General features: G+C 43.8%; 2 protein-coding genes across 4 annotated transcripts; one reads left to right on the forward strand and one right to left on the reverse strand.

The window, feature by feature from the left end:
* The first annotated feature begins 22,836 nt into the window (after window positions 1–22,836).
* Window positions 22,837–84,595, forward strand: LOC126320466 (glutathione S-transferase 1). Of its 2 annotated transcripts, none has more exons than XM_049993967.1 (6): window positions 22,837–22,915; window positions 42,481–42,652; window positions 57,124–57,182; window positions 57,392–57,533; window positions 69,912–70,029; window positions 82,579–84,595. In XM_049993967.1, exons 2-6 carry the CDS (start codon window positions 42,509–42,511, stop codon window positions 82,815–82,817), a joined length of 702 nt encoding a protein of 233 aa, XP_049849924.1. In that variant the 5' UTR covers window positions 22,837–22,915; window positions 42,481–42,508; the 3' UTR covers window positions 82,818–84,595. The 2 variants fall into 2 exon arrangements, with proteins under 2 accessions (XP_049849924.1, XP_049849932.1); XM_049993975.1 differs by lacking the exon at window positions 22,837–22,915 and adding an exon at window positions 33,852–33,937.
* A 460-nt stretch (window positions 84,596–85,055) lies between these two features.
* LOC126320451 (uncharacterized) lies at window positions 85,056–115,463 on the reverse strand. 2 transcript variants are annotated; one of them, XM_049993948.1, is made up of 6 exons: window positions 115,265–115,457; window positions 105,473–105,740; window positions 99,287–99,504; window positions 96,834–97,151; window positions 93,289–93,369; window positions 85,056–87,552 (listed from the first exon to the last, which is right to left on the reverse strand). In XM_049993948.1, exons 1-6 carry the CDS (start codon window positions 115,307–115,309, stop codon window positions 86,836–86,838), a joined length of 1,647 nt encoding a protein of 548 aa, XP_049849905.1. In that variant the 5' UTR covers window positions 115,310–115,457; the 3' UTR covers window positions 85,056–86,835. The 2 variants fall into 2 exon arrangements, with proteins under 2 accessions (XP_049849905.1, XP_049849913.1); XM_049993956.1 differs by lacking the exon at window positions 105,473–105,740 and having other exon boundaries at window positions 115,265–115,463.
* Between the last annotated feature and the right edge of the window lie 28,716 nt (window positions 115,464–144,179).

Below are 144,179 nucleotides of genomic sequence, written 5' to 3' on the forward strand. Positions count from 1 at the left end.
ATATCTTTAACGTTATCTTCACGGTCCTTGCTTGAAATGCACATTGGCAGCTGTAGTATCGCTCTGCAGTTAGCCTTAAAAGCTGGTTCTCTAAGTTTTCTCAATAGTGCTCATCGAAAAGAAAGTCGCTTCCCTCCAATGATTCCCATTTGAGTTCCCGAAGCACCTCCGAAAGACTTGTTTATTGTTGGAATCTACCGGCAACAACTCTAGCGGCCAGCATCTAAAATGGTTCGATCTTTTCCTTTAATCCGCCCCGGTGCAGACCCCAAGCATTAGAACGGTACTCAAAAATCGCTTCCTCTAGTGTCCTACATGCGGTCTCCTTTACAGATGAACCTCACTTTCCTAAATTTCTCTCGATAAACTGAAGTCGACCATTCGCCTTCCTAATACAATTCTTTCATGCTCATTCTATTCCGTATTGTTTTGCAACATTACGCTTAGATGTATGATCGACGTGTTTTTGTCAAGCAGGACAATACTACTATTTTTAGAACACAATGGATTTGTTTTCCTACTGATCTACATTAACTTACATTTTTCTACATTTGAAGCTAGCTGCCATTCATCTCATGAACTAAAATTTTTGTCTATGTCACCTTTCATCGTCCTACGGGCTTCATATACCCCACGGCATCGTCAGTAAACAGCGATATACTTGTGCTAACCCTGTCAGCCCGATCATTTCTGTATACAGAAAATAAAAGCGGTTCTGTCACACTTCCCTGAGGCGCCTGACGGTAACCTTATCTCTGATGGACACTCGCCGTCGAGGATAAATATTGGGTTCTGCTACTCAATAAATCTTCGACCCACTCGCACACCTGGGAAGCTATTCAATATGTTTGTTCCTTCGTTAACCGTCGGCAGTGTGGCTCCATGGGAAACGGTTTATGGAAATCTAGGAATATGGAATCCGCTTGTTGCCCTTCATCCACGTTTCGTAAGGTATCATTAGACAAAAGGGTAACCTGAGATTTGCACGAGCGGTACTTTGTAAAACCATGCTGATCTGTAGACAGAATTTTTTTCTCTCTTAAGGAAACTTATTCTTTCGAACTGAATGTTCAAAGATTGTACAGAAAACGGATATTAAAGATGTTGGTCTGTAATTTTGCTGGTCCGTTATTTTACCCTTCTTATGTACAGGAGTCACATGCGCTTTTTTCCAGTCGCTTGGGACTTTGCGCTTGGTGAGAGATTCGGGATAAATACACTCCTGGAAATTGAAATAAGAACACCGTGAATTCATTGTCCCAGGAAGGGGAAACTTTATTGACACATTCCTGGGGTCAGAGACATCACATGATCACACTGACAGAACCACAGGCACATAGACACCGGCAACAGAGCATGCACAATGTCGGCACTAGTACAGTGTATATCCACCTTTCGCAGCAATGCAGGCTGCTATTCTCCCATGGAGACGATCGTAGAGATGCTGGATGTAGTCCTGTGGAACGGCTTGCCATGCCATTTCCACCTGGCGCCTCAGTTGGACCACCGTTCGTGCTGGACGTGCAGACCGCGTGAGACGACGCTTCATCCAGTCCCAAACATGCTCAATGGGGGACAGATTCGGAGATCTTGCTGGCCAGGGTATTTGACTTACACCTTCTAGAGCACGTTGGGTGGCACGGGACACATGCGGATGTGCATTGTCCTGTTGGAAAAGCAAGTTCCCTTGCCGGTCTAGGAATGGTAGAACGATGGGTTCGATGACGGTTTGGATGTACCGTGCACTATTCAGTGTCCCCTCGACGATCACCAGAGGTGTACGGCCAGTGTAGGAGATCGCTCCCCACACCATGATGCCGGGTGTTCGCCCCGTGTGTCTCGGTCGTATGCAGTCCTGATTGTGGCGCTCACCTGCACGGCGCCAAACACGCATACGACCATCATTGGCACCAAGGCAGAAGCGACTCTCATCGCTGAAGACGACACGTCTCCATTCGTCCCTCCATTCACGCCTGTTGCGGCACCACTGGAGGCGGGCTGCACGATGTTGGGGCGTGAGCGGAAGACGGCCTAACGGTGTGCGGGACCGTAGCCCAGTTTCATGGAGACGGTTGCGAATGATCCTCGCTGATACCCCAGGAGCAACAGTGTCCCTAATTTGCTGGGAATTGGCGGTGCGGTCCCCTACGGCACTGCGTAGTATCCTACGGTCTTGGCGTGCATCCGTGCGTCGCTGCGATCCGGTCCCAGGTCGACGGGCACGTGCACCTTCCGCCGACCACTGGCGACAACATCGATGTACTGTGGAGACCTCACGCCCCACGTGTTGAGCAATTCGGCGGTACGTCCACCCGGCCTCCCGCATGCCCACTATACGCCCTCGCTCAAAGTCCGTCAACTGCACATACGGTTCACGTCCACGCTGTCGCGGCATGCTACCAGTGTTAAAGACTGCGATGGAGCTCCGTATGCCACGGCAAACTGGCTGACACTGACGGCGGCGGTGCACAAATGCTGCGCAGCTAGCGCCATTCGACGGCCAACAACGCGGTTCCTGGTGTGTCCGCTGTGCCGTGCGTGTGATCATTGCTTGTACAGCCCTCTCGCAGTGTCCGGAGCAAGTATGGTGGGTCTGACACACCAGTGTCAATGTGTTCTTTTTTCTATTTCCAGGAGTGTACAATCTAAATGAGGGGCCAATGCTGTAGAGCACTCTTTGCAAAACCGAATTGGGATTCCTTCAGAAGCTGGTGACTTATTTGCTTTCGGCTCTTTGATTTGTTTCTCACTAGTGATACTTGGTATGTCCTCCACACACGAGGCTGTGCGTGGTCTAATGATAGCATGTTTATACGATTCTCTTGCGTGAACAATTTTTTAAGCGCGAAGCTATCTCCTGCAGAAAATGGCTGCTAAGAAACTTGGTAAGCTGCAGAGACTGGCCTGCTCATCCGTAACGGGTGTATTCACAGCACGTCCTACTGCTGGGATGGCAACCATGCTGGGCATGCCGCTGTTACACCTGTGGCATAAAACGGAGGCAGCGGCAGGGGGACATAAAAATTCAAGTAACTGGGTACCCTTAATCCGTCACTGACCAAAGGTATGTGATAAATATACGAATGGTCTGGCAAATGCCGGTTGGCTACACAATAGCTTCTAGGTGCTTCAATAAATTTTGCATGAAACAATTGGAATTAGGGAGCAGTGGAAGAACGAACAACGACACCGAGCGGGAGACAAAGTCTGGTTTGCTGGCGGTCGGAAACCGACGAAGGCACTGGGGTCGATTTATACGTGGTACAGCCTAGACAGTCTCTCTAGTGAAGCTGGCGGCGCTACTCCTGGCCGAAACATCAGCTATCAGGTGTGGGCGGAGGAGAATTTGGGTATGCGCTACAAAATCATATCATCTGCATTTATTCAGACGGCCAAATGACGCTCAAATCTCCATCATCCCTTGAAAGATCGTTATACATCTTTGCAGACTGGCAAAAAGCCCTTGTGAGACTATGGGAAAGCAACGGAGTAAACCTGCTATCGTTCTCTGATCACTCAGAAATCAGTGACAATATACACGCTGACAGGCTGGCCAGGTCATTTGTGACAACTCCATTTGTTGGACCCGAACCTATTCTCACCATCACTAAGGTTAATCTGAAACTGTATCAGGAGGCACCATGTAGAATGTAGGACCATGATCGAAAAACAAAAACATGGCAAGCTGATGGTGCCAAAGCCATGTTACAAGAGAAGTTCTGTAATCCTGGGCACGGACAGGAAACAGACTAAACCCATTGGAGGACTAATAACAGATGATGATGTTGAGATGTGTGTGAAATCTTATGGGACTTAACTGCTAAGGTCATCAGTCCCTAAGCTTACACACTACTTAACCCAAATTATCCTAAGGACAAACACACACACACACACCCATGCCCGAGGGAGGACTCGAACCTCCGCCGGGACCAGCCGCACAGTCCATGACTGCAGCGCCTCAGACCGCTCGGCTAATCCCTCGCACCGACTAATAACAGAACATGGGAACTTCAAGAAAGACCAACACATGATGTATATAGAGAAAGAAGCCCCTATGTGTAGCCTGTATGGTAAAGGTGATGAAGCTACACCACAACTAATACCCAGTGCAAAGCGGTGGAGACCAAAAGACCCATAATATTCTCGTAATCAAGTCCTGAAGGAAATATCTCTAATGAAGAACTAGTAAAGCGTCTCTTTCTACTCTTTAAGGGTACTGGTTGGCTTTACTAGAACAGATTGTGAAACCGCATAATAAGCCCTGTTTCGCTGCCTGCAATAGTGGGTTAGGACCGCTTTTGGTTTTACCTGTGCAAATAAAATAAAATGAAATAAAATAGTCAACTGAGCACCAAACCAACAGCCAATACTAGACGTCCTGATGCCGGGCAGCAGTGCCGTGTTCAACCCCCAGGAGCATACCAGTACTGTGGTTGATAATGTGTAAGTAGCCAGGAGGCTACGATGGCGGACATCTCGCAGATGGACCACAGACAGCTTGGTATACGTCAGCCCTCAGGGGCGGTGGCTGACCTTTCACGAGACTCGCATCGGTGAAGTTGGAAGAGCAAATCTTAAATAAAGTAAGCATTACGTTCGTTTAGTATTTTTCTATCCACAGCAACTGTGGTCATATACATGGTGGTCCATTGACAGTGACCTGGCCAAATATCTCACGAAATAAGCATCAAACGAAAAAACTACAAAGATCGAAACTCATCTAGATTGAAGGGGGAAACCAGAAGGTGCTATGGTTGGCCCGCTAGATGGCGCTGCCATAGGTCAAACGGATATCAACTGCGTTTTTTTTTTAATATGGACCCCATTTTTATTACATATTCGTGTAGCACGTAAAGAATTATGAATGCTTTACTTGGACCACTTTTTTCGCTTTGTAATAGATGGTGCTGTAACAGTAACAAACGTATAAGTACGTTGTATCACGTAGCATTCCGCCAGTGCGGACGGTATTTGCTTCGTGATACATTACCCGTGTTAAAATGGACCGTTTGCCAATTGCGGAAAAGGTCGATAACGTGTTGATGTATGGCTATTGTGGTCAAAATGCCCAACGGGCGTGTGCTATGTATTCTGATCGGTATCCTGGACGCCATCTTCCAAGTGTCCGGACTGTTCGCCAGATAATTACGTTAATAATTAAATAAACAGGAAGAGTTCAGCCACATGTGAAACGTCAACCACGACCTGCAACAAATGATGATGCCCAAGTAGGTGTTTTAGCTGCTGTCGCGGCTAATCGGCAAGCCAGTAGCAGACAAATTGCGCGAGAATCGGGAATCTCAAAAATTTCGGTGTTGAGAATGCTACATCAACATCGATTGCACCCGTACCATATTTCTATGCACCAGGAATTGCATGGCGACGACTTTGAACGTCGTGTACAGTTCTGCCACTGGGCACAAGAGAAATTACGGGATGATGACAGATTTTTTGCACGCGTTCTATTTAGCGACGAAGCGTCATTCACCAGCTTCAGTAACGTAAACCGGCGTAATATGCACTATTGGGCAACGGAAAATCCACGATGGCTGCGACAAGTGGAACATCAGCGACCTTGGCGGGTTAATGTATGGTGCGGCATTATGGGAGGAAGGATAATTGGCTCCCATTTTATCGATGGCAATCTAAATTGTGCGATGTATGCTGATTTCCTACGTAATGTTCTACCGATGTTACTACAAGATGTTTCACTGCATGACTGAATGGCGGTGTACTTCCAACATGATGGATGTCCGGCACATAGCTCGCGTGCGGTTGAAGCGGTATTGAATGGCATATTTCATGTCAGGTGGATTGGTCGTCGAAGCATCATTTTGAGCATTTATTGCATTAATGTGGCATTTACAGGTAATCTCGCTATAACAGCATGCGTTCTCAAAAATGATAAGTTCACAAAGGTTCATGCATCACATTGGAACAACCGAAATAAAATGTTCAAACGTACCTACGTTTTGTATTTTAATTTAAAAAACCAACCTGTTACCAACTGTTCGTCTAAAATTGTGAGCCATATATTTGTGACTATTACAGCGCAATCTACCACAAAGCTAAAAAAGTGGTCCAACTAAAACATTCATATTTCTCTACGTACTACACGAATATACAATATTTAAAAAAACGAAGTCGATATCCCTTTGACCTATGGCATAGCCATCTACCCGGTCAACCATAGTGCCATCTGTTTTCCCCCTTCAAGCTAGACAAGTTTCGTTCGTTGTAGGTTTATCGTTTGACGCTTATTTCGTGAGACATTCGGCCCAGTCACGATCAATGGACCACGCTGTATAAGGCTGTACCTGTCAATAAGTATAAACTTCTGAAGAGGGGCTCTAAGTACCCGAAACCGGTAAATAAATTAAATTTCCTTTATACAAGTGGTTGCTTATTATTTCATTATAAATTCGTTAATGGAGTGATGACGCGGGAACACATGAACTGATCAAACGAGTCTTCGGCCTGAAGAGAGAACCAACAACAACGGCAGCAGCAACAACAACAACAACAGCTGTACGTTAACCATCTCGGCGTAATGCGTATTTCTTCGTATAGGATGTAAATTTTTGAACTGTGGAGGTTACGCCTATCGCCGTTTACAATGTAGTTCATTTACACGTTCAGTGAAGTTATTTCGTAGGGAAGTGTCTGTTGTGACACCGTGTACAGAGCTTCATGTACAGCTACCTACATGTAAGACTTTTTTTAATAATGAGGCAAAAATAATAAAGACATCGATTGTAGTAACCAGAGGCTATGCATTATATCTACTCATTACTCAGTGGCATAGGTCTATAGTTTATTATTAATGAAATTCATAGGCGACCCCACTAGTAACATACACTGATGAGCCAAAACATTATGACCTCGGCCGTCCGCGATGTTGGATGCCACCTTGTGGCGCTGCGGGCACGTGCCGCGGTAACAAAAGCGAAGATATGGGCCGTAAATGCGGAAATCCATTGAGATAAGAGACTTTGACAAAGGGCAAATTATTATTACGCTGAGTGTATGAGCGAGTATCTCGTAAACGGTGAAGCTGGTCGAATGCTCGCGTGCTGCTGTCATGAGTATCTACGGAAAGAGGTAGGACAGTGAAACTACCATTACGTGTTAAGTGGTTGGATGTCCACGACTCTTCACTGAACGTGGGGTTCGGAGGCTTGTCTGCTCTATAAAATATGATAGATGGTGACCTGTGGCATCTCTGCTGGAAGAGCACAATGTTTCGGGGAACACCGTTCATAGTACTTCGATGGATATGGAGCTGCGCAGCAGACCACCCATACGTGTTCACATGTTGACCCAACGACATCACCAGTTATGTTTGCAGTTGGTATGGGACCATCGGGATGCAACCGTCGATCAATGGAAACGTATCGGTTCTTCGGGCGTCACATTTTCGCTTCACTAGGTCGTTGGTAGTCTCCACAAACGCGGTCATTGAACGGCTGCTGGAAACGTGCAGGGACTACGGACGCAGGCTTGTGGGAGCAGTAGTATGCTATGTAAGACAACCTCCAGTTCTTGCGGGGGACCCCTGGTAATAATCGAAGACACGCTGACAGCTGCGAACCACCTGCATCCCATCATGCTTGATGTCTTCCCCGACACCGTTTCGTATTTCAACAGTACAATGGTCCGTGTTTCGGAGCAACAAGAGTGCTACATGGTTTAGGAGCATTACAGTGAACTCACTTTGATGTCCTGGTGATCAAATTCGCCTGATGCAAATCGTGTGGAACGCATATGGGGCGCTATCGGCCGCCATTATCGCATACGAAAATCTGCAGCTCATTATTTACGTGATCTGTGCCTAGACATGTTATGCCACCTACCTCCATACACCTACCAACAAACTGTCGGATTCCTAATACGCAATGTCAGTGATGTATTTGGTTCAAAAAGGGACAGACAAGCTATTAAGCAGCTGGCCATAATGTTTTGGCTCTTCAGTGCAGATCACCAAATCCACATCTCCCGCGAATATACCCTTACGTACCTTGTAGTCGTTTCTTGCCCTGTGGTGTAAGTCCATGCCATGCCATGTTGAATGAGTGGTTTTTTAACATTATAAGTTATGAATAAAAACTGAGTGTTTATTATTGTCTCGACAAAAACAACAACGTGAGCTCGATGCCCTGAAATGTCTCGCAGCCTCAGTGGGTCAGTGATGCCACCTTCGCTACAATGAAAGAAAAGAGCGTCCGTTTGGAAGCATACGCACGTCGGCTATCTATACATGTCGATAGCCTGCAAGAGAATTTCTTTAAGACCTATTTAGAAAAGAATCTGTATTTATATGGTCTGCTTAAGGAGTCTGGTCTAATTTTAATTATAATGATTAAGATACCTGTAGCAGTGTAGGAAAATAAATAGGAATGGCAAAAAACAGACGCCAGTGCCATTGTGGGGGCGCTGGACTAGTTACATTTTTTGGCAGGTAATGGTGAATCTGGAAGGTTGGCTTACGAATAGATGGAAAGGTAACAGACATGACGATGTACTACGAAGAGGAGACTGCCCGCCGTCTATTTTTAATATGTGACCAGTTCATACAGACGAGCAACTTCACTGGAAAGCGAAGTCTCTGAAGTGATTTCCACGGCATCAACCAAGCCTTACGACAGAAATACGACGTAGCTCATTACACAAATTAAACTTCACGTAATTTTCAGCTATACTAATAGCCAGTTATGCAGATAGTTCATTGCACTGAAATGATTTTGGGAGTTCCTCACAAATTGACAGTTATGACTGCTTGCAAGCCGATGTATAATATACTGATTGAACCGCGATAAAAGAGGGTGGAAAGATAAAATGTCTAAAAACATTCAAAAACCAAAATCCCTAGAGAAATCCATACATATTATTATAGAAAGAAATGTATGTCTGTTCCACACATCCTAAACCACTGGGCAGGTTTCAAAGTAACTTCATACATATATCACACACCGTCTGGATGCGGTTAAAACCACCTACTTGTCAAAAGGATAGCTGCGCGAATACCAAGGCTTTATTAAACCAGTTAAGAGAATGAGAGCACATAATGACTTGCAACAAAGTTTACACATAATTTCAAAGATTTAGGAAACCTTTATTTCTTGATAATCCCCACAAAATAATTATAGGAAAAAGTTTATCACTTACTACATTTTCGATGATCGTGCAGTAAAGCTGCATCAGGTATGACGTTTTAATTTATTACATATTCACTATTACCTGTAAAAAATCGTTTGATGTGTGTCACGATAACATTTCGATAATTCTGTCATTTTCACACTAGCTTAGTACCCTGCGTTGCCGCTGTATATATTTATTCTAGTCTTATATTAGTACATCTCCTCCTTTCCCCTCTCTCTGTCCATTTCCTCCTTTCTCTTTCTATCCACCTTCTCTCGATCGATCTCCTCCTCTTCCCTTTCTGTGCATTTCCCCCTTTCTCTGTCTATTTCCATCTCCCCCAACTTGTATCCATGCCCCTCTTCCCAATGTGTCTATCCATGTCCTTCTATCCCTCCTTTCTCTACACGTTATTACCTCTGTCCCAATAAAAGGATGTTAGGTCTTAATTCCTCAGTATTCCTTTCCAGATGGTACGTAGTATATGAACCAGGTTTTCTTGACGTCGATCGAGGGGTTTAGAAGCTTTTTACCCGTGGCTTTTCCTGCGTACGAACATTTCACAGAACTTTCACATATTTTTACGTTTTTACCTCGTACTTGCACAGATAGTTCACATATATCTGTAGTGAATTTCACCCTGCAGTTTCGTTTACAAGCAGGCCACTACTTATGACGTCATATCTCTTGAACTATTTGTCATACACTGATATAATTTTGTGTGGACACCGCATGCGAAATGTGTTGCGAATGGAGTTGGTTACAAAGAAGTAATACATCTAAACGTCATGTGTGATGCTGCAGTTTTCACGCATTCAGCGTTCATTGCGCCTTATACCCTGAACTATGTGGCGTACGATGATACAATGTTACAGGTACATTCAGTGTATATGAGAATACTGTCCGCAAAAAATTATGCAAATACAGTTAAAATGGTTCAAATGGCTCTGAGCACTATGGGACTTAACATCTGAGGTCATCAGACCCGTAGACTTACAACTACTTAAACCTAACCAAGTTAAGCCGGCCTGTGTAGCCGAGCGGTTCTAGGCGCTTCAGTCTGGAATCGCGCCACCGCTACGGTCGCAGGTTCGAATCCCGCCTCGGGCATGGATGTGTGTGCTGTCCTTAGGTTAGTTAGTTTTAAGTAGTTCTAGTAAAGATGAGGATAATTTCTAAAAGAAAAACCAAATACGGAAACTTGAACCATACGAAGGAAACTGAGCCAGTTGATACAAACAAAAAGATCGATGTGGAAAGAGACGGATAATTTTAAGAAAATTTGTGTAGTGACACAAAGTGCCTTATGTTACATCAGAATCAGATTTAATTACGAGAGTTTAGGATACGATGAACGAAGCATAAATTGATTTGGAACAGGTAGATTGGTGGCAGTCGAGCTCGGATTTATGAAAAGGGTGGCAATCTGCATAGATTTATACCAGTGAACCTCCACCAACGAGTCTTTAAGGATAGAACTTCCGTGTGCAAATAGTCATATCTCCCGAACTATGTTTCGTGCAATGATCTAATTTTGCAAGTACTTTCAGTGGTATATGTTGACACTGCCTGCAAAATGTGTTCCAGATAGAGTTAGCAGTGAACAAGTACTTATTTTTACTTTTAGGGGATTCTCCACTCTTCTGTAGTTTCTCTCTATTACCGTTCGTCAGGTTTCACTATTATGGCAGTCTTCCCATTTCAGATTCCTCTTTCTTATCGTTGTAGTTACCCCCACTCTTCATGTTAATCTCGGCCGTCCACGCTTCCTCCTTCCTGGCGGCGACCATTCCATGTTTGCTTCTGGCCATTGTCCTTTGCTCTGTTCGTCGTACATTGCCATACCATTAACGAGCTCTACTCTCACTTCTTTGCATTACTGGTTGTTTCATACCCACTATTTCCCTGATTTCCTCATTTCTTCTGTGCTCTGTTCTGGATGTCCTGGGTGCCCTCCTAATTCCATTCATCTCTACTGACTGCATTCTGATTCTCTGCCGCTTCCCCAGGGTGCTTGCTTCTGCACCATGTGTTAGTATGTTTGCACAATCCTCATCTTTGTCTCTTTCGATATTGCCCGCTCCACAGAACTCGGTTCAGCATTGTAATGACTCCTCTTGCCAGCTGGATCCTGCGTTCCAAATCTGCTACTCACTTCCCGAGAAATCGATCCTAAGCATGGTTGGCCGAGGGGCATGATAAGAATTAGTATGCGCTGTATGGTTTGGTTTAGCGACAAATCTCACTTTCATTTGGATCAGTTAGTCAATAAGCTAAATCAATAAGCAAAATTGGTACATTTTGAGGACTGAAAACCAGTTTTTGCGATAGAAAAATCTCTTCACTCTCAACAGGTGACTGTGTGGTGATCATAGTCCAGTTACGGAATAATCGGTGCGATATTCCATGATGGCACGGTGACTACCGAACGGTACGTGAAGGTTTTGGTGGATGATTTCACTCTCATTATCCAAAGTGGCCCTGATTTCGACAAGATGTGGTTCATGCGAGACGGAGCTCGACCCCATCGAAGAAGGAGGGTGCTCGACGGGCACTTCGGAGACCGCATTCTGGTTCTCGGGTCACCCAGAGGCCACTGGCACGGGCCTCGTTTGGCCGCCATATTCTCCGTATCTGAACACATACGACTTCTTTTTGTGGGGCTTTATTAAAGGCAAGGTGTACAGCAGTAATTCGCTATTCCTCTGCGCCACATCATTTCCAATGATGGCAGGCATATCGAACATGTCATGACCCAAATCCGAATACTGTAGTGATGCTTACTTGTTGAATAAAGCGTATGCACGCTGTAGTTCGTAATTAATTTACGTTTCTTTCCCATATAGTTCCATAACTGTCACCTTGTAGATAACAGATATGTATGATACAAACCACTCGCTCGGTATTTAGTCTTCCTCCACAATCCGACTGAACAATTTACATGTCAGTCTCATCATCTGAGGGAGTCCATATTGCCACAATTCCATCACAACTCATTTTGGTTTCCTTGCCTTTCCATTTCTGGCCTTTCTCAGTACCTCTCTCACTTCTCCTCTAGTATATGTTCTGTATTAATTAATGCACTGTTTTTTTTTTGTAGAAGAAGTATGAAATTAAAATGTATGACAATTAATTGAAACCCTCAGCTGCCGACAGCTGTTGTTGATATACCTCTATACCTCGTTGTGGACAGCTGAAAATGTGTGCCCCGACCGGGACTCTAGCCCGGGCTCGGGATCTCGTGCTCACATGGCAGACGCTCTATCCAGCTTTTTTTTATTTTTTTTTATTTTTTTAAGGAGGGCGAGGAGGGACAGAGTGATCAGGGGTCGTAACCCAAGGCCTGGTCACAGTGTCCCCCTCGCCCGTCAAAGAATCAAGGAATCTGGGAGGGTAAGAGGAAATCTTTTGTGGGAATTTTTTTTTATTTATTTATTTCTATTTACTATTTTTAATACATTCTTAATTTGGTTTCACTTTATACCACAACAAAAATAAATGTACCTAGCACCGCATCGTGCTCTGAGCAAAGAAAACAATATCTCGCCACGTTCCTACACCGAGGTAATGTATATGGGGAAAACGAAAAAAAAGTGCTGCGTACATGATGCAGAAGGGTGTGTCGCTACTCTCCTTACGCTTCATCATCCAGGTACGTCTTCACGTATGTCGTATGTTATTCCTCCGAGAATCGAACTTAGTCTTGTCAGCTCACTCAGTGGGTGTCTTCTCCTATCTGTCGATGATCCAGCTGCGTGGACGGTCGCGTAGGGCACTGCCTAAGTAATTAGGAAAATACTGTCTGTATTTTGGGTTCAGTACGATCTTGCAATGACGTTCTTGTAGGTAGTTTCAAAAGTCGAATACATCTTTAGGTCCAGTGTGTACCGCATGCGCACGGATCCACGTTGATCCGGAAATAGTAGAAACCGAGGTGTAATGTGTTCCGGAGTCACTCGTAGAACATACGACAAAATTTGTCGCACCAAGCGTCAAACGTCCTCTGCCGCGCCACATGTGAGACGGTGTTCGTCCGTGTCTGGCATCCCGCAGTCTACACATAGAGACGATTCCGCCATGTTTATCTTGTGGAGGCGTGTTCAGGTGATCTGTTTACGATTGACTGTGATGCACCATGTGGATCGGACGTCTGTGTCCCGTGTGACCACGTGAATCGTGTTCCACACCACCTTCCAATTAACCTGAGGGCTTTTGGTCTCCACGATGTTTGGTGGGCGCCTCTGCTGTAGAACATTATATATATATATATATATTCCGCGCCGACGACTGTTTTGTCCGTGGTACTGCGGTACGCGCATAGCTATGTTCAGTGTAAAAGTTCCCGAAGTAGTAGAAGGGTGGTGGTATGTTTTGCGTCGTCAGTGGGGGCATAAGGGAGGGCGAAGCTAAGGACTCCAACAGTAAACCTCTCAAACCTGTCAAACTTACCGGGTGGTGGCGCCACAACTTGATGTGTGAGCTGAAATACAGGGCCACAGCTCTATCGTGGACATGGACTAGACCAAGACCTCTCCTTTCTGGGGGAAGGGTCAGCGATTCATAACTGACTTTGAAGAGCATGCCTATACTGACGTAGGCTCCGAATGCCGCTAATAGACGTCGAACCATCTGTAATGGTATTGGAAGAACACGCGCTATGTGTGGAAGGCGCGATGCGAGGTAAACATTGACAAAGTATGTCCTTTGTAGAATGTCGAGGGTCCGCAGACGAAGGTTGAAGATCTGGACCCGAATTTGTTGTAATAAGCGGCGCTAGTTAAGAGCCGCAGTGCGCCGTATGTCGACGTGAACCTCTATTCCGAGACATTTGATAGTGCCACGAAGCTGCATGGGTTCGACACACGCTGGGGTCAACACGTCTCTTATGGCCATGGTGACCGATTTGACGACGTTGAGACAGCTGCCGGAAGCCACACCGTACGTGGTAATCGATTCTAGTGCTCTGATGACATCGTCGCGATTGCGGAACACGAGAACAAGGTCGTCTGCATATGCTGTAAAGCGAAATGTGACGTCACGTAAGGTAAGACCGGTGAGGCGTTGGCGGAGGCAACAGAGGAGCGGTTCCAGTAACGTCGGCAAGGGCCAGCCTTGACACACGGAGCGAAAAATCGGAAGGGACTGCGAGAGACACCCGTTAACGAGCACTTTGGAAGTCGCACCTCGGAGGAGGCGCATCACGACGTCTGTGGATTGCTCTGGGTGCTGCGTCTGCTGGAGAACGGACGTTAGGTATGCGTGATCCACTCGATCAAAAGCATGCCTAAAATCTAGTGATACCAGCGCACCCGGGATGCGGGGTGCCCCGGCTAGGGCTATTAAGTAACGGTATCGACACAATGCTGTGTGTATATTGTTGATACCCGCTAGGGAAGTCTGATCTGGTGAGATGACGTAAGGTAGGGTAGGTCGTAGACGGTTTGCTAACAGTCTGGTGAATATCTTCATGTCGCAGTTGACGAGTGTTAGCGGGCGATAATCTTGTTTTCGAGCCCCATCTTTAGGTCTGTGAACCGGTATAATTATTCCTTCTACGAAGGTCGCAGGGAGCGGCACCACGGGGGACATAAGCTCCCAACAGATGTTTGTCAACTTGGGAGCCAGTAAATAATGGAAAGTTCTATAAAACTGCACAGGGAGCCCGTCGGGGCCAGGAGACTTATTCGCCGCTCCTTTACCTATGGCGTCGATAACTTCGTCTTCCGTAATGTTGTTCAATAATTCAGTTTGTAAATCCTGTGGTACAAAGCCGTAAACCAGTTGTGAGACCGCTGTGACCGTCGTCGGATCGGAACATTGAGCAGAATAAAGTCGTGCGTAATGGTCGAAGAAGGCTGCAGCAATATCGCGTTGTGTGGTGTGATGACGGCTGTCCTCAGTGGTGATGGCATGTATCAGCGCCCGTCTTCGCAGTGTACGTTCTCGGATGACGTGGTACTTGGTGGGTCGTTCCATTGCGACTCTGTCTTGTGTTCGCGCTCGGACGATCGTCCCTTCCAGGTGTCGGTGCACATGGGGCTACGATCTGTGCCTACGCACGCTGGACTGTCAACTGTCATTCCGGTATGGGTGGCAAGGAGGCGCATTCACGAAGGTCGGTGAAATAAAAATCGAGGGTCTGCCGCCTCCAAGCAGCAGTCTCACGACCATACGTAATAAAGGTTCTCCGCAGGGCAGGCTTGGCGACGTTTATCCACCAACTAATCGACATAGGATACATCGCGGCCGGCCAGAGTGGCCGAGCGGTTCTAGGCGCTACAGTCTGGAATCGCGCGACCGCTTCGGTCACAGGTTCGAATCCTGCCTCGGGCATGGGTGTATGTAATGTCCTTAGGTTAGTTAGGTTTAAGTAGTTCTAAGTTCTAGGGGACTTAATAAGAGGTGGAGCCCCTCCACGCCCACGCCGGCATGATAGCCAACACAAAATGTCTACTGCCATATCTGCATAAGGGTTAGTATTCATTAAAGTGAGGTGTCGCAGAATGTGGGTACTGCGATGTTTGCGTACGTCTGGTTAGGATTAACCACTAATACGCGCTCATCTGGAGATAGATTGGTCGAAATCTGACGAAGGGTAGAGGTTTTAAGGGCAGAGGAAAAAAAGTGCCAGGGCAAGAGCCAAGGGAAAAAAACCTCTGCGATAGTTAGGTCGGGTGGTAAGAGCAGTAGCGGTTTTCTTGCTGCCTGCGATAGGTTGTGCAAGGATAGGCTTTGTTAGTAGTGGGTATCATGCTTGTCGATACCTTGGCGTTGTGCGTTGTGCTGCTCGGCGGCTGGCGCTGGGTGCTGGTACAGAGTCCTCGTTCAGCATCAGCAACCTGTAACAGTTAGGTTTGTTACCGATCTTGTGTCCGGTAGGTCATATACCGGAAGCACAGTGTGAGGGAATGTTGGCAGTTTGTTTGTGCGCCTGTGGGCGAGCTCGTCGGTGTCCCTGCTGTGGCCTGTTGATCGGCTCTAGTAGCAGCTGGTAGTTGCCAGTCAGTGTTGCTGATGTGCAGGGGCTTACCGACGTTTGTCGCTGTTTGCGTATGTTAGTTTACCACAGGTGGCTATGCCCTAGCTAGCAGTGTCTTTGGCCGCTTGTGTTTCCACCTGTGGTTGTGGCTGTTCTAGGAGACTTACGACCTTATACGTGAAGTCCCATAGTGCTCAGAGCCATTTGAACCATTTGATACGTCGGGAGGGGGCGGACGCAGGAACTCCACGTGTCTTTGATGGCGCGTCGACAATCCGGAGAAGCGAGATGAGCAAGGTTTAATTTCCAGGGATGTTGGCTGCGCCACACCCGTTGGCGACGAAGTGTGACGACACATATATTGGCCTAGTGATCAGAAAAGGCTACTGGCCACACCTCCGCGTCACTCACCGTTGCCGCGAGAGAACGGGAGACGTAAATCCTATCGATGCGACTAGACGAGTGACTCGTGAAATGGGTGTATCCCGGTCTATTTCCTCGGACATGTTCCCATGTACCCACCAGCTGGAGATCGTCGATGAGGGTCCCAAGTTTGGGGCACGGTGAATGGCGTGGCAGTTGATCTTTAGGCGCTTCGGTGCAATTGAAATCGCCCCCTAATATCAAGTCATCGTGCCTGCCCTGAAAAAGCGTTGCTATTCCTTCTGCGAAGAAGAGCGATCGGTCACGTCGGCGATTCGTACCGGAAGGGGCGTACACATTGATAAAGCGGACGCCTTGCACCGTTACGGCCATTCCTCTAGCGTCGGGGAGATATCGGACTTCGTCCGCCTCGGGGACCTCTCTGAGGAGAACTGCGGCTCCACTGTCAGTTGGCGTGTAGTGGGACACATGAGCCGTATAACCATCCATACTCGGGAAATCGGCGATGAAGACTTCTTGTAGAAAGACAATGTCAACGTCTGAGCATGTCTTGGAGCAGCGAAAACTTCGTACGTGTCCGAATGGTGTTAATGTTGATGGTCGTTAAGCGAGAGGTCTGTAGATCGTCTCCTGCGGTGGGGGCCGCCGTCAGTGTCGCCGTAAAAGGTGGGGCCTGTGATCTGCAGGCTGCGTCCGCGCCGTCCGTCATCTGTTGCTACTCGGGGGGGGGGGGGGGGGGGGGGGCGAGGTGATGGAGGAGAGATCCCTCTCCTCATCCACCACAGCGGGCGTAGAATCGTCTTCAGTGTCATCCACCCAAGTTTCATAAGTTAACGGTGTCTGAGATAGAACACTTGTGGGCTGAGTGACTAAGGGTGAATCCGCAGTTGTTTCTGGTTGTGTACCAACGGCGGGCGCTGTGCTTGCCATCTGTTTGCCCGAGAGAGCGGAATCGGGTTTGTCAAAATCAGAGAAAGTGAAAGGTGAGGGTGATCCTGTGTCATCCATTTTCCTTGTCGTTTCGCCGGCCGTCCGGTCGTCATCTGGAGAAGACGTCCGCTGGAGGCAATCGTCTGAGGGTGTGCGACGTCGCTTTTTATCTTTTCTCGGTGACCTTTGTTTGTGGATGTGGGTTTCTGTGTTCGAAAGAGTTTGTGGTTCCCGTATTGCATCCCCCTCAGGGAGAAAGACAGAGGTCGGTACAACCCTAGCGTCGAGTTCCATTCTCTCGTCCGAATCTTCATGTCGAGGCGATGGGTGGCGTTCTTCAATTGATTGAAGGTCACCGAGAAAAGATAAAAAGCCATCTGTTTGCCCGAGAGAGCGGAATCGGGTTTGTCAAAATCAGAGAAAGTGAAAGGTGAGGGTGATCCTGTGTCATCCATTTTCCTTGTCGTTTCGGCGGCCGTCCGGTCGTCAGCTGGAGAAGACAAGTGTGAATTAAAGAAACATGTGCCATCCTACTTAGTCATACGTGACTGTCGAGCAATAGTAATGTACGACGGGCAACCTCGTACTTGTTCTGGTTGCGGCCAGGAGGGTCATATGCGCTCAGCGTGTATTCAACGTCAGGTTACACAAATTCCATTACATGACACAGCACCACCCCCTACGCTCACGGCTCTCCCCCTCAATTACGCAGGAGTGACATGAATGACCGTCATGACAGACGACAAACCACTTTGAAGACAGGATGCGTTAGAATGCACACCTGTCGCCAGGCATCCATCCATTACTCGCGCACACTAAGGTGACGATTCGCGTAAGAGTTCGGGCAACCTGTGCGCATTCGCATAGACGAATGTCAATGGCTGGGTAGCCTTTAACTATATATGAAGATAGTAACTGTTCTCGAAAGAACAGGTATCACTGATGACCGTGCAGCTTCTCTAGAAATTAAAATGTTATAGCTGATGCCGCAGTTTCGCTGCACGAACAGTGAAAAAGTAGTAAACAATAAACTTCCTTCCTCTCATCATTCTGTGGGTGGTGTCGGCGACAAGTATCTTTAAATTATGTGAAACGTTTGTCAGAAGTCACCAAGTGCTCTCATTCTCAAGTACAGGATGAATACTGAGTAATTTGATCGCCGTAAGTTACGCTGCGTGAAGACATACACACAATTTGTCACTGTAATACTGTGTTAAATCTTTGACATAATATTATAACTCTTAATGAGTATAATATAGCAGCTTTTAAAATTTTTGAATTTGGTCAACAACTGTTTAAAACACTGTAAAATAACATTATTGTTACCCTTGGAAGCCGTTATATAGGCAACCTGCAACTATGAGGTTCCCACAGGTTAGCCACTTAATAATATACAGGGTTTACGTAAAATCCTATTACAGACCTTGAAGACAGGTTCCTTACAGCAAAAAGAGAAAAAAAAAGTGTCCTGTAAACTTTTGTTCTAAAGTGCCTATCTTAGGAGGTTCGAGCACTTCTTGATCTTCTATACTCTGAAACACACATCTTCTACTGCAATCTCTTTGCTTTCCATGTTTTGGGAGGATGTAGTGTGGAACAGAATAACAAATAGATGTCCAGTAAACAAGAGCTTTAAAATGTGTACTTCAAGAGCTATGAGCGCCTGACAGTCTTAGCTATTATGAGAAACTGCTCGTCGATTGAACAAGCGCTCTTAATCATTACGGTATACTTATTACAGCTCATGTTTTTCTTGTTTCGGTCCGTACTACCTCCTCTCAAAATATGGAAAGCAGAGAACTTGCAATAGAAGAGATGAGTTTCACAGTATCGAGTATGAAGTGCTCATAGCTCTTAAGCCGTGCACTTTAGGGCCCAAGTCTTTAGACCCTTTGTTTACTAGACTTCTTTTCTTGTTTTGGTTCAGGAACCTGCCCTCAAAGTCTGTACAGGAAATTTCGTTACACACTGTATAAGGGGCCGTCAAATCGAAACGATGCTTATGGAATAAAGTGAACTGTTCATTATCTCATGAGTAATCACCATAACTTTTAATACATTTTTGCCACTATAAGACAAGACGATCAATGCCTTCGTGGAAACAATGTTCGCGGTTCCTTACGGAAGCATGATTGTACTCAGGCGTGCACCTCTTCGTCAGAAGCAAATCGATAGCCACGAATTTCTTTGTTGAAAAAAAAAATATGAAAATCGTATGGCGAGAGATCGGGACTCTATGGAAAATGTTTAAGGGCTTCCCAGCGAATCTTCGCGTACAAGAGTTGTACGCCTGGTACAATCGTGGTTCCGTAGACAACCGCAAACGTTTTTCCATGAAGGCATTGACCGTCTTGCCTCACAGCGGCGTAAATGTATTAAGAGTTATGTCGATCCCGTTTGAAATAATAAACAGATTACTTACTTTTTTCCATCTGTCCCGTTTTGATTTGACACGGTCCAGTCAGATTAATGTGATCGCCATCTACGTCAGTGTACAACAGCCACTGAAAGACGGCAGGTGGCAGCAGCAGCAGTGGAGGGTATATGAAGGGCTTATTTTAATAGTGGTACAAGACCATTTTGGTTCATTCTGAGATACCGAGTCCTAAAGTTAAATCAGTTCATTTTTGTTCATTCTGAGATACAGCGTCCTAAAGTTAAATGAGCGCTGAAAAGGTATCTCAACTGCAGATTTAACTTTAGGACTCTGCATCTCAGAATGAACAAAAATGGTCTTGTACCAAATGGTTCAAATGGCTCTGAGCAGTATGGGACTCAACTGCTTAGGTCATGAGTCCCCTAGAACTTAGAACTACTTAACCCTAACTAACCTAAAGACATCACACTCATCCATGCCCGAGGCAGGATTCGAACCTGCGACAGTAGCAGTCGCACGGTTCCAGACTGCGCGCCTAGAACCGCTAGACCACCGCGGCCGGCGATCTTGTACCACTACTGAAATAAGCCCTTCATATAAAACGTGTCGGAATGCGGCAGCAGAACGATTTGTGTACGCCCAATAGGGCGTTGTAATTGGCTTTCGGGCCAAGGGTGTAAGTATTTCCGAAACAGCTAAGTTTTTAAACTGTTCTCATGCCGCCATGGTTAAATTACACCGTGCTCGCCAAAATGGCACCATCCAAACCGGCGCTGTGGAAATTATGGTGCACCACAAGCCATAGACATCAGGAGTGAACTACTGCTGCGGAGATGTGTACAGACGAATAGGCCGTGCGACTACTGAGCAACCTATGGACCTGACGAGCAAGCGGCTACCAACAATCTCTCCTCAACGGCCATTCAGCGAACGTTTCTGCTATGGGCTTCCGCAGAAGGCGCTTGGTTCATGAACGTCTGCTGGCTGGTGTTCATCGACAACGGAGGCTGATTTTTGCACCCCAGTACCACAACTGGAGGTCCACCGAATGACGACAGATGTCCTTTTCAGGTGAATCACGTATTTTGCTCCACTGGACAGATGGACACTGGCGTGTACGGCGTAAAATGTCGGAAACAAACATCCTGCAGGAATCGTCGGAAAGGTCCAGGCCGGAGCGCATTCCCTGGATGGTCTCATCATTCTGGCAGGCACAAATGGGTCACTGCAAGTAAGCTTCTGTTCTTGGGGCTCATGTCCACCTGTGCATGGAGTTTGTTTCTTCTCGGCACGATGGTATCTAATAGCAGAACAATGCAACGTGCCACACAGTTTGTAGCGTACGCACGTGATTCGATGACCACCAGGATGACTTTCCCATAATCAACTGGCCACCAAACTCCTCCGATTTAAATTCAGTCGAAAGTTGTGGGACTACCTCGGTTCGGCTGTTCGCGTCACTGATTCCCAGTCGAGAACCGTAGCGTCGGCACGGCTCCACGTACCTGTCGGTACCTCGCAGGAACCTCCCTGACTCTCTTCGTGTACGTCTTGCAGCGGTCCGCGCTGCAAATGGTGGTTATTCAGGCTTTTCAAAGGTTGTCACATTAACGTGACTGGATGCCGTTTTTGGAAAATGAACATTTCCTCTATAAAAGCCGATTTCGCACACAGAGATCCTGCAAAACTCAGTTCGCTCCATTCCTCCATGAGATCCACAGCGCAGTGGACAACGGCGCTGAGGTTGATGCCGTGTTCTTTGATTTCGGTAACGCATTTAACACCGTCCCGTACTACTGTTAAATGAAAAAATACAAGCTTACGGAGTATCGGAGCAGCATTGCGACTGGATTCAAGACTTTCTTGCAGATAGAACTCAACACGTCACTCTTAACGGAACTAAAGCGACAGATGTAAAGATAATACTCGGAGTACTACAGAGAAATGTGATAGGACCGTTGCTGATTACAATGTATATAAATTATCTAGTGGTAAGCGCCAGATGCTCTTTAAGGCTATTCGCAGACCATGCATTTGTCTCTAACAAAGTAGCAACGCCAGAAAGAAGATAGCAAGAATTTGCAGATCGTCCTTTAGAGAACTGATGAATGTCGCAGGCTCTGGCACTTGACCCTGAACTTAAGTAAATGTAACACATTGCTCATTCATAGGAAAATAAATCCACAACTGTACAGCTACACTATTGATGGCAAACAGCTGGAGACATCGTCTGCCGTAATATATCTGGGCGTAACTATCCAGAACTATCTTAAGTGGGATGACTACATAAACAGATGGTGGGAAAAGGAGACACCAGACTCAGATTCATCGGAAGAATCTTAAGGAAATGTAACTGATCCACGAAAGAAGTGGCTTGTTAGGTGCTTGTTGGCTTGATTCTTAAGTATTGTTCATCTATATGGGATCCCTATCAGGTAGGATAGATAGAGGAGATACAGAAGATCCAACGAAGAGTGCCGAGTTTCGTCACGGGATCGTTTAGCTGGTGAGAGAGCGTTACGGAAATGCTAAACAAACTCCAGTGGCACACGTTACAAGAGAAGCATTGTGCATCACGGAGAGATTTACTATTAAAATTTCGGGACAGTACTTTTCAGAAGGATCCGGACAACATTTTACTTCCCTCACATACATCTGGCGTACTGACCACGAGGAGAAAATTCGAGAAATTAGAGACAATACAGAGACTTACCGACAATCATTCTTCCCATGCACTATTCGCAAGAGAAACAGGATTAGAAGGGATCGGATAGTGGTACAGAAAGTACCCTACGCCACACACCGTGAAGTATGATGTAGACGTAAATAAGTTGTGCGAAACTGACATTCGTATTTAATTTATGCTGGTGTGATGGATCAGGATACGCTTGTGAGGCTGTGACGACGTGTGGAAGCACGAGCAGGCAGCAGACCGGCAGTGTACGGCAGCTGTGAGGTGGTCTGTGAGGCACGCCCTCCCACCCGCCGCAGCGCAGCGGAGAAAGCGCGACCCACATTCCTGGGCTGCGCGGCCGCCGCTCGCCGGATCAGAGCAGGCAGTCAGTTACCTCTGTGCAGTTCGCGCCGCCACGGCTGCCGATCCTCAGGTGAGTGAGAGCACCTGCCAAGTACGTTAACGCTCACGCGCATTTCAACAGCCCACACGAGCACACCGACGTGTAACCATATGTCGGTGGTTTACCTGCTCTGCTGGCAATTTCTCATTGTATCTACGAGGGCTATTCAGAAAGTAAGATGCGATCGGCCGCGAAATGAAAACCACAGTGAAAATAAAAGCTGTCTTCTATCCATCAGTTTGCTACAATTTCGAGCTACTTCACTACATAGTCGCCGCTCCGAATTAGACGCTTGACGTAGTGTTGTGCCGACTTTCCAATATTCTCGTCGTAGAAGGCATCCTCCTGTGCTTTCGGTGAGCGGTAGCCGTGCGGTCTAGGGCACCTTGCCACAGTTCGTGTGGCTCCTACCGTCGGATGTTCGAGTCCTCCCTTGGGCGTGTGTTTGTTGTCCTTAGCGTAAGTTACTTTACGTGTGATTAAGAAGTTTGTAAGCCTAGGGACCGTTGACCTCTGCAGTTTGGTCCTATGGAACTTAGCACAAATATCCTAATATATATATAAATTGTGCTTTCCACCGCTTCTCTATTCTGGTCTACTATTGTCTATGCCCAAATGTTGTCTACATAACCAGCGGCTCATGTGAGCAGAAATGAATATCAGAGGGAGCTAAGTTCGGGGTGTATGGTGAATGATCAAACACTTCCCATCGAGCAGTCGGCAGTGGCGTCATCCATTGCACCTGCAGTGTGCCTCTGATAATTATCATGAAGAAGGAAATGTATGGCAGGTACGTTATGTGGGGTTGCTCGAAATCAGGCGAAACTGCGCAGCGGAAGACACTGATCTTCTAGGCGTTTTTATATGCTCACTTCGTTCTCAGAACTGAAAAGAGCGACATGATGTGTTCGACAGGCACACTAGAGACACTGCCCAAAACATCTGTGTAAAGCTTCATCAGATTTACACTGTAGTTTCTATTTCGCGACTTACTGGAAATTGTATTGTATCTTAACCGGGGACCTAGAAACGACGCATAGGCTCCGTTCCCGCCGCAGCCGCAGTGGTCCACAATCCAACGACGACTACCGCAGTCAACTTCATCCCCCCCCCCCCCCCGCCGCCCCACACCCAACCCATGGTTATTGTGCGGTTCGGCCCCCGGTGTACCCCGAAAGGAACGTCTCACACCAGACGAGTGTAACCCCTATGTTTACGTGGTAATGGTGGGGTACGCGTACGTGGAGAACTTGTTCGCGCAGCACACGCCGACATAGTGTAACTGAGGCGGTATAAGGGGAACCAGCCAGCATTCGCCGAAGCACATGGAAAACTGCCTAAAAACCATCCACAGACTGGACGGTTCACCGGACCTCGACACAAATCCGCCTTGCGGATTCGTGCCCGGGACCAGGCGCTCCTTCCCGCCCGGAAAGTCGTGCGTTACACCGCATAGCCAACCGGGTGGGCTTTACTGGGACTTACTTTCCGAACAGCCCTGTTACATCCATACACACAGTGCACAAGCCACTGTACGGTGCGTGGCGGATGTTATCGCCTCCGTACGAGCCCAGATTTCTCTTATCTTGTATCCACGATAGTTACGCGAGATTCACGTTTTCCTCAGTACAATCGCTTTTCAGTCAACCGCAAATACTGGTACTCTAAACTTTTACAGTATTGTTTCGCGACAAGAACGTAATCTTCCATCGCGTCACTCCTCTTTGAGTTCACGGAGCATTTCCACAACACTCGTGCGTTGATTTAGCCTACCGGTAACAAACTTAACAGCACGCCTCTCAAGTACTTTCCGATTTAATGAGGAACCCAAACACTCGGGCAGTACTTTGCACTGGGTGGCAATAGTGTTCTACACGTGGTTTTCTTCATAGATGAGCCAGCATTTCCTAGAGCCGAACTCAATTATTCGTCTTCCCTACTACCAACATAAGTGCTCGTTCCGTTTCACATCGCTTTGCAGCTATACGCCTAGACTAGGTATTTAATCGACGTTGCTTCTCCAAGCAGCGCAGTGCTTATTTCCATCTGCATTAACTTAAATCCGAAGCAAGCTGCCATTCATCACACCAAACATAAATTCTCTCTAAGTAAAGCTGTATCCTGTACAGTTACTCACACACGACAATTTCCTGTTCACTGCAACATCATCGGCAAATAGTCTCAGATTGCTGAAAACCCTACGCCTCAGATCGTTTATGTACTCAGGGTGTTCCACGAGCAATGATCAGTATCCAGAGATATGACAGAAACGACCATTATGAGCAAGAAAGGCTATTAAACATGGGTTCTCAAAGACATACCTTAACATCTGTTAGCGCTTGTTCATCTTCCCTATTGACATTTACGTCTCTTCTACTAAACAAGTGGTACTAGTTTTTAAGGAGTGCATTTTAGGCCCGATGTTTGCCAGACATTTTTTCTAATTTTGGTCCTTACTACCTCCTCATAAAATATGGAAAGGAAATGGCTCGCAGTAGAAAATATGTGTTTCACAGTTTCGAAGATGAAGTACTCATAGCTCTTTAGGTCTGAATTTTAGAGCCCATATTTACTGGACTTTGTTTGCTTCGATTGATCATTCTTGTCATCGCCTTCAATATTAACCATTACTCCTGTGACAGCCTGTGAAGAGAACAACAGCGGTTCTGTCAACTTTCCTGAGGCATTTCTGATGATCACTCGTCGTTCAGGACAACGTATTGAGTTCTATTAATCAAGAAGTCTTCGAGCCACTCACATTTCTGGGCACCTATTTTGTGTACTCGGACCTTCAAGAGTCTGTAATGGGGCACCATCTCAAATGCTTATCCGAAATCTAGGAATATGTTATCTGCGTGTTCCCCTACTAAACAGGGGTGAAAGACTAGAGGATCTCCATCTGGAACATATAGTCATCTGGACTGAATAATTCGACGGCCCACCTGGCCGCTATCTTCAGGTGAGCAAGCCGTCGCACGAACTCACCGGAACTGAAATCAAACACGCCGCAGCGGCTCCTTTGTACAACTACCGTAGGTCCAGAGCGGATGCTCGAACATAACTGCCCTCTGGTGCAAGGCACAACAGCGCACCGGTGGTGAAAACTCGAGGAAACAATAAATCAGTATAAAACACTAGTGTCAGGTTTTGATGACCGAAACAGAGACCGGTCATCAAAACAAAACAAAACAAGTTTCCAACTCTTAGTTAAAGAATACCCCTTACCTCTGTTTATACTCTACTGGCCATTAAAATTGCTACACCACGAAGATGACATGCTACAGACGTGAAATTTAACCGACAGGACGAAGATGCTGTGATATGCAAATGATTAGCTTTTCAGGGCATTCTCAAGAGGCTGGCGCCGGGGGCGACACCTACAACGTGCTGACATGAGGGAAGTTTCCAACCGATTTCTCATCCACAAACAGCAGTTGACCGGCGTTGCCTGGTCAGACATCGTTTTGGTGCCTCGTGTAAGTAGGAGAAATGTGAACCATCACGTTTCCGACTTTGATAAAGGTCGGATTGTAGCCTATCGCGATTGCACTTTATCCTATCGCGACACTGCTGCTCGCGTTGGTCGAGATCGAATGACTGTTAGCAGAATATGGAATCGGTGGGTTCAGGAGGGTAATACGGAATGCCGTGCTGGATCCCAACGGCCTCGTATCACTAGCAGTCGAGATGACAGGCATCTTATCCGCATGGCTGTAACGGATCGTGCAGCCACGTCCCGATCCCTGAGTCAACACATGGGGACGTTTGCAAGACAACAACCAACTGCACGAACAGTTCGACGACGTTTGCAGCAAAATGGACTACCAGCTCGGAGACAATGGCTGCGGTTACCCTTGACGCTGCATCACAGACAGGAGCGCCTGCGATGGTGTATTCAACGATGAACCTGGAGGCACTAATGGCAAAACGTCATTTTTTCGGATTCATCCAGGTTCTGTTTACAGCATCATGATGTTCGCATCCGTGTTTGGCGACATCACGGTGAACGCACATTGGATGCGTGGATTCGTCATGGCCATACTGGCGTATCACCCGACGTGATGGTATGGGGTGCCATTGGTTACACGTCTCGGTCACCTCTTGTTCGCACTGACGGCACCTTGAACAGTGGACGTTAAAATTAGGATGTGTTACGACCCGTGGCTTAACCCTTCAATCGATCCCTGGGAAACTCTACATTTCAGCAGGATAAAGCATGACCGCATGTTGTAGGTCCTGTACGGGCCTTTCTGGATACAGAAAATGTTCGACTGCTGCCCTGGCAAGCACATCCTACAGATCTCTCTGCAACTGAAAACGTCTGGTCAGTGGTGGCCGAGCAACTGGCTTGTCACAATACGCCAGTCACTACTCTTGATGAACTGTGGTATCGTGTTGAAGCTGTATGGGCAGCTGTACCTGTACACGCTATCCAAGCTCTGTTTGACTCAATGCCCAGGCGTATCAAGGCCGTTATTACGGCCAGAGGTGGTTATTCTGGGTACTGATTTCTCAGGATCAATGCACCAAAATTGGGTGAAAATGTAATCACATGTCAGTTGCAGTATAATATATTTGTCCAATGAATACCCGTTTATCATCTGCATTTCTTCTTGGTGTAGCAATTTCAATGTCCAGATTTCGATGGCTTCTTTCACTACACAGTCTCAATACCGTGACGCAGGGGCAATCACTTATGTCTCATCGTACAACATTTTATGTCCTTCAGTAAGACAGTGCCCCGCCACTGCAGATTTTCTGGCTGAAATAAACGTGTGTGGTGATAATGCTCCTGGTATCGATCCTGGACCGCACAATCGTTTGTCCAGAATAGGTTTTCCCGCAATGGCAGGGAATCTTGTAGACCCTGGGGTTTCTCAAACCCTAATCATCCTTCACTTAGCCCAACAGAGTTCTTGTCTTAGCTGGCGGACGGAATAAACTTTTAGTATCATATTTCTTTAAAATTCTTCTTATTTTTGAAGATATTCTTTCATCAAAAGATAGGAATGCCACCGATTTGCTTATATCTTCTGTTGGTTCCCGCGAAGGTCGTGTAGAGCACGACGGATGTGATTGTCAGTATAACCATTCTGCTTGAACACTGCTTTTAGATAACCAATTTCTTGTGTCAAACTATCTGCATCTGAGGCGGCGAAATACCTTTTTGCGAATGTACGAGAACCCTATTGCATTGGTACGATGGATGAAAACTTGATGCATGAAGATATCGGTCCGTATGCGTGGGCTTACGATAAACACTATGTCCTAATGTTCCATCATCCCTCCAGTGGGCCAAGACATATAAAAACGGAAGTCTTCCACCCTTTTCAACTTCCATCTTGAACTTAATATTGAGAAGCAGACAGTTAAAATGATCTAGGAAACGATCCAGAGCATCCCTCTCATGTGGCCATACCAGAATGTATCGTCGATGTATCTCAAAAAACAAGTTAGTTTTAAGAATTCCGTCTTCAGTACCATGTCCTCAAAATATTTCATAAAGAAACTGGTGACTATGTACTCCCCATAGCCACTCCGTCCGTTTGTTCAAAGTATTTGTCATTAAGTAAAAAATACGTCGACGTCAACACATGGCGACAAAGCTTAGTTGTTTATTTGTCCAATTTTTCGCCAATTAACTGCAAAGAACCTGCAAGAGAAATTCTGGTAAAAGGAGCCGCTGCGGCATGTTTGATTTCAGTTCTCGCTATTTAGTGCGACGGCTTGCTCACCTGAAGATAGCGGGCAGGTGGACCGCCGAAATATTGCGTCCAGATGACGATATGTTCCGGCTGGAGACGCGACACGAATATCAAAAATTACTACGCCGGGAAAGTTTATCGAGCCACAACTACACTAAGATTGGTCGAAGGCGTTCTGAGAAAATACAGTGCATCTGCAAAAAAATCGGAAGTAAGACTGATTCTAGAGAATTGTTCCAGTGTCTGATGTCCTTATCAAGTAGGCAAGGCAACAGACATCTAGCGAATTCAGATACGTGCTAGTCGGATCGTCACAGGTCGGTGTGGTCCCATTCGAGAGTGTAATAGGAAAGCTTGAGAAACTTAAAGACGAAGCGTTGGAAGGGAGGTGACATAGTTAGCGCGAATCTCTGTTGGAGAAATGTAAAGGACCTGTACTCCAGGGACACTGTGCGGCTATTATGATGCCACCAACATTTAACTCGCGTAGGCTGACGTAAACGCTTAGCACGCGAATGGCGTAGGAAAGAAAATAGATAGTACCCTCTCGTGCACTATGCAATGGATTGCATGGACTGTTAAAAAATTCAGTGTCCAGACTGATAGATATTACGACGTAACAGACAACAAATATATTTCGCTTATCAACCAGGTGTCGGAAACAAATTATGATTGAGTACTAAGTATGTATCAGAACGCCGGCTGCGGGTAAGATAAACAGAAAGTATCCTTTTCACACACCATTACAACGGATTTCGTTTGAAGCACGTAGCGTTGTGACGTCCTAACTTTCGCAGTGAAGTAGTACGACGAGACGCTGATCAGTCCATAGTTTTATAAAGAAAAAATGATAGCATGGATTTGAAAAAGTTACTCAGACATATTTGCGGCATTCATCCGCGACCAGAAAGGCCTCCTTAGTGTTCAGAAAGCGTCTCCTTTTCAAATATTTGTTCAGATTTGGGAACAAATAATAGCCTGAGGGGACTAATTCAGGTGAAGTGGGTGGATGTTTGAGTATCTGAAATTGAAGAGTTCTAAATTTTCCTACGTGATGGTCGCCTTATGAAGAGGGTATTGTCGTCCATAATGAAGAACCATTTTATCAGCTTTTCCCGCCTTTTGGAGACCAGTTGTCGCTTCATTTTGTGGATAAGTTCAAAACAGTATTTTGCCATGATAGTTTTACCGTGTTATATGTCGTCAATGTTTAGGATTCTATCTTCCTCCCAAAAGACGAATGCGAGCAATTTTTCTGCTGATCTTTGTGCTTTGAACTTCTTTGGACGTGGACCGTTCTTGGTCTATGGATCATAATTCTACATCCATGTTTCATCCGCAGTGGCGAGACGGTCTAGAAACCGCCCAAGATCCCTGCGAAATTGGTTCGAAATGGACTGTGAAGCAGTCATACGTTCACGCTTGTGATCTGAATTGAGACATTTGGGTATCCATTTGGCTGAGGGGTTCTTCCCGTCCAAGAATCCATGCATAATACGACCCACACGTTCTGGGGATATGCCCAGGCTCTCTGCTGTATTTGTAGCAGTTGGCCTCCGATCATCCAGGATCACGAAAGGAGCAAGATCCGCGGCTTCCGGAACTGTGACTTGAGTTGGCCTTCCACAATGCTCTTCATCTTCAGTGCTGAAATTCACTGATTTAATTGTATCAAACCATTCTTGATAGTGGTGTAGGAAGGGTAGTTAGTATCAAACGTACCGTACGCAAAATGATAAATCTGTTTGGCAGTGTTCGCGTAATAAAAGAAAAACGTAATCACAGGACCACTCTCTTCCACCATGAGTTTTCTTTTCTTGCGCCACGTTCATAAAAACCAATGTTAATGGCATGCCGTTAATATTGCATATAATGTAAACAACAAGGTATAATTCCAAAACATCAGAGTTAATCTACATCAGTTTTAGCTAGGAGAAGCCAAGGACTGATAAGCACCTCCTGGTCAACAGCACGTATCACTGTAGTCGCCGTATGTTTAGCAGTCGATGCATAGGTCAGGGTTTTGCAATATCCCCCGACCTCAACGCATTAGAATTACTTTCTTGTAAGGAATAAGATTTAACAAGCATGACGGTGGAATAATGATACTAGAAAGTCCGTAACTCGTCGCAAAGTCGCAATCAGGAAGGCAAAAAACAATCCTTACAGCAATTGGAAATCCAAATCAGTAGCAGGCAGCCGGGATCCAATAGTGCGTGATGTGGATGATGTGCACAGTCTTCAGTCGGTGCTTAGTGAGACTGTGAGTCTTCCGGCCACTGGCTATATTCTAAGTCATTTGATCACCGGGTGCGCTGCCTATCGTATGCTGGTGTCTTCGCAACCTCTTTGCCTCGATAGCTTTGATATTTTCCTCGACGGAATAGAAACGTATCCATCCAGGTGAGACAAAAGTCTAAACAACAAAGTTATGGAATATTTTAAGTAGCTTTATTACTGTGAAGCGTAGATGCAAGTAAATTAATAATAAAATAATTTGAGCTTTCATTTTGAGGTTCATTTTTTTGGTAAGCATTTTATCTGAGCTAAATATATGATAAATTTGCCTGTTTGTTACATTCCTTTTCTAATCTTGTATTTACTTAAGATTATTATCGCTTATAATAACAAGATGTGAAACTTCTATATTTAATTCTGAAACTGCTGAGTAATACTGAACGCACTGTCACTTCGCTTGTCTTTATCGTTTGAACACTGACCTACATAATTTTCCCTGACAAATACAGCTCAAACTTATTCTATTCATTTATGACCCACAGTATACCACGATAGCGCAATCTGACTATTAATTAACACAAAAGAATGACCCTGAATTAGAAGAAATCCTAACAAAAATCCAAACATTTCATAAGTCACTTACCTCACAGAAAATCTTCATGACACGAACTAAAGCAAATACAGCAAGTATTCAGCCAGCCAAATAAACAGATTCTAACTACTATAGGCTCTAACTACTATAGGCTCTAACTACTAATAGGTATGTGGTTAGCAAAGGAAACATTTTGCTGTCGAGCAAACAATGAATTTAGCAGATTTTATCTTAATAATATGGCATCCAGTTCCAAAAAATATATAATCGTCCATGACATCCAGTTCCAAAAATTATATAATCTTCAGTAATTCCATTACCCACATTTCACAATCCATGCCAATCCAATATTAAATCTCCATGACGGACACACGTCCATGCGTCCGCTCGCGCCAATACTGCTTCTAACCTCCATCACTGCTAACTTCTCACTGCGAGTCCGACCAGCCACAGTGTCTCTTGCATAGGGCGCATAGCGCTGTCAGTGATATCAATGCAGTCTAAAGCGCTGCCAACATAGAAACATGTAAACAGGCTACTTACAGACGTTATTTTTAAAACTGAATACTAATTTGTGCATGGGCAGTTTTTTAACATAGTTATTCAGTGTTGCCAATATATTTTGTTGGATGGTTTTATTCTTTAAATTCATCAGTTAAGTCAGAAAATGCATAACAGAACATCATATAATTAAATTAAATGCTCTAAGGGAAATTTTTGCGGATTAGTTGTTACATCTCCTAGTGGGTCCCACACTGAAAAAAAAATAAATAAATAAAAAAGTAATAATTGCAAATGGCTCTGAGCACTATGGGACTTAACTACTGAGGTCATCAGTCCTCTAGAACTTAGAACTACTTAAACCTAACTAACCTAAGGACGTCACACACATCCATGCCCGTGGCAGGATTCGAACCTGCGACCGTAGCGGTCGCGTGGTTCCAGACTGTAGCGCCTGAACCACTCGCCCACTCCGGCCGGCCCCACACTCCACATTGAGCCTATGGGTCTATATATGCTAATTATGACGGTGGAGAAATCATTTTCCGCCAAAATACCGAATCAAAAGATGGCGCGCTGTGCTTGCATAAGTTTCTGAATGTTATGCGAGGACTCTAATCGCCCCAAACCCGACGGCTAACCTCGCTGAACTACCATCCACTTCTAAAGACGCCTCATGGGTAAAGATGACATTCCCCGCAAAATCGTCGTCAACATTTTGGATTACCAACACCCAAACGGCAAATTCATGCTGTTTCAAATCGTCGGTTGGTAGCAGTCGTTGCTTCTGTTAAGTCAGGTACGGGTGTGGGTGAAGATCCTGTGTCAGAATTCACTCACTGTATGTTGCTCGTTGAAATGTTCAGTTCTTGCGTCCGATGGCCGGTCGATGTTCTGAGGCTTTGATATGCACTTTTACTCAACCAATATTTGGATCAAACGACCGGTACGACTTCTCTTTGTCATCTAAACATCAGCAACAACTCACTTTCTCTATCTTTTAAATTACCCATCGAATTGTTGATGAATCTGGTACGTTTCGCTGATATTAAATTATGGACACTTTTCGTAATTTGTTTAAAGAGGGAAGAGGTCAACAACGAGGTCATTAGAGACGGAACACAATCTCGGTTTAGGTGACGTTGAGGAAGCCCTTTCAATCATCACCGCATTCTCTAGTATTCGTTGTCTACCGATCGGAAAGAATTTGGCACGCAATTTAAATTGCGTCTTCTAATAGGGCAACGCCTATATTTTTTGTTTCAGAGTTAAGTGAACAGACAAGTGAGTGCAATACAAAGGCAGACGGTAGTGGACGAAGTTATACTTTGTTGCGTCGTAGCAAACAGCCACTAAAGTTACAACTTTTCGTGGTCAGTCCCATAACGGAATTCCTCCGATCTTCTCTACCTCTCATTTTAATAATCCCTGTTGAGAGTCGCAGACCAACGGGCAGTACTCAAAAGTCGGTCGAACGAATGTCTTGTAAGCCACTTGTGAGTCTCATTATTCAGCAAATAACTTCAGATGTTACAATAAGAGCCAAGTCGAAATATAAACCACTCTGTAACAAGAATGGATATGCACACATTGACAGATATAACATACTCAATGTGATCAGTATAAGTGCAACATACTTGTAATTTTTTCTTATCTTCTATCAGTGTCTGAATATACAGCAAGTAACCACAACGATCTGTGCATCATAGTCAGTGTTCGTGTTCTGTACAATTTCTCACTACAGTGCTCCTAAACGAGACGTAGTGATATACGGTTGATAATCAGAGAACTACAGACCAATGCTCGAAATCCACGCTCTCTCCTATACGTCACGTGGCGAGGACGTTATTTTTCCTTCAGATGGGGGAAGATAGCCGCAGCGATGCCCTTGGCGTTGTTTGGGTCATACCGACACCAGATTTCACTCTACCTGTTCCCTCTCGCTCTCGTCACCACAATCGTACGAGCACTCATCGTAGTCGTCTACACGGCACTTGTCTCTGACATTACTTTGAGGTAAGAAGAGATCTCTGACATAGTATTTCAACATATGCCGCTAACAACGAAAATTTGTGTGTTCAGAATAGAAAAAAATGTCTGGGCACAGCATATACACTGCTCCTCAAAAGAGGTGTCACATTGACTTCCAGTCGTTCAGTTCTTCCGTAAAGCTTCCCCATACACTTTTTAGAAAACGTTATCCGTTTATTTTCTCAGTTCTTTCTTTTTCTGTTACTTCACATTTCTCCCATGCTGTATTTGCTTGTCTTTACGTCCTATTGATTTTATGTCTAAACTACTAAGGCTAATGGCTTCCTTTTTAAATTCTGCCAATCGTAGGGTTCCTTCATTGACCTATATTTTCAGTGTGTCTTAACTGACACAGTTTGTATTTTTTTCCCCTTCTTGTACGCATAGAAAGCTATTCGAGACAACTATTTTTTTTTCTTTGCGCTCCATTTCTTCCCAAGTAAATGCGTCTCAGTGTTATTCTTCATCCGAGCTATTGTGCAATATTCTGTAATAATAAAGGATTCATTAACCTACTGGTGGCAAGAGTACAGAAGGAAACAATCACGAACTCATCACCGAATAACACCTATTATATAACACGGACTATATATCTGAAAGGATAAAAACTTGCCATTGTACAGGTTTAATGTGAAAAGGTACGAAAAAGGAATATGTAATATTTGTCTACCTAAACTATTATACACGTCGTACAGTGACACTTTGAATAATTCTAAAATCTTTTGAATATAGATTACTGAGTTCAAGGACATGTTATGGCGAATAGATTACCTATGAAGAAAACGATTCTGTTACATTTGACCATAGAAGTCCCAGATTCCAATCAATTTCGCACATAGAATGCTTATCGACATCAAGTATGTTATGATGTTATTACTCGTTATTGAATATGCTTAATGTAACATTAATCATTAGAAAACAACTGTCATGTTAACGGCATGTAAGAAATTAACAGTGTGTCCAGGAGCTGGGTACCAAGGACTTTCGAAAGTTGTGAGCGCCCATTTGCTTAACAGCTCTTGGCTTTCTTGACAGAAGCTATTTTTAACATATAACTTTATTTGTGACTGTCATTATATGTAAGAGATTTCATCCTCTTTTGGTGATTTATAGCACAAATCATGATTGTATTCTATGATCGGTTTCCCTAACCTACGAAGGTGTGCTGAAAAGTAATACCTTAGTATTATTTATGTAAAAACTCTTAAGGTTTTTAAAATAAAACCAACGTTTTTAATATTCCACATCTTTATTCTTCATGTCTACTTATTCATAGCCCTCTGCCACAAGAGGGCTCCGAATTTTAGCGTGTAGGTTGGTGGTGTGTAACGTAATTATGTCTATGCGAGAGTAACAGCGTGCTGTAACCGAGTATCGACTTTGACGAGTTCATCTGCACACTGAGTACCCTCTCCTGCAGGATGGCAATGACAGACCGCTGGCGAGCGCTGCGATATTTGCAGAAAACTGACGCGTTTGATTCACATTCATCGGTCATTCTCCATACAGTCCCGACTTAGCTCCATCGGATTTTCGTCAGTTCCCAAAACCTAAAGAGCACCTTCGAGAAATTCATTTTGAAAGTGATGAAGCGGTACAGGGAGAGGTAATGTTCTGACTCCGTCAACGGACACAAACATTCTATAGTGACGGTTCCAACAAACTGATCTCTGGTTGGGAGAAGTGTGTTCGTTGCCAGGATGACTATGCTGAGCAACAAATATGTAGACATGCAGAAGAAAGATGTGGAATGTTAATACTTGTTGTTCCACTTAAAAACCTTTAAAGATTTAAGCATAAAAAATTCGGAGGCATTACTTTTCAATACGTTGTTGTAAAAAGATCACATCTTAGTACCTGCTAACTGGGTGTAATGTAGTCGTGGTATTTTCCGGGAAGTCTTGCAGTTCTCCACCCCTCAGCACAGGCTGATAATCCTGTACGTCACACCGCCCTGAAGCCGGTGGTGGACCTTCTTTAATTATTCCACTCAGCACCAATTCAACTCGTGAGCAGTGTCAGCAAGCTGTGCCGCTTCCACCGCTCGGACGGTCCTTTCCCCTCTCCCGACCCCTTCACCCACACTGACGACAAGACAAATTTCCCTTATGGCCACAGTATTATTTCACTGAGAGCCTTCGTTAACATTTAGACACCGGAACACCATAGTGAACAACAAAACACTATCTTTCATTACCTGATTCTTCCAGGCAATAGTCACACCTACAACTCCTTTGCTGTTACTGTAGCGAATACTTTGCGTATTGTAACTTCGAATATTGTCATCACTGTTGGTGTAAGAGGTCGTCTACGTATATGAACGGTTAGCGTCGCAGCTTAGGTGCAGGACGACTTGCATGCTATTCCCGGTACCTCCTCACATCTTTTTCTGAGGTAGAAATCTCTGGAACGGAGTCCACTCACCTTCGTGGGGCCTGCTTGAGTAACTCGAAAACTATGGCCTCCAGCGATAACACATCACAGTACAAAATGTAACTAAACAAACTTCCTACAAATAGGTCTCGTTCATTTTTTTATGTAGCACTAACAGTATGTGGGTAGCGAACATGAGAATGTAAGAATACAGTGTGCAGTTTTTGAAGGCGTTGCAGGTTGTGTAACATATATCGGTAGGGGAGCTAAATCATCCTGTGCACTGAAAATTCTCTTTTCCGACAGGAGGACGAATAGGTTACTCCTCTTAATCTTTATTTTTTTCTACGCTTATTGTCCATTCTGAAGGTGGCAGGGGTAAAATACAGGGAGCGAAAGGCTATTTACAATTTGTACAGAAACCAGATGGCAGTTGAGGGGCATGAAGGGGAAGCTGTGGTTGGGAAGGGAGTGAGACAGGGTTTGTAGCCTATCCCCGATGTTATTCAATCTGTATATTGAGCAGGCAGTAAAGGAAACAAAAGAAAAATTCGGGGTAGAAATTAAAATCCATGGAGAAGAATGAAAAACTTTGAGGTTCGCCGATGACATTGTAATTCTGTTAGAGACAGCAAAGGACCTAGAAGAGCTGCTGAATAGAATGGACAGTGTCTTGAAAGGAGGATATAAGTTGAACATCAACATAAGCAAAACGAGGATAATGGAATGTAGTCCAATTAAATCGGGTGATGCTGAGGGTATTAGGTTAGGAAATGAGACACTTAAAGTAGTAATGGAATTTTGCTGTTTGGGGAGCAAAATAACTGGTGATGGTCGAAGTAGAGACGATATAAAATGTAGTCTGGCAATGGCAAGGAAAGCGTTTCTGAAGAAGAGAAATTTGTTAACATCGAGTGTAGATTTAAGTGTGAGGAAGTCTTTACTGAAAGTACTTCTATGGTGTGTAGCCATGTATGGAAGTGAAACGTGGACGATAAATAGTTTAGACAAAAAGAGAATATAAGCTTTCGAAATGTGGTACTCCAGAAGAATGCTGAAGATTAGATGGGTAGATCACATAACTAATGAGGAGGTATTGAATAGAATTGGGGAGAAGAGGAGTTTGTGGCACAACTTGACTAGAAGAAGAGATCGGTTGGTAGGACGTATTCTGAACCATCAAGGGATTACCAATTTAGTGTTTGACGGCAGCGCGGAGGGTAAAAATCGTAGAGGGAGACCAATAGATGAATACACTAAACAGATCCAGAAGGATGTGGGTTGCAGTAGGTGCGGGAAGATGAAGAAAGTTGCACAGGGTAGAGTAGCATGGAGAGCTGCATCAAACCAGTCTCTGGACTGAAGACCACAAAAACAACATTGTCCACTTTGCTCTCATCTCTCCGTTGTTTATTTATTTATTTTTATGGTCCTTGACCTTTTTGTTGAGCTTTCTTAACTCTTTCTTAAACAAGTATGAAAGTTTTGTGTCGTGAATGAAGGTCAATACTATACTTCTTCCTAAAGAAACTGTATTAAATCTACATTTCAGGCACCCAAACAGGAGTCATGACGTTCAAGTACTAATTCCGATACCCTTGCCCACTGTTGAAATTTAAGTTGACCTTTTGCAGCTAAAGAACAGTTACCTTCAATTGAAATGCTTCCACTCAGTAAAATTTTCCTTTGTATTCAGGTTTTCGAGATTCATTCTGTCATTGACTTTGGTCTGCGACAGTAAACTGTTCAGTAGTTTAAGTGAACGATCCACTGTTATCTAGTTTGAGAGTGGAGTATAGCTCTAAGCAGAACAGCTTGTGCCCAAAATCGTGTCTACCACTCCCTAAGCATGAAGTCCCACCACTAACTCCAAAACAAGAGCGGTAGTTGGAAAGGAGGTGCGGCGTCTCTCCTCTTCTGTGGACTAGAACTTCGCTTAGGATATTCTCGGCCTATAACTTCTTCGTGCCTCGTTTGATATTGCTGTTTTCATTTTTGTTTTTATTGGCCTTTGAAAACATCTGACACACCCACCCACATGGATAAAACAGATGTACATACAAATGGTGCGCATAACGAATGAAATTGATATAACGATGCAAAATTATCTAGTTTTCTTTGGTTTAGATATATTAATTATGAACTACCAACAAACTGAGAAAAAGAACATGCTCCTGAGATAAAAAGAAAAAGAAAATAAATACAAACAACGTGCGTGAACAGCACCAGATTCTTTGATTTACATTTGTTAGGATATGCATTCCTTTTGCGATTCGATTAGGAAGGAATACACTTCTTTATGTTTTCTACAGTTGGTGAGTGATAAAATTGTAGGCAGTAATGTCGATAACTGATACTTACTCCTAGCATTCAATCATAACATTTTACATCAGGTCTCACTGGTTGGTGCATCCAAGAAATATATGATTCTTTCCCCCTGTGTCGCCACAGCCAAAAAATAGGTGTGGTACAACACTTGTGGATGTTAGGTGCTGTGGAAGGCTGTAATGAGTGAGCTACAACCGTCCCACGGCCTGGCTGGTATTGCCGGTTTTATTTGTTTGTAATGATTCACTCTAGTTATCTGAGAGGTCTGCCACTCTTTGTCCCATTCTTTACGAATATTCTTCTCGTATTTTCGTGATGTATACTATACTCATCAGGAACAAATATATAACTTTCTTTACGTGAGATCAGTGCTACATTACCAAAAAACTCGGCATTCTCATTCACGGTACAGTGATTTAATTAATTAATTACGTGGAGCCTCTGACGCCTTTCATTTCCAAATGGCTTCCACAAACTTATTATTCTCTTTTTTAATGAGAGATGTACTTGTATACATGTATTATCAAACAGATTACAGCTGTGAAGCGATTCGATTATCTCGAGGAGTATAGGTTGGTTTCTACGCCGTCGATTTAAGGAAAATCACCGCACAACCTACGACAAAAGGACTATGTTTTGCGCAGGTACCATATGACAATGCTTATGGACCTCCAATATCTCTGTATTCTCGTCATTATACTAATTACGTTTCCCAGCTTCTACATAAATTCTTCTATAGCATGCGAATAAAAGATTTAAAGCCCCTGTTCCTTCCTCGTTCTTTGAATCTTTTGGATAGAGTTTCCTCGCTTGTGGGTTACTGGATTTATGTTTGCTTAAGGGGAGTTGGAACGCCCTATTCCGACAACATTAAATTGAGTGGCTTGGCTTCCCTGTATTTCAGGAACCACTATAGTGACATGAAACATTTACAAGAATTTAAACTGTATGTTCTGAGTCTACTGAACAACAATAATTGCATTTCAGCCACTGGTTTCGGAAATACAATTTTTTAATTAAACGATAAATATTTTGTGCACTTTTTTGTACGTTATCCAAAATAATTTTAATTATACATAACATTATGTTCTTCTTTTAGTTCAGTAGACTCAGGATATGTATTTTATTACTTCCTGAAAATTTGAATGCTCTACTGGAAGTGGTTTCTGAGATTAAGGAAAATATGCAACAGAAAATTTAAATTTTCTGGAACGGCTTTTAAAGTTTCAGAAAACTGTAACTCACTTAATATATGCTTAATTTGTTGTTTTTAGTAACTCAGAAGCGCCCTGAACCATACTGTATATCAACATCTGGATCTTTCTCTAAGTTTTTTCTTCTTTTCTTCTTTCTGGACTCCTTAGTGGCGAACTGTGCTGCATACTCTGCTTTATCGATGCGAAACTTGTCCATCCGTTCGAGTTGTCTGATGCAGTTTGCTGCAGGATTAATTGCAACATGCTGTAGCACTTTCACCCTACGAATGTTGCCATCATTCAAAGCAATAACAGCATTATTGACCCCCCCCCCCCCCCCAACTTCAGTGTCTTCATTCCAACAAAAACATTTTTTGGTAAGTTAGTCCATATAAGATTATTGAACGATTCAATGGTATTTTGAGTCTGACGATGCAGACACTTCTTCAGTAATTCAGATGTTTCGGGCCTCTGTAAATAGGTTTTATGATAGCCATGACCGTTGCTGGGATGGACTGTTTATGGCTGTATGAACTTGTTGAGTATTGGGCATTAACGGTAATTGCACCATGAATCAGGTCGAGGAGGGCAAAAATGATGTACTGATTTTTCATCAGTTAACAGTCTGTGGAAGAAAGGGTAGCCTATTTCATTTTCAACAAATCCTCAGTCTTATACCTAATGGCCATCCCATAATAATGCTTTAGTTCATCAATCATTTTGTCTGTCAGCCTGCCTCGTATGGTTTTACCATCAGAAAGTTTCTTGTTTCTCAAACTTTGTTTCAACTTCCTCAACCTCGCACCCATCCTGTTCTGGACATGACCTTTATAGCACAGCAATCCGCAGCGCCATTAATGCTGCCACAAATGGTTCCAAGACTTTGGTGATAGAAAGCGCTGAAGTCAGCGTCTGATGAAGGAAGATGGGACCAATAATGCGGCGTGCAGACACTGCACACCAAACCCCAACCTTGTGATCATGCAATGGTGTTTCGTAGAGGTTATGAGGATTCCCCGCTATCCAGAACCTATGATTCCTTAAGTTGACATAAACACTCAGATGAAACCAGGCGTCATCAGACATGAGGAAAAGATTCATGTCCAAGCCATTCACTGTTACCTCAGTGAACAGCTACTCACAAAACTGGAGACACTGGGAAGCATCTGCTGATTATAATGCGTGAACAACTGACACTAGGTAGGTGGAAAATTCGTCCGCGTGATCGAGGTGATATGTCGGTCTCTTGCCACAGGTGTCGGAATGATTTGGTAAGACTGAAACATTTTCTGCTGAGCTGCAGCTACATTTTGATGTGTGTGGGCACGTCTCGGAATGTTTTTTGATTTGTTCAAACAGATCCTGTCTGGCGCCATTTTCGGACTAAGCGTTGCATGGTACTCTTTGCTGGCACTGTGACCCCATTAAACGTCTCAGCAAACAACTGGCCACACTGTATCCACAACGAACACTCACTACTCCACTGTGAGTACCACAGTCCTTTATGTACTGCTACACTCACAGTAACATACACTTGCGCTTATGACATCGTAGTTGAGCGCCCCACAAACTCAACTCACACTAACACAGCCCTCACATCGCTCTGAACCGGCGTCGATCACGTGGCTGGCGTACACGTGTGCGTCTTACGGAGTGTCGTTGTATGCATACATTCACGTCCAATCGTATCCACTCATAAGGACCCTTTTATTTGCCCCAAAGTGTATATGACTGCTGAGCGTGGAGCTGTCGTATCAGCATACTCTGAAAGGAACCTGACTGGTATACAATCTCGACTGGAGACCTTACCTTTATTAAGTGATTTAAGCTGATTCGCTACATCGGCGATATTTGCTTTTAAGTAACTCACGTTTGCTGTTGTTCTTGATGATAATTCTGGAATATTTACTTCTTTGGTGAAGGAATTTCAGAGAACTCTGCATTAATGCCACTGTCATCAGTAACACCATCACCGTTATCGCACAGTGAAGGTACTATCCCGTCTTGCCGCTGGTGTACTTTACATACGACCATAATCTCTTTGGATTTTCTGCAAGATTTCAAGACAGACTTTCATTATGGAAACTACTAAAAGCATTTCCTATTGAAGCTCGCACGAGGTTTCAAACTTCGAGTCTTGGGGCCTTGCATTCTTTTAAATTTTTTCGTTGTTTTCTGCATAAGCGTCCGACTATTTTTGCGTAAAACAGGTGATCAGGAGCATCTCTTATTAATTTGGTAAATATCTATCCGTTTTCTTCGATACTAATTCTTTGAATTTAAATCTCATGTGGTCTACTCTAACATAATCAGACTGGAAGGACTGGAGACTGTCTCTTAGGAGGGCGTCAAGAGAATTTTTATTTGTTTCTTTAAATAGATGTATTTTTGGTATGTTTTACTGGTTTTGCATGGTATGATATTAAGTCTTGCTATAACAACTCTGTGTCACTAATCCCTGCATTCATTTTGACGCTCCTTCAACACAAAATCCGTGGTCGGGTACATTCCACGTTCTAGCAAATGATTCTTTCCGTAACTTAGTAATTAATTAGAGCACAGAACATTCACTGTGCGCTTTGGACGTGCTGTAAATTTGTGACATTTTAGTGATGTCAGTCCTGTTTGTAGGTGACGTGTCGTCCGTACTGAGTCCGAGATGGCTGGTCTGAAGCTGTACTCGGTCAGTGACAGTCCCCCGTCGACGGCTGTCAAGATGGCGCTCGAGGCTCTAGCACTCGAGTACACCAACATAGAGGTGGACTTCGCAGCCGGAGAGCACCTCAGCGAAGAGTTTTCCAAGGTATGGCGCCACTACATCTTGCCGTCATTAGGACGGCAGAAACCGATCTATCTGTGTGAGGCGAGCCGATCACCACAGCAGTGCAGTGCGACATACGTTTCTGAACAGTGTTGAATTCCGTGGCTATCATTCTACTGAAGACTGTTGAGTCTGACCATAGATACCTAAAAACACTTTTAGCAATACTGGCAATAAAATAAAATTAGCTTTTGAAAATATATGCGGTTGGTTGCGGTAACCCTCAAAGATCTTGAACTGATAAAGGTGCTAATTACTAATAATTCTTGCCCATAGGACTAGAGGCATGACACAGTGTAGTCTGGTAAGTCGTAAAGCAACTAAAATCACGCAGGATGGGGTTATCTTTCACATGAACTTTGTGACAGAATTGATCCTTATTCTTGGTACAGTTTGTTGTAGACGTATAGGATAATCGAGTATTCTCTATCAGTGAAAATGCACAGTTCGTAGCAGTTTTTCAAAGCTGTGGCAGAACAGATACAGTTAAACATAACCATAGCATGTCAGTTTGTAGGAACGTGCTTTGTCCTCACGTATAATAACTTCTCTGAATGCTGAACTGCCCTTTCGCAAGAATCATGTCGCCTTCTTAACACAAAACTTGTAAGTAGTTCGTTTTCTTCCTTTAGAAATTCAAATGATTGCTGATAACTGGACCCAAGTTGAAACTGTGAACCTTGCCTTCCAGAAAGCCTTTAACACTATCCTGTACTACTGAGCACTGTTTCTTGTCGAAACACAACTCAGTAAGTCTTTCCTAAGTGGGAGACATGGGAAGGAGTAGGGTGTTCATCGTGGAAGCATAATATTGTTATTGTTCACAGGGTACTCGCATCATCAGAAAGTTGTTTAGAAATATAGGAAAAGCCGCAGGTAAATCCTTACAGTTAGATAGGACTGTCGTAGTTGATGCTCGTATGTTGAAATGGCCACAGGTATCCATTTAGAACTGTTTCATTTGGAACAACGACATAACTCTTACTAAGGACGTGAACAAGATGACAAACAGATACATACACTCCTGGAAATTGAAATAAGACCACCGTGAATTCATTGTCCCAGGAAGGGGAAACTTTATTGACACATTCCTGGGGTCAGATACATCACATGATCACACTGACAGAACCACAGGCACATAGACACAGGCAACAGAGCATGCACAATGTCGGCACTAGTACAGTGTATATCCACCTTTCGCAGCAATGCAGGCCGCTATTCTCCCATGGATACGATCGTAGAGATGCTGGATGTAGTCCTGTGGAACGGCTTGCCATGCCATTTCCACCTGGCGCCTCAGTTGGATCAGCGTTCGTGCTGGACGTGCAGACCACGTGAGACGACGCTTCATCCAGTCCCAAACATGCTCAATGGGGGACAGATCCGGAGATCTTGCTGGCCAGGGTAGTTGACTTACACCTTTTAGAGCACGTTGGGTGGCACGGGATACATGCGAGCGTGCATTGTCCGGTTGGAACAGCAAGTTCCCTTGCCGGTCTAGGAACGGTAGAACGATGGGTTCGATGACGGTTTGGATGTACCGTGCACTATTCAGTGTCACCTCGACGATCACCAGAGGTGTACGGCCAGTGTAGGAGATCGCACCCCACACCATGATGCCGGGTGTTGGCCCTGTGTGCCTCGGTCGTATGCAGTCCTGATTGTGGCGCTCACCAGCACGGCGCCAAACACGCATACGACCATCATTGTCACCAAGGCAGAAGCGACTCCATTCGTCCCTCCATTCACGCCTGTCTCGACACCACTGGAGGCGGGCTGCACGATGTTGGGGCGTGAGCGGAAGACGGCCTAACGGTGTGCGGGACCGTAGCCCAGCTTCATGGAGACGGTTGCGAATGGTCCTCGCCGATACCCCAGGAGCAACAGTGTCCCTAATTTGCTGGGAAGTGGCGGTGCGGTCCCCTACGGCACTGCGTAGGATCCTACGGTCTTGGCGTGCATCCGTGCGTCGCTGCGGTCCGGTCCCAGGTCGACGGACACGTGCACCTTCCGCCGACCACTGGCGACAACATCGATGTACTGTGGAGACCTCACGCCCCACGTGTTGAGCAATTCGGCGGTACGTCCACCCGGCCTCCCGCATGCCCACTATACGCCCTCGCTCAAAGTCCGTCACCTGCACATACGGTTCACGTCCACGCTGTCGCGGCATGCTACCAGTGTTAAAGACTGCGATGGAGCTCCGTATGCCACGGCAAACTGGCTGACACTGACGGCGGCGGAGCACAAATGCTGCGCAGCTTGCGCCATTCGACGGCCAACACCGCGGTTCCTGGTGTGTCCGCTGTGCCGTGCGTGTGATCATTGCTTGTACAGCCCTCTCGCAGTGTCCGGAGCAAGTATGGTGGGTCTGACACACCAGTGTCAATGTGTTCTTTTTTCCATTTCCAGGAGTGTATATGGAACTCATCCACCAATTCTTGATCGTATTGTCAGTTTAGAAACTCTATAAAGTTCTGTTAATGGAAGAAATAGGAAAACTTGCTAAACGAGCTTCTGGTTTGTCATGTGTTAGGTCAGAAACTGTGAAACAGTACGAAAAGAATGTAACTTATCGTCAAAAAGAATTAGTACTGAAATTCTAGAGAACGCTAATGCACTGGTATTTTATCCTGTTTCGAAATGTACTTGCTGAGAAATGTTCTATCCACTCATAAATTTCGATTGATAACCCATACTACTATATTTTACACAATAACGTATTTGGTACTGATTAAAACGCATTTCGGCAATTAAGTAAGATTAAATCTTCTTGGCTGCCTCGACAAATAGCCTCCAGGATGTCCTGTTAGAAAATTATGACTTTTGGTTTCAAGTGATCAACGCTTTCGAAATACATGGTAGACTGATGTGACCTGTGCTTCCTTCCAACCACTGACAATAGTTCTTTTTTTGGGTGGTGAGAAGCTATGGTCTATTTTAGTTAAATGAGGAGCTAAATCGTTCTCAAATTCCATATTTCTTGTTTCTCTACTCTCAATTTCAATTCTTGTCACGTCCATGAGTGACTGGGCACTAACTTTAATACCACTAAGAACCTTTAGGTGCGGTCAGAATTTCTTTGAGTATTGTGAAAGATATTTTGACAATATTTATCTATTTTTATTAGATAGCTTTAGATATTATTTAATCTTACTTTATTATTAGTGAAAAGAAAGATTAAATAAAAACAATCTAATATAATACATTTATTGGTATACAGGTTCCATATTTATCTTTATTTATATATAATAGAGAAATTGTCTTGGTGATGAAAGGGGAGTATGGTTCTTTTTTGTTATTATTTGTTCTTTTTTCTTTTATTTTCTTTAAGGCTTTAAGGCTTCTTGACAGCAAAATGTGCTTCATTCCGCACCTGTCTACCTATAGTCCTACGCTTTCTTTTACATCTGTTATGCAGTATTCTCCTTTTCCTTAGATGTTTCTTTACAGTGACTATATATCATAGAAGGTCCTTCCCACTATGAACTATTCTATTGGGTACATTTTTGTTTTTTTTTTAATTTCAGCCTCAGTTCCCCTGCATGCACCCTATTCTGAGGTACAAGTTTCGTGTTCGTCATATGATTCTACTGCTTCATTGTCTAGTTTGCTGAATGTCTTTCTACTTGTTGTTATTCATTGTCGCTAAAACTGCCTCAAGACAACTGATATCAGCTGTGAAGCGGACATCCTCAAGAGGTTAGGTCTTCCTGTCACCATTCGATCTAATACATTTCCGTCATGAGTGGGGTTTGGATCTACCTCCTCTAGGCAGTTTTCGGAGAAGGCACTTAGTAATACTTCACAGGCTGTCTTGTCACTCGCACCACTAAAAAACTGTAATTATCCAACTGGATTGTTGGATGTACCAGTCATACCGATACTTTATCTTTCCGAAATCAGGTATAACCTGGTATTGTTTCGTAAAGTTCTTTACATGAAATATTTGACAAGGTCTTGTCGCCTACATATGTACGTCTAGATGTCTAAGAAACAGACGAAGCATCCACAAATAGTCATCTCACACAGTTTGTAGTCACCGCGAACAATCAAACCCGCTTAGCCCCTATGTAGTATGGGTGTATTGATAACCTGAAGTGTGCCATAACGGAATAAGAAAAATATCTAGATAACACATGTGGGTGGTGTTGGCCAACCTGCATTACGACTTCCTAGGGTCTGCCGCTGTTATTCGCATACATCGTTCCAATGACAATGGTAAACGAGGCCGATACATCGCTCTTCAACACAACATTGCTGCATATGTCCGTATTCTTACTACTGTTATCATTCGATTAGGAAATGTTTCGAGGCTGGCATTCTACATTTAGAAGAAAGTTCGTATCATATGAGATAATGAATGAAGTTGCCAAACAGATGTAATATTCGAGAAGTTGATAGTTTTCCTTAATTTTCTGAACTTTCGCAGTTTGAAAGCCCACAGGCACCACTTATCCTTATACTACTGAACCCAGACTTCAATTTTCGTTCTCATTTTTACATGTAATGGAAATAGGCTAAGAGGAAAGATAAAAAAAATATATATAAAGAATTTAACAAAATCTACCGAACACATTTTTGCCGAGTTGCAAATTTGACCTATTCAGACCTGAATTTTTTCTGGAAGAAGGAAATTTTTTATTTGTCAGTGGTTCTAGTTGACTTTTTAATGATTTTAGGTGCAAGATTTATACAAAAATATGAACCCGTTTTCAAAACATACTTTGTAAACTTGGCTTCATTTCATGGACTAAAATAACTAGTTATGAAATATTCCCTCTTGTAATAAGAAGTAAAATGATCATTCAATAATTATCTTGCAAAATAACAATAACAATATTCAGTTATACAGTGGAATATAGCAAACCAACCACATCCGTGTAGTCTAGTAGTCACGAACTCTTGTGCACTGCTACGTTGACTTGCCAATATTTTCATAGTGATGCATAAAGTTGATACTAATAGCACACGATGAAAAGGTTGAACATTCACAAACGTGTACCTCAGCTTTCCATTGGGAAAAAATACGTCTGTTGCAGCTAAAATACAGTAAAAGTTAACGTACATGATTGTAGCTAGAGGGTCTGAAGGGGTTAATTGGTTGTTTCAAACGTCCATCAGAACAGCTTCCATTATTGTCTCACCTCTTCTAGTCCGCTAGATAATCCAAAGTGAATTTCCTTAGATATCCGTCATCCAGGTATCGCAAATGTAACTTCCTTGAAAGGAAAGCAACACTTCGCACTTATGATCGACATCCAGTTGGCGTTCAAGAAAAGGATGGCAATTAGCAGAGCCATTGTGGTTTCATAATTACTGCAGATATTTTGAATATTACTTCGTAGAAGACTTCACCGTGTACGGGATAACTTTGCCGTAGGCTCTTGAACCTGAGCGCATAGATAAACCCACATTCCGGCCTCACCGTGTCGCTGCACAATACCTGCACGTCTCTCTTTAGACTATTATCCAGAGAGATGTATCCTTTCTGTAGTGCCCGAATCTCGTGGTCGTGCGGTAGCGTTCTCGCTTCCCACACCTGGGTTCCCGGGTTCGATTCCCGGCGGGGTTCGGGATTTTCTCTGCCTCGTGATGGCTAGGTGTTGTGTGATGTCCTTAGGTTAGTTAGGTTTAAGTAGTTCTAAGTTCTAGGGGACTGATGACCATCGATGTTAAGTCCCATAGTGCTCAGAGCCATTTTGAACCTTTCTGCAGTCTACGAAGCAGCTCTTCCACATCTTCTTTAACTAAAGAATGCTGGGTACTGCAATGACTCACAACTTACGATTAAGGTCTTGTTGAAACAACCTTAACAAAATCATATGCCTGAACCATTGTAGGTAATGTATAAGGGGGCCTGCGCCCAGGTGTTGTCTTCGTATTCAGCTTTTCATGTGAACAGAGATGATACTCAGGACGACCCAATTAAGACTGAGTTGTGGCTGATCGAACACAGCTGCCACGCACTTCCTTCTTCATGGCAATTCTCAGGCGCACTCTGCATGGGCAGTGAAGACGCTCCTGCAGCCTTTTCGATGGGAAGTGCGTGGCAACTGTGTTAGGTGGGCTGCATCCATTAAGGCGAAGCCTCTCAGCGAGCCGTCCTACTTTGCGGGAGACATTGTTGTTCTAGGCACCCTTACTTGCTCACAGTGCCCTCACAAATGAAAAGAGCGTCTTGATGCTATCGATGGGTATACTGGAGGCACTGCCCAAAACGTCTGTGAAAATCCTCGTCCGATTTTCACAGTGGTTTCCATTTCGCGACCGATCGTTTCTCGCTTTTCTAATAGCCCTCGTCTCTTAAGGGCTGGTAAAGAATTTTGCGATTAATTCTCGATTCTATGGATGAAGAGTTTGAGCTGATGAGACAGATTCATTCATGACTCTTCTATTTCACGATTAATTTCGACCTAATGCTTCCACATTTGTCTTATGTGGTACATGGGAGTGCCTGAACTTAAGACTTTCGCATCCGAAACAGTAGCCCACAGTCTATGAAGACAACTCCCATCTAAACATGGCTGACTGTAGGAATGCGTTCCCCAGAGCACGATGTACTGCACTAACAACCGCACAACTATGACCAGATATGGTACAATAATATCCCTTATATCGAGTACAGACACAGATTTGAAAAATTTTAAAGAAGGTGGCAGATCCCTTTTCTCATCAGTTGTACATTGATTGTTGTTTTAGATATGGGGACGAAAACGTCACTCGCCCAGCTTAAATGGAAGCGAGTGTTTTGAGTTGTGCAGGTGATTATGTATTCCATACAGCTTGGAGCCAACACCGTACGACTGAACGCTTCGATTCGAATACTCATATCGGGCTGCTGCTAGGACTCCATTGGGCCATTCAGAGTTCGAAAGTGACAGGACATCGAAACGTTTACCTAAAAGCCTCGGCAGCGCTTTATAATGTACAATTTTGCTCATTAAAAATGTGGAATACTGTGGTTTTCTGTAGTTTTACCATCGTAGTGACTTATTCCATGCCACATATTTTGTTGCATTAGATCTAGACCCTACTAACAATAGATATAGCCACTACTGCTAACACTAAATAAAGGCTCCTATTCACGTGTGTGAGCGGAGTCGACCTCTTTCTAAGAACAGCTTCATAACTGAGGAGGTGAGTTGGTGAGAACTGTAGCTTAAGTGTTTTATCCATTTGTTACTTTCGATATATATATATATATATATATATATATATATATATATATATATATATATATATATATATGCTTACTGTGGGTAAGATGAAACTTTATAATTATCTATTTTTTGGCTGTTTGATTATCATTATCGATAAACTAAAGAATGTTCAGTTTTGACCGTAGATTGTCAAGGATAATAAAACAGTTTTCATAACGCAATGCCTGTAGCCAATTTTGTGTCATAGATACTATTTTGGAGTACGCTGAAACGGTCTAAAAGACGTGTATCAATGAAATAAGACTTGTTAAAAGTACTATAAATATTAAATAAAAGTGATCGGAGGGTAAACTTATAAATGTCCAAGGGGAATTAGCTTAGTTACATAGAGATTCAGTCATAATAAAATTCACTATTAGGTCATCACCTTTCTACACACGGAACAATGTGATCTTTGCTTCGTAAAAATATGATTACATCCTACGTAAGAAAGGTACATGTAAGATTCTGTGCTATGTTCTAAAGGAAACTCCAAAATGCAGCATCTCAATGGTATCTGTGACTGCTCTTATATATTGGTTTTCTGTTTTAGTTTTGAAGTTTCAGTCGCTTCGCTTCGCTTAAGAGAGAATATATCAGACCTGGTTGATGGACGTTTCAGCTCAGATCGGCCTAATACCTGGCTAACACACACATCACACGCTATTCAGCTTACTGGGCGACTTCGCCTACGATTACGGCGTTAGGCAACTGGGTGATCAGTGCTGCTAAGCAGTGCCATTTGCTTACAGGATGAAACGACGTCCGCTCCCGAGTTTCAGTTGTGAAAGGTGACTGAAGTAACACTACCGGGCAACTTGTCTTTTACACGTGGCAGCTGCCATACATAAACAGATGACTACTACGATTTTGAAGAAATTTTTCATTTCTACGGAGAGCGCATATATCCAAATGTGAAGTCAGCATTCTACAAAATATTTTAGTTTTTCATTCCGGGTCATATTATGTCCTACAGTGTTTCTCAGTAATTATAAGAAAACATTATTGCTAAAAGAGGTAAATGTTTCATATCTTACAGTCTCACGTCAATACCTTATGATTAAATGGTTATAATTCCGTTATTTGATTATTATAATTTTTCGAAATTAATCTGCCAATCACGCATGCGGTTTTGCATGGTAGAATGTGCTCCCTGGACATTTGGCGTTTGGTACACTTCGTCATACTTTTCTTGCATGTGAAATGTAAGTAAGACATGTGAAACTAGGATGGTAGGCCATTATCCCTCCTTTCTAGTGAATAAACTGTCGGAATCTGTCGGAATCATTGACGAAATCACTGTACTCCAAGAGTCTTCAATTCAAATTCAGTATAAACAAAATTTGCATGACATTTATAGTTACTTTCATTTCCAAAGAGCATTTTTGATTCAGATTCAGTGAGTTATTTACATATAGCAAAGATAGTCTGCAGTGCGAGATTTAGTCAACAGAAACAGTGTTAAATAACCAGAAATCTTCTGAAGATTTTTGTCTCTTCCCTTAGTTCAGTTGACACCTTATTGTAACAGGTAGCTTTTTTGTATACAATACAGTAACGTATAGGAAAATTGTCTGTTCAATTGGTTCAAATGGCTCTGAGCATTATGGGACGTAACTTCTGAGGTCATCAGTCCCCTAGAACTTAGAACTACTTAAACCTAACTAATCTAGGGACATCACACACATCCATGCCCGAGGCAGGATTCGAACCTGAGACCGTAGCGGTCGCGCGGTTCCAGACTGTAGCGCCTAGAACCGCTCGGCCACCCTGGCCGGCGAAAATTGTCTGTAAGGATCACTAGTAAGTTATAAGCAATTGCCAATACATAAGTGTTTTCTTGTATTTATATACACAAATCAACATAAGTTTTTCATCACCCAGTTATATCGTACATATGTGTCACTATTGTGGCTGTTCCTCTACACATCATAACGTCACCCCTGACGTGAACATACATACAGACACCGAGAGCGTTGTCTGTGGGAGAACGCTGCAGTGCAATGGTTTTTAGCATTTCAGTTTAAAGTAATGCTCTAGCAGGAATGCATTACAGACGTCTGTGAAACAGTAGAGTGAACATTCAGCATGCCGTGAAGGACAATCGCGACCAATGATCGGGTCCGCATCATCACGTTATGCACAGAGGGCTTGTCAACCAAGGAAACTACTCGACGTGTCCACTGGCGTTAAACTGATGTGGTGCGAACATAGAATCGGCTCCAACTGACAGGTAGTGTTGGTGACTCACATCGCACAGGCCGTTCATGTCCGACAGGTGCACAGGACGGTCGATATCTACTACTTTCGAGTCAAAGCAATCGTGGGCTGAGTACCTGGAAATGAATTTGGGATTCGAAGAAGCAAAATGACGGTATGTATCGCATCAGACTGTTAAATGACCATGGTTCGGGTGCAATGGGGAACAAATCATGCAGTATGGACGCCCCAGGATTGGCGTCAGGTGTTGGTTGCGGACGAATCTAGGACTTCTTTGCACCCTGATTATCGCGGACAACGAGTCTGGAGACAACCCGTTAATGTGGACTACGGATGCCAAAAAGACAAATAAAGAAACCAATAATATCGAACGCCCCCAACACTGTGTCGCATCTGTGCAACAAGATGGTGGCGGAGTGAAGTTCAGGGATGGTGTTGCATGGAACCACCGTACAATTCTCGTGGTTGTTGAGGGCAGTCTCACTGCTTTATGGTACACGGACGAGATTCTGCAACCAATAGTGGAACAGTATTGCCAACACATTGGTGACAAGTTCATCTTGTCGAATGATAACATGCGTGCTATCGTGCTGTTCTGGTGGCTACTTTCTTTTAGCATGCTAACTAGAATCACTAAAATGGATTAGCCTATCTGTGTGTGTGAATTTCGAAAGGACCAAACTGCAGAGGTCATCGGCCCCTAGACTTACACACTACTTAAACTAACTTATGCTTAGAACAAAACACACACCCATGCCCGTGGGGGGACTCAAACCTACGGCGGGAGGGGCCGCGCAATCCGTGACATGGCGAGTGTAACCACGCAGCCACTTCGAGCGGCTAACCTGCCTGAGTCTCGAACATGAACCCAATGGGAAATGTGTGGGGTAGATTGAGGCGAGTTGTTTTTGGAAGTTGATAACGAGCATGTACACTGCGCTGACTTACGCAAAATTGCCACTGAATGGTGGGACAGTTCGGAAAAGGGCTGATCTGATAATCTCATCGGTCGTACTCTTCGACAAATTGAAGCCTGTATCCGAGCAAGGAAACTGATGCTACTCAGAAGTGTTGTGAAAACTTCCCCACTGGAAACAGACGATTTTGTTGTTCCAGAATTTTTTGTCGTATTGATACATGCAGGCCTCACAGCCATTTTCTGTTTTTGTGCTACGAATTAAAAAAAAGGGGTGATGCAAGAGTTTTGTTTATAGGTGTATATTAATGAAAATTTCTCGTTTATTACCGTAGTAGTTGCGTCAAGTTGACGCAAGATTTCGACAAGTTTTCCACTCATCACCTTGAGCGTAAGTGTCGATTTCATCTGCAGACTCCTTTGCCGAGTATCCAACGGGTGGGCTAGTAGCTTGCCTCCGGGAAATACGTCACTGCCTGTGGTTATTGGCGACGGGGAGGGAGGGGAGGGGGGGGGGGAGCGTTCCAGGCATCAAGTCTCGGCACTGCCTACCTATTTCGCTCGCTGCCACCATCGCTGTCACATCGGAACTTTGCTAAGTGGAGACGAATTAGGAACTATTGTACAACATGAGCCGCATGTAAGTAAATTCACTGATAGCGACAACGACATAGAGCAGATTATTATGGCCTGGCGCTTAGGAAAGAGAGTCTTGGGAAAAGTGAAATTGATCGCCTGTAGCGAGCATCAATAAGAATTGAAAGACCTGGAAAAACGAGTAGTCGAAGAAATGTTGGACGTCCATGTATTATCACAAAAAGTGTAGGACGCCGACGTATAGTATCTGTAGAGCAGGATGGACAGATCTGACAATAGGGTACATTGTTGGTGTAGGAATAAGGGTTTTCGGAGCAGAACGCTGATGGCACATTTTTGAATATGCAGTCTGCAGCAGAGGATCCCTACGTGCCCCACGTTGACTCAACAACATCGACAATTACAATTTTAGTAGAAGCGGGTTCATCGAGATTGTACCGCTGATCAATGGAAGCGTGTCGCAGGTCGGATGAATCTCAACTCATGTTTCAGCAGGTCGATGGTCGTGTCTGGACACGTCATAATCTAGGAGATCAGCTGCTCGGAACATGCACAGCACTGCGGAAGCAGGGGGGACATTGACCTAGGCTTCCATGGAACATATAGCGGTGATCGGATCTACCTTGACAGCTGCGGCCTATCAGAACACTATTATGGACCACCTTAATCCCTTCATGATTGACAGCTATGGCCTCTTCCAGCTGGACAATAACTCGCGTTTCAAGGCCAGAACAGTGCTATATTAGTTTGAGAAGAAAGTTAGTGAACTGAAACTGAAGTTCTGTACGTCGACTTCGCCTCATCTGAGACAGCTGGAACACATCTATAACGCTCTCGGGCGCAAGTCCGTGCTCGCAATGCACTGGCCCCCGATTTGCGCGAATTGCGTGATCTATACTTTGACACCTGGTCTCACATATCTCCAGAAACATACGCGAGTCTCCATAACACGAAGATTACATGTCACTCAGCATCACTGTCGTTTTTCATTATAGGTGTGAACCGATAAGCTATTTAGCAGGTGGTCATAATGTTTGGTTTGTCAGTGTGTACTGAAATTTGCTGTGATCTGCGTGCTATGGCGTCCCTTAAGCACTAACCTTCTTCCGAGATGTGCCTACGAAATACAGTCCACTAGAATGCCCAGGTCATAAACAAGCAGCGGAATGTAACAGAACTCGACCCCTTCTCTGCTGCCTGGGAGTGAACAGGGGAGAGTGTTGTGCCTGGAGCACATGTCATTCTTTGGTCTGTACGTCAGTTTATTGACAGATTTTAGACCCACATAAAGGAATGTGCATCGGAGACCTCCGTAAGCAGTCTCCACCACTTTCTACAGTTTTTGTAGTTATTGGACATGAGGTCGTGTATTGTGCAATAATATGAGACAAACAAAACTACACGGCACGAAGGAATTATTCCAATAGGAGGGAAATCGGTAGATGTGAGGTATATGTACAGACAAATAACTGATTACAATTTCAGAAAACTTGGATGATTTATTCAAGAGAAAGAAATTGAGCAAGTGAATAACGTGTTGGTACACCCCTGATGCCTATGTATGCAGTTATTCTGATTGCTACTGGTTGACAGAGTTGTTAGTTGTCCTCTTGATGGATATGGTGACAAATTCTGTCCAACTGGTACTTTAAATCGGCAAAATCCCGAGCTGGTTGGACAGCTCTGTCCATGATGCTACAAATGTTGTCAACAGTGGAGAGACTCGGCGAGTTTTCTGGCCAAGGTAGGCTTTAGCAAGCACGAAGACAAGCAGTAGAAATACTTGTCGCATGCGGGCGGGCGTTATCTAGCTGAAGTATTAGCCGAAGATGGCTTGCCATAAAGGACAACAAAACGGGACGTAGAATAGCATGACGAGCAGCTGGGATGTAAGGGTGCTGTGGATGACAACCAGAGGTGTCCTGCTATGAAATTAAATGACACCCCAGACCCATCACTCCTACTCGTCGGGCGACAATCAGGTTCGGATCCCACCGCTGCCTGGGGCGTCTCTAAACACGTCTTCTGCCTGAAATCTGATTGACTGGAGTAGAACTGTCTTCAGTGATGACTCTCACTTCGGACCGAGCCCCGATGGCCACCGACGATGCGTCTGGAGACACCCCAAACGGTGGTGGGATACCGACCAGACTGCCGCTCGCTATATGGCCTGACAAACATGAGTAATGGGTCTGGAGAGCAATTTCCTTCGACAATGAAACCCCGTTGGTTGTTATCCATTGCACCTTTACAGTACAGCAGTACGTCGATGATACTCTACGCCCCTTTTTGTCTCCCTTCGTGGCAAGCCATCCTGGGCTAACATTACAACAACATAATTTCTATTACTTATCTTCATGCTTGCCAAACCCTACACTGGTGAGCAAGACCGCCGTATCTCTCCCAGATCAGAATTTTTGGAGTATTATGGATGGAACCTCCAACCATCTCGAGATTTTGACGATATAACGCGCCAGTTGGACAGAATTTGGCGTGATATCCCTCAGAAGGACATCCAAAAACTCTAATAATCAGTGGCAACATAAATAATTGTTTGCATAAGGACCAGAAGTGGACTACCGCGTTGTTGACTTGCTCCGTTTGTGAAGCTCTTTCTTTGAATAAATCATCCAATTTTTCTGCAGTTGTAATCATTTGTTTGTCTGTGCATGTACATCACATCTACCGATTTCCGTCTTCAGTATTTTTTTTCTTTGATTGTATTTCGAGTTAAACACATTTAAGTAATGCGTAAAATAGTAAACCCGCAATTGAAATTTATTTACAGTTAAAGCTATTTGTATAATGTGTGAACTGTTGAGCCATACTTCGTCAGTCGTGCACCATCTTGTATCTTGAATAGGAAGCGGGTCTTTTACCAACAAAAGTGTGATATTTCCAAATTAACTGAGTTTCGTTAATGTCTTAACAAATTTACTTATCTTGAAATGGAAACTTGTGTTAGTTTTCAATAAGTCCAGGCTTAAAATATATGTAACTGGTTTTTGATAACACTTGTGTTTCACACAATGACTACTAGTGTTTCGTAGAACAGTTAACAGACACACGAATAAATACATTATTTAACAGATTTCTTTGACGGTAAAGCTTTTAAATTTCAAAGGAATATTTGATCCTCGGCACATGGCTATATTCTACTTTGGAACATGTTTTCATATTTGGGAAAACCTTAATCTTGCAGAGTAATTTTTGTAATTTCATAAAAAAAGCTGCAGCCCTTAAAGACGAATAACAAGGAAGTGTATTAAACTTCTGTTGTAGAACTGTCTAAAGGAGACGTTCCAAAAAGCGCTCCAAGTTACAACACTGTCTCATACAGAAAGAGTTCGGCCTTTTGTGCTGATGATTAGTTATGAATAACCATTAACTATTGGCACTAGTCAAGCAGTAACACATTTCATAATTAGCATGGCGAACAAATAGTGTGTACTGTGAATACCATGCTGTCAAATCAAATAATGCTGAGAGAATAATTACTATCTCTTGTTTTATTGCAGAAAAATCCGCAACGCGAAATTCCTTGCCTGGACGATAACGGTTTTTTCCTAAGTGAAAGGTAAAAAGACATCTCCATTACATATGGTCTCTGTAATGGTTACGAGCGCTATACAGTAAATTTACACCTACTGAATTAAGAAACGTAAATTTATTTTTGTATGAGATACGTTTTTCTGCTGTATTTATTATTACGCTGGAGAAACTAAGTTTGTTGAGTAACATAAAGCTGTGAGGTTCTCTCAGGATATATTGCATTTGTTGTTTCAGCATCGCCATCCTGCAGTACCTGGCTGACAAGTACGGCCCCGGACACAGCATTTACCCGCGGGACCCGCAGCAGAGGGCCCTGGTCAATCACAGGCTCGCCTTCAACATTTCCACGTACTACGCTCGAATAGTGGAATATGCGGTTAGTATGAGACACCTTTTTAACACCAACATTATTAGTGCATGAAAAAAAGTCATCTCACACTCGTCCCTTTTCATCGAACGGAACACATGCAGTTATTATCCAATATAAGTTCTTGAACAAGAAAATATTAGACCTGTACTTCACTTTCGGCCTATTTCCATCTCCCAAGGTCTTGCCAAGTTCACCTCTGTTCTTTCGTGAGTGGAAAGTAACTGGCTCCAAACGTGCCACAAACATGATTTCAGCAACGCCATCATGTCATCCTGTATCTTCGTCAAGGTCACGTAAAGACGCGGTGTCATGGCAATGTTAGATGCTGAGGTAAATTACCTAACCCGTGTTAGTGGAAAAGAAGTAGTCTCCAAAATTATGTCGGCCCATTTATTTATTTATTTATTTTTAGCCAACACACTGTGACACAACACAAGCCTCAGGTTTATTTGAAATTATATCTTAAGGAGGTTGGACCTACTACTGAAAGACAAGGCTGTCTTTATCGACATTTCAGAAAGAATAAGACTTAATGATGACGTCATATTGCACCTTCCCTTTCCCGTCCACAGACCCCCCCCCCCCACCCCCACCAAGCGACTCCATCTCCGTCTCTAACAACACAATAAACAATATCAGGCAACTTTGCTTTTTCTGGTTGAGGTAACTTCGGATTGCACGTTTAGTAATTCTTTAATTCCACTTATTGAAAATTAAAAATATACTTTTACCGTCCCGAATAGTCAGCGAAATGTCAGTTGGTTCGACACCTCTAAAAAGACCATGTAATACATAGCTCAACCTGTGGTTATAGAAAAATTATTTCTTGTTGTATTATTAAATAAGCTAATTTTTTTTAAGTACGGTCTTTTGAAACAGCCAGAAAAATATCTTATTTAAAATACAGGGTGTGGTAGATAAGTAATGAGACTCAGTCTAGAAAAACAAATTTATTGATCCAATTTGTACAAAACGTTAATATTCTTCAAAGTACTCGCCTTGGGCGTCGACAGAACGTTGCCAGCGCGTTTTCCAAGCTTCATAGGCCCCACTGTAGTCCGTTTGAGTTATCCCAGTTAGTGCCTTCGTGACAGCACGTTGGATGTTCGGAATATCGTCGAAACGATGACCCTTCAGGCATCTTTTGACCTTCGGAAATAGGAAGAAATCAGGAGGACTCAAGTCAGGGCTGTATGGTGGTGGTGGCAGAACTTCAACTCCAATTCGGGTCGAGTAGGAGGTCTCGAGGAACGCTGTGTGCGCCAGAGCGTTGTCGTGGTGGAGACGCCAGCGTTGAGCAAGGTCCTGTCGCTTCCGTTTGACGGCTCTGTGCAATCGCTGAAGGACTTCTTTGTAGAATTCGGCGTTGACAGTCTTCCCCTGAGGGACAAACTCTTTGTGAATTAACGAAAAACACAATCAGCATTGTCTTGATGCGGGACTTTGATATTCTTGCGTTCTTCGGCCGCGGGGATGCCGGTGTGTGCCACTCCGAGCTCTGGGCTTTCGTCTCCGTGTCGTACTGGAATGTCCACAATTCGTCGCCTGTTACTACATTGTCTAAAAAGTCTGGATTATTTTCCAAATCATACAACATCTCACGGCAAATGTCCACTCGTTGTTGCTTTTGTTTGGCGCTGAGCACTCGGGGAACCAATTTTACGCAAACTTTCCTCATCATCAAATGTTTCGTAACAATTTGGTGAACCGTAAATTTATTTACGGAGACCTCATCGGCGATCATTTTGAGACTTAAACGACGGTCGGAGTCCAGGAGTTCTTTCACTTTGGCCACCGTTTCATCCACACGACTCGTTGAAGGGCGTCCAGATCGTTCCATGTCTTCAACGGATTCCCTCCCGTTTTTAAATTCATTAAACCACGGGAACACTTGAGCTCTTGATAGGGAGTCTTCTTTGTAGGCCTCTGTAATCATAGCAAAAGTTTCCGAAGCAGTTTTGCCTAAGCAAAAGCAAAATTTGATTGCATACCGCTGTTCTATCGAGCCATCCATCTTCAGCGTTTTCACAAGTGTCACGGGCACACAAACAAATTAATACGCGAAGCTCGACCCTCAGTGCACCAGAGTTCCGACGCAACTGCAAACCGGTTCTATTGTTAGCTTAGATCCCCCACCACGTGACGTACAGGTGGAGACCGCCCTGCGAGCGACTGGGGCGCCGCGCGGCGGCCAGTCTCATTACTTATCTACCACACCCTGTAGTGGAGAATTCTCACAATACAATGTTGTAGACGGCGTCGCGTGAAGCTCAAGATCGACGGGCTTAAGTTAATTTGTTTCAGAAAGACTCTTCCACACTATGAAATATTTTTAGCTAAGAAAGGTTCAGCTTTTGTCTTCACACGACAAGTAATGTGCAATAAATGTGCACCTTCTCGGTTACTAGACAGGACTATTTACGTGTCGGTGTACTAATTTTAACGCAGTTACGTGCGACTGTTTTCTTGCCAAACATAAAAATGCCCAGGGTCACTGCTAAGGAGATGAGGTGGGTGATTTGCGCCCAGTAACCGTATCTCAGTCCGAGAGAGGTCAATGCTTCGATCCGTAAAGGAGGATTCTGATATTATGATCTTACCGGCAGATAAAAGCAAGGGAAATTTTCGTCCTCTGCAGACCGATGTTCTTAAGCAAGATGAACCAGCTGTAGGATGACTCTGAATATAACGTGACCCTATGGCCAAAATACCTGAAAAATTTTTCAGCTCGTCAGGAACAGCACGATCTTTGACGCTGTGGCCAAGAGGCTACGTATACAGGCACCCCTTCTATCCCACGCTACGTGGATTGCCTAAAATTCACAAGAACAGCATTCTGCATCTGCCAGTTGTGAACAATACTGGGGTGTCAACACACAACTTGGCAAAACATCTAGCAGCGCAATTAGGCCCTTTAATTTGTCCGCTCAAGAATTTACGACTCACACCATCAGATATGCTCCTGAGTTTTGACGTAACCTCACATTCCACTCGAATACCTTTGCAGGAATCACTGCTGCTCACTGGTGAAAAGCAGGACGGGGAACTTGTAGATTTGTTCAAGCACGTGCTCACCTCGACCTATTTTTAATCAACGACCGATAGCCGGCCGGGGTGGTCGAGCGGTTCTAGGCGCTACAGTCTGGAACCGCGCGACCGCTACGGTCGCAGGTTCGAATCCTGACTCGTGCATGGATGTATGTGTAGTCCATAGGTTAGTTAGGTTTAAGTAGTTCTAAGTTCTAGGGGACTGATGACCTAATAAGTTAAGTCCCATAGTGCTCAGAGCCATTTGAACCATTCAGCGACCGATACAGACAGAAGTGTCGCAATGGGCAGTCCTTGCCACCCATTGTGGTTAATCTTCATATGGAAGGTTTCGAGAAAAGAGCACTCCAATTGTCTGAGCGAGTTAAATCCTACGTCCTTTTGGTTGATAGATTACATCTTTGTAATGTTGATCGTAGCTTCGCATCGCTGGACGTATTTGTACAACATCGAAATTCTCTTCACTCTGACGGATAAAACCGGCGAACTACCATTCCTGGACGTGTTCGTGCGGAGAAAAGAGGATGACACCTTGGGTCAAGCTGTGTACCATAAGCCAATAGACACAGACGTACAGTTACAGACCAGCAGCTGTAGCCATCCTGTTCAATGGCGCGCTTGGGGCGTTGGTCCACAGAGAACGAGCCAAATTGGGTTCAGTTGCGCCACCTCCGTGTCGTATTCCTGAAAAGTTGACATGCTGATCTGGATATTCGGCGTGTATTACACACGATGCATTTTAAATAATAAGAGAACTGTAATAAAGAGAAGAAGAAAGAGGGCATCTTGCCACACGTAGTTGGCGTTTCTACGAAAATAGGAATATTAACAAAGAAACATACAGCTAAATCCGCCTCCACCCGCCAACAAATTTCTGTGACGGACAGTCTTGGGCTGAGAAGGCCCGTGTAGCTGTGGAAAGTCACTCATTGGACGAAGTTGTCACCTGGTGGAAGACAGATGCGACGTACATCGGCGACACACAGCTCCAGACCAAGCAGGGAAATCTGCAGTAGCCAAGTACTGTCTCCATATGGGGGGAATAAGGACTACAAAAACACCAAAATTCTCTCATCTACGTCTTCTTTCTGGGATATCGCAATTAAATAAGAGGTGGAAATTCGCAGCTTGGTAAAGATTGTGAGCGGAGATACAGGGTTCCAGCTCAGCACAGCATGGTACCCAGGGCTGACAATATTAAAGTCACAGCGAACACAGAGAGAGACTATGGGTCATAAAACGAATTACTCTATGGTGGCGACTTAAATATTCGGATGACAACAGGGAGGATGGCCGCACGCAAAGGCAGACGTGTATTTCAGGAGGCGGATTCGTACAGTCCGCGCTGGGGAGGCTGACGGCAGCCTTAACGCGTGTGTCGAAGTCCTTCGTTCATCGTCTGATGTGTGGTGTACCTTACCTTGCCACTATCGATCCGGAAATTTTCACTACTGGTTATCGAATTTGGCGCCTTCATGCCCACACGTTTACTACTTAGACTGACATTAATAGAATACTTCAGTCATAACTCAGCAGTTTATTCGTCGCACCTGAAGATGTTGGTCACTTGCGCCTTTGAAAAATTGTAGGGATTTCAGAACGGCATCCAACGAGTACCTCGAGAACCATTTCTAAAATCAGTCTGTCACGAAAGCCTCAAGCAACACATAATATCTGTTATCAGGTTTATCCACAGTATAACTTAAAGTGTGTCAGCACGATACACTGCTACCGTATAAGTTGACTCTTAAACTACACACACTTTTTAGGCAACAGTAATGGATTTCCGGAACGTGTAACTGAACTGCTAAAAGCATATTTAAAAAATCAGTCGGCAGCACAATGTAACGTTTACATCGCATCCCAGACAGTTGGCAGCCACACACATTGTGCAATTTGCGACATTTAGCTATAAAAACTTAAGTCCCTACCTATGATAGTTTATTGAAGGAGACATGCATATCAGAAAAGTTAAGGCAACAATGTTCCGTTGGTGTCGACGTTGGTAGAGAGAAAGCGTTGCGAGTACAATAGGAAATGTGCTGACTTCCCTAGTTCATCGGTTCCACCGCGAGATGTCAGTTGCTCCGCTTATACCCCAAGGAAGTAAGGTAGACGTCACTACGGTAAACGCAGCACACGGTCTCATCCATTCATGTAATTTCATTGATCGAACTGAGCCACTGTGAAGTGATGTGGAATAACATAGGTTTTAGAGCGTTGAATAATAATAGCTCCTAGTCACAACAGAAGCTGATTTTATTTAATATACGACCACCTGTGCCTAGTTACAGGTGGTTTACGTTCAGTTAGATGTTCCCATGTCTAGGAGATCACTGTAAAAAACAAAGAGTGTGATTATGACTAAATAGAAACAAATGAAACATTTGGAAAGGGCTAAGTGGAAGTGTTGCAAACTATTATAGTACTTAGATAAAGCTGGTGTATCCATATCATTTTCGCGTTACATTTATCACCTTTTTGTACAGAAATATTGCTTTTTTTACGTTAACTGTATGTTAGTAACCATGATAATTGTTGGTGCTTCCATATTATGTCTTTGGTAAAGTAGTTTCACTTCAGATGTTGGTAACTTCAGACACAAGCACTCACAATGTGGTTATTTGCAAAACAGAGGTTATCTTCAATCAGCTTAATTCGAAGTAATACAAAGATGTTGCATGTACAGACACATAACTGTGAAACTTGCTAGTTGTGAGGGAGCCATGCGTTAAGGTTCTTGTTTTTTAAAATATATCATTACAGATGTGTACAAATGATTTTCTTTAAAACTCCGTTCATACACTGAGCATTAGGTGTTGTAAACCAGACCCATAGACCTAAATTTCGAGATCTTCAAGATCCTTACTGACAATGTATACTATCTATAGGTTGTCTTTAATGTCTGTTGCCGAGTGGTCACATTCTTTTAGATGTATTGCAAAAGTGGATTTATCAGAATTATTGAGCCAGAAGACATCCATGTATTCCCAGTATCTTTCAGTGAAACTCCTTCCTGTCTGGCCTGTGTAGAATGTGGGCAATTGTAAAATAAAAGTATGTCAATATGTGATTATCTGTGAGGCTGCCTGTTTGTCCTGTTACAGTGAATGGTGTGCTGTTGTAGCTTATTGTCAGTACTCAAGGATATTTGAATACAATTGTGATGAGAAAGGCTAGTTACTTTGTACGAAATTATCCTATAAATGGCATGCAGACAAGTGTGTGTGTTTGTTGATGTGACTCTGATTTAGGTGTGGTGTACTGTTTTTCATTTTGTTGTGAAGTTTATCAATTACACCTGGGTAGTATCCATTTCTGTGTGCAATTACTTTGGTAATATTAATTTCTTTTTGTTCATCAAGAGAACTGAGTGGGACTTTGTGTACACAATTGAATGTAGATCTGAAAAATGCCATTATTTGTCGTATTTGGTGATAGGAGCAGTTGCCTATGGTAACATCACTGGTGATGGGTTCTGATAAATTTTGAAAGATTTGTTTGTTGTTTATATTAGAAAATGTAAGATCAAGAAAATTTATTCCTTAATCTACTTGATATTCTACAGGATAGTTAATGTTTGGCATGCTACTAAGAGCGTTGGCAAATTTTTCAATCTCTTCAGTTGTAACAATGAAGAAGCCAATAAAATCATCAAAATATCTTTTACTTGAAGAGTCTGACTTTAAGAATTAATTTTCTACATGATTAATGTAAATATCTGCAGGGATTCTTGCTAATCTGCTGCCCATAGCAAGACAATCTCCTTGCTCTTAAATTGTGTTGTTAAAAATGAAATAATTTTGTGATATGATTAGTGTGATTTAATTAGTTGTTTTTAAATATATGCATAGTATCATGAACAGCTATGTTGGTGCAGAGTTTTACCACGTCCACTAAATCAGATTTGGCACCCTGTGGTAGTGGTTTATCTTTGATATTTTCTATAAGGTTTAACTATTTTCCACTGAGAAATTCTTTTCAGATATATAAAAATTGCTGAGGATGCCTGTAGATTTCTGCTTATACAATATACTGGACTGTTGCATTAGTTGCCGGCCGCGGTGGTCTCGCGGTTCTAGGCGCGCAGTCCGGAACCGTGCGACTGCAACGGTCGCAGGTTCGAATCCTGCCTCGGGCATGGATGTGTGTGATGTCCTTAGGTTAGTTAGGTTTAAGTAGTTCTAAGTTCTAGGGGACTAATGACCACAGCAGTTGAGTCCCATAGTGCTCAGAGCCATTTTTTTTTGTTGCATTAGTTACATATAGAATGTATAGGACTTGTGAATCTTTAGTTGTACATGTAGCTTTCGTGCAGATGGATTAGTGACAAGGACTTTTAAGGCATCAGAGTCAGATAACAAAAAATCAGAAGATTTCCGTTGTCTCCTGAACCGATCTTGAAATCTGCTCTTGGGTTCACTCTGTATCTCACCATGTTATATTTATGAAAAAATTACAAGTTTTTGTTGAGGTATTCAGGTTCATAGATTACAGTGGCTGAGTTCCCCTTGTCAGATTTCACTATGACAGCTTTGTTCCCAGATGGTTTTCTATTTATATTCCTGACCAGTTGGAAGAGAGTATTTGCGTAAAAGTGTTTTTTTTAATTTTGTAGGTTTTTGTGTATTATAACCTTAATTTTGAGCGCAATAATAATTTGTTCATTTCTTTTCATTTCTACTGAGTCACTTGCCACATCAGAGCAGACAATTAAATTCTTGATGTTGTTATTATTGAACAGTGATAGGATATTTGTTTTAGGCCTTTCTCAAGTAACCCACTTTACATTTTTGTCAAATGTGATGGTGGTGGTGTTTATCACCCTGTCATAAAATGTTTGTTTTGGTATGAGAGGAGATTGTAATTGTTGTCTTATGTTAGAATTGAGAGTAAGTAATTTCTGATTATGTCTAGTTGACACAACTAGTTCTTCTTTGCTAACTTGGTGACTGATTTTATCTTATATCTACATGAATTCCATGGGAGTCAAAGAGTTACTTATTGGCAAGTGGAATTTGAGCAATTGCTGGTTAAGAGTTTCTTTCGATATATATAATGATTTGATTTCAGATTTTAACCACATAGTTTCACAGTTTAACTTCGCAGTTTTGGCTGACTGAATGGGCCCCTTAAGCTACTGGATTGAGTTGAACTCTGTGACTGTTCTTTGGTAGAGTGTAGAATAATAACCACTACCAGTAACAATAGAAGGTGATTTTGTTTAACATACACCAGGTTTCAGGATTGCACCCATCTTCAGGTGGTTTACATTCAGTTATATGTCTCCATATTCAGTGCTGGAAATCACTGTTTAAATCAAAAACAAATGATGTGATGACTAAATAAACACAAATGAAACATCTGGAAGTGGGTAAGCTACATATGTGGCAAAGTATTACAGTTTACTACACAAAACTGTTGTATATATAACATTTTCACGTTACATTTATCAGATTTTTAACAAAAATAATTCGTTTTTTATATTGTAACTGTATGTTAGTCACCATGCTAATTATTCATGCTTTCATGTTATGTCTTTGACAAAGTAGTTTCACTTGTGAAAAGAATTTCTCAATTGAAAACAGCTACAATCTTATGGAAGACATCAAAGATGTATCAGTACCACAGGGTGCCAGATCTGACTCAGAGTGCATAGTAAACCTTTACACCAACATACCTATTCAAGACACAATCCAGATAATAAAAAAACCTATTGAAACACAAACAGTTATCCAAGGCTGAGATACACAGACTCATTGAACAGCTAGAATTAATCCTGTCACATAATTATTTAACCTTTAAAAAAATTACAAGCAAGAATATAATCTTTCAATGGGCAGCAGTACAACAGGAATCCTTGTAAATATTTACGTTAATCATGTTGAAAATCAATTATTAAAGTCAGAATCTTTATTTAAAGACAGTATAATCTATCATAAAAGGCATGTTGATGATAACATTATCCTGTAGAATGGTACAATTGAAGAGATTGAAAAACTTGCAAATGCACTCAGTGGCTTACACAACAACATTAATTTTAGTTTATAACATCAAGTAGATAAAGGAATAAGTTTTCTTGGTCTTAAAAACTCTAATGTAAACAACAAATATGCCTTTCAAATTTACCAAAAACCGACCACCAGTGGTGTTGCCATAAACAACACTTCCTGTCACCAAATACAACAACAAAATTCATTCTTTAGATTTACTCTCAAATGTATACACAAAGTTCACGTTACATATATCACATTTATGTGCAAAAGTGTTTCGTTTTTTACAAGTTAACTGTATATTAGTCACCATCCTAATTACAGGTGCTTGTATGTTATGTCTTTGATAAAATAGTTTCTTTTTAGATGTTGGTACTTTCTGCCAAACACGCAATCAGAATGTGTTTACATTTGAAAAACAGAGGTCAAAGAAGTACAGAGATGTTACGTGAACAGATACATAACAGTAACGGCAGTGAGAAGACTGGATAGCACCGTGTTGTGTTAATATCCGGTGTGACACAAGTGAATCTGAAGCATCTGAACCATACAAAAATGTTTGCATATCATTAATGTTTTGAATAAAAGGCAGCTTGTAATGACATCTAAACTATTGCATGTGTAATTCATATAAATGTGATTAACACAGGAAAATAAATCAAGGCAGTGTCTGAAGTTACATTACAGACGATTTCCAACAATGGTGACTTGAATTTATTATTTCTTATACATACATCTTATACATACATACATCATCATTCCCGTAGCACAGTCCTTATCATAATTTTTGTATAGTGTCCATTTAAATAACAATAAAATAGTTCCTTATTTATTACCCAAAGTCGTCACAATAAAGCGAAGTGTCATTTGGAACATTTTCCTCACATCAGGCGCACCTGACAAAAGAAAAATTAATGCTTTCAGTACACAGTAATTACTGGTTTTAGTTAGACAGAATTGCGTCGAAGTACGATGGTTCTGGTCGTTGCTCAGCTTATTGTACTGCATGCCAAGCATACTTAAAGCTACTTGTAAATTGTGCCAGTGCAAACCGATACTGCACAGATGAGTGAAATTTAAGAATACTGTTCTCCTGATAAACATTTAATCACCAGTAGCTATCGGATATTACATTGTTCGACAACGTCCTTACAAATACTTACCATAGACGAAAAAATTCTTCATCGAGAGTTTTACTGGTTGCTCTGAGTGTAATCTAAATTATATCAACTGTCTTTTCGTCGTCCTCCTGAAAGACAGATGTATCATTATGTCCAGGCAAGGAGTCCAACAAAAGCAATGAATTAATGTCTGCAGCTGGGTAGAAACTGTTTCGAATGAAATGTTGAAAATTGTTGTCTCCTGTTTATCCGGACTTTGATAGGTCGGTTATAATATTTTTGACACTAAACAGCAGTACTTTAATTATGGTCCTAATAAGGCTTGAGTTCCCTGAAGACAGATAAAGCTGCAGTAATCCACTCACACTTATCACTGCCATAGTTTTACATGAATGTGTCATAGCATTAATTGATTACACAGCAGACTGTGTCTTTTTTTATCTGGAAATGATTAAGCGCAGTTTTCCTGCAGTTCTTTCACAAAACCTGACTGATCGTCGTTACACACAGCATATGTGGGGATAATAGAAACTAGGTCTTCAGGTTGACTATAAATTAATGGCATGTCCTCTACACTTTTACTTGTAGGGAACTTCGTAGTTTTGCAACTACCCGTACTGTACGATTTCTAGAATTTGTTTAACGAGGTCAAAGAAGAGTTAAAATCAGCAATGTTCACCTCAGTTGCAAATTGAGGAGCCCAGTCTCGTAGACCTCTATCGGTAACAGTGCATTGCCTCTCACGACCAGCTCCTCATGATTCATATCTTCAGAAACCTCCTGTAAATAACTGGTGTTCATGTTATTTATTCGGGTTTAGGGGTTTATGTCGGTTATTGGGGTAACGGGACTTTGTGGCCACCCCGTAAAGTAAATCTTTCGGATGTTTCTCTTTCACAGTTTCGCGAATTTCATTTTGGCTCCTATTTATTACTCCGTGTAAGTCTTTCTTACATTGTTATAGCGTTCACCGCCAGCTTTTGATAAGCAAACTGGGTTTGCACACTGCTTAACATTAAGCATTAAACAAAATGAATGTTGATCAGTTTTAACTTCGATGTTAACACTTATATTAGTGCAAAAGCTACTGATAATTATTTTGGATATTAAGTAAGTTGCAAATTTGAGAGAACGGTAACTGCAGACAATTGTTACAAAGAAATTATGACTAACACTGAAATTCGCCTTACACATTACGATCGCACGGAGTCGTCTTAACTTTCTACCAATGCACGGTTAACCAAGGACATGCGCCTGCCATGTTGCAGATGCACAGTCCGCTACGACTGTGGTAGGGGTGTATACGTCTCCAGCCGCCTGGCGAGCTACGAATCTGGCAATTTTCAACATAAAAAAATTGCAGGGCATATTAGTAGCCAAAATTTGGACAGCGTCTTTCCTCTGTTGCATTGTTCCTACATAAAAAAATATCAAGGAATGTTTTGACATGTCGAATTGAATCATTCCCTTGTTAGTTTTCTATAATTACATGCAACTATAAATCTTAATACCTCTTTATCATCACAGCCTTCCATCTTCAGCGTTTACTGATAATGCCGTAAACAAACTTACAAAATAAGTGCAATCAGAAGCCAAAAATACCGTACGATTACGCAGTTTCAAGCGACATTGCTGGTCATAGTTCACGGGCACATCACCTCTCCTACCCTACCTGACTAAACACGCAGGCAATTAACACACTTTCTCTTTTGCTCGATTTGGTGGAAGCATTGTCCCTGATGGACAAGACTCGACATAAAATCTAAGAAACCGTAGGAATCATCCCAATATCCTCCTCCTGCGATTTAGATCAGTGACGGTCTATCTAAATCAGGATGACCAGTCGGTGATTTGAAAAATACTTCTCCCGAATACAGTCTGTTGCTTCAACTATTTGTGAGGACTCACCACACAGACCGGACACTACATAGAGTGTAGCAACAACCCTTCAATAAATATAGTTCACAAATGACATATGAACCACAAATTTCTCTTTCGACTGGAGGATAGACATGCTAGATCCGTCATTGTTCATCTAAGCTCCTGTGTATAATTTATCTGGTAAAATGGTGGAAACGAAAACTATTGACATTCTGAAAACTTTGGACGAAGAGTGGTGAACGTTGCGTAATAAGAACATTAAGATATCGTTAGTTTAGTAACACTTTAATTCGTATGTTTCATTCATTTGAATGTAGGTTAAGACACATTTCTTTTTGCAGGTGGCACCGATATTCTTTGATTACAAGAGAACTCCCGAGGGTCTTAAAAAACTGAAGATAGCTCTGAACGTCTTAAACACGATCTTAGAAAGACAGGGAACCAAATTTGCAGCAGGAGGTTTGTATTAACTTACATCTTTATATTGTTTTGACCAATGCACAGAATCATTATTAAGTTTCTTACTATGTAGGCATATTTTATTGATGTGTATCTTTCTTTCTCCCTGAGCTTAATCTGTGTTTTTGGTACATTGAATAAAACTTAATACTCACCACTTGACGATGTAATCAACCACAAACACCAGGGTTGATAGGCGTTACCGTGTGACAGTTATAATGAAGCGTTTGTTGTGCGCTGTACGTGTATATACCTGATCACGAAGAAACGATATTAGAGCTGACGGGCTACAACATATTATGAGAAAAATAAGGTGTAAGATGTATGTTTTCCAGCAGTTGTATTTTCTTTCTTTTTTTCTTGAGTGATCTGAAGATGGTTACCGTGGATCAAAATAGAGCAACTGATGACAATTTGTTTGTGATCACTGACTGACATTAAAGAAAAAAGTTCTTAATTTTCCTGGTCCACTGCCTTTATTCCAACATCAGTTACACATTATTCTTACACGTCGTTCTGGATGTATCTGAAATGCTCACACCGATTCTAGCAACTTGTATTCCTAACATATATGCTCTCTCTCCCTCCCTCCCTCCCTCCCTCCCTCCCTCCCTCTCTCTCTCACGTATCAGCGTACCTAAAATATTTCTTGTCAGCCAGCTTTCATATCAACAACGTAGTTTATACCTCCTCACACAGTTATGAACATGTCAGCTAATTTAATCATCTGATTTCAGCTCACCGTGTAAATATATACAAAAAGTAAGATATTTAATATTTTATAATATACTATCCGTACTGTCTTTGATCAGATCTTCTTGTAGCAATGTTTTACTTATTTGACAGCTACCGGATTTTCTAACGGTACCCATATCTTCGCAAATACATTAAAATGTTTTCGGTGCGGTTTATTCTACTTTGGAACTTCCAGTGTTAGTAAGAGCTAGTGAATAATCTAATACTGAGTGACTCTACTATTTAAGTCAACAATCATCCTGGAAAACCTGTTAACGTATGTGCGTTTTGTGTCTTTCCCATAGATCGAAGTGTTTCATACTGAAGTGTGTTTTACGGGGAAACATAAATATGAGGCTTTATTATTATAGGTACGTCTCTCAAAATGCAAGTTTAATGGTAATTACAATCACTCTCGTAGATTTCCCGTCCGAGTATAACAAATAAACATTAATACCACTCAAATACGGAAACTGCAAAAAGTACTAAATTTTAATGTCTTACCATTGAATGTTTCGTATCCATTATAGATTAATAATTTAAAGTCATTCCAACAAGCGACAGGCTGCTGAAGTCTAGGAACATGGTTACATGCGCGAGAAACACTAGAAGAAAAACTACGATTTGGAATATAGTTAAGTAGGCAGAGTAAAAATAATGTGAGTTACATGATAAAAACTTGAATTTCTCAATCTAAATGAAATCATAAATTACGTTCCCTAGAAGAAATTTCGGTGACATCTTACGGCACACTCTCATTTTTCTATAAATTCTTTCTACCTTTACACATACGAATCCCCTCGAATTTGCAATATGAAGGAATTACGTGCGTAAATATTCATTAGGCTCGACAATAAATCATACGAAAATTTCTTTGTGTCCGCTAAAGAACGAAATGTAATTGACTTTCATGTAGAAATACCAACACATTTTGTCTTAAATTTTACGAATGTAGCTATGTTATTGCATTCACTGATCACATCTTTGATAAACAGGACATATTAATAAGTTGTTAATAATTTAATAATCAATTGAGTTCTCCAGTTTTCTGCTAAGTCTCACATTACAGCTTTGCAGAATATTCCATGTATGTTGTGCTATCAGTTTGAAAATGTGTGTGTTCTTGTGTGTGTGTGTGTGTGTGTGTGTGTGTGTGTGTGTGTGTGTGTGGTGAGAGTGAGAGGGAGACATTGCTCTTTATATTTATGACAATGTACGTGAGGTCTAATTCATGACTGTCCTAAATCTTTCTAAACGGATGCTGCCATAGATCAAGTCACATTTATTTTGTCGTATTTCTTTGAAATTGCAAATAGATGAGTGCAAAAACGCTAATACAGTCACGATGGACTCGATTTACAAATTTACACGATTTTCCACGGTCACCACAAATTGTCTGAGCAATTAGATTGCATCACAGTGGCTGTGGAGCGAAGCTTAATTTTATTTCCAAAAGGTCTTCACATACGAAACTGTGCAGCAAATGAAACATAATATAGGGACATTTAACTTCATCCATTCACAGCAACAGTGGTAAAATGTGTCATCCAAGAACAACAGCTAGTTCTGCGTGCTTAAAGAAAGACATCCCCTTCTTCCCCTTGTGCCGCTATCAAGTAAAACACAGCGTTCAGTTCCAGAACAAAACGAATTTGGCACCTCTGCTACAGCCTTCATCTTTGTCTATTTTAGTCTTTATTAGAGGAAATAATGATACCAGCCCAAAAATTAGGCACCCTCATAAGTGACCAAGCTAATAACTTCGAACACCAACTCAAGGCACGATAATGGCCTCACGTGGGCGAGTAAGGAAGTCTTCAGGTAGGACAAATCGATTTGAAGCCGCTCATTGAAGATTAGATTCCGTAGAGGTAAAAAACAAAATACGGAGGAGTATGAGTAGGGCTCGTTCACCGAGGTTTCTGTTCAATCTTCATCATGTTTGTAGATAGTTCATCCATCCCGGGAATCGAGAATTTCGACGACTTTTACCTCTTGTATATATCTATTCTGGCAAGGTGTCGAAACATGTTCCATAAATGACTGTATCATTTGATTGTATAGACTTACAAGACTAAATTTTGTTGCATTAACTAGGCAATGTAGACTTTAGTATGTAATATTAATTTGAAATTGATACGTCTATCTGTTCCTGAGAAAATGGTTCTTAACTGTTCGACAGACAGGTGGATAGACTGACAACAAAGCGATCCTCCATGGGTTCCGTTTTTGCCTATTGAGGACGGAACCTTCAAAAGTGAGGGAATGTTGGCTGCTCTGTTTCAAACACTGTTGCAAATGGTATCAAAGATTTTCTGTAGGATTAAGAGCGCGTGATTTAGAGGGGACAGTGCAGATGTGATTGGTCTGATAGCCACAAAATAAGGAACGTATGCGCGCATCCCTTTGAACAAGGCTGTCGTCATCTTGGAAGATAGGACAGACCACAGGGTATTCTGTATGAAGATGTACAAAAAGAGCAGCATGTGATCACCGGTAATGACAAAAATTATCATCTTCATGTATATATGCAGACCGAAGCGACGAATGAAAATGTCTACCAAGACTGAGATTCGAATCCCAGATCTCTTGCTCATTAGGCAGATGAGCTAGCCACTATACCACCCTGACGCAGGTTGCTAGCGTTTAGGGGGAATAGCAAGAGCTGAGGCTTTCAGTCCGCATATACAGGGTGAGTCACCTAACATTACCGCTGGATATATTTCGTAAACCACATAAAATTCTGACGAATCGATTCCACAAACCGAACGTGAGGAGAGGGGCTAGTGTAATTGGTTAATACAAACCATAAAAAAATGCACGGAAGGATGTTTTTTAACACAAACCTACGTGTTTTTAAATGGAACCCCGTTAGTTTTGTTAGCACATCTGAACATATAAACAAATACGTAATCAGTGCCGTTTGTTGCATTGTAAAATGTTAATTACATCCGGAGATATTGTACCTAAAGTTGACGCTTGAGTACCACTCCTCCGCTGTTCGATCGTGTGTATCGGAGAGCACCGAATTACGTAGGGGTCCAAAGGGAACGGTGATGGACCTTAGGCACAGAAGATACTGGAACAGCACATTACGTCCACATGCTAACACCTTTTTTATTGGTCTCTTTCACTGACGCACATGTACATTACCATGAGGGGTGAGGTACACGTACAAACGTGGTTTCCGTTTTCAATTATGGAGTGGAATAGAATGTGTCCCGACATGTCAGGCCAATAGATGTTCAATGTGGTGGCCATCATTTGCTGCACACAACTGCAATCTCTGGCGTAATGAATGTCGTACACGCCGTAGTACATCTGGTGTAATGTCGCCACAGGCTGCCACAATACGTTGTTTCATATCATCTGTGGTTGTAGGCACATCACAGTACACATTCTCCTTTAACGTACCCCACATAAAGAAGTCCAGAGGTGTAAGATCAGGAGAACGGGCTGGCCAATTTATGCGTCCTCCATGTCCTATGAAAGGCCCGTCGAACATCCTGTCAAGGGTCAGCCTAGTGTTAATTGCGGAATGTGCAGGTGCACCATCATGCTGATACCACATACGTCGACGCGTTTCCAGTGGGACATTTTCGAGCAACGTTGGCCGATCATTCTGTAGAAACGCGATGTATGTTGCAGTTGTTTGGGCCCCTGCAATGAAGTGAGGACCAATGAGGTGGTCGCCAATGATTCCGCACCGTACATTTACAGTTCACGGTCGCTGTCGCTCTACCTGTCCGAGCCAGCGAGGATTGTCCACGGACCAGTAATGCATGTTCCGTAGATTCACTGCCCCGTGGTTTGTGAAACCCGCTTCATCGGTAAACAGGTAGAACTGCAACGCATTCTCTGTTAATGCCCATTGACATAATTGCACTCGATGATTAAAGTCATCACCATGTAATTGCTGATGTAGCGACACATGAAACGGGTGAAACCGGTGACGATGCAGTAAGCGCATGACACTACTTTGACTCAATCCACCGGCTCTCGCAGTGTCCCGTGTATTCATGTGTGGGTTCATGGCAACAGCAGCTAACACACCAACTGCACCCGCTTCTCCTGTGACGAGCCTCTTACGGACCCGTTTGCGTGCTACGACCATACCTGTTTGCATACAGTTGGCGGTAGATCTTTTGCAATGTGAGGCACGTTGGATGCTCTCTGTCCGGGTACCGTTCTGCATACACCCTGCAGGCTTCAGCTGCATTTCGTCGAAACTCGCCATAGATGAGTATCATCTCCGCCTTTTCAGAGTTCGAATACGCCATGGTCACAGTTCCTACAGCACTACACAATCACAGACGTCTGGTAACGCGGTGTACTACAGTTGGTCTGCGCGCAGAGACGAATGCAGAATAACAATGGAAGCAAGCGCTACATGCGGACACTGCGACAGCTAGGCCAAACCACAACAGTGCACTACAGCCACACTCGTAAACAAGGTCGTAACCGTAAACATGTTCCTGCAGATGCTGCTCGCCGACCGTGACCTGTGTTTGTTACAACACGAAACTGAACGTCGGAGGTTTCAAGCGTCAGCTTTAGGTTACAATATCTCCGGATGTAATTAACATTTTACAATGCAACAAACGGCACTGATTACGTATTTGTTTATATGTTGAGATGTGCTAACAAAGCTAACGTGGTTCCATTTTTAAAAAACATAGGTTTGTGTTAAAAACCATACTTCCGTGCATTTTTGTATGATTTGTATTAAACAATTACACTAGCCCTTCTCACGTTCGGTCTGTGGATTCGGTTCGTCAGTATTTGATGTTGTTTACGAAATATATCCATCGGTAACGTTAGGTGACTCACCCTGTATACTGTCATAGATGTTTCAAACTTGAAAACGTCTCTGAAACCATAGTTTCATTTGATTGAAGCACCTTTTCTCTTCCATTTCCAGTGAGGAGTCCGTCCCTGCAGTTTGTCGGTTTCATTAATGCTCACAGTACATTTATTCACTTATAATTTTTATATACAATTCATCAAAGCCTTAGAGCAACAGAGATATTCAAAAGCACAACCCCAAAAGGGAAATTGATCTGCATTACCCTTAACTTACAGACTTCTATATCCCCAAAGCTGGCAACAATTCTTACTACCAAAGTAGCCGAACCTAAATGTTTTAGTAGGTCTACTATATGGTTTTTCATTGTCAGTTTTCATCAATACGCACATCTGAAAACTTACAATTTTCTGTACCGTCTATTATTTCTTGTTGGCACACTGTGTTAATGGGATGTGGGCTATTTTTGACAGTACGAAACTGTATGAAAAAATATTCAATATCTGTCTATATTTATGCTCTAAAAATCATTGTGAAGGAAACGGCAGAGGATATGTCCTATTCTACCGGTTACGACGGTCGTTCAATAACTAATGCCCCACATTTTTTTCAGAACATATTTATTGTTAAGTCAGAATTTCGTGACGTTCGCTGTCCGTACGCCAACTTTGTGGAAGATAATTTATTCTCTGCTGGTAAAAGCTCTTCTCCCGTAGGCCTAATCACTGCATGACTGACACTCTCGTCATCTTCAATGTGTGTTCCCCGTAGAGAATCTTTAAACGGCCCAAAGAGATGGATGTCCGATGGTGCCAGGTCTGGACTGTAGGGTGAATGAGGCGATTATACCCAACCCAGTTTGGCGATGCGTTCCCGGGTTCGCAGACATGTGTGTGGGCGTGCATTATCATCTTGAAGCAAGATTTCTGCTGGATTCTTGTCCGATCGAACACGTCGGAAATGGTTCTTGGGTTTATTCAGAGTCTTCGCGTATGCTTCTGAATTCATTGTTGACCCTCTTGGCATCACATTCACGGGAATGACGCCGCTAGAATCCCAGAAGTCTGTCACCATGACTTTTCCTGCAGAGAGGGTTGTCTTGAATTTCTTCTTTTGTGGTGAAAGAGGATGATGTAATTCCATGGATTGCCTTTTTGTTTCCGGCGCAAAGTGGTGGACCCAGGTTGTCCTCCGTAACGATCCGTGACAGAAAGGCTTCCCCGTCAGTCTCAAAACGCTCCAAGAATTCAGCTGAAATGCCCTTTCTGTGCGCATTCGTGGAACAGATCGTGAGCACCTCTCTAATCATTGCAGACGCACTTCCAATGCTGACCGACAACTGTAGAGCCAATTGTCGAGTTGTGATGCGCCGGTCGGCATGAATAATGACATCTGCACGATTCAGCATGTCTGGAGCAGTAGCTGTAACAGGAGGTCCAGAGCGTCGCGCATCATAGAGCTCTGTTTCTGCATTTCCCGAGGCTCTAATTTTCTTTACCCATCACTCAGCTGTACTCCTATCAACTGCAGCATCGCTATACACTGCACACAAACGATTGTTGATTTTCATCACGGTTTCTTTTTCCGCACACAAGAATTAAGTACGAGGGTCAGTCAAAAAGTAATGCCTCCTATTTTTTTTCTACGTTTAATTGTCAGGAAATTTAAATGCAATTACATATGTTGAAAACCACAACATTGAGGATCATTTTGTCATTTTTCAATGTAATCTCCGCCCATCTCTACAGTTTTGGTCCATCTTTGAACAAGGGCATGTATCCCAGCACGGTAAAAATCACAGCTCTGCTTCCTAAGCCATTGACGCACGGATGTTTTGACGGCCTCCTCATCTTCAAAATGAATCCCACAATGAGCTTCTTTTAGTGGCCCGAACAGATGGAAGTCTGATGGTGCCAGGTCAGGGCTGTATGGGGGATGAGGCAAAACTTCCCATCCAATTTTGACAATCTCGTCAGAGGTGTGACGACTGGTGTGTGGTCTTGCATTGTCATGCAAAAGAAGAACATCTGTCATTGATTTTGTTGGGCGAACTCGCTGAAGACGTGCTTTAAGTTTTTTGAGGGTTGTGACATATTGAACAGAATTTATTGTGCATCCCTGCTCCAAAAAATCAACCAGAATCACACCCTCTGTATCCCAGAAAACTGTTGTCATAACTTTCCCTGCCGATCGCACAGTTTTGAATTTTTTCTTCCTCGGCGAGCTTGTGTGACGCCACTCCATTGACTGCCTCTTTGATTCGGGTTCAAAAAAATGCACCCATGTTTCGCCCCCGGTCACAATTTTTTTCAGAAACTCATCTCCCTCCAAACGGAAGCGCTGCAAGTGTTGGGAGGCTATTGTTTTCCTTGCCTCTTTATTCTGATCGGTTAACATTCTTGGAACCCACCGTGCACAAACTTTTGAGTACCCCAATTGTTTAATAATCGTGATCACACTGCCTTTACTAAGAGAAATAATGCGACACACTTCATCTGCAGTCACCCGACGGTCACCACGAATGATGTCATCAACTTGCTGAATGTTGTGTGGAGTCACTGCACTCACCGGCCTGCCGCTCCGCTTTTCGTCAGTCAACGGTGTTTGCCCTTCAGCTTCCTTACAACGACGAACCCATCGTCTAACAGTGCTGACATCCACTGTCACAACACCATACACCTTCTTCAGTCTTTCATGAATGCGTATGGGCGTTTCACCTTCTGCATTCAAGAATTCAATCACACAACGCTGTCTCTAACGAACATCGATGTCGGCCATATTACAAACTTCTGCTGTGCTGCCACCTGTTGACACAGAAAGTTACTACTGCAGTGGATTGCAGAAGAAGGTTTGAGGAATGGCGCCAAATTCAAATTTTTCACTTAACTTAATTTTTTTAAGTAGAAAAAAATGGGAGGCATTACTTTTTGACCGACCCTCGTAAAAGCAGCTTGCTTGTAACGTGAGTCGTATGTAGACGCATTTTGGCGCAGTACTGCGGCACTACCATCTGCCAGAACGGTTAGAAACTCCACCTGTGCATAGAACAGACATTAAAAGTGTACCACCAACAAGGACGTTTGTCTATGTATATTAATAGCTTTCTAAAAACAATGTGGGGCAATATTTTTTGGGCGACCTCGTATTATTACTTTTCCCATTCCGTTCATTTCATGGCGTTTCTTGAAACTTTATAAGTAGGCTTTCTCGGGATGGACGTAAAATATCTTCAGAGGTGTGCCAGTTTACTTCTTTCAACATCTCTGTGACGCTCTACCGCGGGTACAACAAACTCGTGACCATTCGCGCTGCCCTTCTCGGTATCCATTCAATATCCCGTATGAGTCGTATTTGGTAATGTTCCCACACACTTGAGCAGTATTTTGGGATTCGAAGCACGCGGGATCTGTATGAAATAACTTTTGTAGACTGACTGCATTTCCCTGGTATTCTACCAATAAACCTGCTTTGCCCACGAGTGAGCCTATGTGATTGTTTCATTTGATATTTCTACAAAGTGCTACATTCTGGTATTTCTAGGAGTCTACCGATTCCAACTGCGACTCATTGATACTGTAGTCGTAGAACACTACGATTTTTCGTTTTGTGAAGTGCACAGTTCAACATTTTTTTTAAGGCAAGTTGCCAGTCTGTGCACTAATTTGAAATCTTATCAGTCTGACTGCAGATAACTGTATCATCTGCAAGGAGTCTGAGGTTGCTATCAATATTGCCCGCAAGACCATTAATATACAACATGAGTAGCAAGGGACCCACTAAGAAATCTTCAATTCACTCACAAATTTCGGTTGATACCCCAAACAATTGCCTTTTCGGTAATAGGTAATCGGTAAGCGTATGTATCGTACTGAGTCAAACGATTTACAGAGTGACGTTATACTGCATCTCACGGCCTGCCTTGACCAGCAGCCTGCCAGATCTCACGTGAGGAAAATGTGATTTGGGTTTCACACGATCAACGTTTTCGGACTGTATGCTGGCTGGCATGGAGGTCCTTCTATTAAAGGTACCTAGATCCTCAAAATATGCTTTGGGATTCTACAGCAAGGTAATTTTGTGGACACTTCTGCTGCCTTGTGTGACCTGTGCTTTTAGCCAACTACTGTCCGCCTGCTTAGCCGCTTGCACGGTATCTCAGCGTGTTCTGTGTATGTGTGTGTGTGAAAGCTTAAGTGTCTTAACTGCTAAGGTCATCAGTCCCTAAGCTTACACACTACTTAACCTAAATTATCCTAAGGACAAACACACACACCCATACCCAAGGGAGGACTCGAGCCTCCGCCGGGACCAGCCACACAGTCCACGACTGCAGCGCCCATAGACAGCTCGGCTAATCCCACGTGGCTCAGCGTGTTCTGTCAGACGGTTGCTCGCCCTCTGTGATAAAAAAACTGAGTAAAGGAATCAACGATCAACTTGAACGGATGTCTTGTTACGTCCGCCCAGACCAAACGCGTCGAAAAAAAAAAGTACTGGGAAACGTGCTTGCCTTCCGTGCAGAGGGCCCGGGTTCGATTCCCAGCCTGGATGGATATTTTCCCCGATCGTGGGACTGGTGTTGTGTTGTCTTCATCCTCATCACCGGCACGCAAGCCGCCCATTGTGGCGTCTACTGAAATAAGACTTACACTCGGCCCCGAACGTCCCCGAATGGGACCACCCGGCCAAAAATGCCATAAGCTCATTTTCTTCTTCTTCTTTTTTTGTTTGCCCTCTACTGGGCAGAGATTCTTGTCCTAGGAATCTACAATAGATCACAGTTTACAGAGAGGCCAACTCAGCCACAAATTGGTATAGAATGTGATAGCGATTCCACTGTGGAGTTTTGTTGACTTTTAATGATCAGTGCCACTGATACTAATATCTGTTTCATTTTGCGAGAATCAAACTGGGCAATACTCCTGGGCCTTCCATTGTGAAGGAATATTTGAAAATTGAGTTAAGTATTTCTGCTTGTGCTTTACTGCCCTCAGTTTCAGTTCCTGTCTATTCGTAAGTGGCTGGACACTAACTTTGGTGCCACTAACAGCCTTCAAAAAATACCAGAATTTCTTTGGGTTTTGTGAAGGATCACTCTGGGAGTCAATGCACTTTTGTGCTCGGTTCAACATATTTAGATTCATCTGGCGCTAAACGCTACAGTCAGCTGCGTTGATTTCTCGTTGAATTTTACGCTACAGCTCATCGATATTGTGAGCATTAAATGCATAAACTCTCGCCTTCACGTAGCACCAAAGCAAAGTATCGCAAATAGCGAACGCTAGGGAACATGGAGGCCATTGTCCACTGCTGACCACACGTTCTTTTATGAAAGATTCTTGAAAGCGATGAAGTGAAACGTCTGATGTGTGACAGGTTGCTCCCTCTTGTTGGAAGTGTGTGTATCCTTTTTTATTATTATTTAATTTCGCATAATTATGTCTCGAAAATTGTCAGGTAAACTTCTGCACCAGAGAGTTAAAAAAAATGGTTCAAATGGCTCTGAGCACTATGGGACTTAACATCTATGGTCATCAGTCCCCTAGAACTTAGAACTACTTATACCTAACTATCCTAAGGACATCACACACATCCATGCCCGAGGCAGGACTCGAACCTGCGACCGTAGCAGTCGCGCGGTTCCGGACTGAGCACCTTAATCGCTAGACCACCACGGCCGGCATACCAGAGAGTCCACTGAAAAAAATATATATATTCGTTCCACTACAGGATTACCGCCGGCCGGGATGGCCTAGCGGTTCTAGGCGCTACAGTCTGGAACCGTGCCATCGCTACGTTCGCAGGTTCGAATCCTACCTCGGGCATGGATGTGTATGATGTCCTTGGGTTAGTTAGGTTTTAGTAGTTCTAAGTTCTAGGGGGCTGATGACCTTAGAAGTTAAGTCCCATAGTGCTCAGAGCCATTTGAACCATTTTATTGCACATGATTACCTGTAAAGACACACCAAACAACAATTTTCTCGTCGTGAAGTGGAGCGTAATCTATCTCGTGAGGATTCCTTGTGAGCAGATACCTGGTGTTCTGTGGCCAGATAAATCTTTTCGACAAGCCAGTTGCAATAAGCAGTTCGTTTTGAGTCTCCTGTGTCCTTCACTTGGCGCAAATGTGCAACATACTATGGTTGAAGTTTTAAATCAAAAATTGGTTCAAATGGCTCTGAACACTATGGGACTTAACATCTGAGGTCATCAGTCCCCTAGAACCTAGAACTACTTAAACATAACGAACCTAAGGACAACCAAGGTTGCCTATTTCGTTTTGCATTTGAAATAGAACTTTTTTAAAAATTAAATCGTGCATTTTACTCTTCGCTAGGGTACCAGCAATCAGAAATTTTTCTGTAATTATTTGATATGTTTCCTTTTTTTCTTTTTTGTTCGAACCTGCGACCGTATAAGTCGCGCGGTTCCGGACTGAATCGCCTAGAACCGCACTGCCACCGCGGCCAGATAAGTTTTAACTGATGAACTTTACGAAATTCTGTATATTTAACGCCAGATTGTTGGGATAACTAGCGTAGTGACTTCTTTTGACTGAGAGTAATTCTCCCTTCAATACCGGCCATGGGTTTTGGAATCCTTATGGAAGGTTGCCTATTTCGTTTTGCATTTGAAATAGAACCTTTTTTTAAAATTAAATCGTGCATTTTACTCTTCGCTGGGGTACCAGCAATCAGAAATTTTTCTGTAATTATTTGATATGTTTCCTTTTTTTCTTCTTTTGTTCGAAAGTTTGAGGGATAATATAAACCTCAACTACAGCTATGCTCTCCTGAGTTGAATAAGGCAGTTTGAAAAAACACAGCTTCACTCGCACTACTGCGCCGCAATGAAACGTATACTGTCGAACGGCAGCGGCAACCAACAGTACCGTGCACATCCGCCAGTCGCGCTAGTTTCGCGAGAGTCTTTCATGAACAGAGTCGGGTAGCGATTTCATTATGGGTTCGGTGTCGTGTTGCTCACACGTTTGATGTCTGTCTGGACAGAGCACGTGACCCTGGCGGACCTGTCGCTGGCGGCTGCGACCATGTGCCTGGAGGCGGTGGAGCTGGAGCTGTCGGCGTGGCCGCGCGTCCTGCGCTGGTACGCGGACTTCAAGCAGGCGGCGCCACGCCTCTGGGCGATCGCGGAGCCCGCCATGCTGGAGCTGCGGACGTTCAGCAAGAGCCCGCCGGACCTGTCGTCGCTGCAGCACCCCTACCACCCCGTCAGGGCCAGCAAGTAGCGCGTCGTGGCGTCCCCGTGTCCCGAGCCTGCACCACCAGTTCCTTCTGATTGTCTCTGCAGTGTCCTACGTTTTTGTAATTGTGTCCAGGTGAAAACAAATGGGAAAATTCTTGTGTTTGTCGATAGCTTCACCAGTATTTCGTAGGAATCAATCTATACACGGCGAATCTGAACTCGACTTACAAAATTTCCGAGGCTGCTGATGAATAGTTTCTTCAGAATTTTGGTGGAAGGGAACAGCAGTGGCTCATTACGAAGCTATAATGTAACTATGATATACTCGGTTTGTTAACCCAGTTAATTACCTTCGCAGCAGTGAAAAGATAGCAAATTACGGTATCACCAAAACATACAACACAAAAAGCAAAGCAATGTAAATAATTTTAGACGGAACATATAATCTTTTTTCATTCATGGCTATCGACGATTTTAGAACCCTGCAATTGTGTCATTCATGATTAAAATAATAGAACACTGCACCAGTTTTTCCCAGTTTTGCCTTTCTTTCCTGTGTAGCACTACGCGTTTCGAGATTTTATAATCATTATCAAGTGCAGATATTTACATTGGCATATTATGTTATGCTTTCGTGTGTATTGTCCTGCCTCTCTTTCGCTGCGGTCCTTTTGTCTTTTTACTGCAATCGGAAAGCCCCAAAAAATAAATCTTCTGTCTACTTAATGGTACTGTGCCTTCTTCATTGCGCAGACAGACTCTCTCTCTCTCTCTCTCTCTCTCTCTCTCTCTCTCTCTCTCTCACACACACACACACACACACACACACACACACAACAAACTGGCGACGTTTTTTATTGCATGAATTCCTTACATTTTCATAACTGTGTTCAATCTGTGTCACTATATAGTGCAGTGCGTAGCCAATGCACAGCTGTTCTCTTAAAAGTATTGTTGAAAATGATTATCACCCTGATCACGCCACAGTCTAAAGCGACGCGTCATAGAGCGTCTGACTCGCTCAGTGGTTCCAGGGGCTTAGCCTAGTACTTCTGATGCGGCGAAACTCCAGACTACCAGGTCCATCTGTCGCCCAGATTCTCATAAACTAGGCTCTTGGCATAGCCCAGAAGTAGTGGTCGATAAGAGTTTCTTTTGGTGATCAAGCCATTCATGGAATAGGACGACACCGTCCAAACCACTGTCGTCGATTGTGTACGTTAATGTGGTTGCTGACTACAAGTGTAATGCGCAGCGGCGCTCCGTAGAGTGGAAAACTCGTGTAGTTTTGTTGTGTAGATACTTTCAGTGCAATATAGATATAGAGATAAATGTGGAAGAGGAAGGTAATACATCTCTGTAATAAGTCTGAAAAGAGCCACCGGAGGTGACAGATTCTCTGCACCAAAATACACAGAAAATAGCCGTGGACAACCTCTGAAATTCTGTTGTCGGATTTCTCGTTCATTCTGTATGTGTCAATTGAACAAAATTGTTTTTCACGTAGCTTCGTTTGGGTATTAATAAAGTACCAGGTGGCAAAGTATGGAAGTGCATTCACGTATAACAGCTGCGGTTAAACATGGAAATTTAATATATAGTCTGTATTGTTTTAAGGGGCACACAATTTAAACTTGCTTTTTATCCGACAAACGAACCAAAAATTCCAAAATTACGCTACGGATTGCGTAACCGGATGAGAATGAGAACACGCTAGTAAAGATTTATTCAATGTATCAAAATTAATATTATGATAATGGAACAGAGAAACAGAAAGAAAATGAAAAAAATCCTCTGGCTATTAAATGCACTTTATTCGTATGTTCTGTTTTTTACTGTATTACGAGGTGAACTCCAGTCTCACCATTTTTTATTGTCTCCTTCGTCCTCTATTTCCAGGGTCTTACCTTATCTTTACCTCAGAACTAAATTTCTGAGATTTACTTTTGCTGGAAATAACATACTCCCAACACAAATAATTGCAGTTTTTCTGAGCTACTCCTTCTGATTTTGAGGTAGACGTTTCTGAAATACAGCCATCGGTATGTAAGGACAACTACTTTTTATATGATTGTGAAGTAACGTGTCTGTTCCGACAAATAAAAACTGAGATAACTCAAATCAATGAATACACTGAGTATATTTCATGCATTAACACAGTTTGAGGGACTAGTGGATAGGAATTTCGTGGGTTATGAGGAAGTTTGGGTAGCTGCGTACACTTCTATTCGAGCCAGCTTAGGATCCATGTAACAGGAAATGACAGAAATATCTAAGACCATTTAAAAAAATGGAATATCTTGCAGCTGCTTTATTTTGTATCAACTACAGAGTTATCGAAACTTTACAGTACAAAAGAAAATGTAATAGAAAATAAAGTGTAGACTTCTTCACAGAAGGTAGTCATCCATAAATATCAATAAATTAGCTTTGTAGCACCACAACAATAAGTTAATGCACACAAAAAGAATCACTGCGGTACTGAGTGGATTCAGAACACTGTTAGTGTCAACACAAAACAGAAAACATACTGCTAAATGAGTATCTTTACATATTTTGACTATCATTAGGCTAACATGTAACCTACGTCTAATCAACAAACAACTGCTATTGTCTTTGAAATATATATGAGGGCTACGCAACAATCATTGAGCAAAATACTACAATAGTAAACGTTTTTACGTTTAAGATTTGTACCTGTTAAATTTATCTTCACGTACAACTCTTGTATACCGTTATTAGTGCCGAAGTTGCGTTGTCCTCATGTTACTAGTACTCATTATTTTTAAAATAATTAAAAATTAAAATCTAGTTGTAGATTTGAGATCAGAAATTTATGAACTCACTGGATGAAGTTCAACAGTGATTTAGGGGAAGACACGTTGTCTGCAGAAAAGAAATAGGAGCTGTTACTTTCTTGAACTGATATTCAGTACAAGTGACCTTTTTCACGCCTCTGCGACATAGGATAGTGAATTTTCATTGCCAAGCAAGAGAAGTTTCAAGTTTCATATGGCCAGGCATATCAAACGGCTTACTTCTTGTAGCCTCTGAAGTCACAGAACAATAAATTTGTTCGTTTAACAACAGCAAAAAATCAATTACACCGTACGAACATACAACAAGTACAGTACCATAGAGCGCTATGAACGTCTTATTAACATGTCTATAAACTGCAGCACAAGGCAGGTAAGTCCAAAATACTTCTGTATTGAACGAAAAAAGAATCTTGTCCCACTGACAAGTCACCTGTGAAATGCTACTCTTTTCTCAGCAAAATCAAACTGATTAAGGGTAAGCTTTATGAATAATTCCCTTCTACTTCTTATGATATTGTTGAAAGAACGTAACATCGAGGACCCCAAAATGATGATTCTTATTTCCTGTCATTTTATATTATCCCAAGGCGACTACATGGACAACGGCGTGAAAAAAGTGACCAGCACCTACTTCACGATAGTCTTATCCTGTTGATTTTGTTGGCATCACCAGCTGGAATTTGTCATAAATTTTCGAATATTCTACAACTAGTACACTAACACTAATCGAATAAATATGCTGCACATTTATTTTTGTACTTCCTCTTCAATTACTCTGGAATTATCTTACATCGAAAGACATTCTTAAATTAGAGTATAAAGTCGTTAGACTGAATATGTTGTAGAAACATTAATCTACCCCTGAGTGGAAATTATCACAGCTTTTCAAAGATGTAGTCATGGTTTCTTTTACGAGCTACTGTGGACGTTATGTTGCTGCTAATAGTTTTAAGTGTCTTCTAAAAACCCGAAATTAAACTTTTAGGAAAAACCGCCCTTGTCCGGGAGACTTTTACAGTGACGCAAATGGGGTAATTGGATTTGTCCAAAAATACATAAAATACTTTGCACAAGATAGTTACTGAAATGCAAGCACGAAGCTTAAACATACAGCCAAATTGGTTCACAATTGAGAGCACCACACGATTCTATCATAAAATTAAAAGTATTGCAGTATAACTTAAATTACGTCTTCAATGTCGTTACACACCTTGGAATCTATATTTTGCAAGTATACCGTGCTTAAACCATCAAAGGTGCAGTCAGTAATACCGGAACGGCGCTGAAGAGCGTGCCGGCGCTGTCCAGCTGAGCTGTTTTCTTGTTTACGATGTCAGACTCGTACAGAGATTCGTCGGAGAAGTCAGTGCTGAGGTTCGAGAAACTCCTGTAGAGACTCCACGTCCCGGAATCGTTGGTGGCAGACACAGCGTCCAGATCCACGTTCGACGACCACGAGCAGAGCGAAGTTTTCGACTGGAATAGCAGACAGTCGTCTCCAAAACAAGAGTCGTGGTCAGCGTTGTCGCCCTCTGCAAGCTGGACCGGCTCGGGAGAGCGGGCGCGGTCGCGATCGCGATCGGAACAGTAGCCCTCGCTGGCTCGCTCCAGGCTGTCTGCATCTGGCTCGGGTTCCTGCATACCGTCGTCGCTGGGGGGCCGAACAGCTGAGTTGATTTCGTCGCAGGGCGTGACGTCACTCCCACGGCCGTCGCCGACCTCCGCCGCCTCGTCGCAAGTGGTGTCGTTGAAGAGTGACACGGCGGCTGCATCGCAACTGTTGTTGTTGGCCGTCTTCGCGGTTTCGGTGCTGGTGATAGTACGTCTCGGCTCGTCCGGCCTCGTCTTAACGCACACACAAGCGCAGTACAAAATGGTCAGGTAGAAGCCGGCCTTTCCGTGGGCCTTCTCTGGTGGCAGAAGCTTCAGCATCATTTCTGCCTCGATTATGGCGTATATCTGAAAAGAAGATAAGCAAAAGGTCAAAATTCGTACCGAGAACAACACACGGAGCCTGTAAAAAAAGTGTCTTTTGTGATGCGTCATAGCGCTATACTGTTGGCAGCGCTGTATTCGTCACAGTCTGCTCAGTAAGTGCATTGCTTCACATTGTAAGTATCTCGCTTAGTTTCCAAGCTACTGTTATCGGAATGAGAGATACAAAATGGCTGCATTGTGTCGCCGCAGGAAGACAGTAACCTTATTTTGGCATCGGATGAACAAAGAACAGCCTATTAGCTCACCTATTTTTCATTGTGATGTTTAGTTTTGGGAAAAGTGGGCCAGATTCAGACCTAAGGACCTAAGACTTGAAGAGCATGGCATTTCTTAGTGGTAGCGTGAGCTGGCATGCCTCTCTCTCTCTCTCTCTCTCACTCTCTCTCTCTCTCTGTTTTCTCTCTCTCACTCACTCACTCATTTTTGCGACGTGGACCGCTTGATGCATGGCTAGATAGATGGCCTAATTTCGCCGAAACGGATAACTGAAATAAGAATACAAGCCATGTACATGCTTTGCTCATACATGGTGAGTAAGAAAGGACGCCCTTTTACAGTCAGCAATTGCGACTGCGGGTGTCGGTGGTACCCTAGCAGCGTTGAAAGGGAATGGAAAATTCAGTTACGATGGAGAAGTAGAGTGTACAAGACCGTGTCCTTGTCGTAGAACTTTACATTGAAACGAAGTCAACACTAGCGCCACAACGAACTTCCCGCAGATTAAACCATCCCTGTCCAATTGCACGATATCAACAGGACGGTGCAATACACATACCGGTCGCTTCTCAACGGACGAACTTCGTGAACCGTTTGCTGGACGTCTCACCCCAGATTTGGTGATTTGGCCTGGCTAGCGTGTTCACCCGATCTTACGACTCCCTATTTATTCCTCTGGGTGTTCCTCAGAGTGTTCGAAACTCACCCTCCAAACCTCCAGGCGCTGGAGGCGAACATCTGTGGGGAAGTCACCGCTAATCCAGTTACAGTACCGTGTGAAAACTATGTAGCACCTTAATAGCTCGTCTTCGTGAGCACTCCGACATAGACGGTGCTCATCTGAGTGGTGTGAGGTTGAAGAAGTGAGCGCTATATACCGCATGAAATTCCAAAGTCTCACTAACACGCTTGCACTTGTAAAACACGAAGACCTGTGTTATTAAAGTATTATACGTAGAAAATACTGATAAGGAGAAGGGACAGGATGATAGGACATCTGCTAAGACATGAAGGAATGACTTCCATGGTACTAGAGGGAGCTGTAGAGGGCAAAAACTGTAGAGGAAGACAGAGATTGGAATACGTCAAGCAAATAATTGAGGACGTAGGTTGCAAGTGCTACTCTGAGATGGTTAGCACAGGGGAGGAATTCGTGGCGGGCCGCATCAAACCAGTCAGTAGATTGACGGCCCAAAAAAGTTGAAAACGGGTGTTCTTTCTGAGTCCTCCTGTACAATGACTTGAAAGATGGTACAATTTTCCTGGTGATATTTGCAATCATTTTCGATATTAAAGACTAAACATCAAATTTTTCAAGAAAGCGAGAAAGACAATTACGAAAAAGTTTCAACTTATCATCCGAGTATAGATGATGTTCCGAATGGCACTCCTGGATCTAAATTAGTCGTCAACCAATCGGAAGTGACTCTTGGCCAGGAAGGTTGTCGACCTCAACTGTGGCGCACAGTCAGAAGATCAAGAAGCTGGTGTGTGCCAAACATCATTTAACTGCCATAAAACCTGTCTAAATCTCAACTGGTTCGCCTCTTAGGATATTAATGGAGAAGTTGAACATTCATAGAGTAGCAGTACAAAGGAGTATCAACTGTACGTTTGCAAGGTAATCCTTGAACAAGCTTTCGAAGGCGAAACATTAGGATAAAAAAGGAGTCCAGTTTTGGTTTTACGGCTGTGACGTCAACACCAAAATAAAGTTATCACAGCGGCTGGCGAACGACTTCTACTCCCAGAAAGATACAAAAGTCTCGGTTGACTGTAAATGTGATCGAGTTTCTTTATGTCAGTGGCACTGTTCCTTTCGAGATTTTTCGCCGTAGGATCTTACAACCCACCACCATTACTGAGTAATGATTTTGAAAATTTCCCGAGTGGAAATTCGCGGAAAGAACCGCAGTTGTAATAAGATGTGCCATGGTTCAGCATGGGCACAGGCCTGTCCATTCCATTATGTCAGTTTGCAAGTTGTGTCCAAAATTCAGATAATTGTCGCCCTCTAGCAATTCTGCTCGTCAGACGTCGCTCCATGGTACTTTACCTGCTTCGAAAACTAAAATCAGTACTGAAAGGATGACTGAGAATTCGTCATGGGCACTGAATATATTTCCACAAGAAAAAGAAAACAATATTACAGAAGACGTTTTTCGCGACAGCACGGCGAAGTGGAATCATGACAGGGACAAGGAGGGAAACATTTTAAAAGATACAAGGACTAAACATCATTACGCTATTAAAAATCATATTTTAAAATGTTTGAAAAGACTTATTGATGATGTATGCTTGGTATAATTATAGCAAACCCTCCTGTCCTGCATTTTATTGCTCATCTAAGTAGCTCCACAAAATACCTTGCAACTAACACCCAAACTTTCAGAAGTCAGACACTAAAAGCGGTACCAAATGTTGCATGTTGTTAGAGTATCTAACAAAACTCCGATGTAGTTAGTACTAAGTGCTGTCGTCCAGCAGAAAAGGTGTAAACGTTCAATTTAAAGTAACAACAGACCACAGGAAAAGCATACTTTACGTAGTATCTATGGCTTCTGTGAGCAAGTTTGTTGAGCGTTCGATCGTCCTACCAAGGGTCTTGGGTTCATATCCCAATGATTACAAATTCTTTTACTGTATTATGGGTGAAAGTGTTGAATGGGACTATTAATACTTCTGTACTTTTATTTCTTCTACTGTTCCGATTGTTTATGTGTATTCTGTGAAACTACAAAAGCAGTAGCTACTTCAGCACGAGTGGTGACTGCTCTGTCGCACATGTCCGGCAGAACATCACACCTATCCATACAAATGTACTCTATAGGTTTGCTACTTTCAACTAAAAAAGTGAAAGCATACTGCCAAACAAACATTGCTACAAACTCTGAAAAGTTCTTTTACATGTCAGGAATATTTTCTCACATATAACAGTTTCACACATAAACAATTAAAACAAATCGTTATCGGTGGTATTTGAAAGCGGGACCCACGGAACAACGATCTTACACACTACTAACTCACCCACGTGAGATCTGCAATACTATAACTCACAGATATGCCTTAACTGCGCTCCGTAGTTCTGCTGTTACTTTTAATTACCGTTTACGAACGTTCTACTGAACTACACCTCATAGCACAAACTAAATCGGTGTTTTACTTTATATTCCCCCCCATGAACCATGAACCTTGCCGTTGGTGGGGAGGCTTGCGTGCCTCAGCGATACAGATGGCCGTACCGTAGGTGCAACCACCACGAAGGGGTATCTGTTGAGAGGCCAGACAAACGTGTGGTTCCTAAAGAGGGGCAGCAGCCTTTTCAGTAGTTGCAAGGGAAACAGTCTGGATGATTGACTGATCTGGCCTTGTAAGAATAACCAAAGCGGCCTTGCTGTGTTGGTACTGCGAACGGCTGAAAGCAAGGGGAAACTACGGCCGTAATTTTTCCCGAGGGCATGCAGCTTTACTGTATGATTAAATGATGATGGCGTCCTCTTGGGTAAAATATTCCGGAGGCAAAATAGTCCCGCATTCGGATCTCCGGGCGGGGACTACTCAAGAATATGTCGTTATCAGGAGAAAAAAAAAACTGGCGTTCTACGGATCGGAGCGTGGAATGTGAGATCCCTTAATCGGGCAGATAGGTTAGAAAATTTAAAAAGGGAAATGGATAAATCAAATGGCTCTGAGCACTATGGGACTTAGGTCACAAGTCCCCTAGAACTTAGAACTACTTAAACCTAACTAACCTAAGGACAGCACACACACCCATGCCCGAGGCAGGATTTGAACCTGCGACCGTAGCAGCCCCGCAGTTCCGGACTGCAGCCCCAGAACCGCACGGCCACCGCGGCCGGCGGAAATGGATAGGTTAAGGTTAGATATAGTGGGAATTAGTGAAGTTCGGTAGCAGGAGGAATAAGACTTCTGGTCAGGTGACTACAGGGTTATAAACACAAAATCAAATAGGGGTAATGCAGGAGTAGGTTTAATAATGAATAGGAAAATAGGAATGCGGGTAAGCTACTACAAACAGCATAGTGAACGCATTATTGTGGCCAAGATAGATACGAAGCCCACACCTACTACAGTAGTACAAGTTTATATGCCAACTAGCTCTGCAGATGACGAAGAAATTGAAGAAATGTATGATGAAATAAAAGAAATTATTCAGATAGTGAAGGGAGACCAAAATTTAATAGTCATGGGTGACTGGAATTCGAGTGTAGGAAAAGAGAGAGAAGGAAACGTAGTAGGTGACTATGGGTTGGGGCTAAGAAATGAAAGAGGAAGTCGCCTGGTAGAATTTTGCACAGAGCACAACTTAATCATAGGTAACACTTGGTTCAAGAATCATAAAAGAAGGCTGTATACATGGAAGGTTTCAGATAGATTATATAATGGTAAGACAGAGATTTAGGAACCAGGTTTTAAATTGTAAGTCGTTTCCAGGGGCAGATGTGGACTCTGACCACAATCTATTGGTTATGACCTGTGGTTAAAACTGAAGAAACTGCAAAAAGGTGCGAATTTAAGGAGGCGGGACCTGGATAAACTGAAAGAACCAGAGGTTGTACAGAGTTTCAGGGAGAGCATAAGGGAACAATTGACAGGAATGGGGGAAAGAAATACAGTAGAAGAAGAATGGGTAGCTTTGAGGGATGAAGTAGTGAAGGCAGCAGAGGATCAGGTTGGTAAAAAGACGAGGGCTAGTAGAAATCCTTGGGTAACAGAAGAAATATTGAATTTAATTGATGAAAGGAAAAATATACAAATGCAGTAAATGAAGCAGGCAAAAAGGAATACAAACGTCTCAAAAATGAGATCGACAGGAAGTGCAAAATGGCTAAGCAGGGATGGCTAGAGGACAAATTTAAGGATGTAGAGGCTTATCTCACTAGGGGTAAGATAGATACTGCGTACAGGAAAATTAAAGAGACCTTTGGAGAAAAGAGAACCACTTGCGTGAATATCAAGAGATCAGGTGGAAACCCAGTTCTAAGCAAAGAAGGGAAAGCAGGAAGGTGGAAGGAGTATATAGAGGGTCTATACAAGGGCGATGAAATTGAGGACAATATTATGGAAATGGAAGAGGAAGTAGATGAAGATGAAATGGGAGATACGATACTGCGTGAAGAGTTTGACAGAGCACTGAAAGACCAGGGTCGAAACAAGGCCCCCGGAGTAGACAACATTCCATTGGAATTACTGACGGCCTTGGGACAGCCAGTCCTGACAAAACTCTACCATCTGGTGTGCAAGATGTATTAAACGGGCGAAATACCCTCAGACTTCAAGAAGAATATAATTCCACTTTTCAAGCACAATTAACAATTAATATGAGTACATTTCCTGTTTACAATTGTTTAAGCACCCAGAGAGCCTTCAGACTTGCGAAAGATTTGAGAAGGTAGTTCTCAGAGCGACAGATTCCTTATTTCAATATCCAGTCAACTTTTATATTTTGGTTTTACTCACCATGCCGATATCCATCAGAATCCAGCTGATCAGTGGTATCAAGTTATCAGAGTTGACGATGATTCCGTTCTCCTCCTCTGCCTGGGGACAAGAAACAAAAGAGACACATTAACATCCGGTAATTTACCCGCTTATCACGAACTGAAAATCTGCGTTGAATGATTCTAGTAGAAAATTAAAGAGACGGGTCCAGGATAAGTTAAAAGAAATAGAGGTTGTTGATATTTTCAAACAGAGCATTTGGCACCGATTCACTGAAAGAAGGAAAGAAATAGAGTAGAGTACTGTACACCTGTCCGAGATGTCTAAATGAGATGGTGTACCATTGGCAGCCATGTAACACGGCGTAAGAACGGTGGTCATAAAATAATCCTAACCGAGAGGGAACCGAGACCACTGTCACGCTCCAAGGGGCCGAGTGGCTCACGATTACAATAATCAGATGGCTGTACGCATTCTCGAGCAGAGTGTGAGCAAGTGACTCGTGGCAGCAAAGCACAACGCAGGTAAAGCTATGCAACACTGTACGAGCACGGAACAGGACTCTTAGCCACTATTGTCCGGTGTTAGGTCGTGATGCAATGGCTGAACTCACGGATCGTAATTCAGAGTTGCTTTATGATGTGGAAATTGAGATTCTAATATTGCGTAACTTGCAAACAGAGTAATTCAAAACGGAAAAAGAAGATACATGAACAATAGGAGAAGTCACTGTGGATTCTCTTTGACGTCTGACTTATGATAATCTGTTCAGCAAGTACTTCCGTTTAGATCGGAGTGACTTACACGAGCCAGCCGCTGTGGCCGAGCGGTTCTAGGCGCTTCAGTCTGGAACCGTGCTGCTGCGACGGTCGCAGGTACGAATCCTGCCTCGGGCGTGGATGTGTGTGATGTCCTTAGGTTAGTTAGGTTTAAGTAGTTTAAATCTAGGTGACATTAACTCAGATGTTAAGTCCCATAGTGCTTAGAGCCCTTTGAACCATTGTTACTTACACGAGATTCAGCATCCTGTGCAGAAATATTTTTGAAGGTTTTATGAGACATCTTCAGAAAGTAAGCTACAAGTGTTGTCCCGCGCAGAGGCCATCGCACAACAATAACGGCATATTGTCAGGAGAGTGTGTGATCCCAGTTACCGGAAGACGCAGTTCTGCTGCGGTACACATAACAGGGGCATCAAAACGTGCGATTGAAATTTTCTGGCAATGGGAAACATACTGCAAAGTTAATAACGTGCCATAATAAGGCGTTGCTTTCTGAAGTCCGCTCGTAATACCGAAAGTGGAAGAGAAGAAATCTGGCTATGTGTTTGAGGTAAGTTTTATTTACACTTCTTACAAAAAAACTGTAGTTTTAGTTATTCTCTTATATCATTCATTAGAAAAATAGAATTAAGTACTCAGTTTTAGCAAATGTAATTGGGAAAATTGTGAAGAACGTTTATGCGTTGAGCGCGACGTTCAGCAGTTGAAGTAGAAGGCACGGCCATGAGGTTATTAAGAAGCGTGCAGAGTGAATCGCATTTCTCTGTAGAGTAAAAAGGAATCGTAGTTTACATCTGTCAGGACAACCACACGTCGCACCCAGTATTTTGTGTTGACTGTTTTCACTCTGTTTAACACAAGAATCTTCTGAAACGGTGGAATTTACAGGTCAAATAGGGTGAATGATGACATCGGAAATGTGCTTAGCCGACTGTTTCGAACAGCAGATTTCACATTTTCAGACGAATCTCTTGTTAAAGTGAGCGCAATCAGTCAATATAGTGCAATGAGGTGAAAAAGGTCATGGCATACCTCCTAAAATCGTGTCGGACCCCCTTCCGTCCGTATTAGCGCAGCAGCTTAATATGGTATAAACGCAGAAGGGCGTTGGAGCTCCCCTGCAAAAATACTGAGCCCTTTTGCCTCTATATCCGTCCATAATGGCTTAAGCGTTGCCCCTGTAGGATTCTGAGCACGAACTTACCTGCCGATTATATCTCATTAATTTTCGATTGGTTCCTATCGGGTGATATGGGTGGTAATATAATTCGTTTGGACTGTCCACAATGTTCTTCAAACTTGCTGCGAATAATTTTGGCCCAGTGACATCGTGCATTGTCATCCATAAAAAAATCCATCGTTTTTTGGAAACAAGTACTTGAATGGCTGTAATTGAAATCCAAGTAGTCGAACATAACCATTTCCAGTTAATGATCGGTTCAGTTGGACCAGAAGACCCAATTCATTCCATTTAAACACAGTCCGTAGAATTATGGAGCCACCACCAACTAGCACAGTGCCTCGTTGACAACTTGGGTCCATGGGTTTGTGGGGTCTGCGTCACAGTATCACCCTACCATCAACTCTTACCGAATGAAATCACGACTCATCTGACCAGGCCACTGTTTTCCAATCATTTACAATCCAACCGACATAGTCAAAAGCCCAGGAGAGGCACTGCAGCGATGTAAAGGCACTCGCGTCAGTCGTCTGCTACCGTGGCCCATTAACGCTAAATTTCGCTTCATCGTCTTAACGGACACGTTGGTCGTACGTCCCATGTTGATTTCTGCGGTTATTGCACGCAGTGTTGCTTGTCTGTTAGCACAGAAAAGTCAACGCAAACGCTGGTGCTCTCGGTCGTTAAATGAAGGCCCTCGGTCCGTAGTGAGAGGTAATGCCTGAAACGTGGTATTCTCGACACACTCTTGACACTTTGGATCTCAGAATATTAAATTTCCTAACGATTTCCGAAATGGAATGTCTCATGCGTCTAGCTCTTAATTAGCATTCGGGTTTCAAAGTCTGTTAGTTGCCGTAGTGTGGTCACAATCACGACTGAAAACTTTTCACACGAATCACCTGAGTACAAATGACAACTGCGTCTGTGGACTACTATACTACCATACTACCATCACCTGTATGTCCGCCCCTGGTATCTGAGTGGTCAGCGCGACGGAATGTCATACCTTGCGGCCCGGGTTCGATTCCCGGCTGGGTCGGAGATTTTCTCCGCTCAGGGACTGAGTGTTGTGTTGTCCTTATCCTCATCATTTCATTCCCATCGACACGCAGGTCACCGAAGTGGCGTCAAATCGAAAGACTTGCACCAGGTGAACGGTCAACCCGACGGGAGGCCCTAGCCACACGGCATTTCCGTCACCTGTATATGTGCACGAGGCCATCGCATGGCTGTCGTCACCTCATAGTATATTGAATGCGACTTGTAGCTGTCCTTAAAAAATATACAACAGTCGCTGTTTCCCTTGCACGCAATGCCTGCTCTCGCTAAAAGATGACTTGTAGCGTTGTGAGGCCCGGATTTCTCGGATTCCGGGAGGGATTCAGTTTTCCGAAAATACGCGAGGCGCGCGCAGTAGACTGTTTCCAACACCACAGGCGCAGACGCAACAATGGCGCACTATGCGCTGTTCTGCACTCTGCCTCAACTCGCTACTTTGTTTAGGAAGAACCTTTTGAGTGACAAAATCCACGCACTACTTAGCCTGGATAGACAGAAAGGACAGGTAGAGAGAAAGGAGGGGGCAGAGTAGTACTCACCATCTTGGTGGCGTCCTCGGCGGCGGTGGCGAGGAAGTGCAGCTTGTCGCAGGGCAGGCGCGCCGACTGCATCCTGAGCAGCGTGGCGCGCACGCGCTCCGTGGCGGCGGGCGACATGTGCGGCGCGCCCAGCCAGGCCGGCGACACGCCGACGCTCCGGTGCCGGCGCACCATGAGCGCCATGTCGCGCACGCAGCTCTCCCTCCACAGGCCCAGCATGGCGCGGTGGTACAGCTCCTTGAACACCGGCTCGTACAGCAGCTTCTGCACGCACCGCTCCAGCGCGTCCTCCTCCTCCTCGCTGCCGCCCGTGCCCAGCTGCGCAACAAAAGCGAGCGTTACGGCGAGTTGCACGTTGCGTACATGAAGTCGACAGTATGCTAACACCCAAACCTCCAGATGTCACACTCTCATCGCTACCAAACACTGTGTCGTTAGAGTATCAACCAAAACACCAATTTAGTTCCTGCTGTGTCCTGTCGTCCAGTAGAAGATTCCTAAACGGTAAATAAAAGTAACATCTGAACTACGGAGCATAAGAAAACTGCGTCTGTGAGTCTAAATGTCAAGATCCCCAGGTAGATGCTATTTTCCTTGACTTCCGGAAGGCGTTCGATACAGTTCCGCACTGTCGCCTGATAAACAAAGTAAGAGCCTACGGAATATCAGACCAGCCGTGTGGCTGGATTGAAGAGTTTTTAGCAAACAGAACACAATGGAGAGACATCTACAGACGTTAAGTAACCTTTGGCGTGCCACAGGAGAGTATTATGGGACCATTGCTTTTCACAATATATATAAATGACCTAGTAGATAGTGTCGGAAGTACCATGTGGCTTTTCGTGGATGATGCTGTAGCAAACAGAGAAGTTGCAGCATTAGAAAATTGCAGCGAAATGCAGGAAGATCTGCAGCGGATACGCACTTGGTGCACGGAGTGGCAACTGGCCCTTAACATAGACAAATGTAATGTCTTGCTAATACATAGAAAGAAGGATCCTTTATTGTATGATTATATGATAGCGGAACAAACACTGGTAGCAGTTACTTCTGTAAAATATCTGGGAGTATGGGTGCGGGAAGATTTGAAGTGGAATGCTCACATAAAATTAATTTTTGGTAAGGCGGGTACCAGGTTGAGATTAATTGGCAGTGTTCTAAGAAAATGTAGTCCATCAACAAAGGAGGTGGCTTACAAAACACTCGTTCGACCTATACTTGAGTGTTGCTCATCAGTGTGGGATCCGTACCAGATCGGGTTGATTTAGGAGATAGAGAAGATGCAAAGAAGAGCGGCGCGTTTCGCCACAGGGTTATTTGGTAAGCGTGATAGCGTTACGGAGATGTTTAACAAACTCAAGTGGCAAACTTTGCAAGAGAGGCGCTCTGCATCGCGGTGTAGCTTGCTCGCCAGGTTTCGAGAGAGTGTGTTTCTGGATGAGTTACCGAATATATTGCCTCCCCCTATTTATACCTTCCGAGGAGATCACGAATGTAAAATTAGAGAGATTAGAGCGCGCACGGAGGCTTTCAGACAGTCCGAGGTAACGACAGCGGCACAAGTGCCCTCCGCCATACACCGTTGGGTGGCTTGCGTAGATGCGTCAGATCGCCATGCGAAAGGTCTCGAATCCGAAACCCACTGATGGCTTCTTTTAACAGATTACGCGAGAAAGTGTTGCACGTGAGAACATTTTACTGCCATGTAAAATGACGTTTCGGAGTTTGTAGCAATGTTGTTGTGGTAGTTGCTTCCGCTTCGTTAGTAGCAAAGCTACGGTGTCCATAGGTAAATAGGTATGGTTTTATCTATACATCTACTCTATAGGTTTGCTACTTTCGACTAACGAAGCGAAAGAAGACTACCAGAAGAACGTTGATACGAACTCTGGATCTCATTATGTTCGTTACATTTGTTCGTGGCGAATTTCCGATGAGAACTTTGGGGTCTGTGCTACTCTGAGATGAAGACTCTGGTACAACAGAGGCAGTCGTATCGACGGCATGAAACCAGCCAGAAAAATAATAATAATAATAATAATAATAATAATAATAATAATACGAGGGCTATTTGGAAAGTAAAGTCCCATTGGGCGTGAAATGAAAACATCAGTGTGAGTCCGATAACGCTTTGGACAGCAGTGTTTTCTTCTGCATGACAGTTCTAAGATGCACTCTGCGGGAGCAATGAAGATGGCAGCGTTTACGATGGAAGCTTTTTGACCAACCACAATACAGCCCGTAATTGGTTCCCTTTGAGTATAATCTCTCCTCACATGTACCGCTGGATATGAAGACAACTTTTTGGTACAGATAACGAACTGCAGACCAGCGTGGAGAATTGGTGGAAATCTTTTCACATTGGTTTCCATTTCGCGACCGGTCGGATCTCACTTTCCGAATAGCTCTTATAATAATAATAATAATAATACACAAATGGCTGAAGCACTGACCTTGCGGGCGAGGTACTTCCTGGTGGCGGTCATCTGGTCGCGCGTGTCGTCGAAGGCTGCCTTCCAGTCGCCATCGGGCTGGAGCAGCGGCCTGCGCCGAATGGCTGCCACGAACGCGTGCACCTCCTTGGCCAGCTGACTGCGGCGGTTTCCGGCCAGACGCATCACCCGCCTCTCCACCTCCTGCGCGCTGAAGCAGCGCCGCTTCCCGCCCCACCCTGAAACACGCCGGCCCGCGCCTCTTACAGGTACCGGTCTACGCATCCACACGACATTCATAAGGCATACCAATAGGGGAAAGAACAAACACCAAGAACGCAGTATACTTTGTGGCTGTGGCTCCAGTAGCTGCCCACACCACCGCAGAAAAACGCTATAGCTCGGTTCCAAGTCTCTCCAGCACGTACCATATGTATTCCATTGATTAGCAACTGGCGTTACGTGGAACAGACTCATCTTCGAAATTATCCATATTTTCAAGATTATTTTCCTTGTACTGGCGAAATATCTTCTGATACTACATGAGCTGAAAAGTGCGCTGCATAGGGTCACAAGCAGCCGTTGAAGGCAGTCACCAACAACCAATTTCCGGAAAAAGATTCATTGAATCTAATGTACAATATTTCGCGCACATTCCGCTACACACTGAAAATTCATTCTAGAAAAAAATCTTCTAATCTGTAGCTAATGCATTTCTCCGCTTATCCTTTCTTCCGGGGTGCTAATCCATCGAGGTGTGCAGGAGAACTTCTGTGCAGTTTGGAAGGTGGTAGAGTACGGACTGTTGTTGGGGACTGGGAGGGGTGGGGTGTACTGTTGTGCCTAGGTAGCTCAGATGGTCGAGTATTTGTTCGTGAAAGATGTAGGTTCAGATTTCGAATTTTGGTCTACCACACAGTTTCAGACTGCCAGGGAGTTTCAGTGCGAATAAACTTTTTCATAGGATCATCCAAAAGGAGGTATCTGTTTCTTCTCTTCTACTGATCCATGTTCTCAAATGAGGAACTTCTTACTGCAATGTGACCATGATAGTACCACTGATTATACTTCTCACTTTCTCTCATACCATTCAGTATATACGTATTTCTAGTGTGTAATACACTGTATCTCGTCAGTCACATTGAATAAATATTGAGACTCTGTTTTTCTTTGGCAACGTTTTGTGGTCAACGCTGCCATAGCTACAGTGAACGGTAGTAACACCTGAACTTCAGCATTCAAGACAGGCGGTTAACTGAAAGACGAGAAACAAGGAATATCTGCAAATATTCGAAAAGGAATAGACTTTTCTTATCGGCCCGGAGTAAATACTCGTAAGCGCAACTCGCTTTCCAGTCTGGTTCGATTCCCGGCCGGGTCAAAGATTTTCTCCTCTCGGGGACTGGGTGTCGTATTGTCCTTACGGTCGTATCCTAATAATTGACTTTACACATATGAGATGGCTTCATGGGATCTGCCAGAAAGACAATAAAAGAAAAGGAGCCTCACCTTTCCCCAAACTGAGGAATCGGTAACTAGTACTGTTCCTAAATAAACATACATAGGCCTCTTGGAGCCTCTTCCTAAACTCAGAGAAAGTAAAACTAGTAAGTTAGTGGTGAACAAATCAGTCATTAAACTAATAAAATTAAATGCCGGTGTTGTTACCATAGATGATAACTATGGACAAAGATATGCAACACTGCGTACGCATACACAGAATTTTAAGAGCTAGGCAAAGAATGAAATCTCTCTCTCTCTCTCTCACTGTGTGTGTGTGTGTGTGTGTGTGTGTGTGTGTCATTCGAGTATATTCCGAACAAGCTGTTAGGAAACTGAAAGTCAACTTAAATTCAGATGTGTCAGGACCACTGCTCTTGACTAATAAGAACGTTAATAATAAATGATTCGAAAATAAACTACAAAACACGAGACTAGATGTGTACATGTAAGTAAAATATTCATCTAACGTTTTCAGTAAGAACACATAAAGGTGAAAGAGTCGCTGCGTGGAGACCTCACATATCATCAGAAGGTCTTTGTGAGATATTCAGCACATATGGCAACAAGCCAAGAATAGCATTCGCCATCTGTCTACTCCAGCAGCTATATTAGCAACTGCGGTTGTGCCGAGAGCTTACTAATCGCACTGAGAACGGTAAGGACGAGTTGGTCACACTCGTGCTTAGTCACCACCGGGAACAAAGGCGCGGCAGTTATCTCTGGCCGACTATCAGTAGATGAGCCCCGCATACCCCAGGCGGTCCATTACAAGCCGATTGCTCCTCGCCACCACAATGTCACTGTGTGAAACGCAAGCAAGCTGCGCCGCGTGTCGTCGGACCGTTGACCCACGCTGACTCAAGCTGGCGCTATGTCTATCTCACGCCCTGATGCACGACGCTGAGCTCTCACAGTGAATTCATGCAGGCAGATAAGGGTTTACACTTTCACAGCTCGAATTACTGATGCGTAACTTACATTTATGCAACCTGCTGCACAGAGCTGTCATGTGGGCTGCGTAGCCTTCAGGCTCTTCCCATGAATTACTGCAGGAACAAGGACTAGGTTAGTCGCCGTTTAAAATGTTCCTTACGATTGCAGCCCGATAGTTTAGAAAAAAATGTTTTCCTACCATAATGACCTTGAATAACCGCAATTTCTGCCGTCTAAACAGAACTTAAATTTTTTTCCAGTTTTTTTCGTTTTTCAGTTACGCGTTTGATATTTCTTTGAATGCTACGGAATCATATAATTTCCGATGTAAGAGCCCTGTGTGTACTGAAGAAGAGTTAGGCATTTTATATACCAAAATTTATCATAAACTAGTCTGTCAAATGGGCGGGTAAAACTCAACAAATGGGCTCAAAGAATTACGCAAAACAATGACAGAAACTCATTTACAAGCATACTGTGTACATTGTATAATTTCAGAGCACTTATGATGTCAATTAAAAATAAAAAGCATTGGGTGTAAATACCCATCGTAAATTTATCTAGCAGTTTGAAAGTTATTAGAAAATGATACCGTAGAGAAAATATATTTACCTCGCATTGTGATTGTGATTGTGATCGTTGCCCACTGATCTGCTGTGCGAAGATTGAGAAACCGGTTTCGGAGACAGTTGCGTTTTGTTCATGAAATTTATTCATAGCCTGGGGTTTAGAGCACCAAAACCTGTTTTCACTCACAAGCGCGCGCACACACACACACACACACACACACACACACACACACACACACACACACAAATTACCCTCACGGATATGGCCACATCTGTGCCAGCTCAACGCGTTTCCACTGCGTCTGCTGCTAGCTTTTCTTTATTGACATCAAGGCCAAAAAGTTTATTCAAAATAAATAAATTAGTTTTAACCTACGATTGCAGCCTAAAACACGGTCTGGAAGGTTCAGGAACGACCCGTTTGTATCTTGAACTGAAATTCTAAGGAAAGTGGTATAGGTGTAGTGGTAGGGAGGTACGGAACTGAATTTGAACCTAATTATTTCTGTCATAGACTTTACTCAAAATGATATATTACCTATCACTATAAAGTTCTTTTGCACCTAAGAGACTATCACTTAGTTAAGACACGAATACGCTCTCAATGCATCACACTGTTACAACAAGAAAGAGTAACTTAAAAAACATCGCAATTAAAATCGAAGAGTTATTTAAAGACCTTGTAGAGGCTATGTGAAATTACGTTTACAGCTGTGAAATGTAAATAGAGCTTTGTTGACCTTTAGTCAAGAAATACATCTTATGGCCCGTCTCGGCTTCAAATCAGGAAACATGAGGTCCATATAATACTTTGAGTACGGAAACTTCTTTATTCCCTGGATGAAAGTGAACTCTTCTGTCAGGCGGTATTTTGCTGGACGTCCTCTGTAGTTGGTGCCACCATTGATTCCCGTATTCTGCTGTATTTTCATGTAACCTTCCCTTCGATTACTTCGGGACCTAGAGTTGACATCTGGATTCCGAGCTTGCCGTACACTATTAGTAACTGCTGGATGCCGCATAAACAGTTCCTTAGAGACTCTGTTTTGTAAAATATCATTATTAGAAGTACCCTTGTTCCCTTACGGAATAGTAATTAAGAGTAACGTAACATCTAGTAGCTACAAAGTGTGCAGATTAACTCGCAAGGGCCGGCCGGTGTGGCCGTGCGGTTCTAGGCGCTTCAGTCTGGAACCGCGTGGCCGCTACGGTCGCAGGTTCGATACCTGCCTCGGGCATGAATGTGTGTGACGTCCTTAGTTTAGTTAGGTTTAAGTAGTTCTAAGTTCTAGGTGACTGATGACCACAGATGTTAAGTCCCATAGTGCTCAGAGCTATTTGAACTCGCAAGGGGAAAACTTGTGTTTCAGTTTGACGGCATGTACTAATTTGCGTACAGAAGCAACAGACTGGAACATGAGAAGTAGTTTCGAATTATGTGGTAGTGTGCACGGCTTGTGGAGCCGTGATGTGGAAGATGTCAATTGGACAACACGGCATAGACGTGCATGTTTTGATATGATAAATCAACAATACTGACATCAAGAAAAGAGTATAGTATTTCTTATGTAAACAGAAATGCCTCAGTCGCACTTTGTTTTCATTTTATTTATAGATATTTTTCCGCGATTAGTGAATCAACAGTGATGCCAAATCCAGCTCGGTAGCTTGGCTATATACAAGTTGATCACAAGTAAAGTTTTATTACTCGAGTCAGCGTAGACAATACTATTTATCGTATGGATAATAGGAACGATGTTACGATTGTCTGCTGCAGGGTTTGTTTTGTTAGTAGTGTTACTACCACGACTTGCCGTTGGCGGGCACTGGTAGGGCTCAAACAGAAGGATCAGTGTGCGCTGCAGCCAACACGTGGTAAGCAGAGCTTTCCTCGTAACAACGTTTTGTCAGAACTATGGTAATATTGCTGCTGCTCATCGCGAGTGTCGATGCCCTTTTACCGTGCCGGGATTGAAGAACGCGGTTCACAAGTTCGCATTAACTGACGATTTGGGAATTGCTTCTGGGAGTGGCCGACCGCCAACTCCGCCACAAATTGCTGCAGAAGTTGCTGTTGCCACGACTAAGAATTCTGGACGCAATGTGCGATCTTCAGCCAGTGTACGAATCGTGAAATGACAGCTGAACATTCCGTGGTCTGTCGTTCGAAAAGTGCTGCTAACAGTTGTGAAATGGTATCTCTAGCACTGTTGCAAGCTGTACTGGACGCGGATGGTCTTCACATTGAGCAATGTTCGTGAACGCAATCGTAAACATGGTACGCAATTAACGAATGCTACTCTCTCATTAAAAAGTTTCTTTCAACGGTTTGTGCGTTATTCCTCTTTCGCATGACCTTATACGAGTGTCGTGTTCCAAAAACGAAATGCATAGAGACAGAAGTAATGACTCTTTCTGCAGGACCTGACCATCATTTTGCAGGACAATGCTGAAGCACGTACAGTGCAAGCTGTTGCTGATTTGTTTGACTGATGGGGCTGCTACGTGCAATACGACGTACTGAACTCCCGTGACTTAAGCCGTCGTGACTTCAACTAGATTTCTAAACTGAAGGGAACACTTCACACCATTCGCTTCAGAACTGCTACAAATTCGTCGGGCAATAGACAGCGCCACTCGAACTGTCACCACAACTGGCACTGCTAAGAGTATCCTACGACCCACATCGCTGGCAACGGGTTATGCACAACGCCGGTGAATACTTTGAAGGTTAATAAAACTTTGAAACACACATCTATTTTGTACGAGCTGTAAATAAATAGTTGCCACTATTATATTTCCAATCCTCGTAATTGTTTCCAATAAATTTCATTTTCCTACGATCTCACTCGTTCATGGGGGCCCCTGTCCAGTAGCGTAAGTTCAGTTATAACCAGCCTGTATACGAATGAGGGAGCAGGGGTGAAACTAAACGTAAAGAGATTAATATAAAGAAAAGAATGAAAACGACATAGTAATTGTGGAGCTTCTGTGACCAAATTAGATAGTTTAAGAGTTAAGAACCTGAAAACAGAATTTCGTTTCGAAAATTATGGAGAAGATTACGAAGAACAACAGTAGCCAATGGAGCTTCTGGCCCATAGCAACTGATCAGTTTGAAGGACGGGGCAGCTACTGGAGCAGACAGAAGTCTAAAGCGGACAAGAAGGGTAGCGCAGAAGAGGACAGAGGCGGGACGTACTAGCGCGGTGGAGCTCAGAAGATGGCGCCCCCGACGGAGCTGGCGGCGCTGACAAAGCTGCGAGCGTCCCAGTCGTCTTCGTCCCAGGAGTCGGCGGCGGAAGGCGCCTCGCCCCAGACAGACGGGCACGGAGACGCCCACGACGACTCGAGAGCCGCCTTCGCCGACGCCACCTCCGCATGCTCCGGCAGCTCCACGGAGCAGCGCAGGGGGCCCGACGGGGCTCGACGCCCGGACACGTCGGCGGGGAACGCGCCGAACCGCCATCCTGCGGCACCGACCGACGCGCTTGCACCCGCCGCTTCTGCCCTCGCTACCACCACCACCACCACCACCACCACCACCACCACCACAAGCTACCGCCTCCACTTAACCCACAAGACACCACAAAAGCGCTCAGACCACGTGCTCTGACTACCAAGCAGCAAGCTAAACAACATGGCTGTAAGAGTAAACCGAATTAGTTTGTTTTTCAGGAAAACCGGCCAAAGTTACTCCTTCCAGTTTCTTTGCCGAAACCGAGCGTTGTGTCATCCAGTACCCGCCCATCTTACCCCCTCACACGCACCTACCACATCTCCCATCTCAATTCACGTCTTCACGTCCATCTACTCACGCCCATATTCGTCAATTGGAACTTAAACACGATACTGAATATGAAACTGCTCACGATATATTGAAAAGGACCATAAAAAGAAGAACAGCTACGAAAAGGAAGGCGTAAAACTGGGAGGTGTGGAGAATGATGAACTTGCAGTGACGGACCTGCATTATGGACAGAACGAATCATCACTTCCGTCATCATCATGATCGTCATCAACGATGTATCTTCTTAAGTCACTGCTCCTCTCACCGCCTTCGCCACACTACCACACGCCCCCATTTTCATTCACTGCTCACACTCATCTTCGTCAGTTCCAATTTAAACACGTATCTGCATACGAAACTGCTCGCGATATACCGAGAAATACTAGAGAAAGAAGAAGGCATCAGCTAACTGACATCAAGATTAATTAATCAAAAACAGCTACAAAAAGAATAGAGGAAAACCGGGAAAAGTGGAAAATGAAGAACTTGCATTGACGGATCTGCGTTATGAGCAGAACACGTCATGACCATCATGAACGAAGTATTTTCTGGAGGTAGTGTCCGGAAAATTCTATTTGAAAAAGAAAGAGACGATAGCCGAGGAGTTTCATTATGCCTGTATGTTAAATGGCTAGCTTACTTTGAACTACATGCTTCAGGTCCATGTAAAAGGCCATACTGTATAGTTAGGGCGAGAGAACGGCTGGCGCTATTAAGCTAGTGTGGGTGTTTATGTTGAGGAGGATATGACAATGCCGTAGAAACTAAACATCGAACAAATAACGTCATCCTGCAGCTCCTTAGCAGTCCTGTCTTTTTTATTTTAATCTTTCAATGGACGCTCTGTATTCATAAAGCCAATTTCACTTTCGACAAATTTTCATTACATACTCATTCAAAGTGAAACTGTCCAACACGGTTGATTTGAAAACGACATGCCTTCATGCTGTCGCAAATTGTGTATCCCTGTGTTCCTCCAACCGGAGAAACACCTTTTACTTCTGGAGACAAGGTACTGGCAGAAGTAAAAGCTGTGAGGACGGGGCGTGAATCGTGCATTGGCAGCTCAGTTGGTAGAGCACTTGACCGCGAAAGGCAAAGGTCCGTGTTCGAGTCTCGGTCCGGCACACAGTTTTGATCTGCAAGTAAGTTTCAAAAATACTATCCTTCGATCTTTTGCACACAGCAGAATAGGAGAAAGTAACACATGATACCGTGTCGAGAACGGAAGGAGAAAATATCGACTCTTCTACAACAGCTGTCTTCTTGAAGTATAAACGATATTAATGTTCCAGAATAATTTCATGTATAGCCTTTCGAAAGATCATTTGAGTTCGGCAGTGGTATGCCTAGCTTTCTGACTGACAAACTGGTGATGAAAAGCAGAGGCCAAATTTCTGAAAATCGTCGTTTCATTGTTAAGGAACTATCGCAAACTACCACCTCTTCCCAGCAATGAAGACATGGATCGCTGCACAGCGCTTTGATACTGACGCCAAGCTGCACGCCGGTATAAAGCAAGGGTTGCACTGGGAGGCGGCAGATTTCTACAGAGAAGGTATTCAAAAACTTGTGTCACGTACGATAATTGCCTCAGTTCGAAGGCGATTATGTAGAAAAGCAGCTTCAGAGTGTACCTTTAAAATGTGTACAACAAAATCTCGTTAGTCTATAGCGTTAAGTTTTTATTATAAAACGTCTGTTACTTTTTGAGTAGCCCTCGTTCTCAGACAATGTTGTTCGGATGCATTTAGTACAGCTTCCAGGTAGAGAGTTGTCTGTCTACTGGCATCTCATCCTGTAGCCCAGCAACAGAAAATGTGTTTTCAGACGTGTACCCATCTCATTCCTTGACGTAGATATACAGAAGGCAGCAAGTATCTATCACAATTTCCGACAGATCTTGTTGAGAATTTAACGAAATATCCTATTTTCTCCTAGGTGAGCAGAGCTTCCTGAGCGTTTACGCTCTGTAGCAGATCCATCAGTATCAGCTAAGGCTCTGCTTGCGAACCATAGAGCAGCGCTACAAAGTGGCCCCTTGTTAAGCCGGCCGAAAAGCTACGCGATTGCTCCTCCCGAGTGGCTTTGCCTGATGGGAACATCTACCAGCGGTGACGGCTCTGGTTTGGATGGGAGATGGCAGCTGGCGCCTGCGGGCAGTCTACCCGCAGTACGGGGTACTTGCTGCACGACCAGCGCGGCTGCGGAGTTCAGGGACAGCTGCAGCCGCCGGCAGCTGGCAGCTAGCTGCGGCGCGTGGCTCAGCTGCTGCTGGGACTGCCCGCCGCCAAGGCCAACAACCAACGCTTTGCGCAGGCCGGCTCTCCCAGCACCGTGACGTACCTCGCCAGCCGCTGTCTGGCAACACACACACAATGATGAGCCAAAACATTACGACCGCCTGCTTCAAAGCGTGTTGGTCCATCTCTGGTACGCAATACCGCAGTCATCCTGCGTGCCATGGATTCTACATGTACTTGGTAGGTTCCCAGAGGTTTGTGCTACCAGATGCGTACACACAGTTCCCGTATTTTACGGGCGGGTGGTTTGTGAGCGCGGAGCTGGCACCCGATAGCGCCCAAGTTGTGTTTTACCGAATTCAGATAAGCCGAATTTAATGGTCAAGACGTCGCGTGAATTCACTGTCCGGCTCCTCAAAACACTGCAGCACCGTTATGACCATGTGACACAAACTGTTGTCCGGTTGGAGGTTGAGGAAGACTCAAGCATAATAGAATACATCCAGAGTGAGATTTTCACTTTGCAGCGGAGTGTGCGCTGATATGAAACTTTCCTGGCAGATTAAAACGGTGTGCCGGACCGAGACTCGAACTCGGGACCAATGCCTTTCCCGGGCAAGTGCTCTACCATCTGTGCTACCCAAGCACGACTCACGCCCCGTCCTCACAGCTTTACCTCTGCCAGTACCTCGTCTCCTACCTTCCAAACTTTGCAGAAGCTCTCCTGCGGTAGAGCACTTTCCCGTGAAAGGCAAAGGTGTCGAGTTCGAGTCTCGGTCCGGCACACAGTTTTAATCTGCCAGGAAAGTTTCATATCAGCGCACACTCCACTGCAGAGTGAAAATTTCATTCTTGAAACATCCCTTAGGCTGTGGCTAAGCCATGTCTCCGCAATATTCTTACTTTCAGGAGTGCTATTTTTGCAAGGTTCGCAGAAGAGCTTCTGCAAAGTTTGGAAGGTAGGAGCCGAGGTACTGGCAGAAGCAAAGCTACGAGGACGGGGCGTGAGTCGTGCTTGGGTAGCAAAGATGGTAGAACACTTGCCCGCGAAAGGCATAGGTCCCGAGTTCGATTCTCGGTCCGGCACACAGTTTCAATCTGCCAGGAAAGTTTCATAATGGGATACAGGTGGTCCCTAATAGTCCACAGCTGCCACGGTGCCTTCGATTACTACGCAGGTCCCATGGACGTCCAGGTGAATCCACCACCCCCATAACATAATTCTGCTCCTACAGGCCTGTGTCCGTGGCACGGTGAATTCTTCGAACAGCTGCTCAAAATGACTGAGCACTATGGGACTTAACTGCTATGGTCATCAGTCCCCTAGAACTCAGAACTACGTAAACCTAACTAACCTAAGTACATCACACACATCCATGCCCGAGGCAGGATTCGAACCTGCGATCGTAGCGGTCGCGCGGTTCCAGACTAGCGCCTAGAACCGCTCGGCCACCCCGGCCGGCAACAGCTGTTCGCCTGAATGACTGCGTATCTGTAAACTACCATCGACCTGGTTTTACCCATTGTCTGATTTCACTACAATCATAATTGACGATGCTGTTGGATTAACATGGGAATACGTAGGGGTTTTTTGCTCCGAAACACTTGTTCAATAATGTGCGCTCAACAGTGTACTCCGAAACACTTGTGTCTCCGCCAGCGTCGTAGTCTGTCGCCAGATCTGCCACAGATCGCGCTAAAATGAACGGGCAATCCTTCGATCCATATTTATTGTGATGAGGTATGGACGTTCAACTTCTTGTCGTCCATTCATAGATTCTTCATCTTCATCCATATTCCATAGATGCTCAAGACATAGCACACGAACAGCCAACCACCGTCGAAGTTTCCGAGATGCTCGTCCCAGGTGCAGTACCACAGCAATTTAATCTCAGTGAAATTCACTTACGCCAGTGTATTTCCCCATTTGTGCGACTTATTGTCGCCAGAATCATTCCCGATTCCTCTACTCCACTCAGATGCTTCCCTTACCACGTCACGTGTTCTCAAAGTCATGAGGTAGCGTTCAGTGTCGGAGTGGCTGCTGGCCATAGTGTTGTAGCTCATCAGTGTATGTCCGTATCTACACAGGTACAGGATGAAAATATATGCACTGTGCCAGATATCTCACTACCGGAGCTAATTCTTTGAATTCTATGTATCGTGCTGTGCCGTCTACGGTTTCGTCTTATATTGCACCATGTCGGGAACTACGGTTAACCGACAGCATGCCTGGGGTCGTCAGAATCTACTGTCAGGACGGACACCGTAGACTTCCATCCATGAAAAATTTTCGATGCTATAGCAAAACAAAAATAAGATTGAAAATAGCGAGACCTGAGGAGCCGTTGAACAAAGAGAAGAAATTGTTTAGTGGGTCATTGAATAATAACCTAGCGGAGATATCGGCCAAATGATTTACAGGATGATCAGAAACAATCTGGAAAACTTGTAAGCGTATTGCAGGGTAGGTCTTGCTGAAAAACTATCCTTAGGAATAAACTTTCGATACGTTATGCCGTTTCCGAGTTAATTAGCATCGAAATTAGCCAATTATGGCGTTGAGCACATAAATTCAAGTGGCCCACCAGATATGGTGTCGCCAAACGTGGTGTCGCCAAACGTGGTTTTCCTTTGGTTTCTTAAAACCGAACAAAAGAGCTATTCAAAAATTGGATGCAACCCTAGTCAAAAGCTGAGCAGTCTCGTGCGCTATCATCTAAGCTGTAAGAACAACTAACATGAATTTATCTGGCGGGCAGCTTGAATTCGTGCACAGAGGCTTGATTGGCTAACTTCAATGCCAGTTAACTCGAAAACGGTGAAACGTACCGAATTTTTTTCTTAACAATTATTTATGACCACAATCTACCCTGAGATACCCTTACAAGCTCTTCAGACTGTTTCGAACCACCCTGTGTGCTGAAAATAGTTTTTTGTGCGTTGCAGAGTATTGGACGTTGAGAAAGATGAGTAAGAAGGCTAGACCTACTGGAAGTGCGAGTATACTACAAACTAGAAGACTCGTGTTGGAAAGAGAGGTTAAGGGACCAGGTGGTGTTGGTAAGAGTTCAGAACTAGAACCTCTTACAAACCACAAAGAAAACAAAAGAAAATTGGCTGTGCTATACCCTGAGAATACTGCGATTACTGCAGTAAGAAATTGAAGGGATAGTAAAGAGAGAAAGGGTGAGAAGAACGGGATACCAATTAACGTACCGTGTATTGTAGGAAAGCGAGATCTACGCATAACTGAATGGAAATGCTCAAGAAGGGAGAGGACCTGCCTCATGGCAGAACAACTACTGACGATGATTATATCAACAGTGATAGCATACTAGGTGATTTAGAGTACAATAAATACACAGGAGAAGCAAAATAAAATGAATTTCTCGACATGAGTGTATTTAGAAGCCTGCTGCCACGATTGTAATTCTGATCTTCGCAATACAAAGAAAACAGTGCTTACTATACTGTTCAAACAAAAACATAAATGATGACGTTAATATTGACAGAGCCCCGCAGTAGCTGAAGCTCCTTATGAATTTTCTTGCTGCATAGAGAAATCAGCAATTCTCGCAAAGCCTCATAAACCGCTTTGTCCTGCATATTCTTAAGGTATTTGCTATCTAAATATAGCCCGAGTCTCACGAAGGTAACTAAAGAATCATAAAAATGGCGATAGCTAACTAAAAATACTACCAATGACAATAATGCTATTAGATATCTCTGCAACTAAGACTCCATTCTAGATTAACCTGAAATTTTGGACAACATTGTATTTCGTCTCAAATGCCTGTTAGAACTAAAAATGACAGTAATAGTTTAGTCTGGACTGACATGTCTTCACGAGAGCTCCGAGTTTCAAAACCCTACCGGACAGGTACAATTGCCGTTTCCACTGGTTAGACACTTTATGTTAAGTGCTGAAGTAATGACAATCAACAACTGTGTTTCTAATGTGATTACACGATTGCTACGAACAGTAAGTTGATAGCTATTTAGAACATCAAGTTTACACTGGAAAGCTGTGAGTTTGTGAGGCCCATCAATGGCTGATAAGTCGAGTTTCAGTATCGTCAGTTCTTTATCGAGACATACGTGAAACTCATACGAATATATACGCTCATGCATGCGCAAATGCAAATGTAAAATATACTGCTGGGATGCGAAGGAATTACGTTCGCTGCGTTAGATAATCATCATAGCTATTATATCTCCTCTCTCGATTAACAATGTACAAGCGAGCAACAAGAGCTGCTTCAGTTCATGTAAGCGGATCCAGGGTGCAAGCGAATGATCTAATTTTGTTACTTAAGCGCTGATGACGCTGAGGTAACTTCTTGACCTCCAATACAGACCGGGAGCTGTAAACTAGTGCGCCTGTAAGTGATGCAACCCGCGAAGCAATTGTCCGCCTGCTGCGCTGTCTGGAGCGACCCGCACGCCGCAGGCGTGTTTAGATGAAAATAGGAAAGAGAAGAGCGTTGCATCTATGACCCAGCACGCCGGGACTGGGCAGACAGGTACATGAGTACTTCCTTGCAGTCGACCAGTAGCGTAGGCTCTAGCGACTCTCGCAGAAAGCGCTACTGGTGTGACGTGTTCGCTTAGTCAGAGCCAGTTTTCCTCATCTACATAACTGACAACGTAATGTTGATTATTAATAGTTACACAATTGTTCAGTTAGCTACATTCAATGAGAGGTATTCTCGAAAGTCCTTACCAGAACTCAATGGATATGTTACAACGAACGCAATAAATGCAAAAAAATGCACAACATCGTCTTACTTTGTGTCTCAGTAACAGCACAGTATGAAATTATTTAAACCATTTTTAGTTTCTGGTGTTAATGCTAATTTTTGTGATGTGTTTATTTTCCCGGTATGTAAACCTTCACTGAGTACTTCGCAAAATTAGTCTGTTTTCCGCTTTTCTACTCGATATTTTGCAGAAAGACGACCTTATTTTCACGAAACGCTATTGTGGAACAGAGGAGCAATGTTAGAATTTTGACTGTTGGGTAATTGGCTAAGAAGCATATAAACAAGGTACGACAGATCAGGGCACTTCTCCAGGCATACAGACAATAATCTTTCTCTTTATGTATTTGGGAATGCAGTAGATAAAGAAGTATTATCTAAAAAAATGGTTCAAATGGCTCTGAGCACTATGGGACTTAACTGCTATGGTCATCAGTCCCCTAGAACTCAGAACTACGTAAACCTAACTAACCTAAGTACATCACACACATCCATGCCGGACGCAGGATTCGAACCTGCTATCGTACGGGTCTCGCGGTTCCAGACTGTAGCGCCTAGAACCGCCCGGCCACACCGGCCGGCGAAGTGTTATATCTGCAGTATATTATTCATAGTGAATACGTAGCTGTTGTTAGAAATCTGAATAAATAAAAGCTACAGCTGAAGGGCATTATCAGGTGTTCCGGAGTTATTGTTGTGAATACTCTGTGTCCCGTCGCTGGAGGTACTATTTCCTTAAATAAGATCGTTAAAAGACCTATGTTAACCAAAATGCAGCGTACTACCTGATGAGAAATTGTCATGCAAATAAACTGAAATTCACGGCTAGTGAGATGCCAAACAGTTCACTGCCACGCAGTGCACTATCTTCTCACGTTAGAGTATCACCTTTTGACATTATTTCAAGACAATGCGGATAAGCATTACAAATAAAAGACTAATTGCTGTCTTGCATTTGAACTATTTCGCGCTCTGTAAATTAGGAAACAAATACCAGCAGCGTTTAGTGGCACAGAATTTATCTGCACGAGCTGAAAAGAATAGCAAGCTCTTAATGTGAATTGCAAATGAAAATTGTCTTTTGGGCCTCTCTCATTCCTGACAGCTTCAGACAACTGTTTATAAGGAAACATTCAGGAATATGTTTATACGATTTATTTAGTCTTCAGAATGGGTAATAACGTCACCTTTTACGAATACCCGATTCTTGTAGAAACACTTTATATTTGGCTTTGTGAGACGAGAAATTAATTTTGTATCATTCTGGCAATTAACTGATATTTGATGTGTCAACCAGCAACGAATATCTGTGTTGAAGACACATCAACAATAAGACACAGTACACTGTCACTGGTCACAGACTACAAAAATTTAGTCGGAAGCATATTATATCAAGGAAATCTCATTGGTAAACAAAAATAGAAGGAAATAGATGTTAACATAAAATAGAGGATATTTCTGGAAACCAGTAAAGTAGCCCTTTAGATATTATACGAATATGTATACATTTGCTCGTTTCATATGCATTTGTACTTGTTAGAGTATTGTGTTACGGGTACATGCACTGTCAGCACTAAATTTGGAAAAGACTAACGGTGGCGACAAAACAGCTTGTCGAAATATGGAAACATTTAGATGTCGCCACACGAGAACGTATCGATCTCACCAAATGCTGAAAATATAAACTCCATTGAAATTGTGCTTGTTATAGTATTACTCGATAAGGGTAAAAAGTTCACTGTACAAGAAAGAAACTAAATTCCGAACATTTACTTATGTGTTTGAGAGCATTATAACTCCATTTTAAAAACAAAAAAAATTAATTTCATTCTTTTAACTTCGTAGGAGTAGTGTTATAACGTCAGGCAATCAAAAGTGAACATACACCCTCTACGAGCCGATTGGATGACTTGGAATTACATTTGTACAACCTCAAAGGAACGAAACAAATTGTTAATCAAAATTAATTTTTAATGCTGTGAGATTTGTATGACAAGAAACCAAATTGTTTACCTAAAAATTATTTCCGTTACACGACAAAGAAAAGAACTACAAGACCATCACATTCCAGCATAGTGTGAAAAAACCTGAAGCTGTACCACTGTGTTACAAGTACGTTCACGTTAATTACTCAGATCTACTTGCAAGCATTACACTGCTAAATAAGTAACTAAGGCGCAACAATTGGGAGCGCTTACGTCTGAAGACGGAGCGAATGCGGCGGCAGAGTACGGTGATGCCATTCGCCAACACGTCGATCGCCTTCTGCAGGAGTCGCAGCAGCGGACACTCGGCGCTTTGTTGCGCGAAGCAGCTGGCCATCTCTGGAGTGGGTTGGCTCGGCTCTCTTCCACGAGCTCAGCTGACAGTAGACTGCGCCGAGACCCGCTCGGCGACCACTACTTAGGCGCTCCGCGGCGCCCCACCACCGCCTCCCTCTGGCCACGTCACAGGATGCGCGCGCACCGTAAACAAACAAAGCGGGCGCAGTGCAGGTCAGCATCGCGTTCCGCCACGCCGTGGACCGCCTCCACAATATTTACCCGGCGCACTATTGGCCGTGGCGATGGTTGCAGGGACGCGCCGATAGTGCTGCTACGTCACACCTCACACAAAGAACGTCCTCCCTCATGTCTTCCTCTTACGCTGCTCGTCACGTGACATCTCCGTAGCACCCCGCATTGTATCACTGCTACCGACTTGCAGTCCCAGCCGTTATCTCGGCCGACGTTGCTAATTACACAATAGGCGCACGACCTTGAGGTGGTCACTTCGAAACTAGGTCGTGTAAAACATTTTCATCGCCAGAATTTAGGCGGCAAGGGGGAAAAAGGTGACGGCCCAAGAAACATGGTCACTAGGAGGATCACTAGTTTTCTTACTGGGGAAGCGCGCCTACTCGTCATCATCGATCTGTCCAGATTTGTCGTATATGCAGGGCGTAATCAGAAGTGAAAGTGACACAAATAGATGTTCCACATTGACAAGAGTTTATAAAATGATAGCATCTTTGGCACAGGTCAGACAGGGTACGAACCATATACAGGCAGGTTATAACTAAATTTTATCTATTTGGACCGCCGGCCGGAGTCGCCATGCTGTTCTAGGCGCTACAGTCTGGAACCGAGCGATCGCTACGGTCGCAGGTTCGAATCCTGCCTCGGGCATGGATGTGTGTGATGTCCTTAGGTTAGTTAGGTTTAATTAGTTCTAAGTTCTAGGCGACTGATGACTTCAGAAGTTAAGTGGCGTAGTGCTCAGAGCCATTTGAACCATTTCTACCTGGACCAGCGTTGACGAAAAACTATTGCCTAACGGGCACCCAACTTTATAGGAATGACTTTCAGAATGTGCGCTGCAGGATTTGTGTTATTAGTAGTGTTAGTGTCATAGCTTGTCGCTAGGTGCCGATATTGGTACGGCCATAGGACTGAAACTCCAGCATAAGTGTGCGTTACAGTCAACAAGGGTGTGCACGAGGTCAACAGGGCTTTACTCATAAAGCTGTTTTATCAAAACAGCAATAGCGCTGCTGCTCTTCGCGCGTATCGATGCATTAAAGGAATACGCAGAGGCCCTTTTCACGCTGTTCGGACGTTCGAATTAACTGGCGATCTGGGAATTGTTCCCGGGAGAGGCAAGCGGCCAATTGCGCCACAAATTGTTCAAGAAATTACTTTTGCCATGGCTCAGAATGGTAGACGCAATGTGCGATCTTCAGGTAGTACACGAATTGTGTCACGACAGCTAAACATTCAATGGCCCATCACATAAAAGTCGTTTCGGGCAACTGTAGCGCAATCTCTGGTATAGTGGATGCAGATGGTCGTTACATTGAGCAACGTCCGTAACCTGGAATATAAACATTGTACACGATCAGCAAATGCTACCCCCATTCTTCCCAATGTCCTACAAATGCTTAAACAATGTTTCATTGTTCAAAGACTACTCGTTTTTCATTTTTAATTATAATCACCCAGTATGTTCGCGGAGTTTCCACTCAGCGGAAAGAGGGCAGAACGGTAATCCGAGGCTCCTGGGATCGAGCCGTTATGTGGAATTTATTTTATTTTAATGTTTACGTTATTTACACTGCAAAGAAACCGAAATAATGCTCAGAATGTCGTATGTATCGATATTTTCAAAAAAGGCATAAGGAAAAACAGCAAAGAAAAATTTGAGATTGCAAATAAATTTCCAGATAGGGACTGCTAGCGTGCATGAGAACTCTGTATAAAATTCGATACTTTCATTATCTTACGATTGATGATTTACACCAGGCTGTTCCAGCTCGTGGGCTCCGTTGTGAGCCGCGGAGCGCTCCCTGCTCCAGGGAGCCGTGTCGCTCGCTATGACCATTCAAGTGGGCCGGCACGGCTGGCTGAAGGCAGACGGCAGGGCAAGTGTCTTACAAGATCAACAACCTCATACTCTTTGCTGTTAAGACGTGGTGACATGCTACACCAGGAAATACGATCTTCATGAAATAAATGAGAAACAACTGTTTTACAAGAAACTGCATACTGAATTTATTGGGCCCCTGTAGCTTGACATTTTCTTTTCATTACAAGATGGGAAATATCAGTCGTCAAAGTGCCCTCAGCGTTAATGCGGAGGATGGCCTTCATTGTTGCATCCTGAAGAAACGATAGTTCCTTAATTTTTACTCTTTTCATTGCTGAGAAAAGCTGCTCACAACAATACGTAGATCCAAACATGCACATGATCTGAGCGGCATTGTTGTGAAGCTTGGGAAATGTTTTTTGCTGTAATGAACGATACCATCGTGACAAATCCAACGTTTTGTAGTACCTCTGTTTCAACAATGTTGAATTTTCCAAATCAATACTCTCCAATTGAAGTGACGATGGCAAGTCATCGGGGGAAACTGAGAAAGGAGTGCTGAACACCTTAAGTTCCATTTCCAAACTAGTGAGGTCTCGGAATCGTGTTTCAAACGACGTGATGAGCTGTTTTAACTTTGCTTGGTACTCGCCGAAAGTAGTACCTTCAGGAAGTTTTAAAGAAGCAAGGCGATTGAAGAACGTTAAATATCCATTACTCATCTGCCTTTCAAATAAACGTAACTTTTCCATGAACGCTTTGAGCTGGTCGTGCATGTCAACGATAAGCTGCCCTTTGCCCTGCAACGACAGATTTAAATTATTCAGATGCCTAGTTATGTCAGCTAGGGACACCAGGTCTGATATCCATTTTATATCTTTCAGACAACGCATTTATTCCCCTTTAATTTTGAGAAAAAGGGATATTTCCTCACAAATGGCAAAGAAAACATCAAGAACTTTTCCCCGACTCAGCCAACGAACTCTACTGTGGTAAGGTATATCCCCATACTCCGCTTTCCAAGCAAGGCGGCGCAGTGGTTAGCACACTGGACTCGCATTCGGGAGGACGACGGTTCAATCCCGTCTCCGGCCATCCTGATTTAGGTTTTCCGTGATTTCCCTAAATCGTTTCAGGCAAATGCCGGGATGGTTCCTTTGACAGGGCACGACCGATTTCCTTCCCAATCCTTGCGCTCCGTCTCTAATGACCTCGTTGTCGACGGGACGTTAAACACTAACCACCACCACCACCTCCGCTTTCATATCTTTTAGGAATCCTTTGAATTGGCGATGATTCATACCGTGACGCCGCACAAAATTCACACACTTCACGACATCTTTCATTAAACCACCTAGCTCTACTGTTTCAGCACACAGTGCCTCTTGGTGAATAAAACAATGAAGACTCAAAATGTCTTTCCCCAATTCGTTCATGAGTTTATTTTTCAAACGAGAAGCAAAGCCTTGGTGACGCCCGATCATTTGTGGTGCACCGTCTGTCGCTACAGAATTGAGCTTATCCTACGGCAAATTCATATTGTCCACTGATTCACAAACAGCTTCAAAAATGTCACGTCCTGTTGCGGTGTAATCGAGTGGTACCACATCCAAGAGTTCTTCAGTTACTTGCAGCTCCATGTCGACACCACGCACAAAGACTGCAAGGTGAGCACAGTCCGATATATCGGTGCTTTCGTCAAGCGCTAGCGAAAATGCAACAAAGCTCTCCGCCTTTTTCCTGAGCTGTGTCTCTAAATGCGCTGCCATGTCCAGGATTCGACGAGACATTGTTTGCTTCTACGGGCAAACCCCTTCAGTTGCCTGCACCTCCCTTGGAAACAAACATTCTGCAACTGCTATCATGCACGATTTTACGAGTGGTCCCACCGAAAACGGCTTGCCACTCGTCGCAATGATGTGAGCGACCCTGTAGCTTGCTCGAATTGCAGATTCAGTTGTGTTTTCTCTCAGTCACCTGAAAATTGTAAACGCATTACAGAATACGAACTATGGTGAATATTTTGATACCTTCCGCATTACGAAACCGTTTTTAAACTTACGTCTCCTGGTATGTCTTTCTTAAGTTCTTCTACCAGATCGTTCAAAATGGTTCAAATGGCTCTGAGCACTATGGGACTTAACATCTGTGGTCATCAGTCCCCTAGAACTTAGAACTACTTAAACCTAACTAACCTAAGGGCACTACAAACATCCATGCCCGAGGCAGGATTCGAACCTGCCACCGTAGCAGTCGCGCGGTTCCGGACTGAAGCGCCTAGAACCGCTAGACCACCGCGGCCGGCACCTGATCATACTGCGCTGCGTGAAGACGTGTATAATGTCGTCGTATGTTGTACCTCTTCGGAGAATTAAATACTTTATGACATACAAGACACTGCGGACGACCATCCCTCTCAATGAATACAAAGGTAACCTCCAATAGGGGTACAGGGCTCCCGCGGCTAGTCATAGCAGTCATTGGATTACTACGTCAGTTGCGGCTGCATGCGGCCTGGGGCAGTGAGTTCGCTTCCCCCTCCACGCGGGCTCCGAGCCGCCGCAGTGAGCGCTCCGGCTCCCTGGAGCTCGGTTGGAACAACCTGATTTACACGTTCTGCGGTGATATTCACCGTACAAACAGATGCCATAATTTTCTTGGAATTTGCATGCATTATAAAAACCGCTTTTTTTCAATTTCATGACTGGAAAACTTGGTTCAGAGCCATAAAAGTTTCTGTTTTGTAGCACTGTTTGGCAGCAAACCACACGTAACGCATAATTTCGCCAAATATTGGTGAGTACAGCGGGTGACGTTCCATGGAATGTATTTTGATGCAGTCTGATCGAATCGGAAAGTGAAAACAAATGAGATACGGACACCTACACGGATTAATTACAATCCCTTCTTGGAAAATTGTTTGCAGAGACCTCGTAGGTGATGTAAGTACAATCACGTCTTGGAAATTTATTTGCAATTTCAGATTTGTTTTTCCTTTCCATGCGTTTTATGAAGATATTACTAAACGTGATGTATGGAGCACTATTTCGGTTTATTTTCGGTGTACGTAGCATAAATACTGAAAATAACCTAGGTTTCCATGCATGGATGCAATCCCACTACCCCCGGATTACCTTCCTGTACACTTTCCGCTGCGCCAACAGCTGCGTGCTAACTACTCTAACATATCCGGCTCGTGCCTCACCCAAACCTCGACAAAAAATGCTTTTTTTTCTCCTAAACACTTAACCTGGAGCTACAACTTCCATAACTTTCATTTTCGTCTGAGGGCTGCATCTACTATACATCTGGACGAATATAGGCATGGTCCCTTTGTTAGTCAAATATCAAACCTTTCAGGAACATAGTGATGGCATCTACACCTGTATATAGGTATGTTCACCACAAGCTCCTGTACAGTGCATGGCGAAGCGCACAGCGTACGAATAGTCTGTTTCTTTTGGTTTTGTTTTCATTACTGTTCCCTTTTCATACTGAGCAAGATAAAACTTACTGTCTATATGTTTTGTGTACGTGACATGATCTCCATTACCTTACACTCATCATGAGCCGTACGAGAGATATGCTATGCGATCAGAAGTATGCGGAAACCCCCAAACACATACGTTTTTCATATTAGGTGCATTATGCTGCCACCAGTGCCAGGTACCTCAGTGGTGATTAGACATCGTAAAAGTGCCGAATGGGGAGCTCGGCGGAACTCACGGACTTCGAACGTGATGAGGTGATTGGGTGCCCCTTGTGTCATACGTCTGTACGCGAGATTTCCACACTCCTAAATATCCGTAGGTCCACTGTTTCCGATGTGATAGTGAAGTGGAAACGTGAAGGGACACGTTCAGCACAAAAGCCTACAGGCCGACCTCGTCTGTTGACGGACGGAGACCGCCAACAGCTGAAGAGGGTCGTAATGTGTAATTGGCAGACATCTACTCAGATCATCACACAGGAATTCTAGAGTGCATCATGATCCACTGCAAATACTATGATAGTTAGGTGGGAGGTGAGAAAACTTTTATTTCATGGTCAAGCGGCAGCTCATAAGCCACACATCACGCCGGTAAATGCCAAACGACGCCTCGCTTGAGAGTAAACATTTGACGATTGAACAATTGAAAAACGTTGTGTCGAGTGGCGAATCACAGTACACAATGTAGCGATCCGATAGCAGGTGTGGGTATAGCGAAATACTGATAAACGTCATCTGCCAGCGTGTGTAGTGCCAACAGTAAAATTCAGAGGCGGTGGTGTTATGGTGTGGTCGTGTTTTTCATAGAGGGGGCTTGCACCTCTTGTTGTTTTGCGTGGCACTACTACAGCACAGACCTACATTGATGTTTTAAGCATCTTCTTGCTTCTCATTGCTGAAGAGTAATTAGAGGATGGCGACTGCATCTTTCATCACTATCGAGCACCTGTTCATAATGTACGGCATGTGGCGGAGTTGTTACTCGACAATAACAACCCTGTAACGGCCTGGCATGCACAGAGTCCCGACCTGAATCCTATATAGCACTTTTGGGAAGTTTTGGAATGCCGACTTCGTGCCAGTCCACACCAACCGACATCGATACTTCTCCTCAGTGGAGCAATCGGTGAAGAATGCGCTGTCATTTTCAAAGAAACTTTCCAGCACCTGCAAGAGTGGAAGTTGTCGTCAATGCTAAGGGTGGGCCAATACGATATTGAATTCCAGTATTACCGATGGCGGGCGCCACGAAGTTGTAAGTCATTTTCAGCCAGTTGTCCGGATACTTTTGATCACATAGTATATATCGCCGAGGCACGCAAGCCACTCCGCCTACGGCGACGTTCATGGTTCGTGTCTGCCATACCACTTCCATTCTTGAAATGTTGCGCAAACGGTTCCGCCTACGTCATCAACTGATTGTTCGTCGCATAACACTCGGCAATGAACACGTGCGGTTTTATCGTGTGCACCATTTTGTGCTGCATTCAACTGGTCAGTAAATACGTCTGCGCCTCCCACTCTCTCAAACGTAATTAAACAGCGAAGTACTCAATGCAGAGGATGCGGTTGCGGTTGATTAGATGGATGATTCTCGGGGGAGAGGACCAAACGGCGAGGTCATCGGTCCCATCGGATTATGAGAGGATGGGGAAGGAAGTCGGCCGTCCCCTTTCACTTGAACCATCCCGGCATTTGCCTGAAGCGGTGTAGGGAAATCACTGAAAACGTAAATCAGGATGACTGGACGCGGGTTTTAACCGTCATCCTCCCGAATGCGAGCCCAGTATGCTAACCACAGCACCACTCGTTCGGTAGAGGATGCGCGGGATACGTTTGCGCAAATATGTGGCAGAAACTGATTTCTGCAATAAAATAACGGTTTTGCCATTTTCTGTGATGGGCAGTTCTCCTGTTCATTAATAAGGAGCCAGTGATGAATGTATCTTTTAACTATTATTTTGCCCAAATTGTATGTACAAATATTACACGGTTTCTGGCAAGTTATAGTACTTAAAATGTAGCACTAACAACAAAAACCGGCATCCTTATCCCCAGCTTAGCCATACTTCTGTGGAGAGAGCAGCAAACTTGCAGCCATAAAAATATTTGACAATACTCCATGAAAGTTGAGGTACTGGTACAGAATAAAACAATTTGTGGAACAAACTAAAATAATTTCTGTTTGATATCTTTTTCCTATCCATACATAAATTTCTGAGTAGGTAGCAGCAAATAGAAATTCTGATAGATGCTTGTATTTTCTTAAATCGTGTCGTAGAATAAGATTAAATTAGATACAAAATTATGTAAATGGCCATCATGTAGCCACATTTTCACAGAGAAAATGTGTAATATTTGTAAACATACAAGTTCCATATTATTCTGAACTGTATCGAAAATAATTCACGAAAAATATAAGGAACCAAACTGAAGACAACGGGGGCAGTATTTCTCCGCTCTGCAACCGCTCGGTACTTCTACAGAGACACCTAAACAATTACGTCATTAAAAAGAAAACAAAACAGTTCAGTTTTATAATTGCATTCGACGTCTTGTGGAAAGAGGCGTGTAGTGGTAGAGCGCATGTCTACATCTGCCGCAAAAAGTTTTATAGAATAGCCACGTAAGGGTTAACGTCTGGGCAAAGGTTTCCGACACGTCACAGATTCAGCTCCGTTATAGATTGTGTTCATATAGTAATGGGTGTGGAGCGGCAATATTTCCACTCACTGGTCTCACATTCTGTACATTTCAATACTCTTTTGGGAAAAGTTTCAAGGCGAACATTCAGATATCCTACAACTTTTTATCGAAATCCATTAAAATTATTTTGTTTTGCTTAAAAGAAACTATATTGCTTTCTACGCTGCTGCTTTTACTATTAACAGCAGAGAGAAACCGTCACCCCTTTGTGTACTTTACTTTGCATAAAACCTCGACCCAATACATGAAGTAGCAGAATTGTACAAGTTATATGGGACGCCGTTTACAGATACGAAATTCCTTTGCCTACGTTCTAAATAGAACTTAGAGTCGAATTCAGATATTCCAGAATTAGATTTTCACTCTGCAGCGGAGTGTGCGCTGATACGAAACTTCCTGGCAGATTAAAACTGTGTGACCGACCGAGACTCGAACTCGGGACCTTTGCCTTTCGCGGGCAAGTGCTCTACCATCTGAGCTACCGAAGCACGACTCACGCCTGGTAGAGCACTTGCCCGCGAAAGGCAAAGGTCCCGAGTTCGAGTCTCGGTCGGGCACACAGTTTTAATCTGCCAGGAAGTTTCAATTCAGATCTTGTTCTTCGGAAATATTAGTTGGGGTGACTTTATTTATTTCTTTGAACTAATATGTCAAGCAGCCATCTGTGTGCCTTGTGGATAATTGTGGTGAATGGGTGTGAAGTGCACAGCGTCGAGTTTTTTTTTGTGGTGGAAGAGTGTAAAATATGCTTTCACTAACGAAAATATGTGCCAGGTTTGAATTCTGACCTGGATGTTCCTTTCTTTACTTTACTTTTTTTATTTATTTTAGCAGTCACCATAACCGTCAGACCGTAGACGCCTCCAGGCTTTCACCAGGCTTTCATTACTATCGACATTTCCACCTATGGTTTCTGATCACCATTAACGAAGAAGACGAAACCCAGTGGCGACATATATCCTACTTCTCTCGAAAAGTGCCACAGGAGATGTCGAACACAGCATTGTACTCAGACGTGTGGATCACAGTCAATAGTATCACGAGCCACTGTAAGTAATTGAAGAACATTTACTACAATTAATAAAAGTTCTTTTTAAATCTGGATAAATATAAGCTGACGGCAGTAATAAAAAGAAACAACCTGATACCATCTGATTAGAAGATTGAAGGTGAACAACAAATCGTATAAATATTTAGGGATTTAGGGCTTGGAGTGCTATGAGCGCGAAGGAGAAGCTTTCTTACGCCGTATCGTAACACTGGATGAGACATGGGCCACATCGTACGAGCCAAACCTAAAACGCCAATCCAACGAATGGCGTCCAATGGGTCGCCGCTAGAGTCGAAAGTGCGTCAGAGCCCGAGTATGGTGAAAGTTATTGTGATACTCGTGCACGTTTGTGATGGCGTTATCCTAACGCATTACATTCCTCCACGGCAGACCGTCAATGCACAGTACTCGTATTACTGTCGTTTTTAGAGCATCACCTGGTAGCTTTGCGAACGAAGCGGCGAGACTTTCTACGCAACCCACCCATCATTTTGCACGACAATGTGCGGGCGCATACAGCGCGAGCTGTGGCTGCTCTGTTCGGTCGATGGGACTGGGAAGTACTGTACCATCCATCATACTCCCCGGACTTAAGTCCTTGTGACTTTGATTTGATTCCGAAGATGAAGCAACCTCTTCCTGGCATTCGCTTCAGAACTGTTCCAGAGATTCGACAGGCAGCAGACTGCTCCATTCACAACATCAACAGAACAGGCTCTGATAACGGTATACTACGCCTTCCACATCGCTGGCGACGGGTTCTACACAACGCTGGTGACTACTTAGAAGCCACAATAAAAATCCCTTAAGCAATAAGATATACACTATCCTACAAAATACAGGCAAAGCTGGAAAGGCATACTATTTAAATGTGACTTACAACTGGTACATACCAGCAGAAACATTGATAATAATCCTTAAATAAATATACAATTGCCCAAAATACAAGATAGAAATTTGGAAATTTGTGGTAAGGTCTTATGCGACCAAACTGCTGAGGTCATCGGTCCTTAAGCTTACGCACTACTTAATCTAACTTAAACTAACTTACGCTAAGAACAACACAGACACCCATGCCCCAGGGAGGACTCGAACCTCCGATGAGGAGAGCTGCGCGGACCGTGGCAAAGCGTCTGAAACCACGCGGTACGCAACGCGGCAAAATACAAGACAAGCTGGGAGGAGATGCAATTTAATTTTGAGTCCCAACTGGTACACACCAGCAGAATCGTTGACAGTGACTCTTAATAAAAATACAATTGACCAAAATACAAGGTAAGTTGAGAATTACGGCAGATGGCTACCACAGCCGACAAGGAACAAACATGCAAGTTTTACGAGTGGAGGTAGCTAATGACTGTGGACCAAAGCAAGGTTCAAAGGTTTATATTGATAAGTAAAAGGCCTTAAAATTTAACTCCTTACAGGAGTGGCAAGTAAGCATGCCAAGTTTTAACTAGTAGTTAAAGAGCAGGTATAGCGAAGAGGAACTTTGGGCTTGCAGAACACGCTTTAAACCTCATGAACATACTGAGTTCATCAAATAGGATGGACTAATAGTTTCCAATTAATCGGTTCCTTTCAGTCGTGGTACGCATCGAACGATCCACTTGACTTGAGCCACTGCGACATGGCTGGTAGAGGCACCAGGTTTCCGACCATCGCAGACGTCGTGCGATGGCGGAAGTGCCGTCGTAACAGAAAGCCAACACGCCTCTGCAACAGGCCCAGGGAACAGGAACACGTCGTCCGCTACCTACGTTAGCCTGCCAACACACACCAGAAGGGAACAGTAATCTGCTCAAATAAGGCTACAGGCGAGAATGCCTAAGAGTAGGAAATCGCAACTTATCACGAATGCGACTACATCTACAAGTTACAAGCTTAACACTTCTTAAAATTACTTGTAAATTAGGAGATGAAATATCAGCGCCTGCTGATGCAATGATTAACGGTTGCCTTGCCTCCAGCACAGATTACGGTACAAATTAAATTTCGTCGATTCAATTGAAACGTCCCCTTGGGAAAATTATACACGACTGGTCTATGTGAAACGTCCTCTTTGAACAATTATACACGAATGTGCTTAAACTGACACACAATATTTTTAGCGCAACGCAATCTGACTTCCAAAAATCCCTACGAAAGAATGGCCCTGACTAACATTAACCTATATGTTTCACAAATCACTTACCTCACAAAAATCTTCGTTACTCGAACTACTGCAATACAGCGAGCGCCACTACCGCCAGCTAACTAAAAGATTCAAACTACGGAAGTCACTAACTACTGAGGCACAGTTAGCAAATGAAAGATTTTAATAGAGAACAAACAATGTATTTATCTTAATAGTCATAATATATATATCAGTTCATGACACCAATTCGTACAAATTTCAAAACTCCGTCATCTCTCTCCCCACGTCCACCACTGCTGGTGGCTCACCTCCAACTGCGCAACGCTGCGCGCTGTTAGCATCCAGCTGCCGCTGCCCAACACTACAATGGCAGACAACAATGCAAACCAGCCACAGACTGCACACGGCACAGCCAGTGATTTTCATACAGAGCGCTACGTGGCGGCAGCGTTACCAATAAAAAAACCTAAACAGCCTACTTACACAATTTATAACAGAGATTACTCATACACTTACACGGAATATGGGCTGGAACAACAAACTGCGATCAGCTACACTGACTGATGATCGTACACACAAGCACTTAAAGACATGTTATTATAACAGGTGCAGTTTCACATTAACACAGACATGGCCATTCAATATAAAGCACCCAAAAAATACGGAAACAACATTTAGCTCCATTCAGATGTGAAGAAATCGTGACTTCCAGGATTCCAAACCGTGACGTCGTTACCTCCAATCCTTACAGGCGGTCGTCGACGTTTCGTAAAGCTTGCTGAGTAGGCCGGGAACTTGCCGACCAGGCGCCACGCGACATCTGCTGCTCTTCCCGCGACTCACCACTACCAATCCTTAAGACAGCCGACCCATTTAACCACTCGTGACTTCACGAGGCCCGTGCTGGACAGCCACAGTCCCCCAAAAGCGACGATTTGCCAGCCCGGTGCCCTCAGCTAACTGACTGTCCCGGTCTCTGCCAAACCAACACCACCACTACCAAAGACCCTTGCTCGCGACATACGATCAGATCGATATCGGCAACCCAACCCCAGCAGAGTGCCCTGCGCCAAGACTACAGCCGCCATGGCTCAATAGTAATGAAAGGAAGAGAAGGAAGAACCGTAGGTGATTATGGACTGGGAGAAGGAAGGAAAGAGAAAGCGGCGTGATAGAATTTTGCACAGAACGTATAATGGTAAGGTATTTTAAATTTCAAGACATTTCCAGAGGCAGATGTGGTCTCTAACCACAATTTATTGGTTATGTACTGTATATTAAAACTAAAGAGACTGAAAAACGATAGGAAATAAACGAAATGGAGCCTCGATGGGTTGAAAGGACCATAGGTTGTTTGCAAGTTTCAGAGAAAGCAATGTACAGTAGCGGAAAGTGTACATAGAACACGAATGGGTAGCTTTGAGAGATAAAATAGTGAAGCCAGCAAAAGATCAGATGAATAGAAAGACAAGGCATAATAGAAATCATTGGATAACGGAGGAGATATTGAATTTCGTTAACGACAGGAGAAAACATAAAGATGCATCAAATGGAGCAGACGAAGAATCTGGCAAAGCACTGAAAGATCTAAATCGAAACAAGCCCCCGGGAACAGACTACATTCCATTAGAACTGCAGAAACCCTTGGAGCGCCAGCCATGACGAAACTCTTCCATCTCGCATGCAAGACGTGTGAGACAGGCAAAATTACCCTCAGACTTCAAGAGGACTATAATAATTCCAACTCCAAAGATATGAGGTGCCGATAGGAGTGAATAATGCGGAAGTATCAGTTTAATAAAACACTAACATGATTTTTTACAGAAGAATGAAAAAACTGGTAGAAGCCGACCTCGGCGAAGATCAGTTTGGATTCCAAAGAGATGTAGAAACATGATAGGTAATACTGACCGTACGATTTATCTTAGCAGACAGGTTGAGGAAAGCCAAACCTACGTTTCTAGCATTTGTAGAATTAGAGAAAGCTTTTGGCAACGTTGATCGGAATTCTCTCTTTGAAATGAAAGTAGCATGGTTAAAATACTGGGAGTGAAAGGCTATTTACAACTTGTACAAAAACTAGACGGCAGTTATAAGAGTCGAGGGTCATGAAAGGGGAGCAGTGTTTAAGAAGGGAGTGAGACAGGATTGTAGCCTATCCCCAATGTTATTCAATCTGTGCATTGAGAAAGTAGTAAACGAGAAAAAGGAAAAATCTGGAGCAGAAATTAAAGTTCAGGAAGAAGAAATAAAAACACTGAGGTTTACCGATGCCATTGTAATTCTGTCATGGGCAGCAAAGGTTTTGGAAGAGGAGCTGAACGGAAAGGACAGCTTCTTGAAAGGAGAATAGAAGATTAATATCGACAAACGCAAAACAAGTATAATGGAATGTGTCGAATTAAATCAGGTGTTGATGAATGGATTAGATTAGGAAACGAGAAGCTTAAAGTTGTAGACGAGTATGTTATTTGTTGAAAAGTTCCTGGCAGATTAAAACTGTATGCCCGACCGAGACTCGAACTCGGGACCGAGTTCGAGTCTCGGTCGGGCACACAGTTTTAATCTGCCAGGAAGTTTCATATCAGCCCACACTCCGCTGCAGAGTGAAAATCTCATTCTGGATGTTATTTGTTGTTGTAACTGATTGTGGCCGACGAAGAGAAAATATAAAATGTACACTGGGAATGGCAAGAAAAGTATTTCTGAACAAGAGAAAGTTGTTAACTTTGAATATAGATTTGAGTGTTATAGAAGTCTTTGCTGAAGGTATTTGTATGGAGTGCTACAATGTATCGAAGTGAAACATGGACGATAAACGGTTTGGACAAGTAGAGTAGAAGATTTTGAAATGTTGTGCTGCAGAAGAATGCTGAAGATTTGGTGGGTAAAACACATAACTAAAGATGAAAATTTGGGAGAAATAAATTTTGTGGCACAACTTGAATAGAAGAAGGGCTCGGTTGATACAACACATTCTGGGACATCAAGGATCACCAACTTAGTACTAGAAGAAAGTAGAGGGAGACCAAGACATGAATACAGAACGCAGAAGGACTCAGAATGATGTACGTTGGAGTAGTTATTAGGAGATGAAGTGCCTTGCACAGGATAAAACAGAATGGAGAGGTGCTTCGAACCAGTCTTCGGACTGCAGACCATAACAAGAACATGACAGAATCTCCAGATATGTCTTCAATGCCAAATTCAGCGGCAAATGTTACGAAACATAGTCTGTAATTACCCGAGAAGAGACAGAACACAAGAAAATATTGGTTGAGTGAGAGAAAGCCTAGTGCAAAGCCGAAGAAATATCAACGCTGTTTATTTATGCAAGAGCGAATTAAAAGATAGTCGTGCCAGAGGAACTTGCATCTGTCTCCTTACAGATTTAATACTCCGTGTGAGTTAAAGCTTCCAGGCGGACTTTCACGCGTTCTGTCGGTGGTTTCTGAGTGTAGTGGAATATGGACTTCTAGATCCTCAGTTTCTGAGTTCAGCCGGTGAACTCACAGAACATGCATTGTTGTGCATCAGAAAATCCCCGTAAGTTCTTTGAAGAGCCGTTGAATAATCTCAGAGCTGGTGTTTGGTATGCATTTTTTGGTACCCGCATCGCAATGTGTCCCCTCACCCAACTGTCACTCCTAACCATGATGTCCAAAAACTGTTCAATTCACTTGTAAATTAACCCGTTGAAGACGAATAACAGTATGGATATTTTCAGAAAGATGGAACTTCACGCACCACTTCGACAAACTTGTCACGAATCCATGGTTTCGGTGAGGATAGGTCAGTCAGCAGAAACAGATATGTCTCCTGGCGACGTTTGTCACCTAATATTCCTGCATGTGTTTTTTACGTGTGGAGAAAACTAAACGGTCAGGTTTACTCAAATAATCTTCAAACACTGGAAGAGCTACAGCAAAACACTGACAACGCTGTTGCTGCTTTCAGACAGGCAGAGCTGCTACGCATGTCTCGCAGTTTGATAGAGTGTGTCGAGTACTGAGCAAGATCGACGCCAACGGTGGCCGTCTCCCGCATCTCCTGTGACGTTCGGCAACAAAAGTCAATCACATGCTGTAAATTTTTTCCGGGCAAGCTTTATTTTAGCACCCCTATATACAGTGAGATGCTAAAAGTCGTGGGATAGCGATATGAACATATACAGATGGCTGTACTATCGCTTACACAAAATATAAAAGGACAGTGAATTGGTGAAGTTGTCAATTGTGCTCAGGTGATTCATGTGAAAAGGTTTTGGATGTGACTATCGCCGCACGACAGCAATTAATAGACTTTGAACACGGAATGGTAGCTGGATCCAAACGCATCGGACATCCCATTTCGGAAATCGTTAGGGAATTTAGTATTCCGAAATCTACAGTGTCAAGAGTGTGCTGAGATTACCGAATTTCAGGCCTTTCCTCTCAACTCAGACAACGCAGTGGCCAACGGCCTTCACTTAACGACCGTGAGTAGCAGCTTTTGCGTGTAGTTATCTGCGCTAACAGACAAGCTACACTGCGCGAAATAACCGCAGAAATCAATGTGGGACCTACGACGAATGTATCCGTTAGGACAGTGCGGGGAAGTTTGACGTTCATGAGCTATGGCAGATGATCGACGCGAGTGCCTTTGCTAATATCACGACATCGCCTACAGCGCCTCTCCTGGGCTGTTAACCATTTCGGTTGGGTCTTTGACGACAGAAAAACAGTGGTCTGGTCAGATGAGTCCCGATTTCGAGTAGTAAGAGTTGATGGTAGTGCTCGAGTGTGGCGCGCACCCGACGAAGTCATGAACCCAAGTTGTGAACAAGGCACTGTGCAAGCTGGTGGTGGCTCCATAATGGTGTGGTCTGTAGTTACATTGAATGGATTGGACCCTCTGGTTCAACTGGATCGATCAATGGTTATGTTCAGCAACTTTGAGAAAATCTGCACTCACTCAGCAAGGGAATTTTTACAGATGACAATGCGCCATGTCACCGGGCCACAACTGTTTGTGACTGGTTTGCAGAACTTCTGGACAATTTGAGTGAACGGTTGGGTAACCCAGATCGGCCGACATGAACCCCATCGAACATTGATCGGAGACAATCGAAAGGTCAGTTCGTGCACATAATCCTCTACGGGCAACAGTTCCACAATTATGGACGTCATTAGAGGCAGCAGGTCTCAATATTTCTACACGGGACTTACAACGGCTTAGTGAGTCCATGCCACGTCGAGATGCTACACTACGCCAGGCAATGGGAAGTTCGATACGTTGTTGGGTGGTGTGCCGCTACTGTAGTCAACTAAGTGTACATGTACCATCCTAAAAGTCATCAGACGCATTATCTCTGATATATCGGCAGTTAGTTGCAATTTCCCTATTGCATTGCTTAGCTGGACTCAGCCAAAATATTGCTAATCGCGTCTATCTTGCGAAGCCCAGCGTCGACGGAAAGCGATAGTTTGTTTCCCGTTACAAAGAGCGGTCACAAATTAGTAGAGTGCGATATTCGCTTTATCAATAGGAATTTACTGGGGCAGTAAAACACGAAGAATAACCAGGACTCCAGCAGAGACAGAGCAGCAAGGATCCCAAGCACTTGAGCACTACTCAAGAATGCGTCACTGGTGTTCTACACGCAGTCTTCTTTATCACTGAACTACACTTTTTAAAATTCTCCCTCTTAGCCGAAGTCGACCACTCGCCTTCCCTATTTAAATCCTTGCACGCTCGTTTCGTTTCATGTCGCTTCGCAACGTTACGCCGAGATATTTAGTCTACCTGAATCTGTCAAGCAACATACTACCAATGCTATACTCGACCATTATGGGGTAGGTTTTCCTACTCATCTGCATTAACTCACGGTTTTCAACATTTAGAGATAGCTGCCATTCATCGCACCTACTAGAAATTTTGTCTAAGACATCTTACAGACTCCTACAGGCACTCATCGATGGCACCTTTGCGGCTGTTCCCGGTGGAGGTCCGAGTCCTCCCTCGGGCGTGGGTATGTGTGTTTGTCCTTAGGATAATTTAGGTTAAGTAGTGTGTAAGCTTAGGAACTGATGACCTTAGCAGTTAAGTCCCATAAGATTTCACACACATTTGAACATTTTTTTGATGACACCTTCCCGCACACCACATCTCCATCAGCAACCACCAGACTGCTGATCACCATGTTCGTGAGATCATTTGTGTACATCGAGAACATCAGCGGCACTATGATCCTGTACTGGTGAACATCTGACGACACATTCACTATCGGAGACAGTGTGTTGAAACCTATTACTTGAGAAGACGCCGAACCACTCTTATATCCTGGTACCTATCCCATATGCTTGTACCTTCGTTAACGGTCTGCAGTGTGGCAGCACGTCAAACGCTTTTCAGAAATAAAGGAATATGGTAACTGCCTGTTATCCTTCATCCAAGGCTCGCAAGATATCATGTGAGGAGAGGACAAGCTGAGTTGCGGAAGCGATGCTTTCCAACATTGTCATGATTTGTGTACGAAAGCTTTTTTGCCTGACGGGAATGTATTATGCTCCAACTGAGAATATATTTAAGAATTCTGCAGCAAACCGTCGTTAAGAATAATGGTCTGTAATTTGGCGGGTTCATTCTTTCACCCATCTCATATACAGGAGTCGCCTGCGCTTTTGTCCAGTCGCTTGGAGCTTTGCGCTGGGCGAGACGTTCACGATAACTCCAAGCTAAGTAAGGGGCCAGTACCATAGAGTACTCTTTGTAAAACCGAACTGGGATTCCTTTCGGACTTGGCGACTTATTTGTTTCCAGTTCTTTCGGTTGCTTCTCTACGCAACGGATGTCTGTTGGTACGTCCTTCATACGGGAGTCTGTGCGATTGTCGAACGACAATGTTTCTACGATCCTTCTACGTCAACAATGTTTTAGACGTGAAATTCAAAATTTCAGCTTTTCCTTTTACTACTTCCTGTTGCCAGAACAGACTGGTCAACGAGTGATTGAATAGACGATTTCGCCCCGCTAAGTGATTTTACCGAAGTTCAGAATTTTCTTTGGTTCTCGGCAAGCTATTTTTCTAAGATAGTTTGTTGTTTGCTTAACGCATCTCTACTAACTTTTGCCTGTCGCCATTTGCAACCTAGAGTGTAACAGTGCTGGTCAGCATGTTCCGAATTTTGTTTTTAAACGATGGTGGCCAGCCGCTGTGGCCGAGTGGTTCTAGGCACTTCAGTCCAGAACCGCGCGACTGCTACGGTCGCAGGTTAGAATCCTGCATCGGGCATGGATATGTGTGATGTCCTTACGTTAGTAAGGTTTAATTAGTTCTAACGTGTAGGGAACTGATGACTTCAGATGTAAAGTCCCATGGTGCTCAGGCCCATTTGAACCATTTTTGACCATAGTGGATCTTTTCCGTTCTTAATCCACTTTCTCGGCAGATATGTCTCCAGAGCTCGATTTAAAATCCGTTTTTCCTCTGTCTATAATTCCCCTACGTCCATCATACTGGAACTAAATGATGTACATTGATTGTGTAAGTGGGATGCTAACAACTGCTAATCTACTCTTAATAGCAAACATACTCTTCTAGCCTTCTTGTTTGATTTACAAAGTTTAGCAACCATAGTCGCTATGGAAATGGAAATGAGCGTTTGGCGTAATTGGCCGGGAGGCCGCTTATGGGGCAGGTCCGGCCGCCTTGGTCCAGGTCTTATTACATTCGACGCCACATTGGGCGACCTGCGCGCCGGATGGGGAGGAAATGATAATGAAGACAACACAACACGCAGTCCCTGAGAGGAGAAAATCCCTGACCCAGCCGGGAATCGAACCCGGGCCCTTAGGACGGGAATCCGTCACGCTGACCATTCAGTTATCGGGGCAGACATAGTCCTTATAATGTCATCATGATCATTAATTCCTTTCCATATACTGACGCCGTCGATAAGGCCAGGCCTGTTTGAAGGAACACTGTCTAAAATATTTCCATTGCGTATGGGCTCTTTAACTAGCCTAGCCGCTCAAGACAGTATTCGGAAAAGGTGGTACTTCGAAAGAACTCCTGTCCGCACCTCTTGCAATGAATCCATACACGCCTTGGCCTATACTCGGTGGGTCGCCTCCAACAACATTCCGATCCACGAACGATGGCGATTCGCTCATGTCGAGGCAAGGACGGCGATTTCAATGTTGACGATTCCAAGCGACAGGTGGGATACGAGCATACGCTTGTTTTCGCCTGAAGAAAGCGTATATCCTGAAAATTATGTCTCTCACTTGCTTATGCAGAATTTATCACTTACCCCCACGATCAGCGATGACATCTCGCAACAAATGGAGTCGAAAATCACTAAACAACTCGCTACGATTACTTTTAATGCTCACGTTAGCCACTGCATTCACAGCGGAGCGCTCTAAAAACTACTGAATGCTCGCTGGCTGTCGGAGAATACGTAACATAGGTGCGCAGAACAAGCCTGAATTTGACCGCCATAGTTCGTGAGTCCAACTTCAATACTGCAGGGTCTCGGTATTTCAGCGTTACTGAACATAGACTTTCTTTAGATGAGTCTAAAACTTTCACGGCAGAATTGTGTGGCCGGCAAAAATCAGAATATAATCAAATTTATTTGAACTAGACCTGTTATATGTGTCCAGATAACTCAAATTGGGCCTCAACAGAAACAAAAATTTTGTCGACTGCAATGAGAGCTCTACTTGCTATTGCGTTAACTGTCTTTTCGATACACATTCCATGACTTGGTAAATATTTCAGAGCTTTTCACTTCGGTTTTCAGCCAGCTCTCGGTACCGAGAATAATGTGAGCATGACAGATTTTGTGTAGGCAGTAAATTCGAGAACTTCATTACGAATACTTCCACAATTTGCTGATAAAACTTCGACTGTCGAAATGCCTTTACTCTGAACGTGGTCTGATTTCGCTATATGCATGTCGACTGACACGTATTCAGCAGTGTACCTCAAACTACCGCCTGGCCTAAAGTAACCATATTGCACTCCACAAGTATTGTGATACGCGAGTAGCTGCTTCCTTTGTGTGATGCTACCCTGACCAACAATTCTCTACCCGATAAGGCAGGTCGAGAAATCCGCAGCCAAGACCTTCCCAGAGTCGACGAAATCCTTGACTGTGACCTTCACCTCGGCTGCAAACAGAAGGACTCCGATCTACTCTAGGAACAATGTTGCAAATTAAGAGCTCTGTTTGCACCCGACGTATGAAGCCGGCGATCTTCACCACTTCCGCCAGCAGCCCATATGAGCTGAGAATGGCCTCAGAATCCAACAAGCTGGCAACACAGGCGCCGATGTGAGGCAGAACTCTCAGACGACTGCACCCTGCACGCTCGATAGCCGCAGGAAAGGCCTCCTCAACTCCTCGGATAAGGTCCCAGGCAAACATAACCAATGCACATTTGCTTTCTTTCCGGACCTGGACGGTATTTTTGTAAGTGATCCACGACGCGCCTAACATTGGATCTTCCATTCCCCCTTGTGTCTGTTCGGACCTTGCTGAAAGAACGGCCAAATGTTCACTCACAGGTTAAAAGGGCAAAACCAGACGGCCACCTTTCAAGTTAAACACCCGCCTCGAGCGACACGAACACGTTGCCACTCGCCACCCACCCTGCGGTGAGCAATTGTTGAGATTTTTGTTAACAACCTTAAACAAAGCAGCAGTATAACATCTACATATAAACTTCGGAAGCAACCTTATGGTGCATAGAGCAGGGGACCTTGTACCACTACCAGTCACTTCTTTTCCTGTTCTATTCGCAAATACAGCCAGTGAAAAACGTTTCTCTATATCGTCCTATACGAGCTCTAATTTCTCTTATCTCCGCGGTGGTTACGCAAAATATACGTCAGTAGAATCATTCTGCAGTCAGTTTCAAACGCCGGTTCTCTAAATTCTCTCAGTAATGTTCTGTGAAATGGACGGCGCCTTTCCTCCACCGATTCTCATTTCACTTCATGAAGTATGTCTGTAATACGTGTGTGTTACCAAATCGGTATCAAAACTGGCAACCCGTCTCTGAATTGCTTCTTGGTCTTCCTTTAATACGACGTAGTGGTGATCCCAAACACATGAGCAGTACTCAAGAATGCGTCGAACTACTGTTCTCTAGGCGTTATACTGTATAGGTGAACGATGTTTTCCTAAAATTCGCCAAGTAAACCGAAGTCGATCATTCGTCTTCCCTGTGTCAAGCAAAACGCTATTAATGCTGTATTTGAAAGTTTGGGAATATTTTTCCTACTCATCAGTATTAACTTACTTTTTTATACGTTTACAGAGAACTGTCATCCATCACACGAACTATAATTGTTTTCTAATTCACCTTGTATCCTCTTACAGTCACTCACCGACGACACCTTCCCGTACACAACAGCATTATCAGCAGACTGCCGCAGACTGTTGCTCACTCTGTCAGATTATTTACGTACACAGGGTGTCCCAAGAGGATAACATCAGGGACATGACAGGAACGCTAATTTGAGACAGAAAAGTAGTGTGAACACATGCTCTATTACGAATGGTTTCGGAGATAGAATACGTTTAATGTACAATTGTATTTTGGGCTACTGATGCTGCATTTGTATGTTTTACGCACCCTACCTCTTTGACATTTCATTCTAGCCCAATCTACCTGACTGCTTTAAAATTCTTTACTATGGATTTTTCTCCGACACCAAGCCAGCGCCGCGCGGGATTAGCCGAGAGGTCTTGGGCACTGCAGTCATGGACTGTGTGGCTGGTCCCGGCGGAGGTTCGAGTCCTCCCTCGGGCATGGGTGCGTGTGTGTTTGTCCTTAGGATAATTTAGGTTAAATACACTCCTGGAAATGGAAAAAAGAACACATTGACACCGGTGTGTCAGACCCACCATACTTGCTCCGGACACTGCGAGAGGGCTGTACAAGCAATGATCACACGCACGGCACAGCGGACACACCAGGAACCGCGGTGTTGGCCGTCGAATGGCGCTAGCTGCGCAGCATTTGTGCACCGCCGCCGTCAGTGTCAGCCAGTTTGCCGTGGCATACGGAGCTCCATCGCAGTCTTTAACACTGGTAGCATGCCGCGAAAGCGTGGACGTGAACCGTATGTGCAGTTGACGGACTTTGAGCGAGGGCGTATAGTGGGCATGCGGGAGGCCGGGTGGACGTACCGCCGAATTGCTCAACACGTGGGGCGTGAGGTCTCCACAGTACATCGATGTTGTCGCCAGTGGTCGGCGGAAGGTGCATGTGCCCGTCGACCTGGGACCCGACCGCAGCGACGCACGGATGCACGCCAAGACCGTAGGATCCTACGCAGTGCCGTAGGGGACCGCACCGCCACTTCCCAGCAAATTAGGGACACTGTTGCTCCTGGGGTATCGGCGAGGACCATTCGCAACCGTCTCCATGAAGCTGGGCTACGGTCCCGCACACCGTTAGGCCGTCTTCCGCTCACGCCCCAACATCGTACAGCCCGCCTCCAGTGGTGTCGCGACAGGCGTGAATGGAGGGACGAGTGGAGACGTGTCGTCTTCAGCGATGAGAGTCGCATCTGCCTTGGTGCCAATGATGGTCGTATGCGTGTTTGGCGCCGTGCAGGTGAGCGCCACAATCAGTACTGCATACGACCGAGGCACACAGGGCCAACACCCGGCATCATGGTGTGGGGAGCGATCTCCTACACTGGCCGTACAGCTCTAGTGATCGTCGAGGGGACACTGAATAGTGCACGGTACATCCAAACCGTCATCGAACCCATCGTGCTACCATTCCTAGACCGGCAAGGGAACTTGCTGTTCCAACAGGACAATGCACGTCCGCATGTATCCCTTGCCACCCAACGTGCTCTAGAAGGTGTAAGTCAACTACCCTGGCCAGCAAGATCTCCGGATCTGTCCCCCATTGAGCATGTTTGGGACTGGATGAAGCGTCGTCTCACGCGGTCTGCACGTCCAGCACGAACGCTGGTCCAACTGAGGCGCCAGGTGGAAATGGCATGGCAAGCCGTTCCACAGGACTACATCCAGCATCTCTACGATCGTCTCCATGGGAGAATAGCAGCCTGCATTGCTGCGAAAGGTGAATATACACTGTACTAGTGCCGACATTGTGCATGCTCTGTTGCCTGTGTCTATGTGCCTGTGGTTCTGTCAGTGTGATCATGTGATGTATCTGACCCCAGGAATGTGTCAATAAAGTTTCCCCTTCCTGGGACAATGAATTCACGGTGTTCTTATTTCAATTTCCAGGAGTGTAGTTTGTAAACTTAGGGACTAATGACCTTAGCAGCTACGTCCCATAGGATTTTCACACACATTTGAACATTTGAACTCCTGGGAGAAATGATATAGCGGAGACACAGCTTAGTCACAGCAAGGTGGTGATTCGAAATTGGACACTTCGGTCTGTAGAGCACCATGATGTTTCTACCAGTTTTCTCCGTGGTTAAGCGTTGCGCTTCCTTGTACATCTAGTCCACTGTTTTCAGCTGCTTCCAATCGCTTCACATTGAATGGTAACCTGGCTATCACGCTCATTTCCATAGTATAGAACACAAGCGAGTGAAACAACAGAGTAAACACAAGAGAGCGGAGAGTAGCAATGGACAGGCGGTGCGCACGACATCCTGTTGCGTGAGATAAGCAAGCCTTGGGTGCACGTGCACCCGCTCAGAGCTGCACACGAGACGCAGCCGTGTGGAACGGCATGCGCGCCACACCGGAACGAAGTCATTCTGCAGCGACACTTGGCTGTGCTGCTGCAGGGAGTTGATCGCTGGTCGCTGCCTCCTCTCATACACGCGCACAGAAAAAAAACCAGAAAACAGGCTGATATTAATGTTTCGTACTCACGTTGTTCTGCATCTCGCTAGAGTTTCTGGAACTTCAGAATGATCAAAAGTCAACGTCTGCTGCCAACGACCGATTTTTAAATTTTATTCTTAATTTTTTAGACATTTAAAAGTATCTTCTATTCTGACGACGTTACCATTAAGTCATAACTGAGTTGCATAAACGTGAAGGTATTTTCATTCTCCTATCGGCCGTGCCAAAGCGGGTTTTTCAAAAGTTACATTAAGCCATATTAGGGGGATGCTTGGATGATTCTTAAGAGTCATGTTGTGGTACTCAGTAGATCTAAACACAATAAATAGATTAATACAGAAGTCTACCAGAATTTTTCAGGTACTTATACACTTGTCTTAATTGTGTAACAGCATTCATGTCCCAAATAAACGAACGCGGGCTAATACTTTATAAATGCTTCAGTATGAGCAAAAAATGCCTTGAAGACAGATAGATACTAAACGGGAGAATATTTTTGGTGAGGATTAAATGGCCATTGCTTTTGAATGGAAGATGTGCTTTTTTGATGACCTTCGACAACGGCGAATTTAGAGAACAAGTTATTCACTGATGAGTCAAAACACTATGACCACCGGATTAATAGCTTCTTTGTGCATCTTTGGAAAGAAATACACCACTTACTCTGCGTCTCACCGATCCGTCAGTTTGTTGGTAGGTTTTCTGAGGTATGTGGCACTACATGTCTACGCATAGGGCTTAGCACATACAATACGCGTAAATAACGGGTGATTTGTGTACGGGCTGATGGCGCCCGATAGTGACCCAGATGGGTTCCATAGGATTTATTTCTATTTCAGACATCAACGTGAGTTCACTATAAAGCTCTTCAAACAACAGTAGCACGGTTCTGGCTCCGAAACACGGACATTTATACTACTGAAAGATGACATGGCCCTCGGGGGAGACATCAAGCATGAAGAGGTGCAGATGATTCGCAACAGTCAGCATGTTTTCAACTGGTACCAAAGGTCCCATGCAGCGCAAGAGAATGTCTCCCATAGCATAATACTGATATTACTGGTCCCACCAGCCTGCGTTCTAGGCGTTCTGCACTTTTCGAGCCGCCGTTCACCTCGATGACGGCGTTTGTGGAGACGACAGTCGACCTAGCGTAGCAAAAATATGATTCTTCTGAAGAGCAAACAGGTTTCCATTGAGTGACAGTCGAATCCCGTTTGTCCCATACTCATTTAAATCGTAATTGACCATGTCGTCGGGTCAACTAGTAAAAACGTAGGGGTGGTCTGCTGTGGAGCTCCATTTCGAACAATGTACGATGAACGGTGTGCTTCGAAACACTAGTGTGTGCACCAGCATGCCACAGCTCACCACCATCTATCCTACTTTACAGAGCAGACAAGCCTCCGAATCCCACGATCTATGAAGAGTTGTGGATGTCCCCTAATCATTTAGCGCCTAGCGGTAGTTTCACTGTCCTACCTCTTTCCACAGATGCTCACGACAGTAGCTCGTGAACATTCCACTACCTTCGCCATTTACGAAATACTGGTTCACAGGCTCTTCGTAACAATAATCTGCCCTTTGTCAAAGTCGCTTATCGCAGTGGATTTCCCCATTTGCAGTCCGTATCTTCACTAGAATCCCCCGTCCCTGTCTGCTAGGCTTACATGCTTTTGCTACCGCGTCACGTGCCCGGAGCTCCACCAGGCACCATCAAACGTCGCGGTGGACAGTGGTAACAATGTTTTAGCTGATCAGTGTGTTACTCTATATAATGTTTACGGTGCAGCCTGTTTCAAAGACACTGGAATACAATGAATATCAAAACCGCCTGCAAGAAAGATACAAAGCCGGCCGCGGTGGTCTCGTGGTTCTAGGCGCGCAGTCCGGAACCGTGCGACTGCTACGTTCGCAGGTTCGAATCCTGCCTCGGGCATGGATGTGTGTGATGACCTTAGGTTAGTTAGGTTTAAGTAGTTCTAAGTTCTAGGGGACTAATGACCACAGCAGTTGAGTCCCATAGTGCTCAGAGCCATTTCTGAAAGATACAAAACATTGCGAATGAAAGGACTGAAGAGCCCGTGAAGAGCGCCGTGTTGGTATGGCTCGACTTCATGCTTCTCAATCACAAGAGCAAAGTGAGGCAGCCCGTGAAACGTCTCGGTTGGCAATGCGGAATCGTCGAGCGAACAATAGAGATCAACTTGTAGATAAATTTCGACGCACAAAAAGAGATTTATCACGTGATGATTTGAATCGAGCAGTGTTTAGAAACGATTGCAGCACTGATTGCCCGCATCTTGTGGTCGTGCGGTAGCGTTCTCGCTTCCAACGCCCGGGTTCCCGAGTTCGATTCCCGGCGGGGTCAGGGATTTTCTCTGCCTCGTGATGGCTGGGTGTTGTGCGATGTCCTTAGGTTAGTTTGGTTTAAGTAGTTCCAAGTTCTAGGGGACTGATAACCTAATATGTTAAGTCCCATAGTGCTCAGAGCCATTTGAACCATTTTTTGAGCAGCACTGATTACTCCTTGCATCCTTGCGTTTGAATTGGGCCGATGGACGTTGTCTGCGAATACTGTGGCGCATTGAAGTTTTGCGGAGAAACGCACGGATTGTGCTGCCTTAGTGGTTTAAATCTGGAATATCCATGTTTTTCACATGGTCAATTATATGTGGCATGTTCACGGGTCGGAAGACCATCTGCGTTGTTTGTTCTAATAAAACAAAAAAAAATGTCTGGTATCACAACGTACTTAATTCAAGAGTGGAAGCAATGCACCAAAAAACATAAAGAATAAAGAAACATTAAAATATTTAATTTTTTAATTTGTATTTCCTAATACAAATTTGAACTTAACATCCAATACCTGATTATTTATTGGTTTTAAAACGGAACAGAGTTCGCCGGGTCAGCTAGTTAATATTATAAATGTGAAAGTAGCTCCGTCTGATACGTTTTTATCACTAAACCTATTTCGATTAAAATTGGTATGGTGGTAGCTTTAACCCGGAGGAAGAATATAGGCTATTAAAAAATAAAAAAATAAAAACATAGAAAATCCTAAGACGTTGGAGTAGGGAGTGGAACATATCTCCTTGCACCAGTCAACACACACCATTTTGAAAAAGTTTAAATTTGTCGTAAACTGTACACTTTGTATAGTGAATGGCTACTTCAGTAGTACAGTGTATAGATACATGCTGCTGCCCATGCCCACGCCCTTTGCACGACCATCTCAACAGCGACACAGCACATGCTGTCCCTCCGTTGTGGTTCTCTGCATCCTTGAAGCAGGCAAGGCAGCCCGCAATGATAAAATCGAGATGATTCATGGAAGTGGGGTGGATCGTGTTAATCATATTGAGCCTAATCGTACACTTTGCCGATCGGAGGAACAGCTAAAATATTTCAAGACATTACATCGTATCGCATTGTACGAGGGATTCCAGTCACTCTTGCAACACCGAGGCAAACTGCAGAAGAAATTTGTTGTCGACACACTGAAACAGAATCCTCATCACACCATCGATGGAAACAATGCAGACTATTCACTACGTACGTTGAGGAAAGTTCACTGACAGCCACCTGCATTGTTGGCAGCTTTCACCCACAAAATCCAAATGGCTGACGCAAAACTGACTAAAACCCATAGCTTCCTAACAATGTGGCAGCACTGAGATACTGCCGTACAAACGCGACCAAAACTACTTTTCTTAACTGATCGTTACAGACGTGTGAAGCAGCACCGCCAGAGCCACCTTAACGAACAGGAGTCTTGAGATGCCGTACTGCCTATAACGTTGTGAACAAGGTTGCTATTTTCGCTTCAGGACACTCGACGGCATAATCATTACCACTGAGCACTAGCAAAGTCAGATAAACATGCATTCTCCATCGTAAACGAGACACGTAATAGGTATCAGTGTCGGCAGCCCGGCTGTGTTTGTGAAGGGACACGTCGTATAGTTTACACACACTACCCACCGGTGTCAACATCGACACAACACAGTAAGCCCCGAAGTGCTTGCTTAGCTATTGGACTCTGGCACACCACCAATAAAGGAACAAAAATAAAAGTTTGTATTGGAGAAATCACTTAACAGGTGCACTTTTCCCCAGGTAGTGCATACCACTGTTTGTCAGAAGAGTAATACCAAAAGCATGCAATGAAATAACATGTACACACAAACACATTCAAGGCAGGGTCTTCTTTTCATGTTGCAGCGGGTTAGTGTGTGTAGCCCTCTCATTGATTGCGCACGTCATCACAATGTTATTTATATCCTCAGTCATATCGATACACATTTAAAAACTTCACGTGGCTAATTTATTCCAAGTTAATTATCCCTTTTTATCCGCAGAAGATTCACGGTTTGTTCAACATCTTCACTTTGTTTAGAATACATATACACTGAAACCTGAAGCGCAAAAGAAACTGGTACAGGCATGCATATTCAAATACAAATATATGTAAACAGGCAGAATACGGCGCTGCGGTCGGCAACGCCTATATAATACAATAAGTGTCTGGCGCAGTTGC

The sequence above is a fragment of the Schistocerca gregaria genome, chromosome 2 (assembly GCF_023897955.1).
Source record: "Schistocerca gregaria isolate iqSchGreg1 chromosome 2, iqSchGreg1.2, whole genome shotgun sequence".
NCBI lineage: Eukaryota > Metazoa > Arthropoda > Insecta > Orthoptera > Acrididae > Schistocerca > Schistocerca gregaria.

Excerpts from the sequence above, each read along its gene's own strand:
- LOC126320466 (XM_049993967.1), top strand. The coding sequence starts at position 42,509 with ATGGCTGGTCTGAAGCTGTACTCGGTCAGTGACAGTCCCCCGTCGACG. Across the intron at positions 57,534-69,911 it reads CTCGAATAGTGGAATATGCG|GTGGCACCGATATTCTTTGA; the intron begins GTTAGTATGAGA and ends TTCTTTTTGCAG. Across the intron at positions 70,030-82,578 it reads AACCAAATTTGCAGCAGGAG|AGCACGTGACCCTGGCGGAC; the intron begins GTTTGTATTAAC and ends CTGTCTGGACAG.
- LOC126320451 (XM_049993948.1), bottom strand. The coding sequence starts at position 115,309 with ATGGCATCACCGTACTCTGCCGCCGCATTCGCTCCGTCTTCAGAC. Across the intron at positions 99,505-105,472 it reads TTCTGAGCTCCACCGCGCTA|GGTGGGGCGGGAAGCGGCGC; the intron begins GTACGTCCCGCC and ends GGCGTGTTTCAG. Across the intron at positions 87,553-93,288 it reads TTCTGATGGATATCGGCATG|ATATACGCCATAATCGAGGC; the intron begins GTGAGTAAAACC and ends TCTTCTTTTCAG.